This window comes from Chenopodium quinoa, unplaced genomic scaffold (assembly GCF_001683475.1).
Source record: "Chenopodium quinoa cultivar QQ74 unplaced genomic scaffold, ASM168347v1, whole genome shotgun sequence".
Taxonomy (NCBI): domain Eukaryota; kingdom Viridiplantae; phylum Streptophyta; class Magnoliopsida; order Caryophyllales; family Amaranthaceae; genus Chenopodium; species Chenopodium quinoa.
In genome coordinates this window covers 3002681-3126683 of record NW_018744080.1, presented here as the reverse complement: position 1 = coordinate 3126683, position 124003 = coordinate 3002681, and the positions used below count along the sequence as shown (strand labels likewise).

Sequence of the window (124003 nt, the reverse complement as noted above, 5' to 3'; positions counted from 1 at the left end):
TTAGATATGGAATACTTGGACAAATTTGAAGCAAAACAAAAATTCATTAAAAATAAGCCGGTCATGAAAGACCAGCAAAATATTCAAAGCCCCGGCCCCCTGGCCGGGTAAATACAAAGCAAATGGCACGCAGGCCATGGAAAAAATACATCAAGCTTAAGAAGGGGGCAGCTCAGTATTAGCAGCTGCCGCCTGGTCAGCACTCTTCTTGCTGGACTCGGCTTCAGCTGCATCCTCTATTGATGCCTTACCCCCAAGTGGCACAAGCGCCACAACCGGCTCCTCCTCCTCCAACGCTTCTCCCAACGCCTCTTCTTCAGCAGCCGCCAGGATCTCTTGATTATATGTTTCCGAACACTGGCGGTACGTTCTTTCCCAAGAGGCAAAGTCGGCATTGGGGAACAGGTGGCCCCAGGTCATGCGCTGGATTTGAGCGGAGTCTTCCATCATCTCCCGGACGAGCTCTTTCTTCTCTTGCTCGGCCTTTTCCGAGAGCTCTTGGGTAAGACTCTTCTCTTGGCTCACCAGGCGTTCTTTTACGCTGGCCAAGGATTTCTCCATGGCTTCGTAAGAGTACATTTTTTGGCGAAGAGGTTTCAGCTCGGCCTTAAGATTTGTGATGGTCGCCTCCAGCTCGTCATTCTTCTTCTGGGCCGCCTCTAACTGAGCCCGAACAGCGGCGGTAGCCTGCGCCTGATAATAAAGAATATCAATGGTCAGTACTTCATTTTGGGCAATTTGAAACATTGCCTTGTCACAGTCAGAGGCGGCCATAGCTTTTGCAGCCTTTACCTCTTTGTTCTTCCGATCAAGCGGCTTGCGAAGGCCGTTAACTCGGAGCAGGGCCTAAGTACAAAAAAAAAAACAGCAGGCGTCAGTTTCCAAACAAAAAAGATAAGAGGCGTCCTGGAATTTAAATACTCAAAAGAGTATACCTCAGCAAGGACCCCTGCAATCCCATCAAGGTCAAGGGTGCCGACACCCCTGACCGCCTCCCTTTCAGATGGAGGAACTACTTTGATCATGGACTTGGCTACCTCTACCAAGTCAAGCCCCTGAGGGCCGGCTGCATCAAGCGTAAAAAAGCAAGTTAGACCTAGTCAAGAAGGAAGCAAGTGTAAAAGTTTTTACAAGTAATTGTCCATACTTCTAGGCGGCCCCGCCGGGGTTTTAGAAGAAGTGGCCGGCTGCTTCTCAGCCGCCACTGTTTTCCTGGAAGACCTAGGAGAGCTTGCAACAGTCGTCCTTCGGGCCTTGGGGTCCGGCTGTTGCGAGGAAGAAGCTCTTGGAGTGCCCGACTGAAAAAAAAAAAAGTTAGTATATGCATAAGACAACTCCTAAAAGAGGAAGAGTTTCGAAGCCTACCAAGGGTGCCCCCTTGTTGGGGGAGTCGGTACAAGACTGTTGCATGAGAGAGGCCCGCAACATGGCCGCCGCAGTCTTGGATGCTGTTATTTTACTCATGGCGTCAGCTGCAAAAAATAAACAGCAAAGTTAGTAAAGATCCCAAGTAAACAAGGCGTGAAAAAACAGAGTATTTGTCAGGCCGGCTACCTCTAGAGCACCGACTGCTGAGGCCACAGGCGGCCAAAAAGTACTCGTCATAGAGCCACTTGAAGCTCGGGACGCAGTTTAGGGGTACTTGCTCTCGTACCCCTGAAGTAGAGTTCACCCTAGTCTCTACTTTGAAGAGTCCTTTGTCTAGGATCTCTTTTTTAGCCTTTGGGGGAACAGGCGGCATGCTGCGGCCGCCTGCGAGAAGAGGCGGATCCCTATTCCACTTGTTAAAGCGTTTGTTCAGCTCCGTGTCTGAACCCTCGATAATAAGGAAGGTGTTCCGCCAATCCTTCCATTTGTTCGCCTTACCTCTCGTCATGAGGTAGCCCCTATGGCTTGTTAATTGATACCAGCCGGTACCTCCCGACTTAGGGGTCCGGCTGAGATAGTTCATGTGGGCGAAAGCCTCAAAGCTTGGCTCCACCCCGTACATTTCGCACCCGGCCACATAGCCGAGTACGTTTACCCAAGAGTTGGGGGCTAACTGCCATAACCCCAAATCATACCCATCTAAAATCCGCTGAACAGCCGGATGTAATGGGAAGCGCAGTCCAGCTTTGATGGCCGCCACATAGCAGCCAAAGCAGCCGTCATCATAGCTGGTACCAGCCGGCCAGACGACAGTGTCTTCTGGATCCGGCACGAACAATAAAAATTCGGGGCCCATTATGTGGTTAGCTATAAAGCTCTCCACTTTGTCTTGCATGGCTGCGATCCGGCCCCGGGGTACCGTGCAGTAGTAGGGGGTGTTTTCCTCTCTGTAAGAGGCGGACGGCTCCGCCCAATTGTCCCCCTTCTCAACTGCATGAGAAAGCCTCGCCTCTTGTAGGCGGCTGTTTCTTTCTTCTGAGCCTGGAGAAGCGTGGCCAGAAGAGCTGGACTCGGACTCGTCCTCTGACGAGTCCGAAGAGGACGACTCCTCCCCTCTCCCAGAGGGGCCCACCTCCTCTCCCTTAGAAGGAGCAGGAGGAAAATTAGACGTATCAACGGTGAAATGGGAAGGGACCACCTTGACCCCTCCCTCAGAACTGTCGGCTTGGCAGCCGCCTCGTTTCACTTCTACATCTGGCGCCTGGTCAGATGTTTCACTAATGAGCACCCTTTGGGAGGAGCCGTCCGAGTTTGAGATCATAGCAGTCTTTTTTGTTCTGGCCATCACGTTCTGCATAGACACAGATACAGTCGGACTTTGTATAAAGGGCAAAGATGGGTCCAGAAAAGGGCAGGCGGCACTCCTAGTCCTAGATTCAGCCGTCCCCGGTGACCGGCTGATCACTGACTTAGGTCGTGTCGTGTGCTTCTGTGGTGCCATTTTAAAAAATAAAAAGAAAATTAAGAGTAAGAGAACTGAGTTACCTGAACGAGTGACGGTTGATGAAGTTCTGAAAATCCTGTGCAGTCGGCTTGTCAGAACAGGCGGTAGGCAGAAAAAGTCCAAAATGTCAGAAGCAAGTTCAGGGGTCCGAATGTTCTCCCAAAGTTCTCAAATGTGAAAATGACCGAAGTCAGCACTTCCTTATATAGGCAAAGTGAGAAGGCGAAGGGTCGCTTCCAAATTCAAAATTTGGGCGGGAAAATCTCTCGGCCATTTGCAAGGTGACACCTGTAGCAGGCCGTCGCCTGTCACCGTGCGGCACCTGTCACAGGTGACACGTGACCAGTCACGTGCCACCTGTGAGGGGCAAATGATTAGGGGATTTTTATCCACCAATCACCGTCTGACAAGTGGACCAACCAGGTTCCGCCACGTGTCCTTCACGTAGGCCAATAGGAGCCTGCCACGTGTCAATCACAGATACGTCCTCTACGGACCAATTGAGACACGCCACGTGTCCACCCATGCCAAATGGGAAAACCGGCCAACAAGGCCCAATCCTGTTTAGAGGCCCGGTCAGCCCTAGGTTTACCCTAAACCTAGAGAGTGGCACGCTTCTCAAGACTATAAATACTTAATTAATCCTCATTAAGTTGGAAGAAACAGAACAGAAACGTTACAGAACACACTAATAACCGGCTGATCTCGCTAACAAAGCAGATTACCAACATTAAACACTCTCACCTAGAGAGACCTTATTACTTTAATTTCCGCATTAATTACTCCTTAATCAGGTACTAACTTGACCGTTGGAGGCGGAGCTCTCAGGAGTCTCCGTTATTTTGCAGGTACAGGCGTCCGGTTCCAGTCTCGGAATTGTAACTCTCCCGCAGGACATCAGAAAACCCCGAAACAGATAACTTAGCTTAACTTCAATAGTTTGAGGTCACTATCATAGTGGAACACTCAAGCAGTATTCGATACTTGTGAAGATAACGAATTGCTAAGTAAATAACATGAACTCATGAGTTGAAATGAAATCTAATTCCTTTTCTTCGTTCCTTCTTTCCTATATTTCTTATCATACAATATCTCATAATCTTACTTTAAGAATAATTTCATTAAGTACCTTGACTCTTATACTTTGTTAGGCATAATCAAGCACCTAGTGCGCCGTTAAACAAAGTTTCATCTTTTCCATTAATTCTTACTCGAATTATTACATCAATGAGTCCTACTCAATTGTGATGCGAAAAGATACATTGGTTGTCAAACATTGACAATCTTGAGTTTGCAACTCAATACCTCATGTTTTATCAAAACTACCTAGTATTTTGAATACATGATGTCCAACCGTCCTTTCGGACTTAATTATAAAAGTCATTCATGAGAATTGTATTTTAGAAATGCTTTTCCTTTCTTTGAGAACTATTCTCAAGGATTTCCTTTACCAATCATGGAAACAATATTATTTGATTTAGAATACTATAAATTTAAGTGCTAAGTATAACCAATTATCAATAACATAATAAGTTTGAAATTTAATAGCATTCATGCAAACTTCAATCTTATTAAACGTCTTATTTACGCATATAATTGTCCCTATTTGGCGAAAATAAGGCGATTCCAAGATCCGAAGAAACAAAGACTGGTTAAGCATGCTTTGGCTTGTCTTAAACACTCAATCTTCTTGGGTAAGCATTGCCTTGCTAATGGCTCTAAGCCACTCTTGGTTAGATAATCGTCGCATCTAATGCATCTTTGACGATGTATCTCTTTTGCCACGGTATGTGAGGACTCCTCACCCATACCGATGAGTTAAACCAAAACCAACGTGCACACCCGGTGTGCCTTATGCCCCTTGGAGAAGTGATGGCACCTCTCTTTGGCGTAGCCTACCATCACTCTCGTTCGGTTTAATAAGTGTTGTTTGGAAAGGCAAGTTTGACTCAATATTATTAGGGACCTAGGATTTCTATGTTGGTTAATTTAAGTGAACTTAACTAATCATCGCAACATCAAGAAAACCTAAACATGCATCTAATGAATAATTCACACATATATATAAGCATAAAATATAAAGCGAATTATAGATGCATATTGGCAACTAGCATGACCCCTTGAGATCTTCATATCTTCAAAAGGTCTTCATTTGCAATTCGAGGCTTTGTCTTCCAAAATACGCCGTCTTTAAGACTTAACCAAACTATGCAAAAACTAGTGTCTACAACTAGGAAAGATCTAAATATTAAAGTACAAAAATACTTAACGGTGCGTAGACCGAATTTAGATTTACAAAAATACATAACAGCACGTAGTCCGTATTTTCTATCCTAGTCGGGTCCCACTAGTTGCCATTTCATAAAACCTGTGAGAGAGAATATATACATATATTCAATTCATCCATTCACTATTTGTGAATGGCCCATGCAATTTACAAATTAAAATAAAGTAAAATGCATTTAAACAACGCGCGCTCTAGTAACTAATCTAGGTGGTTAATCCGATTAACACGCCTAATTAAAACTAGTCAAAGTTGTTTAACCGATTATATAAATTACGTCATTAATAATTGAAGCTCCCACTAAATTCCGCATTTCCTTAATTAATCTAATTAATTAAGTCGGTAGCACCCAAACTTGTCAAAATGAAATTTTGCCAATGCCGCTCAAAACCGAGGCCTAGCCTCCCAAAATTTTAATTAAAATAAACAAAGTTAATTAAAATAAGTAAAACGGAAAAATAAGCAACATCAAGCCTACTATGGCTAGCCACCTCACCAAACCAAGCATACACACACGCCAAGACCACGAACACACGGCCCACGGCACACGGCCGCGAGCTGCTGCCACGGCACAGCCGCGCGTGGCTGCTGCAGCACGCACCTGCTGCCGCGCGTGTGCTGCTGCCGCGCGTGTGGCCGCAAGTAAGGCGGTGCTGCCACCTTGGCAGCCACATATGGGCTGCTATGCAGCCCGGCTCGCCAAGGTGATACAATGCCTCGTTTTGCGTGCCCCAACCTCGGGATTTGATTCCTTTTCGCGAGACAACAATAATTAATTCTAAATTAATTTTAGAACTAATTTAGAGAGCAAAATAAAATTTTAAACAAGTCTAACTTAATAAAATTTTCAAAGTGCAAATAACCAAAATAATTCCAAGAACCATTCTTAATTAAATTGGTTTAGCTTGGTGCAACATAAAATTGAGGCAATTTCTCACTTTCAATTTAATCAATTTAAATTAAACTTGAGAATTTGACAAAGTAAAGGGAAGTTGGAAAAATATGAATTTAATGTTCAAATGAAAATTCCAACATCTAAATTTTGTGAATCCTTGAAAATTATATCTTCCAACATGAAGATAACCAAATTTCTATCACAAAATTGAAACTTTATGTTTCCAATCAACTCAAAATGATTAAAACATCAAAGTTTAACACAAAATAACATGGAATTTAGTGGTTTTTAAAGTTTCAATCACTTATCACAAATAAAGATTGAATCTTTAACACTTATGGAAGCCTCAAAATTAAAACTTTCACACTAAAAAGCAATTAGTTTGCAATTATGTGAAAATAAATCAACCTTTAAGCATCAAATACTACCAAGTAAGTGTGCTTTAAGGGGACATAAAATTGCAGAAAATAATGCAAATAATCAACCATATAATCAACAATTTATGCCATTAATTTCAAGGTTAGAAAAGACTTAAAATTTTTCGTCAAAAACGAAAACCCCCTCGAAAAAGGCATTTCTAGTCAGAATTTGGGGGTAAAAACCTTTCCAAAATACGTTTTCCAGCCAAAATTCACTAGTCTTGGGCGAAAATCTGGGTTCTGGGCCAAAATCGACATTAAAAACGAGATTAAAATAAATAAAACCGAGCTACTAATCTAATTAGCAACTTAAACCAGAAAATTAAGCCAAAATAAACCTTGAAAAAAATATGATTATAAAAATAAACGAGCGGGGCTCCGATACCGCTGTTGGGGTTTGGTGAGTCCGACCCACCGCGGAAACAAACCCCGACCCAAGGAACCACTCGCAACAATTAAAATCATAAAGCATAAATAAATAATCACTAAGAAAAGATAACGAATCTTACCCTCGAAGCGAGCTTCGCCCAAAAACCGGGGCTCTTACTTGAAAGCTACGAGCACGTCAAACGCCGCACCTCCAACGGTATCCACCCACAAAAAGGCGAACACAACTTTAAGGTCTACTACCTGGGGGTTAGCGAGGTCCGACCAAAACCCGAGTGTTATATGAGTTTAAGAGTTTTCCCAATATTATGGAATGCTCTTTTTAACTCCCACTCAAGCAAAGAATTCTCAAGTCATTACATGACTATTTATAAGGAAGTATGCCTTGTGAATTTCACTCATCTTTCAATGTGGGACTTTTCACAAAAAGATCCCACATGGAAAGATTGGTGAATTCAACCCTTAGTTAAATAAACAAAGGAACAAGTGACAAGTGTCACATGGTTAGGTGTGGACCACTTTATCACTTGGTCCCCAAGGCATTTCACATGCAATGTGAACTAACCATGTGTCACCCAACCTTGAGCCCCAAGTTGGGTTCGGTTGGCCCATTTTATTTTGGCCCGTGTCCATGACCCATCAACCTGGGTCCACGGCCATAGCCACATGCTGCCACTTGGCGGCTGCCACGTGGCTGCCACGTGTGCTGCCACGTGGCGTTTTGCCATGTGTGCTGCCACGTGGCATTTTTTCCTATTGGGCATGTATTCTTAGCCTTTTGCGTGGTTAGGATTTTACTTGTTACTTGATGCATTTTCTCGTCTCGCCAAATCCTAAATTTTGGCTCGACATTTGAGATTCTCCGACGCTCGGTTTCGACGCTCCAAGCTCGAAATTCCGACGTCTAAATAATTAACACTCGGGCGACGAATTAATTTCTTCCGAATTAATTCGTCGAGTTGGTTCGTATATTTTGCTTGGGTGTGACCCGAAGGGTTCAGTCAAGATTAAGCTGTAATATTAATTATATTAATATTACTGATCGGAAGCGGCCTCCACCCAGGCATTCCGATCACTTGACCTTACTGAATGTATTAGCTTTCTAATAATTCTGAACCCGCTATCAGAATAATACACTTGTTCGAAGGACACTATTCCTTTCATTTTCGAGTGATTTAGGAGTATCAAGCGTAGGGAAGGCTGGTGGGCTTTGCTTCTATTGGAGGGAGAACATTGTTTTTCAACTTGTTTCTTTCTCCCAAAATCACATTTGTGGGGGTATTGTGGACTCGAAAGGCTCGTGGCGCTTTATTGGTTTGTATGGTTGGCCAAAAAAGGATGAGAAGCACACGACTTGGGCTCTCATTCACCACTTATGCTCTGAATCAAACCTGCCTAGTCTGTTTGGAGGTGACTTCAATGAAGTCTTGAGCTATGCTGAGATTAAAGGTGGTGTTGACAGGACTCGGAGGGAAATTGCGAATTTTCGTGATACAATTGATGTTTGCGGACTTCGTGATGTGGGGTATGAAGGGCAGCTAGTATACTTGGGAGAAGGGGCGATCAGTTGACACGACCCCTGCTTGGATTGCTGTAGTGGCTCAAAAATTAGGCAAGTAGAGTGGGGCTAAGTTCCATGAAATAGGGAAGCAAATCTCAAAAACCGAGGAGGCTCTTTGTAAGACTCAAAGACGTCCAGTGTCTACAGATAGTGTTGAAGAGTGTTTGAGGTTGGAGAAGCAATTGGACGACTTAAATGAAAAGCTTGAGGCCTATTGGTACATTCGGAGTAGAGTTTCGAAAGTCCGGGATGGAGATAAAAATACACAATATTTCCATCACAAGGCTTCTCAAAGAAGGAAGAAAAAAATCGGATTGATGGAATTTGTGATCGTGATGGTAATTGGCAGGATGATGAGGAAATAATTGAAAAAATTATCACTCAACATTATGAGGGTATTTTTGTGACGTTGAACCCCCTTGATGAGACCATGGATTATGTCCTTAGCTCGATTAGCGCGATGATCACAAATGAAGACAATGTTGAGCTTTTGCGACCCTTCTCCAAAGAGGAAATCCTTCTGGCTCTCAAGCAAATGCACCCATGTAAGGCTCCTGGACCGGATGGTATGCATGCTATTTTTTATCAAAAAATTTGGCATATTATTGGTGATGAAATTACTTCTTTTGTTAGTAGTATTTTGCATGGCTTGACTTCTCCACGAATTGTGAACAATACTAATATTGTCCTTATCCCCAAAATCAATGAACCGACCACTATTGTTGATTACCGCCCCATTGCCTTATGTAATGTACTGTATAAACTGGTTTAAAAGTCTATTTTTCTTAGACTTAAGAATATTTTACCCAAGATTGTTTCCGAGAATCAGAGTGCTTTTGTTCTGGGGCACCTTATTACTGACAATGCGTTGATTTCCTTAGAGTTGTTTCATACCATGAAGCATCGAAGTAAGGGGAAGAAGGGGTCTATGCTTTGAAATTGGACATGAGTAAGGCGTATGATAGGGTCGAGTGGGGTTTTCTTCGGAAATTATTGCTTACTATGGGCTTTGATGGGAGATGGGTTAATTTGGTCATGGATTGTGTATGTTTGGTTTTCTACTCCTTCGTTATCGATGGAGGAGTCTGTGGTGAGGTAATCCCGACTAGGGGTATTCGGCAAGGAGATCCTCTTTCTCCTTATTTGTTTATTTTGGTGGCGGATGTTTTTTCTAGTATGTTGTAAAAGAAAGTTCGTGACAAGTGTTTACATGGGGCTAAGGTGAGCAGAAATGGTCCTGAAGTCTCTCATCTCTTATTTGCAGATGATAGTCTCCTCTTTATAAGGGCTAACCTACAAGAATGCTCACTTGTAGTTGACATTCTCAACTAGTATGAACAAGCATCCGGGCAGAAAATTAATTATGAAAAGTCGGAGATGTCTTTTAGTAAAGGGGTCAGTGTAAAGCAAAGGTCCGAGTTGATGGGTGTTTTGAAGATGCGGCAAGTAGACTAACAGGGTAAAGTCGTATCCCCTAATCAAAAGTAAATACCTAAGTCCTCTAACTAAAGTAGATAGGGAAGTAGGGTCGAACTCCACAGGGAAACAAGTCTTTCTATTCCTAATTAACTAATATAATCTAGATTATGAAGTAACCAATATTTATATTTGAGTAATAAACTAAACTACAAAGATTGAGAATAGGAAGAAAACAATATATAAAAGGATCTAGGGCATAGGTTCACCAATAAATAATACTCCAGGGTAAAACATAATAATCAATCATTAACATTGCATAAATAACATGATTAACAGGCTCTCGCAATTTATTAATCAACATAGATTTAACAGGCTCTCGCAATTTACTAGATCTAAGTTCCTATTGAAAATAGCCTTTAATATTAAATTAACATCTGCTCGATTCATCAATTCAATATTGCTATACTTTTACAAGCCATAATTGTAAAGCGTTAAAACAATTCAATAAGAAGTTATCATGCAATATCAAAAATCAATAATAGTCAATCATCAATGCATCAATTAACCAGATCGTAAAGGGCTTTCGCTACGTATTACAATCACAGAATTAATCTACCGGCATTAAATCTCATCTCTTGAATCTTGACTAAACCATTTATAAATTAACCTGCCTATTGAAACTAGACCTAAACATCAATTCTCATCTGTCGAATCTCGAATCAATATTTTCAAACTCATGCATAAAAGATCAGGCCTAATCTAGTCACAGAGCATTAAATCAATCAATAGGAAATTAATCTAGCATTGATAATTAACAACAATAAATTACCCCTTCATATTATTTATGGATCCCCATAAACCCTAGAAATAAAACTACTCACACATAATAGAAACTAAAATAATCAAAGCAATAAAGCAAGACATGATTAAAGGAATGAAATCAACAACTAAGATTAAGAGTAGAGAAATCGTTACCAAAATAAATCTAGAATTAAGATTAGATTAAGAACAAAGGTTTAAGAGAGAGAATCTAAGAAAACAATTAAGATAGTAAAGAAAGAGTAAAAGGAAAGAGAGAGTGTAGAGAGAGAGAGATAGTAAAATCGTATTACGGAGGAGTATTTATACTCCGTACAAATCCTAAACTAAAACAAACTAAAACGACGCTAATCGTCCCCTAATAAATACACGCGCTCGATCGGACGAGGCACCGCCCGATCGGGCGCGCCTTTTTTTGCTTCCTCAATACTAATCTTGCACCCGGCCGGGCGCGTCACCAGGCGCCAGCCTTAGCTTCTCCCGTCCGGCCGGGCGCGCCTCCGGGCGCCAGCCTCGGACTACGATTGGGCTCCAATTCTTCGGGCCAATCAGGGTTTCCTTTTCCGGTCTTGAATACTCGGTCCAAATGCCCCGGTATCACCTATACCGAGCCCTTAATCACCGGTTCGATGGCTCTAACCGGCCCTGGGCTATAGAATCTGGTCGTGCTTCTCCAATGTTCGTGATTGCTCCAAAATATCTCGGGAAAATACTCCAAAAACATAAATCCATGTAAAAGTCAACCAAATCTACGAAAACACTAGAAAACACCAATTAGTAATAAAAGTGGCTCTAAAGAGCCAAAAACACTACTAATTACGACCAAGGGACGGGAGTAAAATACTATATAAAATAGACACATCATAGACATGCATGAGAAATATCTTGGTATCCCAACCATTGTGGGGAGGTAAAAGAAAACAATTTTTGAAGCATTGCTTGATAGAATTTGGAATAAACTACAGGGTTGGAAGGAGAAATTTCTCTCACGGGTCGGGAAGGAAATTTTGCTCAAGTCACTCATTCAAGCTATCCCACCTACTTGATGGGGGTTTATAAGCTTCCGTGCTCGGTTATTCAACGTATCCATTCAGCGATGGCTAGATTTTGGTGGGGGTCGAAAGACGGAAAGAGGAAAATTCACGGGAAAAGTTGGGATTCTTTATGTACTTTGAAGTGTCTTGGAGGAATGGGGTTTCGAGATTTGGCGGTGTTCAATGATGCTTTACTTGGGAAGCAAGCGTGGTGGTTGATAAAAGCTCCTACTTCTCTCCTTGGTCGTGTGTTCAAAGCAAAGTACTTTCCCAATGGTGACTTTCTTGGCTCCTCTCTTGGCTTTGGGGGGTCCTATTCTTGGAGAAGTATCTGGTCTGCAAAGGTGCTTGTTAAGGAGGGCACTCTTTGGAATGTGGGGAATGGAAACAAAATTAATATATGGTGCGACCCTTGGGTTGCTGATGAGGCCGGGAGGTATGTCACAAGCAGTGAGGTTGCGAATTTAACCTTGGTGAGCGAGTTAATTGATGAGGATACGCGAGAATGGAAGACGGAGCTTATTGAGGAGGTCTTTGATGAGCGAGATGCACATTGTATTTTGGATCTTCCACTTAGAGAGAGTGATATTGATGATGAATTGTGCTGGGCATTTTCGAAAATGGGGATTACAATGTGAAATCGGCTTACCTCCTAGGCAAGGGGTGTGAACTTGATAAATTCCACCAAGCTTGGGTAGAAATCTGGAAGGCCGATGTCTCCCCCAAAGTGAGGCATTTTCTTTGGCGCCTGTGCACCACTACACTCCCTACTTGTGCTCTCCTCCAGCATAGGCACATGATTGATGTTACCCTATGTCTGCGGTGCAATAGTGAGAATGCTCATCACGCTCTTGTTGCTTGCCCAAGAGTTAAAGATTAATGGGTGGATTACTGTTGCGAACAGATGACTGATTGGAGTGTTGTAGATTCGATTTGTGACTTGGTGGTGAGCTGGAAAACGCTTGATGCAAAAACTAAACAGAGAGGCTTCTACCTGGCTTGGTGTATTTGGGGGGAGAGAAACTTGAAAGTATTTAGCAACAAATCTACCCCAAATAATGTACTCGTGAATAGAGTGTGGCGTTATGTTGAGGAGCAGGGAAGTATGCTGCCTGCATTTATAAATCCGCTCTCACTCAGTCCCCTGCTAGTCCGAATCACTGGTCTGCTCCTCCCTCGAACAAAATCAAGTTAAACGTTGATGCATCTTTAGCAGAGGAGGGGTGGGTTGGGCTTGGGGTATCTGCAAGAGATCACGAGGGAAACATTATCTTCGCTGCAACTCGAAGAGCTCGTGCTTTTTGGACTCCTAAAGTGGCAGAAGCCAAAGCAATTCTATTTGCACTCAAGCTGGGCAGAAGATTTCACCTAAGGAGCATCATCCTCGAGTCAGACTGCAAGGTGGTAGTGGATGGCTTGTCTAAAGGAGCTACGTTTGCTGCAGATATTGATAAAGTGCTAGATGACATTCTTCTTAATTGCTCTAATTTTTCTCATGTTAAGTGGTCTCATGTTAAGTGTGATGGCAATTCTGTCGCTCATGCTCTTGCTAGGATTGTTCCGTATGTCTCCAAGAGGTTGCTCCCTACGTGTTGATGGACTCTTTGATTTATAATTAATGAATTCCTAGCTTGGTTTCAAAAAAAAAATGTACTGACACGTGGCCTTTAAAAAAAATACCGTTTCAGCAGGTTACCGGTCAATCATGCACGTTTATTATTTTGTTTTATATTCACTTTTTCCACAACATTTCTCTTTGAAGATTGATCTTCATTCTTGTAACTCTCTTTCTTCCCCCCTATAAATTATGCACATTTAACTAAAAAAAAATGTAAGTTTGACTAAAAAAATATGCACATGAACTTTTTTTACTTTCATTTTCTCATTGTTTTTCCTCTTTGTTGTGATGCACTCTTTCTTTCTCATTTCCATTGAAGCTTATCAAAGTTCTAACCTTTATTTATTAGAAATGATGAGAAAGTAATTATCGTCATGAGTAACTTGTAAACCTAATAAGTAATACTAAGGATTTATCAGTTGGAACATCTTCAGAAATATACACTATTTATTTTAAAAAATTGCACATTCAACGCAATAAATATGCACATATCAGTTAAGAAATGTGCGCAAATTTTACAATAATAATGTAGATGTAATTTTAAAATTAAGCATATATAAATTTCACTTTTACTTGATTCTCCTTAACAGTTACTATTAGAGCGTCTAAACTCAAAGAGCTCAAAAAATGGGGAAGAGAGATGAACATGGAAGAAATAAGAAGAGAAAGGACCGAAGAGGGGAAAATAAAAAGGAAGTAGAAAAAAATAGATATTTACATTTATGCCATTAATGAAGCATGCAATGAGAGCTATTAGATTTTTTTATTTGAACGGATCAGATCACTTCTGATCCTTCTCATTATAACACCCTTATCATTTGACCATAAATCTATACATACTTCCTCCGAATTTTAATAGTTACAACACATTCTTTTTCACGATAATTAAGAAATGTGGAGTTCGCATGATATTGTACACTATAAAATGAGGTGAGTGGTTGTTCATAGTGTAATTTAGTGGGTCATGTGCTTTAAATAAGGGAAATAGTACATCTTTTTTCCAAAAATAGCTTTCCACTTATAGTGTGTTGTAAGTATTGTAATATTTCTATTTTAGAAAAGTGTTGCAAGTATTAAAAAACGGAGGAACAACTAGATTAGGTCACGTGCCATGCTCGGTTATTTCACTAAATTTAATCAATAAAAGAGAAAAAAAATGTATTACTAAATAACATAGACAAAGTACATCTATGACATATTTATTATTTTCTTATATTGCGTATATAATGAAATGGAACATGAAATATAGACAAAGAGTTAGTTAGACAAATGAGTATATTAGAAACTACATCTACATATTATACACTTATACCATATAATTTTTTTAAAAATCAATGATCAATTAGTATAATATCTATACTTTTTTTTTTATCAAATAAGTATTTAAAATTGTTTATTACACTTAATGGACAAGACTGATAAACCCATTTTGATATTTAGTCAACTTTTTCCCTAAATTATGATACTATATGTAGGGGATGTCAATGGGCGGGGCGAGGAGGATGTTGGCTTTCCCATCCCCCACCTAACATTCTCATCCCCACCCCCATCCCCGAGACGAGTCCAAAATTCATTCCTATCCCCGCCTCGACGGGTACAATCCCGAAATCATCCACGCCCCATCCTCCACTTGGATATCCACCTCTACTTGGATATCCACCTTCACCTAATCCCCACCTAATACCCACCTTCCAAATACAACTATATTACATCATAATAATTAAAAAAAAAATCATTGTTAAGTTACACTTTTTTTTTGTTTATAATTTAAGTATATTACAAAGTATTATACTTTTACTATATTATTTTACTTAATTTATATTTAAAATAGTAATAATTTATATGTCATAATATATATGGATATGGGGCGGGTACGAAGTTGGGCGGGTGGGGCGGAGCGGGTATGAAGTGGGGATGGGACGGGTCAACCTAAAATCTATCCCGCCCCATGGCGGGTATGGTTTTTATCCCCATCCCCGCCCCACCACCCGCAAAACCGGGACCAATTTCCACCCTAATGGGGCAGGGAAGGGGCGAGTCTCCTACTCGACCTGCCCCATTGACATCCCTAAGTATATGAAAGTATTGGAGATACAAATACAAAGAATTTAATCAAATTATCTTACATGATTACATGTATAGATAAAGTGTTTATAATATTATGCTATGTTGCTAAACTCCCTTCATATTTTTATTAGGCTATTCGTATTAGAATTAGGCGAGAAACCAATTAATGTACTTAAAAAAAAAAAAAGGGCTGCCCAATTACTCTCCGTGATTTTTTGTTTTCGGATATCTCACTTGCCATATGAGATTTGTTATTATTTTATTATATTTTGTAAATGTTGGGGTTTGAGGTGAACTAACGACGTCAAGTTCCCCCCTCACCAACTTTTGCTCGTCCTCTTTATTCTCTCTCCACTGTCTTCCCAACTGTTTCTCCCCCTCTAATCGCACCTCCTCACTTTTTCCTCACTTTTTTCATGGTTTAGATCGCCATGGATCTCCAGCTGTTGTAAATGGTTGCTTCGAAGGTTAGGTCAAAATATACTAAGCTTTTAATTGTTTCATTTCAGTTACTTGCAATTTGCTTGTTTTGAGCTTGATTTGTGTATAAATTGGTGAAATTGATGTTGTAATTTGGTGAAATTGGTGTTAATGTAGGTTTAATCGGTGTTATGTACCTTATTGACTGCTTGATTTGTGTATGAAGTGTGTAAATTGGTGAAATTGTTTCTATAATCTGGTGAAATTGGTGTTCATGTTGTTATATATCTTTTTAATTACCTTAAAGAATATCATAATCTGGCCACATTGTTGTTATATAGTGTGTTGGAGTTAGGGAGTGTTCTGATAGTCTTTTTTTGTGTTTGAAAATCACATTAAATAAATACAGGTTTTCTAAATTTTCCTTTGAATTTTGATTGCGAACTTGTTTAATTATATAGTGGTTTTGATTGACTAGATGTGTGTATGACCTAATCTTGTTTTTGGATTTCTACTGGTCTGATCTTCCTGTTCTTGTTGGCTGGATTTCTACTGTTTTGGCTGTTGTTGGCTGGATTTCTACTGGTGTCTTTACAGTGACCTGTGGTGTTAGTAGTAATTTAGGAAGAAGGTCAGAGATGGATGAGTTGCTGGCAGCTGAGGATGAATTAGGGGGGTGTGATGAGATAGGGGCATTAATTGAAATAGGCCCTAATACAGACAAGCTGGACAACATTTCCCTTACACCAATGGGGGAGACCTCTTCCCCAATTGGGCCAATTCAGACCATAAAGACCCCTGAAACTGTTTCCACAAACAAGGTGTCTATGATGACCTCTATCGAACCTCCAAAAGTTGGAATGGTGTTCAATGGCTGGCAAGAAATAGAGGAATATTATAAATCATACGCAGAGCAATGTGGCTTTGGAGTTAGCAGGGTTCAAAGTGCATTCACGATTAAGAAAAAGAGAAGGGGAATGACTTAGAAGTGTGAATGTTGGGGTGCCCTAAATATGAGGGCAAATCGTGAGGCAAAGAAAAGGGCAAAGTTAATGGAAATTGGCGGATGTGTTGCTAATGAGAATGGTGACATCTTGGAGGATGAGCTTGCTAGGGGCAGAAGGAAGTCGAAAAAATGTTATTGCAAAGCTAGGATTTATGGCGGTGTTAATCGTGAAGGGCTTTGGGTTTTAATAACGGTCGAGTTGGAGCATACTCATACCTTGGACCCCGTTCTGGCTAAGTTAGTTAAAGAATATCGTATGAAGAAGATGACGCCGTCAGTTCGTAAGAAATTGCTTAATTATTATGAGGTTGGAGTACCGGTTAGTCAAATTCGTGGATGTATGAGCACAGAGAATGGAAATTTGCCTAATGTTAAGGATATGCAACATGAGGTTTATAAGGATAAACGGTCGAAGATGGCGGGTGGAGATGCAAAAGCGATGATGGCGTTTTTTGACTACATGCAGGCTGACAATCTGAAATTTTTCCATGCTCATAGGTTGGATGAAGAAGGTCGTTTGAAGGATGTACTTTTGGTTGATGCTAGGAGTATAATAGCGTATGAAGATTTTGGAGATGTTGTATGTTTTGATGCGACCTGTCTCACCAATGAGTACGATCTCCCATTTATTAACTTTGTTGGAGTGAATCAACATGGTCATTCTCTGTTGTTAGGATGTGCTCTTGTTTCACGCGAAGCCTGTGACACTTTTGCTTGGATTTATCGATAATGGCTGACTTGTATGGGCAACAAATCTCCCGCAGCTATTTTAACTGATCAAGCAGCTGCAATGAGGAAGCCACTAGACGAAGTTATGCCCAACACCCAACATCGATGGTGTATATGGCATATACTGAGGAAATTTCCTAAGAAACTTGGGAAGTGTGCCAAGTAAGTAATTTCTGTGATAGGCTAATGAGTTATATGTCTCTTGTATTCTTAATGGAATTTTGATGATTTGGATTAGGTTGTGTTGCTTTATAAAATTATGTTTAACTGATTTGGATTAGGTTGTGACTTGTTTTTCCTCGGTTAATTACATGTGCATTATAAGCTGTGGATTATAAGCTGTTTGACACATACACATTAGTATAGGTCCTGATGAGTTATAGAAAACATTCTGACCTTAGAAACATGTCTAGGTATAACGATTTCAAGAATCCTAATGTGATATACGACAGCTTCACAATAGATGAATTCCAAAAAAAGGTGGTGTGAAGCAATGAAGTTGTATGATTTGGAAGAAAATGAATGGCTCCAAGAGTTGTTTGTAGAGAGGCACATGTGGGTGCCTGCGTATATGAAAGAGTACTTTTGGGCTGGGATGAAAACGATGCAGAGGGTTGAGATCATTAATAGGTTCTTTGATGGATTTGTTAATAGGCACACTAAACTCTATGAATTTCCTGAAAAATATTCTCAGGCTCTGAAAAAGCGTGTGGATGATGAGATTGATGCTGATGATAGGGATCGCAAATACATCAGGCGTCTTGTTAGTGTATTTAAAGTGGAGAGATTTTTCCAAAAAATTTACACCAATGCAAAATTTCAGGAAGTCCAAAGAGAATGTGCTCGAATGTTGTATGTTGTTCCGAAGGTGGAGGACATTATAAGTGCCACTGCAATTCAGTACTTGATTGAAGATCGAGTTTGGATCAGGAAAAGTGGCACCAATAAAGATGTAGTGACTGAGTGGTACAAGTTTTACTCAGTGACATTCAATCCAGTTACAAAAGAATGTAGTTGTGACTGCCGTAAGTTTGAGAAGGATGGGATTCTATGCAGGCACGTCATAAGAGTGTGGGATCAGAATAAGGTCAAAGATATTCCCCCCAAGTACGTAATTTCCCGATGGCGGAAAGATGTGGTTAGGAGGCACACCCGATTCAAAGTTGCATACCATGATCCAAGTCAAATAGAGGAATGCAAAAGGTACAATACCTTGCTACCTGATCTTGAATCTTTGTGCGAGGAAGCGTTTGCAGTAGATGATGACACAGTAGAGACCGTCCGAGCAGCAGTTAAGAAGCTACGCGAAGAGGTCAGAGCAAGTCGCGCAAAACTGATGGAGAATACTGCATTACCGAAACCAGCCACCACACCAAGTTCAACTCCTACTCACCAATCAACTCCCCAAGCATTCACACCAAGATCAACTCATAGTCACCAATCAACTCCCCAAGCAATCACACCAAGATCTACTCACCAAGCATCACCCCATGCAGTGACACCGAACACCGGTTGTGCCAGACCTAACCCCAATATCAGTAAAGGATCCACAACCAACAATGATCGAGTTAAAGATCCAATAATTAAAAAAAAAACCTCGAGGTCGTCCAAAGGGATCTTGGAACAAATCTCGTGCTGAGTTAGATTACAATACCACCAAGCTTAACACAAGAAAGGTCTTACATGTAACACTAGAAATTTTTATTTTTTCTTTATTTTATGTGTTCTTCTGGATATGTTAACTCTCTTATGTTATACTTGCTTGCAGGACTGTGACAATCAGGTCAGTCAGTTGAACCCCAACCAAGTAGCTCCAACATCAAAACAAAGTTACCGGTAACATTCTGGAAGCTGTTTAAGCCAAAGCTGCTATATGTTGTTAACATTCTATATGTTGTTAACATTCTTTCATTGCAGGTGAAGCATAAAAAGGGTCATAACCCATATGCTGAGTTTTGGAATGTTTCGACTGAAGTTCAAGTATCATGTGAAGAACTTCCTCTGCAGACACTGACAGAGGAATATTCTACGAACTCCCATTTATTCTAATTAATCTGGATTTGTGAGATGTCACATATGTGGGCTTAAAACGTGTGATCCAAACACTAGACTGAGTTTATTATTATGGTGAATGTTGTCCTGAGGGTAATGTTGTACTTTATGTATAAACTTATGTTAATTGTGAACTCGATTTAGAAACTTTGTGTTGTTAATGGTGTTCTCGTTTCAGATTTAGATACTGTGTGATCTAATGTCTTTACTTGATCTATTCTACCTATCATGATTTGTGTCATTGAAATTTTGAGTGTAATAATTGATTATCGGTAAGGAATATGCAAGTAACTTTCTCATATTCTTGACAGTGGAATCTTATCAATTATGACCCGTTGCTATCCCTACTTACTAGGTCAGAAAAAATTAGTGTTGTTGTACTTTACTTATTATGTACAAAATTTATAATACTTGAATTACTCGTTTACACTATTGAACAATTAAGTCAATGTACTTCTTGACTAATATGTAGTTTACGTCACTTCAAATTTTAGTAATTAAATAGCTTATGGCCAGGGTTATTATTAATATAAATGAAAAAATAAAAATTAAATCAATTAGTAATAAAGGACTCATTTTCACTAACAATCTAATTAATAAAATTTTGTAAAATAAAAATTTTGTAATGGCCCATATAAAAAATTACATAATTTATTTAATGTCATTAAATAACTTTTGCATATGTCTTAATATTCTATTAATATTTGTTTTTTTTTCAATTAATTTATATTTATTCAATTTATTTATTCCAATTAAATTATATTTATTCAATTCCAATTAAATTATATTTATTCAAATTCCTAGGATATAAATTATTGTCAAATATAACATACAAAATTATGTTAAGATATCATGAATATCTTATGCATGTATAGAAGTTTATTGTGAATGGACATATGAATGACAAAAAACATATCTACTTTGACCTCTTATTCTTACTATGTTGAATAATTATTACTATGTTGAATTTTTGATGGGAATGTGTAGTTTTTTGGAAAAGAATCTTACTTATTGATTTCTGCCAAAGATATATTAAAGTATTTTAGTACGGTGATAACCTTTTCTGAAGAATTTTTATATAATAGCCAAGGGCTAAGTCTTTGATTTTCCATTTGCATAAAGGCTTCTATGGCTTCACTCACTGCCTCCTTTACTGTTGAGTATGCTACTGAACATCAACGTAGCGTGGTAAGGATTTAAATAGTCAGAATTTTCATTTATTTTAATTAGTGTTGCAACAATTAAGTTGGATTGTGCTATTCTAATTGTGTTAACGTTGAATTTCTTATATTTTATAACTGTTGAGTAGTATGCTTTTGAGCATCAAAGATTTTAAGTTGGGTGAATTTTTATTATAAGTTGTTACAATTGCAACACTTAATTGTCCTTGAATGATTATCTTTTTGGGTGTTGTTCTAATGAACATATATGTATCATGTATCAAGTATCAAGTATCAAGGAAGTGTTTATATTAAGTTTTGAGTATATAATTATCATGAATTAAGTATCAAGGAAGCCTGGTATGAAATAACCTGAGTTTTCATCTTATTTCGTTTTAGTTTGTAGTCTTATTTTTTATTACACTCTAGTTTGGTGCTATTCTAATTATCATCTGTACTGATTTTAATTCGAATGTGTCTGTATACTCAGCCCATTCCTGGTGTGTTCAGAGAGGTTTTAGACAATGGTTCTTTGGGTGTACGCATATTGTTGCATGGTAGTGTTAAAGAGTGGAAAATAACTATGGTGCATGAAGAAGATGACGAGAATGTAAATAATGGCTGGAAAACTATATTAGAAGTTGGTTGGCCTGAGTTTGTGAAGGACAATTGCTTAAATTCTGGGGACAATTTGTATTTCACTTACTCAGGGCACAATGCATTTGTAGTCCAGATTTCAAGGGGAAGTGTAAGCAAAGGAAAAGGAAAAGGTAAAGATGTTGGGAGTTCTAGTAAAAGACGTACTGGGCGTATACCGGCTAATCTGAGGTCTTCTCCGAAAATGATCGAGACTAATGAATGGATTGATGATCTTGCGCAAGGTTTCCCTTCACCAAATTTCCGATTTATTTTTACTGCATCCTATCTTCGTAAAGGAGCTATTGTAAGTATCTTGATTATAAGACCTTGATAAGTTTACTTGTTCACATGGCATGAGCTAATTGAGTGAAATCACGGTTTTCTTATTCTACTTTTTTTATGCAAAATGTCTCAATCGATTTTGCAAGGCATTGGCTAGTTCATTACCATGAGACAAATTATGTTGTTGTGCTCCAAAACTTTGACACTGAGTTCGATGTGGAATTATACATTGAAAGAAAAAAAGGTGTGATCACTGAGTCCCTTATAAGAAAGCTGAGGCAGTGTCTCGATCACTACAATGTTCAAGAGAACGAAGGTGCTTTCATAACGTTTAGGACATGAAATCCTCCGATATTTGTTGTAGACCTAGTGCTAGTTTAGGTGTTTTGTGTACTTGGTTTTCATGTATTTTACCCGGTTTTCGGCTTCCTTTTGTCGAACTGTTGCTTTTTTTTAAAAGTGTAGAACCTATATTTTGTATTAGGACTTGGGCATTCTTGTCTGTCCTAATCCGAAATTGCTTTTATGTTTTCAAATGCAATATGATATGCTTTTCAGTTATCTAATGCAATCTTTTACTTTTCTGTTATCTAATGCATATAAATCGGATATTTGGATACGATCCCAAAATCCCAATCAAAATATGTTGTAATTTTTTGGGCTGATAATATCATTAAAAATGCTATAATAATTCGTTATTTGAAAGAATAGTTTTGATGATAAATATAATACTCAATATTATTTTAAATTTTTTTTAAAATAGCAATATTTATATTCATTATTACTTCCAACAATCAAAATATAAGCAGTAAAATCAACTATAATTTTTCCAACAACTCACCAAATAGTTGTCTAGTAAGTTGTTGAAACAAAACATAAATTCACAAGTTTACCAACTAATAATTAAGCAAAGAAATCCTAGAGAAATTACATAAGTTAAACATCTCCAAAATGGTATTTCACCACTAATAACACAAAATATAGAAAGCATACATTGCTAGCAAAGCATCCAATTCATGACATCCAAAAACAATATTACCATTACCTAATTTGCAATGCACTACGAAAGAAATTAATCCACAACTTCATAGGCTAAATCAAAGTCATATAAACAAAATAGTGACAGTGATAGACCAATTTTAAAAATTGGACTTATAAATGTTAAGGAACAAATTAAGAAGAACCATACACATAGTGAACATATGAACAAATTGTCCAACTAAAATATATCATAAAATCCACGATATTACAAAAAGGGAGCCGAATTCCGATTTACATTAAAATTGAAAACAACTTATAGCCACGATATAACAAATGGACTTTTAAATTATACTTACAATTGTTAAAAAAATTTAAAGGGCACGAGATAAAAGATGAAATTTGGGTTAGGTTATTTATCGTAGGCTAGCTATTTATCTTAGGAATTTTTGAATGATATTTATCTTGCAAGTGTACAACAAATAATAGTTAGTCAACTAATAAGCTATTGCAAAAAAAAAAATAAAAAAAAATAAAAAAAATAAGAGAACGAAATATCAAAAGGACTTTCGAGTTACATAAACCTCTTAAAAGTTACAAATTTAAAATTATTTTTTAAAAAAGTTGGTTATATGTCTTGCAATTGACAAACAAATTGGATAATCCTCAAAAAATTAAATACATGTAAAAAAAAATTAAGGAAATAAAAACCAAAATTTGGGCGGGAAGATGTTTACGTTGGGAAGTAGTGCAACCCACAAATTAGGGAGTAGTTCCTTGTCCAACCTTTTTCCACTACAGATGTGACTATTCACAATTTAAGGAACCTAATCCAACCTCTTTTCCCTAATAACTTGACAAGGCACAAACTTAACCAATTTCGTCCAGCTGAAGCCTAATATCAAATCCTACTCTTACCCTAAGTGCAACCGAAGAAGTAACTAGTAACAAAATAAGGCAATTTTGCTTGTCTAGCTGAAGCTCACAACATCTTGACCGAATAATACCCTATTCTTACCCAATTCAACCCTATTATTACCCTAGTGTCTAATATTAGCTTCAACTTTAAGCAAATTCAAACTTCAAACTAGTCTACTGATGTAAACTAGTATTTTACACTAGTATTTTACAATATTTAAACTTGGTTGTCTAGACAACAAATATCTATACTATATCAAATCGAACAAGCTAATAATTAAATTCACTATTAAAAATTTCAGTTTGAATCAAAATTAACATAATTACAAGTAATCTAGGGTACTGAAAAATTGAGTTGTTATATGAACAACTCAATTTTTTGACACCCTAGATGATAAGTCAGATTAGTAATCTAATTACAAGTAAAACCCTAGTTGATCTGATACGTTTGTGAACTACTCTTGAACAAGGTTGGATAACAATGTTAAACAAAAAGGCTCTAAATGAACAGAACTCGAACTCGAACAACATCATGACCGGTTTTATAACGACAAATTTATAACGACACCAAATCGATCAACATTTTTAAAAACAAGTTAAAGCTCGAGATAGTTCGAAGAAAAATACCGAGGTTGTCCGAAGACAAATAATTCTTATGAAGAATGGATCGAACAAACAAACCCTAAACCCTAAACCCTAAATCCTAAAACTATATAAACCCTAAACCCTAAACTGTAAGACTATATAAACCATAAACCCTAAACCCTAATACATAAACCCTAAATCATGTAAACCCTAAACCCTAAATCCTACAACTATATAAACCCTAATCCCTAAACCGTAAAACTATATAAACCATAAACCCTAATCCCTTAAGCCCTAAACCCTAATCCCTAAAAATATGTAAACCCTAATCCCTAAACTCTAAACCCTAATCCCTAAACACTTAATTGTTAACCCTAAACGCTAAACCCTAAACCCTAACCCTAAACCCTAAAACTCTAAACCCTAACCCTAAACCATAAACACTAAACCCTAAACCCTAAAACTCTAAACCCTTAACCCTCTAAACCGTAAACCCTCTATACCCTAAACCCTATTAAATCTAAATCTGCCTCATGATGTATTTCCCGTACAATATTTTCAGTTTTGTGTTAAAATCTCTCCAAATTTCAAGTTATTTCATCCAAAAAAACAAAAATTACAACACTTTTCACCTTGGTTGATTTCATGCAAAAGACAAAGATGTCTTTCACTAGATGAAATTATTATAAAAGGAAAAAAAGGGAAAAAAATTATTCACAATATAATTCGTCACATCCTTTGATGACCCACATCTTTCCTTTTAATTTTTCAAAACGAAAAATTTGTAGTTTTTATCCATTGTTGATGTGACTATTCATGACCTACTATTGCCTAGGTTTCCAGCTGAAATACATCCTTTGATGACTCAAATCTTTCCTTTTTATTTTTGCCTAATATAATGTTACAACTTTTTCTAAACTAATTTGTACTCTATTCTTTTTTCATATCAAAACCACTACTATTACATAGGATTCCATATATTCAACAACTTCAAATTATTCATACAACTATTCACACTTAAATTTTATAAACCAATAAGAACCTTGTTTGTATTGGATCATTTCCGCTAAGTATTATAACTTTGGTGGAAATTGACTTATTATAATAATATAAGCCCTCTCTACCTCTCTCCAAAAAAAAAATAGTATTTTATTTATTCATTTAATTATCCAAATTAGTTTTCCCTTTACAATTATTCACAATAATTTCCAAAATTATTAGTACGAACTGATAGGCATATACCAGATCAAATTAGAAATTAAAAAGGAACAACATTTGAATTCAAAACAGGCTTAGAATTAGCAATACCATAAGATACAACACAAATGCCTATCAAGAAAAAAATAAACAAGAAAAACGGGACTACACCGTGAATAAGGTGAACTTAAACATCATTGTTTAACAAACACAATTGTCTCATAACCATCATCTGCAGAGTCATCTAATGATTTTGTGTACTTCTATAATTAAGGACTTGACTATTATTTTTTAAATAATTAGCTTTTAAGGGTCCAATTTTCAGTAACAATCAATGCAACTTAATCCCTTTAACACTAAACCCTAATTTATAAATCCTAAATCATGTAAACCCTAAACCTTAAAACCCTAAACCCTAAACCCTAATCCCTAAACCCTAAACCTATATAAACCCTAAACCCTAAGTCATAAATCCTAAATCATGTAAACCCTAAATCCTAAACCCTAAACCTTAAAACCCTAAAACCCTAAACCCTAACCCTCTAAACCGTCAACCCTCTAAACCGTCAACCTTCTAAACCGTAAACCCTCTATACCCTAAACCCTAAAAATCGTAAACCATGACCCCTTAACTCAATTACATATATAGTATTAAATCTAATTTTGCCTCATGATGTATTCCCCGTACATTACTATAATTTATGTGTTAAATTCCCTCCAAATTTCAAGTTGTTTCAACAAATTAAACAAAAATTACAACACTTTTCACCTTGGTTGTTTTCATGCGAAAGACAAAGATGTCTTTCACTGGATGAAATTATAAAAACAGAAAAAAAAATTAATCACAATATTGATGATAATAATAATAATAATAATGATGATGATGATGATGATGATGATGATGATGATGATGATGATGATAATAATAATAATAATAATAATAATAATGATAATAATAATTATAATAATAATGATAATGATAATAATAATAATAATAATAATAATAATAATAATAATAATAATAACAACATTTTTTCGAACATGGTAAGTTTAAGATATCAGGTCTTACTTTTTGAAATAAAGAAATCATAGTTAAGGCATGACAACATGTTTGACTCTTATATAAATAAAAAATAAAAAATAAATTAACCAAAAATATTATCAATGTTGGTTCATTAAAACTCTTCTATTGTCATGTTTCTAAATTCGTATTTAACGTTTTACTCTATACATAACTTTTGCAAAAATATAAATTTCCTTTTCGAAAATGATTACTCCATTTAACCAAAATTTGTTATACTGCTTCATACGCACATATTACATAAAATTAATCAAGTCAAACATCAATAGTACTAAAAACACACATCATATATTACACATAATGGCAATAATTGCCTTAATTAATACAACATACATGCCATGCAGCCACATTGAACCAAGTGACGTGGCTCATAAAACAAATTTCTTAGACACAAATACATAAGTCTTAATTTACTTAATACGTACCATCCTTAGAGTCTCATTACATTCATAAGAAGACATTAGAAGCAAATATAAATAGAACTTTAACTAAGCTTAAGTAAACATACACCAAAGCTTAATAGATATCTTTGGTTGCAACCTCTCACGGCCTTATTAAACATACACCATGCGCACCTCGACCACCATCACCATGAGCATCCAACGGATTGGATGGAGCCGCATTGGATGGACCCGCTTCACCTGGCGTGGTCGGCTGTTCATATTTTCATTAACGGAAAAACAAGTAATAATTAACATAATAATAACGAATACTGAGGATGATGTAAATGTATTTATATGGATGGATACATACCTTGAGCATGCCAAGGACCCTTAATGGTTCACCCACCATGGCCCCAACAACAAAGTCACCCGCAACCACCTTTGTGACATCCCAAATCACAGCCACACCACCACTTATACCAACACTCTCGTCTAGAGACCAATCGACATTGTCGAACACCTTGACAAGTTCCTCAAAAGATTTCCTACCCACCCTAACTTCTGTAATAATAAAAATGATTAGTTTGTGGAGCGCAACAACGTTGTGGACATTAGAATTAAAGGAAGGACGACTAATACCACGAGCATTCCATACCACAATCAAAGACCCTAACTCAAATGCTTGACACCCTTTTTTGTACTTACAATCAAGAGCAACATCCATGTACCTTAGCAACAGATCCACAGTAAATCTACCAGCACAAATAGTGACCATAATTTCGCTCAACTTAGCATGCACATAATACACTTGGAAACCATCACTATAACATGCCATTGACGACTCAACTTTCCTAGCAATGAGTGGGTATATTGGACCATAAATATCTAATTGTGGTGTTGGGTCGATTGGATCTTCAATAAAAAGGGGAATGACCTCACTAATGTTACGGTGATCATAAGGAAGCTCCTCAGAGTTTAATTTCTTAAACAACTTAGCAATGTCAATTATTCCAACTAAGTCAACTATATTTGGCAAAGGGCAGGAACGAATTTACCTGATGGCCTCATCATGAGCATGCCTTGTAATTTGTCTTCCCAAGGGCTCTCCGGACTCGGATGACCTCTCTAACACACTGATTAGTGAGCATTTTGTATTTGCCATCTGGAGTCGGTTTAAAGTAGGCGTACTTATTGAAGTTCATTTTCGGCCTTCCTATTTTGTTTGAATCACGAAAATTAACCTTGATAGGGGCTGATGTAGCGGCGTAGCAACCAGGTGGGTAAATTGGGTTTTTGGGGTCGAAGGGTGCGACTGCCATTTTAATATGAGATGATATTGTAATTGGGGAAAAAACGAAAGAGGGGAAGGTAGTAAAGGGAAGGTTGGATAGACAATGATTATAGTGCATGTCCAGATGTCTTTTTATAGAGCGAAATGACAGAGGCTATGTGTATTATCGTGCCATGTATTACTAAGTTACTAATAAAACAAACCTCTTACTATTTTAATTTACTTTTACAATAATTTTTAATCAATATTTTAGAAACAAACAATCTAACCATATGGCTGTTACTAATACAAATACAAAAAAAAATTTGGGACTAATACAAATACTACATACTATTTTATGACTAGATTAAAAAAAATACATCACTTTATTAACTAACTTTAATTCAAACAAGTAAATAAATTTATACAAAGAACAATAATACAAGGTCATAAACAAATAATAGTCACCACAGTAACTAATGGTAATACATTTGAAAGATTGGGTTGTTCGGTTTATTATTGTATTCGACAATCATCTCCGGTAGAGGACCAAGGGTTTCAGGACGAATCCTGGAATTGAAACCGTTATTTATGTGGCAACTGTTTACGAAATTGCTTGCATCCTTAACAATTTTTAAAGTTCCAATCCATTCATCCTCACCAAACCTCATTCGAACAACAATTTCAGGTCGAAAGTCAGCAAAGTTATCACATGCAAATTCTACAGGCACATCTTGCATAAAAAATAAAAATAATAATAATAAAATCAAATCAATTGGTACGGGCTCCCTTATTTTAACTTTACTTATTTAAATTAAAACTCTATTATTTTTACCATTAATCCAAGTGTTTTGTACGTCATTGTTACATGCACCTTAAACCACGGGGCTTGGTCTGGCTCAACCAATAAGTCACTACTAATTTCTTGTGGGGCATTATTAGTTATTTCAATTCCTGATCTAAAAACTGTAACGCGAATGGTTGAATTGTTACACAAAAATATTTTCAACACGTCTCCATTTATGATTTGATTTTCACTTATAAATTCTTGTCATCCATCCTCGACAGAATACTTCCAATTTGAACCCATTTCCACGTTCCGAACAACAACTGTCCACGAATGATTGTCAAGACCTCGATATAGAGTTACATTGCCATCACTGAGAATATGCCCTAATGTGCCGGGGATACGCTGGAATTTCAAATATACACCCAACATTAAAAAAAATGACTAAATGAAAAAAATTATCGAAATATATTTATCCCTCTTGTACGTTCAATACACAAACAATTACTTACCAAAGCAACACGTCTTTTGTCATTAACGACTACTTCAAAACTTGGATTATTCCGGTGATTCATCTCTCTCCAATTCTCCATGTGGGTCATAAAATAACTAATTAAAAAAAATCAGATGATTAATAAACACACATGATTGAAAATATACTATCATTACTATCAGTACCTTATTGATCCTATTTCACCTTACAAGTGTTACAACAACTACTTCTTAACTTGAGTGCTCAATTTTTTTGGTTCAGTTCTAAGTGTTCTTATAGTTTGTCAAAGGGTAGGGGGTTACAATTATTTGATTCCTATTATCTAAAAAAGTTTGAGGTGACAATACAAAAAGAGAATCTATTCCCTATTGTTTGGAATATTGAGTTAACTTGATTGTTTTGAATATAATACCATCTCTCAAATTCACTTTTGCTATGTGTAAAAAAAAAAAAAAAAAAAATCCCTTTTGCTATGTATTAATTATTTTTTTATAAAATGACCTTCATGGATTTATTAATTTAGAAATGACTTTGATACTATTATTTCCCCGTAGTTCAAGACATAAAATAACTAATTTAAAAAATCAGAGGATTAGTAAACCCGTAGTTCAACACATAAGTATAATGATTATTATATTATTAGACATTTGAGACAAAATAAATTCATTTGCCTTGTCCAACCTTTGATTGCTGGTATCACACTTTTTGGTTAAAGGGTAGTGGATGCAATGTGTAGTCAAATCAAGTCATATAAGGATTGCAAGCCAACTGAATATAGTATTCGACAAGCGCACAATATAACTCTTTGGTTATGGACAAGTTTTCAAGACTCTTCTAGGCGCCTAGTTTAATGTAATTTCTGATGTAAATTCCATCCATTACGCTTACGTACCTAATAATAATATTAAAAAATTGCTTGAAGTATTAAAAAATTTCAAACTAATAATATGTTTGATGCGTGAAGTGTTTTATTAATGAAAACCATCAGAAACCGTAAACTCAAATTTTGATTATCAACTAATAATGTATAAGTGAATAGGATGAAAAAACAAAAAGGGTAAGTTGAATAATCAAAATGAGGTACAAAAATACAAATGAAGTAATTCACTGGACAAGTAACATAAGACAACTAACATAACCACATGTGTAGTCAACTCAAAACTTACAATATTTTAAGCATGTGGACTGAACTTGCTTAAGTGTAGGCGCAACCTACATTGTCCTTTGGCATCATGAAGCTAGATGGTAAGTTTCATTTTCAAGGAATTGGATAAAACCTAATATACTATGGATAGAGTTTGGCTGAGTTAAGTAGACGTTGAACAAAAATTATTAAAAGGAATACATCAACCAAGTTTCAAAAAATCTATTTAGGATAACAACAAATTTCCACCTCATGCACTCTAAAAATTACAGCTTGATGGTGGGATTTTAACTTATAATGTTGTAAATAGTAAGAAAAATACTATTTTTATTTGTATCAAACAAGCTAAATAACAATACGTAATGTCATTAATTTGCTTAAATAAAATTACATTTTCAATTACATGAATCGATTTCAATTACATTATGGGCTCTTATTTTATAATGAAATATATTGAATAGTTTGTTAAGTGTCATAGTAGTGTCTATCTATAATTCAGATGACAAAAAGTAATGTATTATGCGAGTTATTATTAGAATTAAGTGATACAGAATAAAATGTGATGTTAATAAAAATCACTTTGTGATTGATTGTTGTTTTTTTAAAAAAAATTATAGTCTTACTAATAACAAATTAAATAAAATTTATTATATTTTTGATTTAAATTTTAAAAACATGACTAACAATTCATTGTCTTATTAATTGAAAATATTTTTGTTTTAAAATTAAACAACCTGACATAATCTTAGTAATTTCTGTAAATAAAATTGATCAAAATATTACAGAAATATAAATAGGTACAAGCTCTAAAAAATAAAAGCAAAATATATATTATAGCTAAGTGTTGATTAATTTTTAAGAAGCACGCTTACATTTAATTAAAGAAATGAAAAGTTGTGGTTTCTAAAAAATGAAATTTTGCAGTCCCTATCACAACAATACGAGGTACGGCAATTAGATTGAGTAAAAGGATAATGTTGAGTTCCAAGCTAGCAATCCAATGCAAATAAGGTCAGCAAATGTCATCCGTTGATTATCTAAATCCACCACATGTAAGCCACGCTGGCAATCTATGTCTTTGGATAATTTTCTTCAATCTAAAGCAAGAGATTGCCATTGATTGTGGTTTATTTTTGGCACGTTGAGGTCTCTTAGTATTAGATTTAAAATTAATTATAGAATAAAATATTAAACTGCTAAACATAAAAAAAAATTATGATAATATTCATTTTAAGAAATATAACACTGAAGATGAATAGTTAAAGACACATTGATTTTGTGAATCTAGGTGAAGCGGAATATCGGTTTAGGATTTAGATCCGGTTTACGATTTTGGGTCTATATATCAAAGAGAAGATTGCCATTAAAACAAAGTTATGAACTTTTACCCGATAACCAAAATCACTAAAAGTGATACCCATAACCAAAATCGATAGGTTCAGGTACCCGGATTTTCGGATCGGTTATCGAGTACCTAATAAGATATCCAATAATGATAATTAAACCTAATTATGTAGTTATTCTGATATAATTTACAACTAATTAAAAACAATAATATTACTAATCATTGATATTATAAATTGATTATGAAGTAAAGTAAAAGTTTAGATTTATATTAATTAATAGATTTAAGCAGGGGAAAAAAGCAAAAAAAAAAAAATGTTAATCGGATCGGATTGGGTAACTATTAATTTGGTGAATGATACCCATAACCATACCCGGTAACAAATTATCGGAACGGGTACCCGAACCGTTATGGTTATCGGATCGGGTACCCTAATTTTCGGATCAGTTACGGATCGGTTTTTCGGGTTTTCATTTTTTCGGGTAGTTTTGCTCAGCCCTAGTTTAGGGTTTACGGTTTACAAATTAACGGGTTCAGAGTTTATGGTTAAGGGTTTAGAGTTTTAGAGTTTACGGTTTAGAGAAGATTGCCAATAAAACAAAGCTTTGAAGTTTAAAGGTTAGAGAAGATTGCATGTTAGGGTTTATTAAACATGACATTGCACGCTTCAAAATCATGAAGTTAGGGTTTTAGGAATTAAGTGTTAATGATGCTTTAGGGTATAGGGTTCCACTCGTTTATGGTATAGGGTTTATATGGTTTAGGATATATAGGGTATAGGGTTAAGGGTTCATAGGGTTTAGGCTTTACAAATTATCGGGTTTAGGGTTTATGGTTAAGGGTTTAAAGTTTTAGAGTTTAGGGTTTAGGGTTCAGAGGGTTTAGGGTTTAGGGTTTAATAATAAGGTGTATATGATATAGGGTTGTTTATGGTTAAGGGTTTAATAATAAGGTGTATATGATATAGGGTTGTTTATGGTTAAGGGTTTAGAGTTTTAGGTTTCGGAGGGTTTAGGGTTAAATATGGTGTATACGGTTTATGGTTTACAATTTAACAGGTTTGGGGTGTTAGGGTTTTACACTACTAGAATTTCCGGTTTTTAGCGACGCTTTTAAGGCGAAATTTCGACGCTAAAAAGCGTCGAAAATTTTTATCTCGACGCTTAGAAAAAGTGTCGAAAAAAGGTGAGTCAAGAATTTTCGTTGACGCAGAAAAACATCGAGATTGTCGATGCTCTTTTTATTCCATATCTTTATACGAAGCGTCGACACTGTGTAGTTCGCGCACATTCCCAAAAAAATTTGACGCTTTTTGTTGTCCATGAACAATTAATTGCCGACGCTTTTATATGTCGTAAAAGTTATCAGCGCTTTTTAACGTCTTGTTTCTTTAAAAAAATTTGCTTTTACACTGAAGTTTCTACATGAAAAAGCGTCGAGAATCATGTTTCCTACTTTTTTTATTAATTATGTTGAAACAGATACCTTTCATGCCTTTTTTTTAGGCATTTTATTCCTTAACTTGATTTAAAAAAAAAAGTTACACATACAAAATCTTGGACTATTTCATTTATAAATGCTGGTAAATATTATATTCACCCAAAATAAATTAAAATTTACAATGGTACAATTCAAGGTTATGAGTGTATTTACAAATAATACAATAAAACAACATCAAGCACAAATAGCTAATACAACAATGTCAAGCACAAATAGCAGCAGCAACAACAACAACAGTGGACAGAGCAAGCATAGATTGCAGTAGTAGCGTCGTTGAGCAAGCATACATTGCAGCGGTAGCAGCGTCGAGCAAGCATAAATTGCAGCAGCAAGGTCAATCAGCAACGACTAGAACTGGTATTCAATTTATGCCTTGAGAAATCGATGAATGAAACAGTCAGAATTTAGAAGTTTATAATGTATATCTATTGACATACGTATTAAGACATCACCTTTGTTTCCCAAGAAACTCATTATTCTAGATTTCTAAGGTTCAACATAAACTTAATCATCACTAATAATTTGAGAATCCATCGTAAGTGAACCAAATACACCCGACTTCATTATTGAGAGTTTTTCCTATCAACAAGCAAGTTTCCATTTTCTCGTGTATGAATTGTTTTCCAGTCCAATTCCTGTCATCGTTCTCTTGAAATAAACCTGCAAAAACAATTTCAGATAATCATTGTACAAGTTGTCAAGTTCCTTGAACTCTGTTTGGATTGTAAATATAATATGCAATATGCTTTAAAATGTTGCCTACCTAAAACGTAAATATCTCTAGATGTGACAAAACTATGGCTCTGGTATTCCCCGGGTTCTCAATCTGCAAGAAAATCTGCATCATTGATAGCGATTTATGTAGAAGCATGCTAAAAAGTCTTAAAAACATCGGAGCACATCGCATGAAAACTACAATGAACAAATGCAGAAGATACAATTCTTTTCAATGGAGAGAGGGAATCTAGGTGGATAAGAGAGGGAAGCTAGAGGGATAAGAGAAGAGAAAAGGAATGAAAAGGAGATTATAAAAAAAGAAATCAATGAGACTGTATCAAAATATACAGCTAACAAGTGACTGAATAAGGGATTTTATAACTGAAGATCTCTCACCTTTTTTAGAAACCAAAGAATATAGTAAGAGCAAAGGCACTACATTAAATGATCCCTATGGTTTACCTATCTAACAATGCCAGAGATTTTGTACGACTCATATTCATTATTTGGACAAAAACAAACAAAAAGAAAGACGATTATCAAGCTAAGAACAGGTAGAAAAACTACAATCAGATCAAAACATGAAAACCAAGACAAGTAAAAATATAATCTGATCAAAACATTAACACCAAGACAAGTTCCAATAAGTTTAATTCAAGTAAAATAAGAGTACCAAGCAGCAGAACATTACCAAGGAGCCAGCAGCATAAATAAAAGAGATAAAATCCCCATGTTATTGGGAGTGGCTTGTTACCAGATTCCTTTGATTGCTCCTTTATATCAGCAACATTTTCCACATTTTGAGCATGAAATGCCTATAAATGCAAAAGAAAGTATATGATTAAACATGCTTTTAGAACTAACAAAACATAATAGTTGACTAACGTCAAGTTTAATATCCATTGGAATGCTTTTAAGACATTAACTTATTACAATGCAAAAAGTAGTTAGCCACACTTGGTACGTAGGATAAAGGTAATAAGTGCTAATTAAGATAACAAATTTATCCAATTATATTGAGTTAAGTATAGTATAGTTCCACTACTATGAAACAAACAAAATTGATCCAACCAAAGCCCACAGAGTAGTAGTGTGTGACAACAATGTATACAACACCCACCATTCTAAAAAGAATAAAAAAAAAACAGTGTGAGAGTATACACATTCTAAATATGACAAGAGCTGAAATTTTAATAAGAAGATAAAATGTGTTGATCAATATGTAATCAAAAAGTATATATAATAATTCATAGTAGCACCCCACGAAACACCATGTCCTGAAATATGTGCAGTGTTTAGTTTAATTTTAATTAACATTCATAGAGGTGTCTATCTAACTCCTCGTCCAGTTTTAGCTTTGAAATTTTCAAACACCTGTTAACTTGGACACCTAATATTCTCAATATTTCTATCACAAAATCAACCTTATTAGCACAAAAACAAGAAAGAATAGTTATACCTGATTTTATAATGTAATACTAGTAAATTTAATTGGAAACAAAAAGAAAAATTAATCTCACATATTTATAAAAAAAAATAAAAAAAGTACCTGAGTGATTTAAACCATTTGAGAAAATAAACCCCACAATTCTAACAAGAAACAAAAATTAAATTTTGGAGAAAAAATGACTGGAAGAAAACAATTGCTAATAACTTTAACATAATATGATAAATAGATATAGAGGTAGAATTGATTATATACTTCATGTAAAATTAAAAACTCACATCACGAATAATGACAAAATTACAAGTATTAATTGAATTTAATTACAACTAACCAAAGATTAAACAAAAATCAATGAAACAACCAACTAGATACAATAAACATCAGGAATAAGAAACCAAAGGTACAATTACCAATAATGGTGATTGTCTAAGTCTTCTTTTTTTAGTACCTTTTGCTACAATCTTGTTGCTTCTCAACTTCTTTTTGGGGTGCTTAATTCTAAACTTCCAATTCAACCGATTGAATGGGATCCTCTTTTAGATTTGCACATAAAATTTAACTATGTCATACCTTATAACGTCAATCTACCCATAGTAAAAAGTAAACCGTAATCCTTATTAAATCAACCAAAATGAAAATTTTGATTGAAGAGTAAATCACAGCAACTAGTGACAAACCCAACTTACGTTTTTCGATTTTGAGGAGGGAAAATCATGCAAAATATCAAAGAATGAAAAACAGAGGAATATAAAGTGCACCGAAATGGATTTTAAACAACGAAATTGAAGAAATTCAAATCAAGCACTTGAACAACCAGATCTAGAAAAAAAAACCCTAAAAATTCAATAATCAAGAGGGATTTAAAGAAAATCAAATACCTGTTGAATCGCAAAGCAATTATTTTTAATCTATAACTCCAAATGAGAAGGGGAGATCAGTTTTGAATCATAGATGAACCGCTATTCAACTTTTGCATTTTAAAGGTTAGGGTTCAAGATGCAGCACCGATTAAACAAAACGTTTTTTTTTTAATTCTCATAAAATAAAAGGGTGAGAGTTTATGTTCAGTATCACGTGCAAGACATGTGTAATATTCTATTTGTAGACGTTGAAAAGAGACGAGACTTTGATTCGGCAAAGAACAACGTCACAAAAACGCATAGAGTCTTTCCTTAGTCTGACAGGGCTCCCTTGGCGTCGATAGCAAAGCGTCGAAAATATAAGGTTTTTGTAGTAGTGTTAGGGTTTAGGGTTTAGGATTTAGGAGGTTCAGAGGGTTTAATATGGTGTTTATGGTGTTAGGGTTTAGGGGGTTCAGATGGTTTAATACGGTGTTTACGGATTAGGTTTTACAATTTACCAATTCAAGTTGGTTTAGGTTTTAGGGTTATAGGGTTTAGGATTTAGGGTTAATATGGTTTTAGGGTTTAGGGTTTATATGGTTTTAGGTTTTAGGGTTAAGGGTTTAGGGTTTAAGGTTTATATTGTTATAGGGTTTAAGGTTTATATTGTTATAGGGTTTAGGGTTAGGGCAGGTTTAGTGTTTAGGGTTTTACGGTTTTAGGGTTTATTGTGTTTATGTTACGGTTTTAGGTTTTGTGGTTTAGGTTTTATCATGGTTTATGATTTAGGGTATAGGATTTTAGAGTTAGGGTTTAGGGTTTATCGTGGTTTATGATTTAGGGTTTAGGGTTTTAGGGTTAGGGTTTAGGTGTTATGGGTTTAGGGTTTATTGTGGTCTAGGGTTTAAGGTACCACATTATATTAATAATTAATTAATGACCTTGCGTTAGGGTTTAGGATTTAATTAATAATTAAATAATTATCGTACCACATTATATCATTATTTGGTTAATTGCTCTAATTACATTAAGGGCGGTTTTAATCCTATGGGTAAAAGCATTGCCTTGTGATTGTTATTTTGAATTGTAGAATTATTGGGTCAGCAATGGGTCAAGTTCAGCTTGAAGCATTGGTCATTGTGATTTTTGATTTTTGATTTTTGATAAGTCACATCACATCAATATTGTTGGACTTTGCACCTTAAATTAAGGGTTGACATAAGCTACCCTACAAGTAAGTTTGTGGCAGTACTAGTACCTATTTCATTGTTATTTATATCACTAATTTGTGTTCACTAATGTGTCTTATGCTTGCAATTCTATTTATTTACTATTTATGTAGATAATGAAATAGGTACTATTCTATTTATTTACTATTTATGTAGATAATTAATCAAAATCATATAAATAATTAGAAGGCACAACCAATAAGGAATTGATATGTAGATTTAAACATGTTCCAGAAAGAGATTAAATAATTTTTGGTAAATATTCGTTTCAAACTTACTGCTACTTTTTAAAGTTATTACAAATTATGTATTTTAAGTACTTAATTTTTTTTAGAATTAGTTGGAATTTTATTTACAGAAATCTTCCCGTATGAAAATTGGACGAACAACTAATTCCGAGGTGATTATCCAAATACCCTACTAAAATCATGGCAACCTATCAATAAAAAATCGTTAAGCAAAATGCAAACTTGAACAAAATATCATAATCAGACTCCAAAAATATATTCTGCTTATAATTTTTTTTTAAAAAAAAATAGGTATAAACGCTTGATTAAAAAAGTTGAAACATGGTGTTAGTTGAAACATGTTATTTACATGGAAATTGCTTACTTAAAATGTGCTTACTTTTAAGTAGGAGCAATATCCTTTCCTATATAGGGAAAAGGTAACAATTTGAACATTAGGGAAATCTCCTGCCAAAAATTGACTCACGTGTATTATTATCGTTGGTTGAGTCATTGTATATAAGAGGATGGTGGGAAAACCATAACTCCAAAAGTTCAAATGGCAAAGAATAAGAATTGTGGTGCTAGGTTTACTTCATGTCTTGGGGGTAGGTTAATGAAGCTATCCAAAAAATTTCATAACTCGCAATCCAAAATATGTCCACAGTTTCCCTCTCCATCCAAAAAATGTCCTCCACTTCCATCAAAGCCCCCAATGAGTCCTCTCTCTCTGTCGAATGCCATCACAACAACCAAAATCCCCAAAAAGAAGCGTTCTTGTAACAGACTTCCTCGTTAGGAAATAAATCTAAGGGTATGGAATGTAACGCGAAATGCTTCATTCAGGATTATGGAGCAGCTATATGGAATACCCCCAACCATATCTTACAAAGAGAGGAAGGAATTAGCTGCTGGCTTTGCTTTGGCTGAGGCAACGAATAAGGAAAGAGAGTGGCTAAACCCGGCTGATGGGGGTCCTGTTTTGCAAGACACGTTGGACCCTAACATAACAAAAGTAGGTGGTCCCAACAACCACACAATTGTTGTTAGGAGTAGACAACGTGGTGACCATGGTGTGGTTTATGAAGTGAGTGATGATGAAACATTCGAGGAGGTGTATGCGGATTATGCCTCCCGGTTGGATCTGTCAACACAGAACATAATTATCAAGAAAAATGGGATGGCAATTGCTCCCACTGATACTGTTTCTAGGGCTGGAGTTCGAACCGGAGAAATATTATATTCCCATGTCGTGGTAATCTTAGTTTATTTACATTTATCTAATTTTTTTTACTATTTTTAGTAAGCATATAGGGTTGTTTACGCTTTATATTAACATAAGTACATTATTATTGCAGAATCCTTCGCATAATATGAATGTCGGTGCTAAGTTCTTCTAAATCAAGAACACTTGCACTCCACCACATGAGTTGAGGGTGTATGCGAAGCTCTCTTCCAAGCTGTATAAATTGTTCAAGAAATGGGGAGCCGAAATCAACAAGGACCCGAAGAGCTTGACATTGATCCACCAAGACAGGAGGTTGTCAAGACGTCAAACCATTGGTGATGCTGGTATCAAGAACTTCGACTATGTTTACGCATATCCAGACAATTAAATCATTTTGGGGTGGGTTGGGACTCTTGGCAGGAAGAATTCAATGTTGAGTTAGAGTTATAGTTGGCTCTTTTGAGGCCCTTTTGTATGAACTTTGTGTTGGCTCTTATGAGGCCCTTTTGTCTAGGCCCTTTTGTGTATGAACTTTGTGGTGGCCAGTATGTGGGCCTTTTTTAAGTATGTGTAAGCCCAGTATGTGTAGGCCCTTTTGTGTATGCGAATTAGTATGGATCAGGCCCAGTAGTATGGAATCAGGGCCAGTAGTATGGATAAGGCACTTTAGTATGGATCAGGCCAAGTAGTATTATTTATCAAGCCCAGTAGTAGTATAAATCAGACCCACTAGTAGTAGTTTCTCTAGTAGTGAACTTAGTTATATGTATTATGATATGTATTCCAGCTCTTTTAAATGACAAGTACATTGTTACTTTAAGATGCATGTTATTTAAGTGATTTTCATATTTAACACACTGTTACTGTTTTCATATGGATGTTACACTAAAGTGACTTTATTGATTAACACTTTCCCAAGTAAATCCTAAGTACAAAACACTGTCAAAATAAGTCCAAGTCCTAAATAAGTCCATGATGAATAATGAATAGCCAAATCAATAAAACACTGTCAAACAAAGTCCATAATGAACATGGGCTTACTAAATAAGTCTAAGTCCAAGTACAAATAAGTCCATTGAAAACATGGAATAAAACACTATCAAACAAAGTCCATAATGAACATGTGCCTACTAAATAAGTCCAAGTCCAAGTACAAATAAGTCCATTGAAAACATGGAATAAAGGCAAAATTGGTTTAGATGGAATTGCTAAATAATATAGTTAGATAGATCATTCCTACAGTAATTCAGGTAACACATTCAAACTAAGTAGATAGATCAAAACACAGTCCATAATATCATGACACTGATTAATTCATAACACATAATTTTCACATTCAAATTCATGACATAAAATAATACACAAGGCATATTATGACATTCAAATACATGGCATAGAATAATTTTCACATTCAAATGCAGGCTTGTATATATTATTCAAATGGAGTTATGAGCAACATTCCATACAAATTATCGCCTAAATCATACACCTGATGTTTCAATTGACTGAGGAAAATTTATATAACTACTTAGAAATTGCGACAACGTTGCGGGTTACACAGTTGTAAGGTAGGTGTTTGAAACAACCCTCATGTAATGTGGCATATATACAACTACTTCAAATAACCACCGCCCTGAAAAGACACAAAAAAAATATTAACTACATACCTTCCATTCTTTCTTTCTAGCAACACACATTGTAGGTTGTAGATTGATTTAACTCACAACTCTTTTTATTATTCAAATGGAGGGTGAGTGATAGCCGACACGCAACAAACACAACTGTGTTGGCTCTCCACATTTTGCTACAAGCCAAGTACAATTTCTACGAGGCATATCAACGACATCTTGGACATGCATCTGATGAATAGTTCTTTGCATTCAATGATTGATTAAAAAAGAAGCAATGATCTGTGTACGAAGGAACAATCCCAGAATAAAATTGAAAAGCAATAAGTAAGGACTGGAAAAAAAAAACCTATGACACTATTCCCATGAACTAACTATGTGGGGAATCCAGAAAAGTATTTAGGGCACGCAAAAGCAAACTTAAACCCTCCACACCACCAGCAAAGAATATCACCTCCGTCTGCATAACCATACCAAATTTCATTACTTTAGGCACATAGGAATTGCATTCAATTCCACAAAAAGAATATAAAATGCCATGTAAAACATTAACCTAGGCAATTGCATCCATTTCATCGTGATTCTGTCGCGATTCATGTAATTCCATGCCAAATGCACTATGAAACTGCTTGTTTGATAGTCAGTCGAGTAAAAATGAAAATAACAAATTCACAAGTACAAATGTGTTTAAAACTTACCCAAGCAACAACCCGTCTTAACAAAGACACCAACTCCGAAGTTAAATTCCTTAAAGTGACATCACAAACAAGGAAATCAGATAACAAATAACAACGCATCAAATAACATTCCATATACTAATAACCTTACCACGTTGTTGTTCCCCCGGAGAAATAACTGGACAGAGCACTCATTAATTGGCAGAACTGAGGAACTTCTGTGTTTGGAACGTAAGTAGGGTTGGTTGAATTAAATGGAACAACATCTGAACCTGCCTTAAAGCTCCTCATACCAGTCCACTTAGGCCTTTTTACTTAATGTGTAAAAGAGCACTTTGGTGCACCACGCCGCTTATTAGGATTATGCCTATTCTCGGGAGGTTGAACAACAAAATGATGGGCCACACCCTAGTGTACTCACAACACATGTTTACAATAGTTAGAAGCCACAACAACACAGGTTATCAACCAATAAAATTTAATACCTTTGTCATGGAGGAAGGTCCATCACTATCCCTTCCTTTGGATGAATCTCACCATATGCTACATCTAAACTCTACATAAAATTATCACAAATTCAAAACCCCATTGTATTAAGAAAATATAGTAAATTAAATCATTAAACTATATTAAACTAACCCCCAACTTTCCATAATCACCTCCGCATACAATTCGATCTTGTTTAAGGGAAATACTAAGCTTATTCATGTCCCAAACCTTTATTCGAGGAAATTCACCCCCATTGCACAGGAAACCAATTTAACCTATCAAGATAAAAAAAAAAAAAAAAAAAAAAAAAAAAAAAAAAAAAAACTACATTGAACAACCATCATATTTAAAGTTAGAATACACCCATTACCAGAACAAGAAATATAATGACTAGATTTGAATATTAAAATACATACCACTGCGAATATGGTATACCCACCACATCCACCTGCAACCCCAGTAGAATAAAAACGTCGAGCAAAACTCCCAACACTCTCCATCAACTTTTTTAATACTAATTGATCACACCAATTGTACGAGCCAGCATTCATGGCACAAGTCAGGGCAGGTAATAAATCACAAGCCAACCTAGGAGACTGTGTAGGACATAATACCATTTCTAGTGACAACAACAAGAAAAGTGTCTTAAATTCCTCCTCCTCGTGTGCCTCCCATTTCCCCTCCACCCTTTCCATCACTTTAGCATTCACATGTATGCCTATAGAGGTATACACTACACCTGAATCCTTCTTTGACCTTGTCCTAGTTGTTACACCATACTTTTCTTGGATTCTAATGACCTTTTCATGCAACAATGAGGACATTGATTTACCAGTGGGAACAGTTAAGTTCCTATTGGGAATGCCTAATACCCAATGCACTTGATTAGCGGATAACCTGAATTGTTTACCATCCAGAGCGATAAACACTTTATTCAGAGGATCAATACGAGTCATCAACCAATACCCTAACTGACGAGGTAGGTGTATGTCAGTTGGAACAGTCAATAATCCACCTTACCCCATTTCATTAATCCAACGAGTTCTTCTATCATCAAAGGTGAGGCAAATTCTGGAGAAAGTCTCAATACGGCAATTCATATTAGGTGGCTGCACAAATTGGGATACAAAGCAAGATAAAAAAAGACAATTCATTCTTCAATTTTTTAAAACCAACACAACACTACAAATACACATACCCTGCCAAACACTTCAAATTGTTTCTTGATAACCTCCCCCATTCCCTTCACTTGACCACCAACGCTACAAGAGTCATCCTTGACGGCAAAATTTAATTCAATAATTCAGCAAATTATCAAACCTTTTAATAATACACACAGTAACAACTTAACGAAACCATACCAGAAAGTGTTCACTTCGAATACCTTTCCCCAAAGGATTTTGTCGATTTTTAGCCTATTAAACATGATCACACTTGAATTACATCCTACAATATCATTACCAATCCAAACCAAAAATCAATTCTGATTTACCATTGGTGGGAACACATGGATGATCAACTGACCACGGTTTGTACAACAGACTACAGTTCAACTTATCAATCAATGTAGAGACCGTTAGTCAAACTGATTGCCTCCGTTTGGTCGTATATTATTAAACAGAGTTCTAATTACATTTCCCTTACACCAATGGGAGAGACCTCTTCCCCAATTGGGCCAATATTCAGACCCTTGAAAGTGTTTCAACATATAAGGTGTGTAATGCATACAATAAATCAATTCAGAAATTCAGCAATGCAACATTTCAGAAATTCAGCAATACAGCATTTCAGAAATTCAGCAATAGAGCATTTCAAAAATTCAGCAATACAACATTTCAGAAATTCAGCAATAGAGCATTTTAGAAATTGTGCAACTCAACAATAGTGCATTTCATAAATAGAACAATTCAACAATAGAGCATTTCAGAAATTGAGCTATTGAGCATTTCATCAATTGAGCCGTAGAAGAAATTGAGCAAACCAACGGAGCAATTCAGCAATTGAATAGAGTTAAAACAACAGATTGACATAAAGTTCATCCCACACTACATCCCTTAATAGCCATAAGTACATACCTCAAAAGCGACGAACTACTAGCTCAGCTGAAGCACAGTGAACGTCTTTAGCACAAATCAAGCACGGGTTTCGATATCGCGAAATAACAGTCACCTAACAACAAAATGTTCACAACATTGCGAGCTCAGAATCAGTGGAAGGAAGCAGAAATCATCCAACATGAAGAAGATTCAAGTATCGCCCTCGCCTTCTCGCTCCTAGGGTTTTGATTTCTCAGCTAACTGTTTTGGTGAAATTCCACGTTACAGTTGCTCCGTTAGAGTTAGTGTAAGTTAGTGTTGTAATTAGACCTGGTTATTGGGCGGGTCGGGTTAGGGTCGGTGCGGGTCGGTTGCGGGTCGGGTCAAAGAGGGTCACCTTTTATAGGGTCAATATTGGGTCGGGCTAATGCGGGTCGCTGGTCAATAGCGGGTCGATAATGGGCGGGCTTACAAAATATCATTTAAAAAAAATATTGGACAAAGCCATTATTAAGTATATATGAATATAAATTTATCTATGTAATTATTTTTACATAATCTATTTTCTTTATCAATTAAATTGGAAAAACATTTTGGCCCTATATTAACCCTGTCCGATAAGGGCCTTGTCCATTAAAAACCCTTTAAACTTGACTCTGACTCTATTATCATTGGACTACCCTAAACCACCTCTAGCTGTAATGACTACTTCACCCCTAAATTTTATACTGTCTTGACGATTTTAGCTCTGAGATTAACATTTTATGAAAATCTCGGAGAGCAAATAAACACATTTGAAACTCTGTGTTTACCCTTTTATTCTAAAAGTAAACACGCCATTGCCAAACCCACTCTACACTCCTGCCTCGCCCTCTCCTTCTCGCCGGCGATTACGGCGGCGAACCACTCTTCACCACCGCCGTCAACTCCACAATCGAAACAGGTCTTTCTCTCTTTTCTCTTTCTGCTTCATATTTTTATTGTATATATACTATTGTAAAAACCGGGAATCAGCCTTTTTTATTCTATTATTTAGGTTTCAAATTTGTGAAAGACTTGATTAAAAGTGTCTCATTTTTAGCTATATTCTTGTATTAATTATCTGATAACTGTTGAAATTTGGGGTTTGTGAGTAGTTTTGATTGTCTAATTGTGTTAGTTTTTGGATACTTATTGAAATTTTGCATGAAAGATGTAATGTGGCTCATATTGCTGTTTATTATGATATTTTGCTGTATTTGCATGGTGGGTTATCAGTTATGTTGATTTGGGAATGGAAAATTCGAGGCATTGCCTGGGCTACTCACTAGTTAAATACGTTTCTTTATTTGGGTTTTATAAATTAGTAATACCCTTTGACATAATTTCATGGGACTTGGTATTTGGGAATTGTATATCAGCAATTTAGGTTCATAATTGTGTTCTGCTGCAATTATCTTCATTGAGTTTATATATTTCCATTATTGCTCTTTTAGGGTGCGGAGATTCGAGGACGTTTTAAGTAAATATTGAGATGGGGTCATCAAATGCATCCAGTGATTTGTCAGCTGATATGGAGATTGATGCTTTCAGACGCTTATTTCCTGTTCAGTTTTACGAACGACATTTTGTTAAGTCCTTAAGACCTGATGCAAGGACTCTTAATGCAGCTAGAGATACAACTGTGGCACTTGGTTAGTTTCGATCGATTGCTTATATTTCCCAGCACTGATTTTGTTTTGTTTATGTTAAAGTCAAGAACTTTTGATTTCATGTGTTGTAGCTGTGCCTTTGAGAAACTCCTGGTTAATTCTGATAAACACAGGATTAATATGCAGTTTTTACTAGCTTATTTTTGCTGTTTGTTTAATTTTAGATAAAATTAAAATACTTATGCTAACGACTATAGTGCTGATAGTGAGGGTTTTGATATATGTTAGCTCTTTATGATTCGTTAGGCACAACCTTTGGGAGAAAGGTCCTGTAACTTTGCATTTGCACTTTCCAAAATATAAAAAAACTCTTGTACAGTTTATAAAGTCATGAGAGAAAGGTCCCGTACTTCGTATTTGTATTTAGTTTATATTCTTATACCCTCATCTGGCATGCCTCATGCTATAACGTACCTGTGCAGGGGCTGTTTCATCTGCAAATGGTTCTGCACTTGTAAAAATTGGTTGCACTGTAAGTTATTTTCTGACTGTCCCTTTTAATCATGTTTACTCTCTTCAATAGAAAGGCCTCTATGCATTCTAAATATTTTCGTTTGTCCTTCTGCAGACTATGCTTGCTGCAGTCAAGATGGAAATCACGACTCCTTCAACGGAGTCACCAGATGAGGGCAACCTAGGTTAGCATATGTTCATCTTTGTCATGTCTTCAGTGTCAAATGTGTTTTATGCTCAACTTATAACCAATTTCATCTTTGTAACATTGCTATTTATGTAATTGCAGCTATTGAGTTTCACATGCCTCCTATTTGTTCCCCCCTTGTTAGGCCTGGAAGGCCAGCTGACGCAGCACCAGTTATATCAAAGCAATTAGCAGACACCTTTTTAAGGTAATTAAATGGCTGCTAATGGTTTTTGCTTGCTAGTTCTAAACACTTGAATGCTAAGTAAACCTTAGACATAATTTGGTTGCACCTTAGGTATCATTGGCATTTAAGGCATATATACTGATACACATTTTATTAGTTCTACTTCCTGAGAAATTGGCATCACTATTTAAATGTTTTACTACTCATAATTGACATGAACAATTTATTTTGTTCATGACATTGGCTGTCAAAAAATTCGTGTTACGACACTAATGGCAGACGCAAGAAAGAGAGATCAACAAACAAGAACACAAATTTTACGTGGTTCATGAGTTAACTACGTCCAGGGACAAACGAGAGGATAGTTTTGTTGATCTTGAGGTACAAAATCAATCTACAGGTTATTGTATAGCAGCTAGTTTAAACTAGAGAATGTGTACATTACAAATAATTGTCGCTTGAAAGGGGCTAACAAATTCAAGGCATATCCTAACAATTTGAATACGTGTTTTTTCGTACTCTCTTGTGTAAAAAAAGGTGTGGTTTTGAGGTAAATATGTGTCATATGCCAATGAGTATCTTCATTCTGAAAAGTCTGAATAGGATTATCAATTACAACGGCTAGTTTGTGGTGGTGCAATTTGACTAGTAGACTTATGGAAATACTGAAGACCAGTAGACCACTTTTGGTAAGTGGTTTTAGCCATTTGAGGCCTCTTGGTTGATCTATATAAGTCCAAAATTTATTGTGTGGGGTTTGTCATGCTACGAGTTCACTCTACTGGAAGCAATTGGGTTTGTCATGCTACGAGTTCACTCTACTGGAAGAGTGGAAGCAATTGGGTTTGTCAAGCATGCTGTTCTTGCCAGGGTTAAGCATTGGAATGTAATTTAGTAGTAATCTGTTGAAGTAGCTGAATCATGAATGGTGTACGGTTGTGTATGTGGCCTGAGATATGGTCATCATGACCACTGGAGTCATTATTCACATTATTTGTGCCTGCACAAATTTTCTTTGAAAAGCTTCCACTCTGCCTAAGAAGCCTGAATCTATGGATTGGGATAAGAACACTCAACCACTAAGAGTTGTGATTCTTAGTTAGAAGAAATAATTAGCCTGGAACAAAGTACCATTTGCAGGTTCTTTGGTAGCTTGGTGAGTGGTGACTGAGAAATCTCCTATTCAGACTGTTTGATGGCACGGTTTTCTATACAACATACTTTTTTGGCAGGTTAGGTTCTGTTTTAGCTCATGAAATTGGAGACGTTTACTGAATTTTAGAACAAGTTACAAGTAGTTGATTGTTGAGACTCAGAAGCTGGTATTTGCTCAATACAAGTAATAGAAAGGTTATGCAGAATGCTCATCATTTCTTTTGAAGATTGCTATTTTGACATGGAGGTGTGATGTGTGGTGCCCCCAATGTGGGCTTTGTGGTTCTGTTGTAGGTTATTGTTATATTGACTGTGTCTCATGATGCTTAGTTGATGGTTTTTGATTGGTGGAATAACTAATAGGTTCCTTTTAGGCGCATTTTTTTTGTAAGTAATTGAAGTGGTTTTAAAGGAAGCTTACCTGACTTCCAAATGTTAGGTTTGGCAATAGAGTTATTGCTTTGAGTGTGTATGAGCCCATAATTGAGAGATGGGGGGTCTTTATAATCTGGCAAGGAGCACAGATAGTCTTAGTTATATCTCTTCTGATTTAATGTAAGTGTAAGGTGGGAAACTTGTGTTTATTGTTTTGATTAGGGGGTCCTTGGCCTTTCTTTTAGCTTCCTTTCAATGATATACTACCATAATATTTCCGTTCTACTCACTATCCATTTATAATTATTACTTTTATTCTACTCACCTTTATTTCATTTTTAGCATACCCCTTTTACCATCTTACCCCTCTTACCCAACAATCTTTACACCTTTTCAAACCCTATCTTTTGCTTTATTCACCTCTTTTCTTACACCCACCCACCTTTATACATTCTCTCTTTGTATATCATACACCCGTTTTACTTGCTCTCTCTTCACTTTTTTCAAAATTTTTTAAAACTACATATGTCCAGTGAGTTGAACATTAAATAAAAGGAGGCTGTATTTATTTGCTCAACAGTCACACTAATGTGCACACTTTATGGAGTTGTGGAGATCCATAATCTGTTAGACAATAATATGGGTTTTAACTTTTCTTGATGCTAAGAGTGTTGCATCAAAATTTTATTATCAATTTTTATGTTTATAAGATGCTTCTTAATGGTAGCTGAAATTGACCTTTATAACGTCTTTTCTATATGGGGTAATAGGAGTATCATCTAATTAGCTTGTTATTCACTTACATGTTTCATTTGAACTGTCAATATGTAATGTTGCTCTTCCTCAATGTTTGATGCCCCACAGTTTAGCTATTTAGAGTTTTGTCATTTGATTGCTTATTATTGCAACTATTTTACTGTATCTGAAATTATAGCTCTTATTTCAAATATATGATTTTTGAGATACTTTCTATGGGTTCTGCAGCTCTGGGATGATAAATCTGAAGGAGCTGTGCTTAGTCAGTGGAAAAGCTGCTTGGATGGCGTACTTGGTAACTGTTTTTGTTCCTGCCTCATTCTTCATTCTGTGATAAATTTAATTTCGTTTGAGGATATAAATGATATTATCCTTTCAGGCTTTAATTATCAATATTATTTTTAAATTTTTTACTGATCCAGGATATATGCTGTTTGGACGCTGATGGCGCTCTTTTTGATGCTGCTTTACTTTCTGCAGTTGCTGCCTTTTCTAATTGTAAGCTTTTTATCAGTCCATTTCTCTTGTTTATCATTTCCTTCTCACTTTTCTGTCGTAGGGTCTTTATATCTCACTTTTAGCGATATACTCCCTCTGTTTCATATTAATGATCACATTTTTCTATTTTGGAGATTTCACAAAATGATAAAATTTTATGCATATCCATGGCGAGACAGGTGGTTCACAATTTTATTTTATTTAAAAAAAATATAAATTATTTCCTTACGCTTTTTTGTACTCTCCCTGTTTGAGAAATTGCAACTCACATTCCGTCTTGAGGTTTTTCTAAACTCTTAATTTACTCCAATTTTGGCAATTCCTCTCTACTGTCTTTACCCCTTTTGCCCTGCACTATTTACACCTTTCCTGTCGCTATCTATTACTTTATCTAATTTTTTACTTACACCTAACCAACAGTTTAGACCATATGTTTTACTTCATCCTCTTTATTAATACACCAGAATGCCTTTTCCGAACTCCCCTAGAAACAAGATTCCGGAGTAAGCAGAAGGGTCTAATGCCTCAATATGTCTCACAAGGAGAAATACAATAATTTCGATTTTACAAAATTTATCTATTGAATTAATGCTTGTACTTCACTTTACTACCTTGGAAATGTATTTATAGGTTCAGAGTTTATGGCTTAAGTGCAAGTGCTAGGTTTTACTTATTCAATCAAAATGGAATTTTTTGTACCTTGCATCTCTGATTTAAACTTTTTCTTGATTGCAGTGCGTATCCCAGTTGTATCCTTGAATGATGAAGGAAGAGTCTTTATTATGTCAGAGGAGATGGAGGAAGGGAAGTCAAAGAGAGAGCCTGTTAATAAAGAGCTAAGAAAACTCACTTTAAGCAACATTCCATTCTCACTTTCTTGTGTACTTCACAAGAATTATATATTAGCTGATCCCACGGCAGAGGAAGAGTCCATTATAGAAACTTCAGTGACCGTTGTATTGAATTCATCTGGTCAACTTGTTTCTCTATACAAGCCTGGCGGGCCTGTTCTGGCCTACTCAGCAGTCATCCAGGCAAGTTTGTTACCCTGAACAGCTTCTCTCTCTCTCTCTCTCTCTCTCTCTCTCTCTCAAACACACACACACACAATACATCTTGCTACCTATGGTTTGGAACATCCACTTCCATTACCAGACAGTAACATGTGGAGCATTTAGCTGCATGTGAACTTATTTGATGTCCCAGACGCCAATTATGTGAGTACTGAGTAGTGTAACGGATGAACTTTTGGTTATGTATCATAATATATGAGGATGTCTGGTTTGTGTATACCATATTTTAAGCTGATAAAGCAATGTGAAATTTAGCAGTCTTTTTTAGTTTTGATGACTTTGTTACAAAACAGAAGTCAGAACTGTGATGAGTGTGATCAATTGTTGAAGAGTTGTTTATGTCAGTTGGTGGTGGACTAGCTGTACAGGGGAGGCCGATGGGGTTGTTGAATCTGTCATTTAATTGTTGCCGTATTTAAGTATCCATATTACGTAAATACGTAGTATGTATTATAATTTTAGAAATATGCTGGGAAGTTTTATGTGCTGCCCTAAGATGGAGACTTGCAACCATTTTAGGTTACCAGATGTAGTTGTCACTGTTCCCAGCAGTGATGTTTATTGATTGGATTTCATTATATGCCTCTGCTTAAATTATGCAATAAAGGAGGAGAAATAATACACCTATGATTTATGAAGGGTACTATTTTGTAAAATCATGTTACTACTGCCTTTCTTGTTCACTTATAACTTTATAAGAGCAAAAGGGTTTGATAATGCTGATTGAGTGATTGCTAATGATGTTACCTTTACTGCAGGATTGTGTTGCATTAACAAAGCAAAGAGTGCAGGAACTCCAGCAAATTCTAAGTGAAGCCATTTCTGATATGGAAGTAGAGTAGATTCTAATGGGTTTTTTAGTGGGTAGTCGTAGCTGATAATTGTACATTTCGTACTATTTTGAGGACCTTTTATTTTTCAGCGAGGTTTTTTGGCTAGCTTTGTAGGATATTTTCAAGGTTGTCCACAGGGTTATTTAGCTATGAGTACAGGTGATCCCATTTTGATTGTTCATATCCAAGAGATTGACTGGTATTCTGTATTCCATATCAGAGTACCTTGATTTTATCAGTTTTGAATATGATTTCCAATGGCAATTTTGTTGTTTGTGAGTGTAATTCAACTTATTTCATGTTAAACCTGCTGCTTGTATGTTTAGCATTATAATGACAGTAATATTTATTTATTTTATTTTATTTTATTTTATTTTATTTTTTTTTTAAGTTCAAATTTTGTCTGAATATAGATTAATATGTGATCATGACTAAGGTAGTAAGGTTATGCACACTAATCATGCAGTAGGGTTGTTAGTCTTAAGTCTTAACATTGTTCAATTACATACTTTGGTCCTGTGGTTGAATGTAGGACAGTACAATTATAGGAATTTGCAATCCCTTTGTGGGTGGCTTTAATTTTGCACCCTTTTAAACATGATTAAAATGTATCCTTCTATTTTATTGGTATTCCCATGCTCCATCATAGTTGAATCCAAGATTCAATATTTTTATTTTATTTTATTTTATTTTATTTATTTATTTATTTCTTTATTTATTTATTTATTTATTTATTTATTATTATTATTATTATTACTATTTTATTTTATTTTATTTTATTTTTTATTTTATTTTATTTTTTTTTGTGAAACTATTTATCTTTTAAGCTTGGAACATTCCTCGTCAAAGTTCACTTTAATTCGGTGCTCATGATATATTGAAAAGTAATAAAGAATCCAGTCTTAATTTCATCGTATGTGGTGCTCTTAATGCTAACCATCAATCTCTAACCATAAGTAACATTTACAGAGCTAACACAAAGAAACCATTTATGTAACAGCGCAAGATCACTACAGTCCACATATATAAATGTGAGCTATCACACTTTGATTTACAGAAAACATATTAAGTTAATCTTGTTTCACATAATGCACTTTTAATCATAAACCATCTTCAAAAATCAAGGTGATATAAAATATATGGCATAGTTATTTAAGACTCGTATCTTTTCTAGATAATTGTCTTTAACAATACTATTTGTCATGCCTCTTAAGCTTTGTATCTTACCGACTGAAAATTATTTAGATGATGATGTTATAATTCATATATTGGTCATTTAGAGTGAGAGTTAGAATATTATACTATGGAATAACTCTTCTTTGTTATCCATTTTTCAGATGCGTTAGGAGTTCCCCTCGTGAACAGGGTTTTACTTTTATTTATTTTCTTAAAAAAAAATTTATATGTGCAGGATAAGGCTTTGTATTAATTAATTAATTAATTATAGTGAGTTGTTTTAGTTCATTATTAGAGTTTACTCTGTGTAGTGATAAACCTGTCCAGATGTCTATTTACCTAATTTGATAGACATTTTTCTTAATACTTATCTATCTCTATATAACTACAAATCAACCAACACGAGAATAATTTTAATTTCTTGAAGTTAAAATTATTCATGTTAACATAAACCTTTTGTATACATCAACAACTCTTATTGTTACAAACATCTATTTTGGCTATCATTTTGTTTATTAAAGAAATTTTGTATGCAAGCCAACATCTAGCTCTTGTGCTAGACACATGTACACATTTACTCATGATAAATGGACTACGTATTGCATCAACATCAAATGGCCTAGAACAAGTATACTTGGACCCATCTCTATCTCTCATAAAATATCATATTCTCTTTTACACACATTCACACAAAACTTAGCATGCAAAATCAACCACCTTTCTTTCATTACCTCTTTCAAAAAAAATACACAAATAAATCATTTTAAAATCTATTCACAATTTTACATCTCCACTTGGCTCATTTAGGAAATCCACCTCAACCAATAGGAAGCCAAGAAATTTCATCATCAAACCCTTGATTCAGATAAACTAACCCAAAGTACACTATCACTCTCTTACTTTCTCTCTCCTCCTCACCTAAACAAAGCTCAACCTCTAAAACATTTTCATTGCATTTTTTCTAATTTGTTATGACACGTGTCCTCTTCTACACCCACTAACAGAAACAAAACAGAAACTGTTAACATAAAACACTCCACTACTCTGTTTTCAGTACCTTGAGTTTTAGTGTTTTTTTGCACTCTCTCTCTAAAAATTCAGGAGAAAGAGAGAAGAATTTGCAAAAAAATTTCAAACCCATTTCAATTAAACTTCTAAATAACAATACCCAGATTTTAGATTTTGCATTTTCTCACAGAAAATCGAAACTTTTCTCAAATTTTGCTGTCTCTGAAGAACAGAGCTTACAGCAATGTCTTCCATGGTATCTTCAGCATTTACCTTACCATCAACCAAAACTGACCTTATTTCATCAATATCACAGAAAAAGTACATTCTCCACTCTTTTCTCCCCAAAAAATCCACCCAATTTACCTCAAGATCACCCAAAAATGGTACAATCAAGTGTGTTGTAGCTGGAAATGGTCAATTTACCCAAATATCACCAGAAGTTCGACGAATTGTCCCAGTGAAAAACAAGAATTTACCCACTGTAAAAATTGTGTATGTAGTCTTAGAAGCTCAATACCAATCATCCCTTTCAGCTGCAGTTCAGACCCTGAACAAAACCTCGGGTATCGCGAATTTTGAAGTTGTTGGCTATTTAGTAGAGGAGCTTAGGGATAAAGAGACTTACCAAGGCTTCTGTAAAGATCTTGAGGATGCCAACATTTTTATTGGGTCATTGATTTTTGTGGAGGAGCTTGCAATTAAGGTGAGGGATGCTGTTGAGAAGGTTCGAGATCGAATGGATGCTGTTCTTGTGTTCCCTTCAATGCCTGAGGTAATGAGACTTAACAAATTGGGTTCATTTAGCATGTCTCAACTTGGGCAATCAAAAAGCCCATTTTTCCAGCTTTTTAAGAGGAAAAAACAAGGTGCTGGTTTTGCTGATAGTATGCTTAAATTAGTAAGAACGTTGCCTAAAGTGTTGAAGTATTTGCCTAGTGATAAAGCTCAAGATGCTAGGCTTTATATCCTTAGTTTGCAGTTTTGGCTAGGAGGGTCACCAGATAATTTGGTTAATTTTGTCAAGATGATATCTGGGTCTTATGTACCTGCATTGAAAGGGATGAAAATCGAGTATTCGGACCCGGTTTTGTTCTTGGATAGTGGGGTTTGGCATCCTTTAGCTCCTTGTATGTATGATGATGTTAAGGAGTATTTGAATTGGTATGGTACTAGGAAGGATGCAAGTCCTAAGCTTAAGAGTTCAAAAGCACCAGTAATTGGTCTAGTTCTTCAGAGGAGTCACATTGTTACTGGTGATGAGTCTCACTATGTTGCTGTCATTATGGAGTTGGAGGCTAGAGGGGCTAAGGTGATCCCTATCTTCGCCGGTGGGCTCGATTTCTCTGGCCCCGTCGAGAAGTTCTTTATTGATCCTATCACCAAGAAGCCTATGGTGAACTCTGTGGTATCACTTACTGGTTTTGCTCTTGTTGGAGGTCCAGCAAGGCAGGATCACCCGAGGGCTGTTGAGGCTTTGATGAAGCTTAATGTGCCTTACATGGTTGCTGTACCTTTGGTGTTTCAGACTACTGAAGAGTGGTTGAATAGTACCTTGGGTTTGCACCCTATTCAGGTGGCTTTGCAGGTTGCTCTTCCTGAGCTTGATGGTGGAATGGAGCCTATTGTTTTTGCTGGACGCGATCCCAGAACAGGTAACTATTTTTCTGTAGCTATGCTTTTTTTTTTTTTTTTCTAACTTCAATTTATTTCCTTTTTTTTAGGTTGATTAATATTGCTTGAAATATGTATGTGTTGATTTTGGCACTGCATATAAATTTTATGAATTAATTCTGTATTGAATGTGGAATATAGTTAAAAAAAAAAAAAAAGAAATAAAAAAAAAAGAAAAGGATTGTTAATCATTCTATAGGTTAACTTCGTTTGAGGTGGAAAAGAAGATTGAATTTATGTATCACAATTTTTCTTTTATCATGATAATATGACAATTGGCTTAATGATGCATTACTGTAATATGTCATTTGGATTGCGAAGATCCAAACCCAAAGTAGGGTGTGAGATTAATTTCATTCATATTTTGTTATTTCTTTTCGTTTGGATGTCTTGTTTTTTGTTGTTATCTTTTTATCCTTGTTGTTTATTACATTGAAAATTATGTAACAAGCATATTATCTTCTGGAGCTGATTGGCATTGATGTTGGTATGATGCAGGAAAATCACATGCCCTTCACAAGAGAGTGGATCAGCTCTGCACTCGAGCAATTAAGTGGGCTGAGTTGAAGAGAAAACCAAAGGTAATCTTTCGTACCAACTGTTCAATTTCCAAAAGATTTTGACTAATTAGCTAAACACTAGGTTCTCTTGGTTTCTCTAATAAGCTGTATATTCTATGGTGATTCAATACATATACTGATCCTGTTAAGAATAACCTGATTACATAGCTAAAGCACTAAAAGATTTTCTGTTGATTGTATGAATGCTGGAAGAGTTTGTTACTCTTTTGCTATATCTAGATGGGTGTATGACCTTGCTCTTGCTGTCACATGTCGGCAGTAAGGGCTCAATGAATTAGAAGCGCCATCCTTTGGCTCTTTTGTTAATCACCCTTTTTATGTTTTGCTGTCACCTGCATTGTTGAAATTAGTTGTAGACCCCTCTTGAAGTCTTAAAAATACCTGCTTCTTCCAAAGCAAGTTCTGATTTTTTAAATTCATAACTCACTTTTATGTTTTATGTGTAGTTGAATACTCTATGACACTCCCAACTACTATCTTTAGTGTTCTTTCCTGTTATCTTAATCATATTTTTAGGGGTATATATTTAATCGCCACAAAATTTTAAAAATTTTTTGACTGGGAATTTTAACTGATGACATGGATGTTTTCAGGCTGAGAAGAAGCTAGCCATTACCGTCTTCAGCTTCCCTCCAGACAAGGGAAATGTTGGAACTGCTGCATACCTTAACGTGTTTGCCTCTATTTTCTCTGTCCTTAAAGATCTCAAAAAGGATGGTTACAATATTGAAGGCCTCCCAGAGAATGCTGAAGCCTTGATTGAAGATGTAATCCACGACAAAGAGGCTCAATTTAACAGCCCAAATCTCAACGTTGCATACAAAATGAGTGTTAGGGAGTATCAGAACCTAACTCCTTATGCAACACTCTTGGAAGAAAACTGGGGAAAAGCCCCAGGAAATCTGAACTCTGATGGAGAGAATCTCTTGGTATATGGAAAGCAGTACGGGAATGTCTTCATCGGTGTTCAGCCTACCTTTGGTTATGAGGGAGATCCTATGAGGCTACTTTTCTCTAAATCAGCTAGCCCACATCATGGTTTTGCTGCATATTACTCATTTGTCGAGAAAATATTTGGAGCGGATGCAGTTCTTCATTTTGGAACTCATGGTTCCTTAGAATTCATGCCGGGAAAACAAGTGGGAATGAGTGATGCTTGTTTCCCTGATAGTCTCATTGGCAACATTCCCAATGTCTACTACTATGCTGCTAACAACCCATCTGAGGCAACAATAGCTAAACGACGTAGCTATGCGAATACTATCAGCTATCTGACCCCTCCAGCTGAAAATGCAGGACTTTACAAGGGGCTCAAACAACTGAGTGAGCTCATTTCCTCATACCAATCCCTCAAAGATACAGGCCGGGGCCAACAGATTGTGAGTTCCATCATCAGCACTGCAAGACAATGCAATCTTGACAAAGATGTGGATCTTCCTGATGAAGGAGCAGAGATCTCTGCTAAAGAAAGAGATTCTGTGGTAGGAAAAGTCTACTCGAAGATCATGGAGATTGAGTCTCGTCTTTTGCCTTGTGGGCTTCATGTGATTGGTGAGCCTCCATCAGCCTTGGAGGCTGTGGCAACTTTGGTTAACATTGCTGCTTTGGATCGTCCTGAGGAGGGGATATCCGCCCTCCCTTCTATACTAGCTGAGACCGTTGGAAGGAGCATAGAAGATGTCTACAGAGGAAATGATAAGGGAGTATTGAAAGATGTTGAGCTACTAAGGCAAATTACTGAGACATCAAGAGGAGCTGTCATGGCATTTGTAGAAAAAACAACTAATAGTAAGGGTCAAGTTGTGAATGTCAATGACAAATTGACTTCAATTCTCGGGTTTGGAATAAATGAACCATGGATTCAGTACTTGTCAAACACTAAGTTTTACCAAGCTGATAGGGAGAAACTTAGGGTTCTATTTGCATTCTTAGGGGAGTGCTTGAAGCTGGTTGTGGCTGATAATGAGCTGGGAAGTTTGAAGCAAGCTCTTGAAGGGAAATTTGTAGAGCCAGGTCCTGGTGGTGACCCGATCAGGAACCCAAAAGTGCTACCAACTGGGAAAAACATTCATGCTTTGGACCCACAAGCCATTCCTACAACTGCAGCCATGCAGAGTGCAATGGTTGTTGTGGATAGGCTGCTCGAGCGTCAAAAAGCAGATAATGGAGGAAAATTTCCTGAAACAGTTGCACTTGTATTGTGGGGAACTGATAACATCAAGACTTATGGGGAGTCACTTGGTCAGGTTCTGTGGATGATTGGGGTGCGACCAATTGCTGATACCTTTGGGAGAGTCAATCGGGTTGAACCTGTCAGTCTTGAGGAGCTTGGAAGGCCTAGGATTGATGTTGTTGTTAACTGCTCAGGTGTCTTCAGAGACCTGTTCATCAACCAGGTAATGTTCTTTTTGGAATCCACATTAACAATTTTGTAGTGCATTATCTTCTTAAGATTATATTAGGACTCAAATTTCCTGCATCATTATGCTATGTGCCTATGTGAATTAGTTTCTGATGCCAATTTTTCCACAATTGTTACCTTGTATCAGATGAACCTTCTTGATCGGGCAATTAAGATGGTGGCTGAGCTTGATGAGCCAGTGGAGCAGAACTATGTGAGAAAGCATGCACTGGAGCAAGCCGAAACCCTTGGTGTTGATATTAGAGAGGCTGCTACAAGGATCTTTTCTAATGCCTCAGGATCATACTCGTCAAACATCAATCTTGCTGTTGAGAATTCCTCATGGAATGATGAGAAGCAACTGCAAGATATGTACTTGAGCAGAAAGTCATTTGCCTTTGACTCTGATGCACCTGGTGCTGGAATGACTGAGAAGCGGAAGGTGTTCGAGATGGCTCTTTCAACAGCTGATGCTACTTTCCAGAACCTTGACTCATCAGAGATCTCTCTGACTGATGTGAGTCACTACTTTGATTCAGACCCCACAAATCTGGTGCAGGGACTCAGGAAAGATGGGAAGAAGCCAAGTGCTTACATTGCTGATACTACTACAGCCAATGCTCAGGTGAGATTAGTGTCACACTGCCATCTATATTCATGCTAAAATTGAGTACATTTTACCAAGATCTGTTCATAATAGTATTAAGAAAAGTTGAGATTAAATAACATAGAAAGATAGATACTTATGAAGATGATATAATAGTTGTACCATAATCTAGTTGACTGTATACATCAAGTGAAAGGTCAGAATTTGTTAACTTAGATCGCTTAATTTAAAATACCACACGCTTGAAAAATAGGTAGTGTGTTTGAGATTGGTGAAAGGTATCTAAAGATAGCTTAGGTCATTTTGCTGCTATTGAGTTTTGCTTTACAATGAATTGAAGGGGAAAAGGTATTTATGGTATTGTCATGACACAACATCACAACTGATTTATGTTCTATAATATTAACTAATGACGGATCACTAACTGTATACAAAAAAGAAATATTAGTGAATTCAGTGTTTAGATCAGTTTTAAACAGTAAAAATTTGATCAGTATTAAAAATATATATATAATTGTATTAAGTAATATTCTGGTGTCATTAATTATGTTTTGATACAAGGTACCTGAAATAATAAAGCTGACTGAAATGTTTCTAAATTGGATTTCTGCAGGTACGTACTCTCTCTGAGACTGTACGTCTAGATGCACGAACAAAGCTGCTGAACCCCAAGTGGTACGAAGGAATGCTTTCAACTGGATACGAGGGTGTACGTGAGATTGAGAAGAGACTGACTAACACTGTTGGATGGAGTGCAACCTCAGGCCAAGTGGACAACTGGGTTTACGAAGAGGCTAACACAACTTTCATCAAGGATGAAGAGATGCTGAAAAAGCTGATGAACACCAACCCCAACTCTTTCAGGAAGTTGTTACAGACTTTCTTAGAGGCCAATGGAAGGGGTTACTGGGAAACTTCAGAGGAAAACATCGAGAAATTGAGGCAATTGTATTCTGAAGTCGAAGACAAGATTGAAGGAGTTGATAGGTAAATTATGTAAAATAAGCTTGTGAATATGCCAGGCATACATTGTTCTCTATTCATTGTGAGCCATAATTTGTCTCTGAAAATGAAAACTTTACACATGTTTCTGATCTTCTGTTGATATTAAATTTTGATTTAACCATATAATGTTGAGACTTGCCAATCTATTCTACCTGAACTGGACAAGGTAACTAGAACTCAAACAGGCCTATATTTTTGGGTCAAAACCGACCTGACCTGTTTTACCCGACCAACCATGAATCATCTTATACATAGTAAATAAATGAGATTATGATGATTTAACATGGTTTTTTGGTTGGACTTACCCATCATTTATGGCTGGATTGTTTTTTCTGATTTGTTTTATGACAGATATTTTGTATTTGTATGTGGATAAAAATACAAATAATATAGGCATTCAAAATCCTTCAACAAGTTAAATGGTTGGTCGACCATAACCCAAAAGTTTAGTCATGATTCATGAACAAGCATTTTTCAAATCAAACCCAAACCCCAACAGCACCAACCCAAAAATCTCCAACCCTGACCAGACTTGATCGACCCACTTGACATGATTTTAGTCAAGACCGATTTACATGTAATGTGATTTTGCTAATTTTTCAGGTATTTCGGATTGAGTAATTAGTCAATTACTCAATTATGCCAAGTCTACTTGGATCAAAAGCCTATCCATTGATTATGTTATTTAATACTTTCTCCGTTTCAAATTAGTTAACACGTTTTGACTTTTGACTTTTGCCAACATTCACCATCTCTACTTTGACTAGCTTTTGTGATTTATAGATTTTTTAAAAAAAATCATAATCATGTATGATCTTGACTAATATATGCATTGGTGAACGTGATAAAGTAACACGACAAATAATTTGAAAGGGAGAAAGTAATATCCAAATATGCCGCAAGGTAGCCATGACACTGTTTTTATTTCAAAATTCATCAAAAAGGAATGTATTTTGCTAAATAAATTGCAAAGTTTGCCGAATATTTTATCCATAACCTGCTAATGCCTTAGTGCTATGACATTTTTGCAGAATTTGCTTAGAATAAATTCCTGAGTATGACTTTCAATCCGAAAATTCCTCTCTTAGGATAACACTTCATTTCAGATTCATATAACTAGGGCAATACTAGAAACACAATTAATTGGATTAATAGACAGAGTAACAACATTCTGCAAATCTCGACAATCTAAGAGCAATCTGATCAATAGATGAACAAGTCTATCAAAGATATATAATGTAAGAAATTTACATTATAATTTGGTGCATGTTAGAAAGAATGAACAGAATTCCTCTTGTTTCCTTTGGAATATTCACTCACTGAATTTGAATCATATAAGGAATTTTTTTTTACAAAAACTCCTCCCCCTTCGAGGGCAGGAAAAAGAACTAAAAACAGAAGAAGTGTTCATTGACAGTGTTACATATGCTTTTCTACTTACTGTTTTTTACTTGTTTCTGACTTGAATGGCAAAAGAATAAAAATGTTCTTCGCGTCAAACCAATTCCATCAAAAGAGGATCTCCAGCAGCCATTACTCTAATAAGCTTGATAAATTCTTGTTCACTTGATACACTCCAGGGGTGAATGGCCGGTGCTTGAGCAGAATACAAGGTTGTGTTGCCTGATGGTGGTTTCTTTTTATAAACCATGGTGCTGAATATTGGATCAAAATTCTGAGGTGAATCCATTGCCAGAAAGAACATGGGTATTGCAACCTTGTGATGCATTTCCAAGTCGCCTACCAAAGCAACTAAATCAATGAAGTCTTCTACATTACTCCTCGGAACAAAGAATAGCTCTGAACTGCATACCACAAAGCCCTGATTGCTCTTTGCAGCTTCCTTGTAATTTACTTGAAAGTGAGCTGGCATTGTCTCAACAACCTTCTTTACCATTTCTCCTTGTTTGGAGAACCAATCACCATTGTTGTTTGAGACAGGAGTCCATGACTTTGATACCTGAAAACCATTAGGCTTGTTGAATATAAAACAGAAATAGACAGTAAATTGAATAACAGCAGTATATGTGGTTTTTTTTATTTGGATTTTGTTTCTTCTTTCCCACAAAAAAAAAAAAAAAAAAAAAAAAAAACTGAAATTTCTAAGACACTGAAGAAAGGAATGGCTTGGGGGGCAATAAATCTATTTGTAGCATATACTCTTTGCATTTAAATAATAAAGTTGGAAATTTGATCCATATTTTAGAAAAACTGAGAGATGTCAAAATGTATCTTGAAAAACTCATAAAGTCCACTATGGGGCAAAGGAATAGATTTCATCAATCCTAAAATTATAACACATAGGAAATGTACAGACAATGCAATTTTAAAATTTTTGTTGAAAGAATTTCAATTCCCTTAATTCGCCTTCCAAGTCTATAGTCTTGATGAATACACTGCAGAGAAAATAATAGCAAGAGTATTACAGTTCTTATTACCTTGTTAGTGATCCAAAGCTTATTCTTGTCAGCTTGTACTAGATTCCAATAGTTAAGGATGGTATTATCTTGGAGAAAAAGAAATCCTTCAGCACTTGAATATCTATTCATTATCGTAGGAAGCTGCCTGTAAACCAAATCAAAATTGTAATCAACAAAATGTTCATTATAATAATTATCCTATCAGTTATATTTCTTTTACAAGCATTGGAATTCCATGGAAAAAGGGGGACACAAGTTTGCATCATATGCTTGGTACTGAAATCAACAGCTAATGATTTCATCACTATGTTGAAACTTGACTGAAACACCTTCACAGTGACAGAGACCAAAGTGACTATGATGCCATACTCTAGAAACTGATTCCATGTACATAATTCGTGAATTAGGTACATATGCTCCTAATCCTTTACCCGGTGAAGAATACATACAGGGATAAAACCACTTTGTTTATTTTTCATAAGAAAATGAAGTCTTTTAAAGTCAAACCTAAAATTTGGTTTACTGAATTAAGTGCTACACAGCCAATATTGGGCAATTACACATGTGCAAGTTGTGGCTGATATGAGGATGTTTCATTAAAGATACAATTGTACAATAGTAGACATGATAATCAATGAGGAAATTTTCAATGCGCAAAATGCCTTTATAAGAAAAAGAGACTAAGTAACATATGCCTCATTGCGGAGAGTTGAGACCATGGGACGATGGGCAATGAGGTTACAAGAGAGCTAGCTGAACACCTACAAATATTCAGAGGATCAGGAAGGTCATTGGGACTAAGCTAATCCAGGACTTACCGAGTTAACAAGGACAAGAACTTGATAGGACGTTGTGGTAAACTAAGGTTTTTTTCCCCCTAATTCGTGAACTCAAAATAAGGGATCCTCTGCATAGGAGATTCCCTTCACTCTTCAAAATTATTACAGTACCTACTATTTCCAATAAAAAAATTTCTATTGCTTTCTTTCTTTTCTCCCTCATTATTGGTTAAGACCTTTTCATGAAAAGTAGCTTCCCTAGAACGGCTATAAGTCTGAGTCTTTGCTAATCTGCCTGAACGAGATGCATACTGGGTGGTGGTGGTTTTATTGTTGTCTTTCTCCAAAAAAAAAAAAAAAAAAAAAAAAAAAAAAAAAAAAAAAAAAAAAAGCTGTCACATGCTAGTCCTGAATGATTAATTGTAAGGTTGTTTATGTTTTGAATCTTGACTTCCCCATCTGTGACAGAACTTACTTGGGGTATTGTAGGTGAGACATTTGGGTACTGAGCAAAAATTCTTGAAATTTTCAGCAAAAAAAAAAAAAAAAAAAAGGCACTTATGTTAATGCATGAAAGAAGCGTTTTATCTGCCGATATAGATTTCCAGAAGTACACACAACCAAAAAGCAAACTACTAGAAGATAGTAGTTCCCTATATAAGTTCAATAGTATTTCAAAACAGTGACTCAAACAAAAGGCTGAGAAAATATGTAAGCATCATAAAAAGAGTGACAAAAATAACCCTTCAAGTCTACCTAAAGCAGTGAGTTAATCTCTAGAAACCATATTTTGTCACCAACAGAAGAAAGCAATAAATTCTTATTGACTTGGAACCAGCTCATGAGATTTACAAACAAATAGTGAATAGTTTCCAAATTTTCAATAATTACGTTAACAGTGCCATTATTTCACATACAAATAGCATTCAAAGATAATATATAGCATGAACTCTGCAGATATAGCACTAACCAACACATCATGAAATTCAAGTTCCGATCCAGTCTATCAGACTGCCATTACTAAGTTACTAACTGATGAAACAGGAAAATAATGCATGAATGATCAAACTGATGAGATTGACTTACTTGTACACATAATCCAACTGTGCTTGATCAACGATAAGATCTTCATTCTTTTGTGATGATAAAATGATGACAGTTTTGAAGATTCGACCATAAAGTAATCTCCATTCCAAGGCAGTACGTTCAACAGGGCCACTGCAAAACATAACTAGCACGATATTTCCAAAGTTTTTTCTCCATCGAATCAAGTTCCCAATTTCGTAGTTCACACTACCTGTCTCCTCAACCCCGAGGTGCACAGAGGGTAGCTTTCTAGGGACAAATTCCTTTCTATCTCCATGGCCAATAGCTGCCCGTGGCCGATTGATTTCTAAAGACATTAGCCTTGGCTGCTGGTATCCAACAGAAAGCAAGTCCTGAAGCCAATCAGCTGTAAATTTCACATCTTTCTCAGTCCAAAATCTTTCTTCAGCCATAGCAAAACTCAACTCTAATATTTTTTCAAACAGTCTGTTATTGTGTGATTTCCACGAAACCAGAAACTTAGACAGACGACCAACATTCACATGGAGATCTTTTTCCTCTGCGAAAGGGTATGGCCCAATTCTATCATGTCTATGAACTGTTGGAGGGTAAACAACCACATAGCCTCCAATCTCCCACAAAAGCCTCTGAGCCCAATAACCTCTCAACACATCAGAAGCCATAGTACTGACAGAAACAGGAAGCATCAAACCCCAAAATGCCGAAGTATGATACAATGTATTAAAAGAATTTAGAGGCACCATCATACCCTGTGGTAAGGCAACCTTTGGAGCCTTCTCATCAAACCTAATATCATATGCTTCCAACCCTGATTTCCTAGTAAAATAGAAAACCGAATCTACATCAGGAAGACCATTAGAGATCCCCTGCTGAATAAACTGTTTCCCACCAAACACCTCAGTGTAATACTCCTCATGCCCAATTTCACCCACATTTTCAAGAGGCAAACCCCTAGGCCAAACAGAACGTTGCCCGAAATGTACATACGGATTAACAACTGTTCGGTTCGGATCCTCATGAGTATACTGCAATATAATCTCCTGCCTAGCCTGCTCTCCCACCAATTCCACATCAAAATGCTTCCCTAAATCCCCATCAATCACTTCCCCTCTATTATCAGCATCAAAAATCCTAGTAGCACCATGCTGAATAGCAAACAAATACCCAACACATTTCCTAACATATGAATCATAAGGCAAATGTTCCAAAACCCGAAAACCCAATTTCGATTGCATATCTAAAGACAAAAAAATAGCACCCTTAAGACTCCAATCATTAGGGGTTCTAGCATTTCCTACTGCAAGGACCTGCCATCCTTTGATCCTAACAAAACCCTTAATCGAATCGCTCGGATAATCCGAAACAGACACAATGATCCACTTCTCTGCCCGAAAATTCGAATATGGGGTGACCTTATCAGAGTTGGGTTTAATAGAATTCCAATCAACTTTAGGAAAATGTATGGTTTCAACATCATGAGCTTGTTTTTCAAAGCAAACAAGTGCGGCATTATAACCAACATTACGAAGGAAGAAAAGAGCAGCAACAGTAGCAAGTAATACTAAAATTGCAAATATTTTATACAAATTATCAGAAACCCATGTCGAAAAATCTAGGGATTTTGACTCAGAAAATCGACTAGGATGTAAACTTGGAAGATTTCTCACCTGGGATTTCGTCAAATTTTGGGGATTTTGAGCTGAACCCTTAGTGGGTATTCGATCTTGGACTAACATTTGAGCAAATTTCAACACCCTTTAATTTTCACTCAATTTTTGATCAAAATTAATCAATTTTTTTACCAAATTATACACTGAAATTTGACTCTATAAGACTGTATTGACCCCTTTTTTTCTCACTTTTTTTCTGGGTTACAAAAAAAAGCAGGAAATTATCTTGCCGACAATTGGAGTATTCTGCTTTAGTTCAGTAGAATTTTGAGCTTAAAATGCAAGATTTCAAAATGGAGTTAAAGGAGAGAGAAAAGAAATGAATAGTTTGGTTGGTGGGTTAGAGAAGCTGTCGTGATCCGCGGTGGTTTCGCTCTTGCTTTCTCTTTCTTTGATCTGCAAATTTTTTTTCTTTTGATTAATCAAATCATTTTGGGATTTTACATTTTATTTTATTTATTTTTTCTTTTTTCTCGGTTGTAATTGAAGCAACCATGTGTATTTTTTTTAAGGAAACCAATGTGGATCAAGTAATAAATAAATTTTGGGTAAATGAAGTAAATGGTTTAGGACAAAACCATGCATCAAATCAAATACAAGTATCGATATAAAGTTATTTTACTCTGTATTTTTTTTATTGTTTAGAGTGTCCATAAGGACGAGTGATGAAATCAATTTCAAGATCATCTGTTATCAGAAGTGAAGCTCTAATCACTTAAGATATCATTCACTTTCGATTTGAAGTGTTTTTTAAAACTAAGTTTAGATTGAATTAGTGAAAAAGATTATACGGAGTACCTTTCAACTTTAGATTACACATATGATCAATGTCATATTTTAAGGGTTTAGCTCACTATATACATTAATTTATTTGCTATATGACGAATTGACAACATTTAATAACGGTGAAGAAAAATTGAAGAGTGTGTACTATGAAAAACTTTCTTTTTTTACTTAACATGTTTTTATCATATTTATCAATGCATAATGAATTGTCTACTTCTTTAATTTTCAACAAGTAAAATATAAAAAATAAATATTACGATGAATCTAACATGTTACACGTCTATTTTTTTCCCCTATATGTATTAACCATAACAGAATCATAGAGGTGCATGTAATATAATTAGTGCAAAATTAAAGATGGGTCAAGTGAAAATGAAAAGAGAAAGTATTAGACATGGAAAAAATAATTTAAGACATACTCCACGGAAAAAAAAAAAATAATAATAATAATAAATAATAAAAAATAAAAAATAAAAAACAGAACTAGTAATTTGAAACGGAAAATATGGAAGAATTTTTTTTATATTTTATATTTTATATTTTTTAATTTTGTTTTTGTGGTGGAAACTGGAAGAGATTGGTGGTGGTGAGTGATGGTAGGGGCAAAGGCAGTTGTACAGAGCTGAGTGTTTTAATAATGCTTCCTTCCTGCCGCTTTAACTACAATTGCTTGATTCTTAATTCTTTCAGAATTTTTGTTAAAATGTCCTACTGCCTTACTGTCCTTTTTTGTGTTGTGTGAGTGGGAATTAATAAGAATAAAGGTTGTGAATTTGTGATTCCAAATTTTAGATTTTTATGGTGTGTTCCAATTTGGAAAATAAAAAATGGATGATGAAATTAACCTTATAATTTCAGATTGTGTTCTGTAGGTGAAAATAATTAATTAATAATTACTCAGTGATCTAGAAAAATACACAAATTTTAATATGTGGTCATTAATTGAGCATCTAGGATTAAAATAATAGATAATCCAAACTACGGATTATGTTCATTTTATCTTATTTTGAAACTATATTGTTATTTTTTAATATAATTTAATCAGGTTTTTTAGCCTGATTTTAAATAATGTCCAACTCACTTTAATTTGAGATCTTGTTATTTTTATTAAATTTAACTAGATTGAACTAGACCATACCATATCATATAAATTAGACCAATGCAGATCATGTGTGTTATGGAAAAAAAAAAAAAGTTCGGTCAAATTGAAATAGAAAAAAATTAGTTCAACATCAGATTACATACAATAATTACTACCTTGTTCTATGTTTTTTGCAGCTTTGGGAATTATTTTTGAGATATAAAATAATCTTAAGTTGCAAAAAAATATGAATTAGAGGTAGGGCTTGTTCACATTTACTAAATTGAGCTGAACTGAACTGAAATGATTGGTGTTGAACTGAACTAAACTAACTGAGCTGAAATGAATATTTTATGAGAGAGGAAAATTAGGAGCTAAACTGAACTAAATTGAACTTAACTGATTGGAGCTGAATTGAACTGAACTGGACTGAAATTAAGTAAATGTGAACAGGCCTGTAGTAGTTCAATTCACATTACGAATAATCTATATATGATTTCTTTGTGTGTTATAGAAATAGACGAACACTCAGGTGGATAACAAGCTAAGGTATGTGCAGGGTATGAGAAACCGCCAAGCTAATTCAAATCAAGATGCAACTCCATTTTTGACAAGACTTGGCAAACTGGCTCATACTCGTGGATTACTCGAAATTCCCAACCTGAATTTTGAAATCAAATCACTTGAATCGATTATTTGACCCAATCTAAACTAACACACATATTTTTAAAATATATATATATATATATATATATATATATATATATATATATATATATATATTTAATAATTAAAATAAACATATTTATTTTTTATTTTTTTTAGGGAAAAATGAGCATATTGATTGATAATGACTTGATCCTACGCTAACCAATTCCAACCTAAAATCAATTGAACAAATCTAAATTGAAAATGAAAGCATGTAACCTTATCCTTTTTTTCTCTCTTGCCTTAGCTCAACCCACCTACAAGGTGGTCTTATAGTATTATATGATCCGGAATAAGTTGATCTGTTAGGTTTTACACCTCTAGTACGTTTTAAGCATGTTAGTCAAGATTAAACCTCAAAAGTCAAGACGTAGTGCTACAAGTAATTTTTAATGGAAGATAATCATTTGTTTGGTAGTCCATAGCACGTTGAATATATAAGTGATCTTGAAAGAGTTAACTAGTTAAGAGGTTCAAGGACCATTTTAAATATAGAGTTTGCTGCCATTGGTGAAACATGGCTTGCTCCCTAAGTCCTAATTATGGCATGAACTCCTCTTCTTCTTCTTCCTTTTTTTTTAATTATTATATTCGTACATTTTTTTTAAATCACACTTGTTATTCATATTTATTATGTGGCCTTACTTGATTTGATAGGTAGGTTGGTATAAAAATATACCAAGTGGGTGTTATGACTCCCTCTATTCCTTTTTGTTCTTTTGATTTAATCTTTTTGTTTGACAAATAATACTCGTAGTTCTAAATAGAATGTATAAATAAAATAAAACAGAGGGAAAATACCTAATGTGTAAGGCCTTGTTTAGTTCACCTTATCTTTACTTATTTCAGAAAAAATAAGTTCAGATCTGATAAGATCAAAAAATTAAGTTCGGACCAAATTATCGTTTTATGTGCAATTTTTTATCGCTAATTGTCTTTCATTCCGAAATGAAAAAAAATTATGAAAAATTACATATTAATAAAATACACATTATTGCGTGTAATACCCCGTATTTTTATGTACTTTAATAAAGTATTTAAGTATTAATAAAATGTATTGTTAAGGGTTTAAGTATTTTAATTAAATATTTTAAAGGGTTAAAGTATTTTAAATATGAGGTTTTATAAAAGTATAATATATTTTTAATATGATTTAATCATGTTTTTTGGCCTGATTTTAAATAATGTCCAACTCACTTTAATTTGAGATCTTGTTATTTTTATTAAATTTAATTAGATTGAACTAGACCATACCATATCATATCATATAATTAGACCAATGCAAATTAGATCACGTGTGTTATGGATCCAAAAAAAAAAAAAAGTTCGGTCAAATTGAAATAAGTAGGAAAAAAAAAATTTAGTTCAATATCAGATTATATACAATAATTACTACCTTGTTCTATGTTTTTTGCAACTTTGAGCATTAATTGTGAGATGTAAAATATTCCAAAATTGCAAAAAATATAAATCGGAGATATAGTTCAATTTACAGACGAACGCTCGGGTGGATAGCAAGCTAAGGTATGTACACTGTATGAGAAACCGCCAAACTAATTCAAATCAAGATGTAACTCCATTTTTGACAAGACTTGGCAAACTGGCTCATACTCATCAATTACTCGAAATTCCCAACCTGAATTTTGAAATCAGATCACTTGAATCGATTATTTGACCCAATCTAAACTAACACATATATGTTTTTTTTTAAAATATATTTTTTATAATAATTTTTTTTTTTTTGAAACCAAGCAAGCAAAGTGATCATATTAAATCAATTTCCGCCAAAGTACAAAGGCTTTGGGGAAAAGAATCGGTACAAATGAATTCCGAGTTTGTATTCACTGCCCAACGAGCAACTGAATGAGCTAGTGAATTGCCACTCCTCTTCACATGCTTACAACAAAAGAAACTAAACATACTAATAGTTAGAACATCCTCAAGTAAGAGATAAATAGGAGCACACCGCATCCTCCTAGTCTGAATAGCACGAGCAACTTGCATAGCATCACATTCCAATACCACCTCATTGTAGCCTAGTCTGCTGCCCAACTCAACCCCAAATCTTGCTGCACCCGCTTCTGCCATAGCAGGACTAGAACCTCCAAGTGTTTCACTGCTGCTGCTAGCAACTCCCCATCAGGCCCTCTAATCACAGCCCCTAATTTAATTCCCCTCCCCTGCATCACATGAGCGTCAACATTTATTTTCACCTTTCCTCTTGATGGGGGCTGCCAGGAACCCCTCAGAGCAGCAGAGGGCGCACTACTTTACTTACAAACCTTAGCATTGTAGATGCGGTAGTCGTAAAGCAGCTTTACGAAACCAGTACCAATTCGAACAGCATCAACACTTGTTCCACCTCCAAAGATGTGACTGTTCCTGCAATTCCATACCGCCCAAACCAGAGAAGCAAAGACACTCAGCCGTTCTTTGCTAACCTTAGAAGCATTCCAGATAAACATAGTATCAAAGGAACTCGTAGGTGCATTATTCAATAACTCGCCAAAGTCACTCGTTCCCCAAACCTCCATGGCATAAGTGCACTTGAAGAGTGAGTGCATAACAGTCTCATCATCACAGCCACATACAGAACATCTAGGAGAGGCACTAATATGGCGTCTAAACATGACACCCATCACAGGCAACGACCCCTTACACGCCCTCCATAAAAAGTGGTTGAGCTTAGGGGGACCTCCAACACTCCATATCAACTTCCACAAAGAATTAGAGTTATCCCCATGGAAAAGATCCCACGCACGCAACTGCCCCATACGCCCAAGCCAATACCCACTTTTAACAGAATAAATACCATCCTTCGTTGGCCACCAGTAAAGAGTATCTTTTTGGCCAGAACAAGGCAGAGGTATATCAAGGATAGCATCTCTTTAGGAAGCAATAAAATTTGAATCAATCACATCAACCTTCCAGCAATGCAAATTCATATCGATTAAATCACATACCATTAAATCCGGGTTGCTATTATTTGTCGGAGTAGGTACAATATAAGCGCTGTCACCAGGCAACCAGGAATCCTCCCACACTCGGATACTCCTACCGTCACCAACACGCCACTTCCATCCATCCCACAGCAAGTTTTTTGCTCCCCACATGCTACGCCAACTGTAACTTGGGTCATACCCTCTTCGAGCCTCAAGAAAGCAATCGTGTTTAAAATACCGCGCCTTTAACACACAATGTAGCAGAGAAGTAGTATCATGCAGCAGCCTCCAACCTTGCTTTGCCAACAACGCTTGATTAAACACGCGTAGATCACGAAATCCCATCCCTCCTTTAGACTTCGGCAGACACAAATCCTCCCATTTATGCCAATGCATTTTCCTCTCCGACCCAGTAGAGCCCCACCAGAACTTTGCCAACAAGGAGTGAATTTCATCAATTAAACCATCAGGAATTTTGAAAATACACATCATGTAAGTAGGAATCGCTTGGGTCACCGCTTTAATGAGTATCTCCTTCCCCGGTCTTGAAAGAAGTTTTTCCTTCCATCCCTGCAACTTTTTCCAAATACGCTCCTTTAAACACGCAAAAATAGTCTTCTTTGATTTTCCAATAATTGTCGGCAAACCCAAGTACTTCTCATGCTTGTCCACTTCTCGAACCCCAAGAGTCCCCACAATGGCATTTCTCCTCTCCACACTCACACATTTACTAAAAGCGACTTCAGTTTTGCCTAAATTAATTTTCTGACCCGATACCCTCTCATAAATACTGATAATTTCAGCAATTTTAGAGCATTATGGCAATGTAGCTTTCGCAAAGAGAATATTATCGTCCGCAAAAAACAAGTGGGACACTCTAGGAGCCCCCCGACACACTCTTGCCCCATGAATTTTATTTTCTCTAGCCGCTTTCGAAATCAGAGTAGAAAAAGCATCCGCACATATCAAGAACAAGTACGGGGAAATAGGGTCCCCTTGTCGGAGCCCACGAGAAGGAACCAATGAACCAGAAATCGAGCCATTATACTTGAAAGAAAACGACACACTCTTCAAGAATTTCATCACCCGATCAATCCAAGCTATACGAAAACCCATTCGAATCATAACTTTCTCCAGAAACCTCCACTCTACTGTGTCATAAGCCTTACTCATATCCAACTTAAGAGCAATCGAACCATCTTTACCTTCCCCTTTTCTTTTCATAGAATGAAAAATTTCGAAGGCTATCAAAGCATTGTCTGAAATCAACCTATTAGGAACAAAGGCACTCTGGTTTACCGAGATAACCGAACCAAGCAAAGGCTTTAACTTATTCGCAAGTGTTTTGGAAATAATTTTATACAAGACATTACAGAGGCTTATGGGACGAAATTTCGTCATTCTCTTAGGCTCATTACATTTAGGGATAAGGACAATGCATGTACGATTGACCTCATTTAAATCTAGCTCACCACGCCACCAAGCTTTAACGAACTGAATCACTTCACTACCCACGATGTCCCAAAACTTCTGAAAAAATAAAGCATGTAAACCACCTGGCCCCGGTGCTTTATTTGGGTGCATTTAGAAAAGAGCCTCTCTGATTTCCTCCCCCGTCAGTTCCTTGTCAAGAGCCATATTCATATCCTCGGTAACCAAAGTCTCGATTCCCTCCGGAGCTTCATTTAATTAAAATGAACATTTTTTTAAGGGAAAAATGAGCATATTGATTGACAATGACTTGATCCTACGCTAACCAATTCCAATTTAAAATCAATTGAACAAATCTAAATGGAAAATGAAAGCATGTAACCTTATCCTTTTTTTTTTTTCTCTCTTCCCTTAGTTCAACCCACCTACAAGGTGGTCTTATAGTATTAAATGATCCGGATTAAGTTGGGCCAATTAGCCAAATTGGTATAAAAGTTAGCACCCTTATGATATATTGGTATAAAAGTTATCGTCGGTGATATATTGGTATAAAAGTTAGCAAGTTGTGACAGATGAGTATAAAAATTATTCACCGGTGACATATTGGTATAAAAGTAAACATGTGATGACATATTGGTATAAAAGTTTATTAGTGATGACATTTAACCCTCTTTCTTGTTAGAAGAATAAGCGTATATTGTACAAATGATTATTCTTATTCTTGCTTGTAGCTTAAACATATTGTTTTTCTTTACTTTTTTTATTTTTATTTTTTGGCTTCAAATATATAATTTAAATTTTTTTGGACACTATTAAAAGCCCCTAAAAAATTTAAAGAATAAAAAAAAGGGAAAAATAGGAAAATATAGAGAAATATTCTTGATTATGCTGAATAATTAATCAAGAAAAATTACAAGATCAAACTCTTTGATTAAATATTTTCAAGATTATATCAAGCTTTGTTTTTTTTTTTTTTTTTTTTCCAATTTTCAATTTTATATAAATTTATTTGCTCCCAACTTCTTAAATATTACAAAAACATGCCAATTTTAATTTTTGAGACATTAAATTATATAAATTTCTCTTTCCATTCATTTGAGATTTTTTTTGAACTCACAATTTTTTTTTTATTTTTTTGTCATTATTTGCCAATTATCTTAGGTGAATGAGCATGGAGGAGAGAATTATTTAGCATAAAATGAGAATTAACAACAACAACCAAAAAAAAAATGGCAAGAAAAGAAGGGTGAAATGTTACAACTTATTAATTTTTATACCAATTTGTCGCAATTTGTTAACTTTTATACTAATATGTCGCCGGTGACTAACTTTTACCAATTTGGCTAATTGGCCGATTAAGTTGATCTGTTAGTTTTTACACCTCTAGTACGTTTTAAGCATGTTAGTCAAGATGTAGTACTAGGAGTAATTTTTAATGGAAGATAATCATTTGTTTCGTAGTCCAGCACGTTGAATATTGATAAATTTCGAAACAATATGAAATGGGCCTGGGCAACCGAACAAGGAGGAGGAGAGTTTGGTCCACAAGGCTTTGGAGCTTCCATACTAAAACCAATTGGCAATAGTAGGAGTAACTCCTATACCTTATAAAGTGGAACTATCTCTCCTCTTTCTCCAATGTGGGACACTCACAAGTGGGTTACAATGGGTTTCAACAAATATATAAGTGATCTTGAAAGAGTTCAGTGTGCAATTTTTTTATCGCTAATTATCTTTCATTCCGCAATGAAAAAAAATTATGAAAAATTACATATTAATAAAATCCACATTATTACGAATCTAACAAGACTCCACTTGATATAGTATTTCCTTATACATTATTGTACGCTTAAAGTCAAAGTTTGGTCAAATCAGACAATCAGATCAGACCAGACCAGATCAGATCAAATCAGACTAGACCAGATCAGATTAGATAAGTTCAGATAAGCAAAAATAAGGTGAACCAAACAAGACCTTAAGTGTGAGTATAAAAGTAGTCTATGTGTAGGTAAAATGAAGTCATCTAATCTCCTCATTCAGCATCTTAAGCTAATGAGGTTAATACAACATATTCACTTCAGCTTAATTTCTGTTCAGTTTAGATACAGTCAGTTTAGTTTACTTCAGTTCGGCTCCTAATTTCCTTCTCTCATAATATAAAATATTCATTTAAGCTCTATTCAGTTCAGTTGGGTTCAATTCAACTCCAACCAGTTCAGTTTAGTTCAGTAAATGTGAAGATACCTTAATGGCGTTCGAGTCTTTTGCATTGCAAGTCATGCATGTCAAAGCTACGTACTACCGTAGTATAAGGCAGGTAAATTCAAGAAGACTAGACGAAATGGTGTAACAATTACTTGTTAAATTAAAGTCATGTAGCTCGTGCTAAAGATGAAATGGTTTAACTGTACTTGTGTAATTAAATTCATGTAGGTAGCTTAGCTTGTGCTCTATAGGCTTCATAGTTCAATGACTTCGACACTGAAGGAGTCGTAAAAAAATAGTTATATTTAGATCATGATGAAGAGATGGTTAATTAGTATTTCGTATTACCTTGCTACTATACATCTAAGTCAAACAAAGTGAGAAAATAAATTATTCATTGAGGTGTTTTGGAGTTTATCAAGTATGGTGACAAGATAGTACAATTAGCAATTATAAGGGTTTATTGTTTTAGGCCTAATAAATGAATCTGAATGAACTAAAAACATAGAATTGGAAGAGGAGCTTAATGAAGATAGAATTGAAAAAAGGAAAAAAGGGTTTTCAATTTCCTTCGAAAGACATGAGTTTTTGGACCTCCTTTATCTCCTCTAATTTCTTAGTTTTGAATCCATGATATTAGATCTAATGGATTATTGTAAAATTATTTCGTTGGTGAAAAGTTATCAAGTTTTCGAATACAGACGGCTACAAAAGATCGTTAGATTGTCTCTCCAACAAGGTTGTATTTTCTAGCGATATAAGCGGGAGATGTTCCACAGTGCAAGATCTACTCGACGATCGTAGTTTTATGAAGCAAAATTTTATTTGATTCAATATCTTATGTATTTTTTAAAGTCGAATTTATATTGTAGATGTCGTATTACTTTTAATTAATGAAATATTTTTGCTATTAAAAAAAAACTAATTTAACAAAATTAAGGCCAAAAGAATATACATAATATATTAACTTTTAGTCACTTTTTAAAACAAAAAGTAACGTGAGAAGGTTTTGCGTAAAACGGACTCACATGAGACCAAGCTTAACAACAAAAAGGCGGGGGTCTGAGAAAGCCGATCAAAGCCCGCGCACCAACATTTTATAAAATCGATAATATTGTCATATTCCTGATAAAAATTATCTTATCTTTGACTAAAATGGTCTTTTTCCTGATAAAAATTATCTTATTCCCGAGGACTAAAATTATCTTATTTAAACCCTGACTAAAATAATCTTATTCCTAACTAAGATTTTCTAATTCCTAACAAATATTAAACCAATAAATTTTAATCTAATGGCCTGTTCTCATTGATTGACCTGAGCTGAACCGAACTTATTATTAGAGCTAAACTGAATTGAATTGAACTGAACTGAACTTATTAGAGTTGAACTGAACTTATTAGGAACTGAACTGAACTGAAATGAATATTTTATAAAAGAAGAAAATTAGGAGCTAAACTGAACTGAACTTATTAAAGTTGAACTGAACTGAAAATAATCGTATCAGAACACGCCCTAATACCTGACAATAAACATTTAATACCAAACAATAACAATCAAATACCAAACAATAAACATCTAATACTTGACATTATTTTCTCCTTCACCACCACCACCTTCTTCTTCCATGACTATAATATTTTCTCTCTCCTCAACCCTCATATTTCATATCATCTCTAACAAACTCCTACATTTCATCATCAATTAACAATCCCACAATCAAATTTCACAAAGTCAAATTAATTAAATTCACCCAAAACCTCCATGACAAAGCCGCCTCACCAAAATCCTCCTTATCTCGATTCTCGACCATCATCAATAGAATTCGACCTCCCAAAACTCAACAAAGTAGTAGCACGGATCTTGTCATTCTCCAGATCATCTCGAAACTCTGAATTCGAAGCACTGATCGCCAAAGCAAGTTGCATCTATCATTCTTCATCGCCGGCAAGTTGGGAGGTGCGAGAGAGGAGGCGGAGAGTGGTGGAGGATCTGGCCGCCATTGATGGGAGGGAGGAGAGAGAAAGGGGAAAAAGGAGAATGAAGATGGTGGACTTACGTGAGTTCGTCTCACCCAAAACTTTACCAAGTAACATATAATAGCAAATTGTTTGGTTTTAAATCACTAATGACCTAATGCAATACACAAAATACTTATTTCATTAAAGAATTGATTTCAAACTCAGATTCATGCAAAAAATTCAATTATATATATATTTTTTAAATTTTTTTTCTTTTTTGGTTTACTCTAATACTTGTATGAAGCTAATTAAAGACTCTCAAAATAAAGAAGATCTTTGTCGAGATATGGACTTTTTTTTTTTTTTGGAAGGGAATAAAGGATATTATGGAGTAGTTTTTTTTTTTTTTTTTTTTTTTTTTTTTTTTTTTTTTTTTTTTTTGTACGGGAAGTTATTATATCATTAAATAAGGGCCATATGGCATCTACAATAATAAAGATATGTAAACCACAGATTTCGAGAAAATATCATAACTTTTACAATCAAAATCATAACTAATTTGCATATTTGGCATAGCTCATACTCCACCGCTTCAATCTTGACGCGAGCAATGATTTTTGATGTCTTTGCATCTTTCCAAGTTGAGATCTCTGCAATCTGCGCTGATGTTTTGATCGACCAGTTGATGACAAATCCCATACCCTTAGGAATCCAAATCACCTTCCCAATTATTATAAGAACCCTAAAAATAAAATTCTCATCCATAGATGAGAATCGAAATCCCAGAAAATTGGGAAAGACTCTCACAGATGGAGAGAACAAAACAAAACAAAACGTAAAGCAAAATAAAAATAAAAAAACTAATTGAATTAAAGAAAAAGGGTCGAATATAGGGCCTGTTCATATTTACTTATTTTCAGTTCAGTTTAGTTCAGTTCAGCTCCAATCAGTTCAGTTCAGCTCTAATCAGTTCAGTTCAGCTGTTAATTTTTTTTTAGATGTTTTAGCATATTACAACGATGACAATAATAATAATAACAATAATAATAATAACGATCTTGCTAACGAGCGCCCTGGGGCTTTAGATAAGGATAAATTATATTGGTTGAAATGGTATTAAGTTAGGAATTCATGACAAAATCACGCGTCGTTCGGTGTAATTAATGTTAATTTTACTTTAATATTTGCACTTTAATTCTCTTATCTAACGCCCCCGGGGCGCTCATTAGCTTTTTCCTAATAATAATAATAAAATAATAATAATAATAATAATAATAAAAATAATAATAATAATAATAATAATAATAATTATTATTATTATTATTATTATTATTATTATTATTATTATTATTACTTTTATTTTAAATTATATTCGTCGTTCAAAATGGTCACATGTTTTTTTATAGTTGAACTCATTGACAAAATGAGAGTACTACACAATAGTTACTAGCGTTCATAATCGGTTAGTTCTTCGTCTTCTTCTTCTTCATTAAGTTGCTCCATCACTTCGACATTCCTCTTAATTGACTCCCATATCTGATCAGTTATTTGGTTTCGTACAATATCCATAGCTACTTTTAATTATTATTATTATTATTATTATTATTATTATTATTATTATTATTATTATTATTTTAAATTATATTCGTCGTTCAAAATGGTCACATGTTTTTTTATAGTTGAACTCATTGACAAAATGAGAGTACTACACAACAGTTACTAGCGTTCATAATCGGTTAGTTCTTCGTCTTCTTCTTCTTCATTAAGTTGCTCCATCGCCTCGGCATTCCTCTTAATTGACTCCCATATCTGATCAGTTATTTGGTTTCGTACAATATCCATAGCTACTTTTCTGTTATCATCGTACATAGTATGATCTTCTGTTGGTCCCATGACTTCAACTTGGTGCGTGAATGGAATTCCTAGTTCATGTAAACGAACAAAATTGTGTAGAGTACAATAAGCAACGATTGACTACAGTAAAATGTTGAAGAATACTTTTTATTTATATATATATATTTAAAATATAATACACAAAAATTTAATAATTTAAAATATAATAATTTAAAATACAGTTATTTTTAAAACACTTTTATATTTTTCACAATCCACTATATATATTATCATTAATTTTCATAAACATTTTCATATATTTTTATGTATTTTAATTTTTCAGTTCAGTTCAGTTCAGTTCAGTTCAGCTCAATTCAATAAATATGAACAGGCCCATAGTCTAATTTTCGAAGAAATTAGACTATTTTCGGCCTAAACGGTCAAAAAAACTAAAACCCTAGAAGAGAGAGGAGAGAGAAGAGAGAAAAGGAAAAGGAAAAAAGGGGCGGCTTCTCATATATTTGTAGATTTACGAGTTTATGGAGTAGTTAAATGCAAGACTAGTAAACTACAAAATAAAATAAAAATTGTTCATTAAATGTGTAATAAAAGAAACCTCACCAATCAATTTTGTAACATTTTACATTAGTAACTAAAAAAATAAACATAAAATTCCCATATTAATTTTCCATTTCAATCACATGCAAAACATAAAATCTCAGCCGTCTGATCATTTATTTTCATCTACTCTCCCATACCACGTAATAAATATAAACCGTTGAAGAGAGAGAAAGTAGAAAAAAATTCAAATTATTTTCAGAGGCCCGCCATTTTCAGAGGAGAGAGAAAATTACAAAAAAACGAAAATGGAAGATTTTCCAACTGAACTCGAACTAACAGCTGCTTCTGCTCTTCTCCTTCTCTCTACCAATTTCTCTCTCCCAAAAACTTCAATAACAACAACAAAAACAACAACAAATTCATTGTAATGCGAAATTTTCGATCAAAATTGTTTGATTTCTTAAAATTTTTGATCGAAATTTTGTTCGAATTTCTGATCGATTTTGATTTTTGCAGGTTGAATTTGCAGGAGGAATCTGCGAAAAATTATGAGAGCAAATTATGTGAGGTTTCTGTTGAAGTTGAAGAAGAGACGATTAGCTTGGAGAAGAGTAGTGATACGACGCCATGTCGTTCTTCGCTGACGAGCGATTACTCTGTTTCGACTCATCGCTTGCAGCTCATGGCGTCTGCTGTTTCTCGATACCGTTCGATGAAGCTTAAGGTCACTTTTCTCTCTTTAATTTTTGTTTTCTGGATTTTTTCTGTGAATTTGTTCTTCGTTATACTCTGTTTACTAGTTTTTTGTTGGATCGCATTTTGAATTCGAATTCAAATTAGTTTTATGCTTTGATTACTGCTTAATTATTCTTCTGGAGGATTATTAGCTCGAATTTCATTGATTTTTCTGCGATTGAGTTGCTGTTATGTTTAAGTTCAGCTAATTACGTAATTGTTATGATTGTCGAGCAAAATTTACTAGTTAATTAGGTCATTTTCTGCAATCTTCTGCCAATTTATGCTTATTGCTTTTGATATATTCTATTTATCACTATTTACTTATTCATAATTTGAATTTCGGTTTAATCTACATGAGCTAATTGCTTAGTGTTTGATTTGGAATATTTGCAAATTTACTAGTTTTTGTTGGATCAGATTTTGAATTTGAATTTGATGTATCCTCTAATTATTGCTATTGGAGGGAACCGAAGAGATTTATAGCTTAAATTTCATACAATTTTCTGCGATTGAGCTGCTATTGTAATTTTATTTACTTTTATCTTCCATTGAGTAAATTTTATGATTGTCGAGCAAAATTTGAGAATTAATGAGTTCATTTTCAGTAAACTTCTGCTAATTTGCTGAGAATTCCTCTTGATTATAATCTGTTTATTAGTTTTTTTTTATTCATATTTTGAATTTCGGTTCAATTTGCATGCGTTAATTGCTTTGAGTTTGATCTGGAATTTACTAGTACTTGGAATTGATGTATTTTTTTTTTTTTTTTAATTTTTTTTTTTTGAATAGTGGAATTGATGTAGTTAGCTTTGATTTTAGTTGTATGAATTGAATAATATGAGTTTATTGAATTTGAATCATAAATTCGAACAATTTTTCGTAATGTAATTTGAAATAGCAATAATTTTGAAGCTCTGTTTTCCGAATGTTTTCCAATTGATTTCACTTTTATCAAAATTCGATTTCTAGGTTTACAAATTTGAATGTAACATTTGAGACGTATTGATAATGTTCAAAAATCACTGTTCCATTGTAAAAAATTGTTGTGCAATCTAACTTGAAGCTTTGTTCAGAAATTGAAACTTCAAACATTCAAGTAGCATTTTGATTTAGCTTCTTTTTTGCTCTAGATTTGATTTTTGATAAATTTTTTGGAGTCTCTGTTTTCCAAATGACTATCTTACTCCATTTCCTTAAGTTCATGAGTTTCTCATGTAGGAATTTGAATTCAAATCATCAATGAAACTAATTTCTGTTACTTTTTCCAAATTACAAAGCATAAATATGATCACATATATCCTGTAAATGATTTTGTTTATTTGAAATCAAATGTGACTCGTGTTTTCGTGTCTTCAATTTTCATACCATCCAAAAAATTCAGTAAATGGTAATTAATTCAGGAAATTAGCATTCAAAAATATGAGCTTATCATTCCGGTACATAGTATATGAAGTTTTCATGCTCTTTTTCATGATTATAAAACAAATTATTGGATTGAAAAAAATTAATTTTGTTCAACAGGTAGCTCGGAGAGCTAGGACTAAAGTAATTTACAGGGGATACACTGACCAAAAATCCGCACCAAAAAACTGGGCAAAGCCACAAGCAAAAACCCCAAATAAGGCATCAACCTCTCAAGCAATCACAGAAGGCACCACCACCACTACCACAGAGAGCTCATGCTTGTCGAGTGGCGGTACGAGCGAGATATCGAGCGGAAGGAATCGGGGAAAGGCGGTGGCAGCTGCCGTGGTGGTGGAGCAGAAGAGAAGAAGAGATACAGGACCAACATACATAAGCCGCAGAGCAGAAGCAATTCTAAGGTTATTGTCATGTAAGGGGTGTGCTTCTGAAGTCCGCATCAGGCAGCTTCTTGGTGATAGCCCTGACACCAGTAAAGCTCTCAGAATGTTAGTCAATAATTTGGCGCCTTTTTATGCTTTTTGTTGAGTTTGAATGATACGAGTACTTTGTATGTTTTTGCTCATCTTTTTAGTTTTGAAGTGTTAAGTTTGTGGTTTTGTAGTTTGACTTGGGGAATTGGATGTTTTGCAGGTTGTTGAGGATGGAAGAAGTTAAGCGAAGTGGGGCAGGAGGCCGGATTGACCCGTTTATTTACACGGTAATTTTTCTTTAATCCTTCAGCTCTTGTTAATTATTTGGGACAAAATACAATTAAATTATATCAACATTAAACTGTAAAATGAATTGCAAAAAGATTTTGGGTGATATTTAAGACAAGGACATGAATTAAAAGTCAAATAATGGGAAGAGAATTCATAGGTGGCTTTTTAAGTAAATTACTCCGTGCTTTGTATCGTATTATAAAATGGAGTACAAAATATGGAGGGAGTACTTCTATGTAGTTTAATTTATTGTAGAAATTTAGAAAAGAAAATAGAACTTTATTGTGCTATACTACAAAAGTTGACTTCACATTTAAAAAAAAAATGATAATTAGATTGTATGACTAGTTTATGTTGGAGTGGGACGTTACTATTAAGCATCTACAGTAGCATTACCTGGCTAATTTGTCTATTCTAGTTCTAGTATAATAGTCACAAATTACTTAATGTTCCAATATTGGCCAATTAATCTACAGTTAATGAGTATTAGGTTTTTGGGTGCATGGATTTAAATAATCCCCTTTGATAAGTCATGTCAATTGTTTTTCATACAGACAGCAATACTGTTACTAATGTTCAATAATCACGTAAGATTAAATTGTTTTTAAGCGAAAGGGGGACCCCAGAGATTCATCTTCCTAAAGATAACATGTGATTGTGCTTTATCAGAAACTTCTGATCAATAATAACTAATTCTATAACTTATTCTAATTAATAAACATATGCATATTTTTTTGTCTAATGATCAGATTGCAGATGAGAGTAATAGCAGCATAGTTAACTAAAAGCTCCAGATTCAGATTTATTGATTTTGGTTCGCCTTACACAACAAGGTAATTTTGGAAGGTGAACAGAATATAGTTTATGCAGGAAATGGCTAATAACATTATTGCCACGGTTCTTTTGGCGCCTTCGGAAGCGTGTTTAGGAAACAGAAGGTACTATATTAATACAGAAGTATATTAATACAATTATACTCCATAGTTATAGAATGTCACCAACGTATTAGATTGGTAAATGGCCATTCTTAGTACGAAACAAATAGAAAAACAAATACGTTTGTAATCTCCAACACAATCCCTATTATAGTACTTACATATGTTAAAGACAGTTATGTTTTCGTACAAATTAACCACTTTTACAGTACAATTGATTTTTTAGATGGAATGTTATTAATACAAACAATAGCTCGTAAAAACATAACAGTATATGAAAATATAACACTTTTTTAAAAAAAATAAAATATTATCTATGGGTAATGTCTTCTAGTCAAAAAAAGAAGTATAGGTAGTACTGTTGTATTATTTCTGTACTAATGTATTACATCAACCAACACACAACTAAAATTCATGCAAGAGACCAAGATATGATAAGTCTTCTTTGCCTTTGAATGCAGTCCCTTTCTCGGTTTCTCCTCAGTTTGTAATCCTTACAGTTTAGTAGGAGTCCGACCACCTCTGAATGAGCCATATAGTGGTTGTGTTCTTCTAAAAGTGAAGATATCATCAATGTGAACATACTTTGCTTGCTCTGTGCTGGTTTTATCGGCTTCATAGTCTGATAAATGTGAGGATCCATACACCATTACGCTCACTGATTTCTTTCGGGGAGCATCAACTTTGATGAATTCATCAAAGAATTCTACTAGCTCTTTCTGGGTAAGCTGCTTTAATGCCGAGACCTGTCATGACATAACAATATGAGCTGTACAACCTGAAAGGAAATCCAGTTTTTAAGATTTTTGTGTTAATATGGCACACATACCTCAGATTCTCTCCTGTCAAATTTGAAAGTCCCATCAGTAATCTCTTTCCAGAAGAATCTAGATTCTTCTCTCAGATTCTTGTGCTTCTCCAGTTTGCTGTCAACTAGTGAATTGAGATTTTTCTGTTTCTAATAAAATTACAATTAGTCGAAGTGATTTACACATCAAGAAATCAGAATAGCAGATCATCCCTTGCAGCCTCATTAAATGATTCGTTTATAATTCAGGAAAAAAAACAATGGGATATTATCATCTATGAAGTTCCCTTATTTATCTATTAAAATGCCAGATTGAGATATCTAGTGTGTTCAACAAGAACTCATCATCTCATGTCAATAGCTGAATAGCAGTAATGATAAATATATTAGATTACTTTTACTAACGCTACTGCCATTATTATCGCTATAATTACTATTATTCAAAATCTTATAATATCATGCACCATTTTACCTCAAGTGAAATTTTGTAGAACTTTTCTTCATCAATACTAAAAAATTGATTCATGAAACAAGTTCACATATTTTCATCATTAACAAATGCTTTTGATGTACTATATAACTAATTCAAGCTAGTGCCAACAGATAAGTGTTTAAACATGTCTCACTTGCCTTGAATTCATCTTCACTAAGCTGGCGAAGTTCACCCTCAAATTTACCAAGGAATGCCTCAACTCTTTGATCAATATGACTTGGACCCTGTATAGTAGGAAAGCAAAGTGATTAACATGGCGTCATCGACAAGCTTTCCAGCAAACATATGCATGTATTGATTGCACTCAGTGTACCTTCGCTGTAGATTGGATGATAAATTGCAATCCATGGATGCCAAAAATATTTCTACAAGAGAGCAATGTCAGTAAATACATCACAACAGTTTAAATTACAAAAAATCAGGACCACAAACTTCACCTCTTCATAAGAACAGTTATGTATCCAAGTTGCTCAACAGATCGAAGCTGGTGGAAAGTTGGTTGTTTGGCAACAAGAGCAATAAGCTCAAGCTTTACATTTGCCAGGTATTCATCTTGATGTGCCTATGACAATTTAAGTAGTAGTTCACATTAAAACCCAAAAATACACTCCTTTCATCCCACATCAAGTAACAAATTACTCTACATTTTGAGACAATATTTTGCAAAATGGGAAGTTCAAAATTCATAGTAGAATGTACTGTACTTGATGAAATACTGAAATAGTCATATTTTAAATATATTGACTTAGCTTCATGAAATAGTGGTGTTTTAAGTCTAATAGACTTGGCTTAACAAAATATTCCTATTTAAATTACATAGGAGCAATAATGGCTATTAAACCTAACGAAAGCCTTGGCACATTCAGTCATATTGATATAGATAAATCTGCAAATTTGCAGAGCAACATCGACAGAGATTATAAAGCACTAAAGAAATCATTTAGACTAAAAAAAAAGCAAAAAGATTAAAAACAATAAAACATAATCTGAACATGGAAATTACCTGAATACAGTGAATAAGGCATGAATTCTCATCAGTTGGATTTAAGCCTTTGGCACTATAGCAGTAACGTTTGCCTTTTCCAAGCTTCACAACTCTATTAGTCTGATATTGTGAAGGAAAAAGTGGCTGGCAAAGAGGGTTTGAACCCTTAAAAAAAGCACTTTCGATTTTCTCAATAGTTGACTCAGCTTCACCCTGCTCAATGTTCCCTGAAAACTTACCAGTATTAGCAGTAAATAGAAGATTGATATAAGATGCATACATTCAAGTAATTTTAGGGATACTAACCTGCAAAATAACACTCCAGAAATGCTTTTGAGAGCATCAAGGGAACAAACTTGGATAGCGCATCAGCTTCAAGATTGGGTAGAATTTCAAGTTGTTCCATCCAAGGCCAAGAATTGTCTTGTAAAATCAATGAGCAGTAATACATTGCTTGCTGATACGGTTGCTGAAACTTGAAATTTTGATACTGCTTTAATACAGTCTCCTGTGGGGTAGAAGAATTAGTTTAGACAACTGCTATCATCGTAAGTTAATTATATATACATAGAAGATTATGTGCATACAAATTAGTAAGTAAATAGTGATTTAACAAACACTATCATAATATATCATATGAAACCAATTTATGGTCAAAATCCTTTTCAGATAAGTCTGCATATAACATAATAGATCATATGAAACCAATTTATGATATTTGTCGCAAAAAGAACTAATTAAAACAAAACCTGGTCTGAGTATGAGCCATAAAATTTGTCTCAACTCTCAAAGATAAATCCTAGCTCAAACAATACCTTGGCCAATTTGTTAGGGATTGAAGCATTGAACCGGCCTAAATCCAGAAAACTTGGTCATATTTATGTTGAGCCAATGACTTATCCAGGCTAGGTATTAGCATGGTTTAAACATAGGAATAAGGCCAAAAGATCAGCCTGGCCGATTCTCAGGATCAATATTTTGGGTGTAAGCCAGGCTTTGTAGAGTGAGAATATTTTGGGTGCTCACCAAAAAAAATCAATGCTTCTCTTCTATGTTGTACACAATGGAGAACTATACTTCAGATGTACATTGCCATTTTACTAGAATGCAGATCCCACAACGTGAGGCCAATCAACAATTTAACCCTGATCAAATAATACATGATATTCTGCCACGCCTACTACTCTTGGTTGAGTTACATCTTGAGGGAGCTTAATGAAATTACTTCATACCAAAGGACTTTAAAGCAAAAAATTGATATCGAACTCTAAGAAAGCTATGGATTACCTTTATAACAGCAAATCTGTCTGATCTTACTTCGAACTTAACAATCATATCAACTATTGTATCCAACAAGATCCCCAATTTGTGATTATACCCAGTCACTGTCACCTGCAAAGCCAAAGAAATTAATCACCAGTAAATTTATGAAGGTAATTGATTAACATGTTTTTAAGATTTATAATAAAAATAAAAAGACACTAAGATGAAAAAAATACAGCAATTAGTGTAAAGAAAAACAGAGGACATGGCATAATTTGAAAGTGGACCAAACACAATGGACATATGAAAGAATTACAATAAGACAGCGTTATTTGTCTTCGGCCACAAGTTACAAAGGTCACACGGGAACAACTTCACCTCATCATCCTTGTCACAATTCATTCAATAATAGCACTCTAAGCCAAAGTCTACAAAGCACTGGCATATACTTTAATACAAAAAATCAAAGTCTACAAAGCACCGGCATATACTTTAATACAAAAAACCAAAGTCTACAAAGAATTGAGAATGTTTGCTCTCTCTTGCTCAAGAATAATCCTAAACTTCGCATTTTGCCCAATTGCCCACCTAAAGAAAGATCAAATGAAGGAAAAGAAGAAGATACCTAGGAGACAAACTTCCATAGCTAAGATAGGAAACCCTGTGCCAATTAGCGCATTTCAATGGTGGTTTGCTTTAAGATTGAAGTTTACCATTAATAACCCTATGCCAAAAAAAAAAAAAAAAAAAAAAAAAAAAAAAAACAGATTTCAAAGGGAATCTACACAACCACTTTCCAACCAGGTAGATATTCTTGGGCACCACAATACTGAAGTGTTAACCCACCCTGCTCATACGATAAGTCACCAAATTCCAAGCAAAAGGATGATCCTTATTTATAGCCCTGACAAGCACAAAAAGAAGGGAAAGGTAATAAAGAGGAGTTTTAAAAAACGAGCTCCTAAAAAGAGTCTCCTATCTGTTTAAGAGGTAAATGCATTCATCCACCGATCCAACTCATAGAGAATCTTCTCACTCAAAGTTTCTAAAAAAAAAGCCTCTCAGTAACCCCCCAACCACCAAGGATATGAGACCCTAATGAAGATAAGATACACTTATCTTGCTTGTGTCACTAAGCACATTAAAAAGTTCAAACACCAGAAGAATAGTTAATACTTTTCTGAACTAAAAGTGATAACAAGGAAATGGAATTTCCAATTAATTTTATGTTTACTAATTTGAAACTAACATAACAAAGTAACATTAGAAAGAAATAAGACAACAGAAAAACCACAATGATTGGCCCTTACCAAAAAGCACACACAAGCTATATACGTTGTTTAGTTGTCGTGGTTCCTAATTTGCGTGTCAAATTTCATTAAAATACCCTAGAAAACTACATTCTATGCAAAGTTTACAAATTACAATTATAAATATTTTCTGCCCCGCCAATCTTAGCCTAAAGCTCCACGAAGATTGTGATACAACAATGATGCTTCTCGCCTTGTCGAATATTTCTGCTATCACTCATCATAGGAAACGAGCTTCTTTTAAAACTTATTACAATTCATAATTTTAGAGCTCATTTATAAACCAAAACCAAGAAGCAACATCTAAGTGAATAATTTTTGACAATTCAAAGCACGGAACCACCAAACATTAGACAAGATTGAATGACTAACATCCCTCACAAACCAGGCATTAAACCCTACAAATTAACCAATAACTGATGTTTTGAAGATGAGACTAGAATCACAGGATATTCTTTTATGCTTTCACTTCCACATGCACATTTCACGGGAAAAAATTTATATGTACACACACCTTTAGCTATGAATATTTATCTAATTACAAAAATGAATGTAATACCTCAAAACCACAATCAGTATGGTTAATCCCATAATGAAGACCAGCAACCTGAGCGTCATAAGCTGAAAAAGAGACAGCAGACATCACGTTTACAACATATTGTAAATAAGGGTTCCAACATCAAATCAAAAGCTTTATGAAAGTAGTAAGCCAACTGAATAAAATATTGAATAACGTGCATGCAGTAGCACTCTCACATTCTGCAATTTAAAAAATACAGATACAAAAAAAAGAAAAATAAAAGGAGGAAAGACAGATGTCAACAGGGAAAATTACCAAAAAAAAATGTCTTAACAGCATACCATATTCATTTAAGTAATCTGTTAGCAATCTTGTGAAGATGTCAGTAAGGACTTCTGATTCGGGGGAGTTTCCAGCATGCGGGCAGTGAAAATCTATTTTCACATAAGCCTTAGGGATGAAAAACATCGTATCAGGCTTGTACCATAATCTGGAATAAGATGATGTCCTTAACAAAGTGGGGTATGTGACCTGCTTCAATATTAAGATTAATCATCATGGTAAAAAAAAAAAAAAAAAAAAAAAGAGTATCAATGCATAGCTTAATACTTTAATAGGAATAGTGTGAACTCCTATACCTTATCCTTGAAATCTTTAATTGATAGGTCAGTAGGAATGAATACATTGGCTGCTGGTAGATGCAAATTCTCATTAGGAGAACAAGACATCCATTGCTGCAAATGAACCAAGTTAAAATAAATGCCGACAAACAAACATAATCACATTACTGATACGAATAGAAATTACACCTCATAATACAAATGGTTCCATAATAATCTTTCTTCTATCTATTTACTCAACATTATTGATTTAGAGCCTCAAAGCGAAACAATAATATTACACAGATGTAAGGAATGAACTCAAGCCACCTGAATTGTCGACGAGGAAATCTTCTCATGGGAATAACATGTTCCATACCACGGCTCAGCCAAGTCTGTATGCCCTTCAAAAGTCTTTGATTCCCAAAATATCCTGCCATGAACGTGACACGTAACCAGCCATTCTGTATTAGTAAACTTGGTATACAGCAAAGACATGTCATAAACTCAAATATTTTAACTCCAAATGCCCTACTAATATACCTATTAATTAATATTCTATGGATCAGAGACTTTGATCTCACACCACAACATTTTGAATATACAGATAAAACTTATGAACAAAAGAAGGAAACTGCTTAACATCAACAATTCAACATGCAGCAAAAACATTTAAATACAGAGAAGAAACTTCATTTACACACATTGTCACCGGAAATATTCTAGAAATACATTTAGGAACATTGAAGAAGTTTCATTGAACCACATCAACAATAAATATTCATCGTATTCAAAAATGTTCTAAATATTTACACATAAGAGTTTTTTTCCCTCTGTATTCAAATATGTTCTCTCTTATCTTATGTTAATAAATTTTAACAAGTTCCAAAGTAGTGGTCTAGGAGCACAATGAGCATCATGTTCCAAGGTCCACAGAATAGTGATTGCGATAAACCAATATGACTGTTTCTAATAGAACAACCAAAGCTGAGAAGAAAATGGAGAGCGAAATATGATTGTGTATGACAAAATAAAATACACTGGAGACAGAATGTACATTAAGTTAAACAGAAATAATGCAACAAATGCTAAGAATCAGGTATCAGATCCTAGTTCTCAAATCAAAAAATTAATTGACACAAAAATAAGGGACTTTCATTACGAAAATCAAGATCATAAGCACATTTGATCTTTCCATAAGTACATATATTTCAGAAATTCTCCAACAAGGTTTCTCCAGTCTTAGATACCCTAAAATAGCTATCGCTCTAACAATTCAAACAAAGTGAATTGGAAAGGAAACTGTGACAGTAGCTACGGAACCAAGTCAATGGACCTCCCCTCCCCTCCTCCCCAAATATAAAAAAAAATGACGATCCATTAATATTATGTGATTTGTGGTAGTGCAATGCACCAACCACCACCTCCACACATTCTGACCTACTGCAGAAGAAGAAGACAGAAACAGCAAGCAACACAAGGCAACACACACCCACTACCATGAGCAGCAACAGTTCTGAAATTGCAGGCAGCCTTTTATCTTTCACTGTGGTAATTTAGCTAGATGACAAATAGTAGTAAATGCTTAACAATCAAGGCAGTAGTACAAAGCTTGTAGCAATCAAGTAGTATAAATAAAATAGCCTAAGTTAGAAGACGTCAGGCAGAAAATTATTGTAGTGAGTCTTGGAGAGTGATGGCCTAAAGCCATTTACGTTGTACACAAGCCTTGTGCTTTATAATCTGAACCACCACGTCCGTTGCAGGTAGCATCCATTCATCCCTTTGCAAAGTACGAGTCATCTTTGACAAAATAAGACGATCTAAGCTCCAACTACGCCACGACCCTAATGCTTTTGATCTCTCCATCACAGCATAGGCTGCGACGAAGCCTATCACACATAAAGAAGAGGAAGTAAGGTAAGGCCAAAAGTTTTCCCAGTTTACAGGCCATACATGGAGACAACTCCGACACAGGGACACTACCTAGGGCACCGCCACGAACTAAAGTACTCAAACAATCAAGAGACAGATGACCAAGCCAAGCCGGCGATGTCATAGATTAACCAAAGAAGAAGCTGTAAAAAGCCTAATTTACTTATTGAGCAATTTGAGCAGCATGTGTCCCACCACGTCACTAGGCTTTTTCCGTGCATCACACTAGTGTACAGGGATTATTTAAATACTTAAAAATGGAAGAAGGATCTAACTTTCAAACATCTAAGAGAAATATAATGAAGCACCAAATCATTACAGTAGCCACATTCTTCTCAGAATATTCAGATTTACCTCACATTCTCTGGATTAAGTTCATCTAGTATCATTTGGATAGTGCTTGGGTTGAAAGTAGATGGCAATGATGATCTCGCCAGCCAATCTCTAGGTGGATACAACTGTAATGATACACAGAGAATGGAAACTTAAGCATGTAGATGCTGCAAAATAAAATTAACCTAATCAACCCCCCTCTCCCCAAAACACACACACACACACACACACACACAAATTTCATAAATTCGGAAATCTTTTTTTAAAGGTGTTGTTGAGCCTATTCTTTTTGAATTTAAACACAAATTCTCTAGCTGGGGAAGAAAAGAAGGAATATATTCAGAGTTGATTAATATATAAATATATATATATATATATATATATATATATATATAAAAGAACTTATAAATCTTTAGCAGCTCAACTCTGATTGTCCTGTCTATGGAAATATTTTTTTTTAAAAAAAAATATTGAAGTATCAAGCATCACTTTGGCCTATGGTTCTCATATTTGACTGCTTTGTTAAACATGGGTACATAGTTAGGTATCACACTCAGATAATTCACGAAAATGTTTACATATTTTTGGAGTATCAAGCATTTGACTTAAGTAATTAAGCTAAAAAATCATTATAAGCATGAATTCTTTCAGAACACCATATATTAGGGCTTCCACAGGCGTTTACAGTGATATGAGTTATTTTAGTAATGAACACCATGGGAATAAAGTTGGCAAAAAAGTTCCAGGCAAGCTAGAAAAATTTGCTTAAGTGACTCACAAGGTTAAAAAATGTAAGCATACCAGCTTCCAAAATAAAAACCAGTTCTTACCTGCATATTGCTTGAAATATCAACCACATAATCTGAGGGACGATTTTTGTCCTGAAAATGGAATGAGGTCTCACAAATCGCTGAAAGCTACACAAAAATGAAAGGACTTTAGAATCCCAGAGTATAAATAAAGATATCAAGTAAAGAACACAGTACAAAGATTCCAAGCTGATTGATACATAAAATAATATTATTACTTAAACCAAATGAATGTCTGAAACATAAACAAAAGAGTAAGGCAGATCAGATAATTCACAACAAACCTCATTGAAAATCCATTCACAAACGCCTGACTTCTGTACAAGCTGGATATATTTGAAAAGCAAGCCCACAACATTTTGCATGTTCTCTGAAATAGATTAGATAGAGGCCAAAAATGATCCACACCATAGAGAAAAGCTAAAAGATGAAGGTATCCAACTATCAACCGATTTAGAATTCAAAATTATTTAAAACTTTCTATTTCATTCATCCCCCATCCAATCGAGATCTTCCTCTATGCATTGGTAGGCTCGCGGAGAAAGATCTACTAGGGGTCAACCTGCTTAGTTTTGCATATATGGTGGGGATTGTCACGATTCCTGACTAGTGATCAACTCCGTAAACATTGTAAGTCAACAAATTCACATTATATAAAGAACATTTTAGTCATCCAAACCTAAACAAGGAATCATACACATAAATGCAATTTGGAAACTAACAAAAACATGTTACAATGAATGACATCGTTAAAATCAGGTGCAACTCTGCAGAACCTTTTATATACACCCGGGTGCACATAGAGGTAGGTACTCTCAAGGATGTTTGGTTTACTCATTTTAATATTTTAAAAGGAGAATAAAAAACCTATCAAATGAGCAGAAATTACCCTTGGGTGCATGGTGCACCTGGCATATAAAGTTTTTCAGCAACTCCGACTCTCCGAGATCCAAGGAGTAAATCACTAATTTTAAAATCTAATTAGAAGCCCTTAATTGATCATCTGGCAAGTTGCAGAATTCTTAATGTATATATTCCAACTGTCATTGCATTGATTTAGAACATTATTTGCATTTTGGGGAACGACTAATGCAAAAGAAAAACAGCAAGCTATTAAAATATAACATAGCTCTATAACCTTTTTTTGGAAAATTTGGAGGACATTTGAAATTATGTGTTTTAAAATGAACCCAACTGTCAATCATTTTGAGAGTGGTGGTGGTAACTTTGGTTGGAAAGAAGCGGGGGAAGTGCCACAATCGTGCAAAAAAGTTTGTCCGTCAAGTTAAAGGTGTTAACTATAACAACAATAAGTTAATGCCATTTATTCAAACTCCCCTGATATAACTTTAATACTTTATCACCAGTCTATAAAGAACATACACATATACTTCCCCCCATTCAAAATCAACATCATAAAGCCAACTTAATTAAGCACTTACTATGCCCCGCATCTGTAAGCTCAATGCCAACTTTAAAAAAAGAGTAATCATTAGAGAAGTCTGTTTCCCCAGCAGATAATCCGAAGGCCCAACCTGCAAGCATGCACTCTAATGTAAGTTATTGAGCTAAATACAGTGAATGGAAATATCAAAGAAGCAACCATGTTGAAACCAATCAGGTTGAGAGACTACATAAGGTACAACTGTGTATGAACCTAAAGTTGAAATTTTAAAGACAATGAGAATATGAGATAATTTGGATCAAGATTATATCAAAGCCCCTTAATGCAAAAAGACGCGAGTGTTTCCCTTCACAAAATTCCTTTAGACTACAGAACTGCTAATTTAAGATTCACCCAGGAAACAACAATTGGTATCTCTTTCAAGAGCCGATTGCACACACACACACACCATATCATTCAGAAACCTAAGTTAATTTGGAAATTCAATGAGATCACCAAGACACTAGCTACAAAATTTATGAGATCAAGATCCATTTAGTGTTAAATCCTTCAAATATTCTTATAGCTATTGAAATTTTAAAAAAATTCAATCTTGATACAAATTTAAGATGTTTTAGTTACCCTAGACATTCATATGCAGCTTATTCCTATGGAATCAAAAACATCACGATTTCTATCAATTCTTGTTGACCAGACATCAATCTGAAGATATACTTTTAAGATAAGTCAATACGTGCTTTAAATTACATTAAAATAATTGTTGATGTATTGTACGCTTGTATATTATTGTGGACTAATGGAATAATAAATTACTACACATCTGTTGAACACAAATCATATATTTTCAAATCAAAGGTATTTACGAAATCAATTCAAACAAAGTACGCCTAGAAAGCTTGTTTTCAGGAGCATGTAACGGATGTATCAAACCCACCTAATTTCTTCAAGATGTAAAACAATGATCCTTCTGCTTCATGGCCGATAACGTGTCCAAGATACCTGCAAGGTCCTTCCTTGTAGTAACGAATGCTAGGAGTGATAGGCCACATAAACCTCAAATTATGGCCGTCTTTAATTGGGACAGTTTTAACAAGGATCTACAAACAAGTTAAACAGAACACATATTAATGCATAACCTTTTTGGCATAAACATACAGCTAATAGAGCATAGTGTAAACTAACCTGAAGGTGGTCTGATGTGCAAGGCTGACCAGGGAAGCTGAGAGTGTTTCTATTAGTATTTGGTATATCTTTAAATTTGCTTTCCACCACACGTTCAATTTTATCGAGACTATCTAAAATTTACACATTAAACTGACTCTTTAGCATGTAAGCTGACTATGGCATTAATCAATTTAACATAGACAAAGGCAAAGCAATCAGAACCTTTGGAATAGACAACAAGACGCATCAGGTTTGCTGAATAATATTCCTTGTAGAATTTAATCAATTCATCTCTTGTATCTATACCCTTTGCCTTTGGCCGCTCTGCTAAGGTCTCCCAGCTTCCTGCAAATAGGACCGACTCAAAAATTAACTATACATTGGCATTTGGAAAAAGGAGCTGCCCAACTGAATAGTTTAATAATAATTAGAAGGTTGCTTACATCCCACCAGCCACCACTCTTGAATTCTTTTAAGATATTCAATGGGCAGGCATTATCTAAAAAATTTTGAAGTGTAAGATTGGATAAATAGATGTTATGTTGTCAACAATAGTCAATGCATGTAAAATGTCAATATCGCAAATGCAGAAGCCTGGAAAAACCAATTGCTGGTTAGCCTTGTATATTCTGATGCCTTCACTTACACATATGAAAACCAACCCGATACAAAGTACTATGACCTTCACCTGAACTGTATGAAAAACTAGGTAAATTCAAATTGAATTAAAAGGATACTGACCTGATCTAAACTACACCCTAAAAATTCAATGATATTATGATAAACTAAATGATGATAAACTTCTACTCAAAAAAAAAAAAAAAAAAAAAGAGAGAGAGAGAGAAAAGAAAAATGATGATAAACTTGAATATAATCCAAACTGAATCAAATCACTGTATATGTAAATAATACTGAAGAGTAAAGGACCAATCCATTGCCGTTCAAAAAAAAAAAAGGACCAATCCAATGATCCAATGTAACCTAACCAGAGTACCAAACCAAATAACCTCTTTCAGGGAAAATTAAAGCTGCGTAACAATGCAAAACTAACGATTCCTCAAATCCTCACAGCCAAATTACACACGTGAGGGGATAAATCATTGCGTGATCTAGATTATTATGACATATTAGATTTCCACAAATTAGCAATACAACATATACACTTGTTTCAGAAGCGTAACAAAATTGAGTAATTCGCATTTCATGGTCAATGGTTGTAAATGTAAAGGGAAGGCCAAGCAATTGACCTCGAAGAATTAGCCAACCACTTTATCATGGAATTTAGATAAAGAAGCATACTCGATCCTCATTAAATGAAAGTTCCAAGAAACCTATCAACAACCATCACAAGGGAGGGGGTGGGGTATATAATGAGAAATTGACTAACTTTAAAGAGAAGAGGAAGCAATACATAGGCTTCTCCCATGAGATCCTCCCAATCAAAAAACACATTCTCCATTATCCAAAGGAAAAAACCATGATTGTGAAACAAATTTCCAAGTGTTTTTATAAGGAACCTAAGACCTTGCCAACACATCACAGCCATTCAGTTGACAACCATAAAGACTCCAAATCACTTTGTCAAAAGAGAGCCATGCTCGTCCAGAAAACGCTACAACCACATCTGTACAATAGACCATATTACCAAAATAGATAGGTGACACATTTCTTTAGCTCTATTGATACAACCTTAATTAATAAGATGATCCCTCTTATCCTCACCTACCAAAAACCACAAAATTCCTTCATAGACCTCTCTTGCCTCTTAGCTACACTAGTATAAAGGTTAAAGGGGAAAATAATACAAACATGAATTCAAGTGACACATAAAGAAGGTCATATGGCCTTAATTAATATAATCCATATTCCATCCATTTACTTCATAGAAACTTTCTTAAAAACCTATTTTTAAAACCACTCACAAACCCTAATTATAGTGTTTGATTCTACAACATTCAGGGGCCGTTTGGTTGGGGGTAATCAGGAAAGGGAATGGGAATCAACTGGCCCGATTCCCTTTGTTGATGTTTGTTTAGCACTTTTATTCATTCCCTTTACCCTCCCCATTACCCCAAATCCTTACAACTTCATTCCCCACCCCCCTAGGTATTTCCATTCCCATTCCCTACCCACCTTCACACCACCACATCACCACCGCCGCCCCTCCCCGACCACCGCCCTACCCTCCCCCGAGCCTTGCCGACCTCCCCTCCCCCGAAAAAACCTCCCCTAGCCCCGCAAAACCCTAGCCCCGATCTCCCTTGACCCCGAAAACCGCCGCCCAGCCCTCCCACCACCCTCGAAACCCTAGCCGATCGGGGCTAGGGTTTTGCGGGGCTAGGGGAGGTTTTTTCGGGGGAGGGGAGGTCGTGGCTCACGCGGCTAGCGGCGACGAGGGGAGGGGAAGGGCGGCGAGGGGAGGGGGAGAGCCGGCGAGGGGCAGGGGATGGCCGACGAGGAGTTTGGTGGCTGAGAAAGATGAAATGTGTGGTGGTGTGGTGGTTGTGGTGTGGTGGTGGTGTAGGGGGATTGATTCCCTTTGTTTTAAAAACAAACAACAAAGCAAAAAAAGGGTATTTTCATTCCATTCTTCTACTTTGCTTCTATCTCTTCTCTTCTCCTGGTGTTATACTTCTCCTTCAGTGGCGAAGAATCTGCTAACCTATTGATTAGTGCAGGGTACTCAGACCATAGAAGGTAGTTCTAACTTAATGAAGTGAATTTTTCAATGAGTTTGATTACTTCCAACATTCCAAGTGCCGACAACAAATTACTCTAAAAAAAAAGCAGCTCAATGCCTCAAACTATGGATTCAAACTTGAGAGATCTAACAAGCAAGCAAGGACGCAAGGCTTCGTGTACTGAAACAGGAGCCATGGATGAACTCCATCAAAACTCATAAGAAAAACCAAAATACAATATTAACTTCAATATTGTACAAGCTGAGGATGTTTACATGTTTAAAGCACCATATCTATACAAATTACCTGTACTAAATTTGTGGTAGGGATGGGTTGGTGAGCTAAGATGTTTCTTGAGCTGCAAACAAGGACGAAATCATGCATTAGATATGAATTATTATTAAAATGAGAAAATATCTTACACTTAATCAAACAAGAAAAATGAACAAAGAATTATGTAGCTAAAACACAAAACTTGTGGAAGTTGATCGTTAATACAAAATCTATGTTGACCCAAAACTGATTGATTTAACAAAAAGAAATTCATATATTCCTAGATTCATCAAGTGAGAGAAAAAAAGCACCTAAGTAGCACAAACATCACAAATGAATTTGAGATATCTCAACTGGACAAGGTATTATACAAAGAGACAAAAATATACCGTAATACCTGGTTTATGCGCCAACCATCAGAAAGCAAGTTCTTTTGATGTTCTAAGGATAACACAGAAAGAGTGTTGTCAATAGGACGACAAAAACAAGAATACCTGAACATATAATCTTGTTGAGGACCTTACAAAATTAAAAGAAATCCAAGCCTTAACCAGCAAGGTGGCAGCTATCCAACGTACCTGAATCTACAGCTTTGATTTCCCTCATGGTAGCATCTGGAGACATGAGTGGCTTAATAAAAAACTGTGCAAACCTGAATAAAAAAGAATCTGGATTGAGACTTGCAAAAAACAAGAACAAATATAAAAAAGAAACAGAAAGGTAGTTGCATATGCAATTGAACTCATTAATGGGATAAGAAAAAGAAACCGCCATTAACCTATCTAGAGCTTCCTCAAAAGAGTCTGCATTGACGTCAAAGAAATAATTGGTATACTCCGATGCAGTGAAAGCATTTGTGGAGCCACCATGCTGTGCATCAAACAAAAATTAATATATTTATATTAGCAATAGAACACACTTTCATCTTATCTACTAACAATAATTATAAGCTAGCTTGTACTGTAACAACTAACAAGCAATCAAGCATAATATGACCTGTCATCAGAAGTCAGGTCTGTTCAAAAAGGATAAGTTCTAAGCCTTATACTAATTGCAAGATTAACTTTCAATTTTATAACAATGATGCACCAACACATATTAGGTACAACCATACAACCAGCAGTTAGGATATAATCACCAGCATTTCCACGTAGTTGTTTTACCATTTTAGTGCGTGCAATTTAGGCCAATTAAAAAAAAAGGTCATCCCTATAGGCCTATAGCACAATGTCTGGCAGAACCAAGGGAAGAAGATCCCTTACACCAGAGGGGCAGATGGACCATGGTCAAACAAGTGTCATTGAAAAGATAAAAGCTTCATTGACTAAATTTGTCTTCAGACCAGCTCGTAGACCTACTTTGAGGAAAAAGACATGGTGGTTATTCCTAGGACAGCCATGCCAGTATGTCACTATAGACATTGATCAAAAGAAGGAAAAGGTCAAAGGTGACAGATGCTTCATTCCTTCGCCTTCACAAACAAAAAAAAAACAACTTGAATCACTTGCTCTACATGATGGTTTGGTTACTTACAAGGCAACACTATAATCAATGTCAACACAGGACAAGGTTTAAAACTAAAACAATGGCAGAGGGAGGGGCCCTTACAATGCTCCCCATATATGATAATATTATGAAATCATAAAAGTAGTAGTAGTATATTATAAGCATCATAGTAAGGTAATGCCCTATATATGGCTCAAAATTAAGAAACATTTAAACTAGTTTCTTAACTTGATAACTTCCGATTTCAGATTCTAGATCTTTCCGAATAACATTTAAAAGGCCAAGGTAATTTTCTTAATTAAAAGCTGAGTACCTCTGTTATGTACTTGGAATAACTATCTTCGATAGGGTACTTTTCACTGGCATAAAACAACATGTGCTCTGCAAAAAACAGCATTGAAATGGAAAAGGTTATTTTACAACCAAAAATATCGGTTTGCTCCTAACAGACTAACCATGCAAAATCAAAACAAACAACCAAACTCAATAAAACCAAAATATTCCATGACGTTCGTTGTCATGGAATAACATAAGCATACGTAAAATAAGAATAAGAACGATTTCTCTTCCATTATCAAGCATCATAGTTGACCAATCCAACTATAAGCAGTGGTCTCAGCTTGCCAATTGTCAATCGTCACAATTCACAAACAACTAAACACCCTACTGATTTTGCAACCCTTTTTTTTAATCGATTAACATCCATCCTTATTCAAGAAACTCGATTAACATCCATCCTTATCCATCCTTTTTTTTTAATCGTTTAACAGACGATCTTAATAACATTCAGAAAATCATATTCACTTCACTCCAATGTCATACTGACTATTGACTAAAGTCTACTAACTTACTATCCCCTACTTCAAAGACCTAGAATACTAAACAGACGATCTTGATAACATACAGCAATCATACTCGCTTCGCCCCGTTTTTGTCCGCTACAAAAACGGAGCAAAAGCGATTCCAACTCCGATTTTTTTATAATCGCAACACATCTCCTCGACACACAATTTGATCAAGAAATCAAAGAAATTGGACAACAAATTCAACTTCAATCATTAAACACAACATCAATCATCCAATTCCGCAAGGAACACAGCAAAATGAAAGCAAAGAGGAGAGAGAAAATACCGAGAAAATGAGCAAGTCCTTCAAGACCTTCAGGATCACAGAATGAGCCAACATTAACATTCATCGAAGCAGCACACTGTCAAAAAACACAATCAAAACATCAAATCATCAACAAAACAAATCAAAATCAAATTCAAAATCAAAATCAATCAATTGAAATTCAATTCAAGAAATTGAAAAAGACCTTATCAGTATCAGGATCGCTAATGAGAAGAATTTCAAGAGAATTAGGGAGAACAATTCTTTTGTAATCTCTTTTATCAGTTCGAGGCTTCAGTATCTCCGCCATTTCTTCATGAACCGCCATTTATGATTTCTTCGGAGAGGATAGAGAAATGAAGAAGAAGGAGACTTAGTTTTTTTTTTTTTTTTTTGTGATTTTTTTGCTTCGTATTTTATAAATGGTTTGAGTTTTTGCCGTGAAGTTGGGGGGTGTGACTTTTGTCTCGGCGCCTAGGCGTGGCTCATGGGGTTTGAAAAAGTCGAATATCCAAATTTTAAGTCTAGTAAACGCTTTAGTGAAGTGTGACACGATAATGAAAATTTTGAAGTGGAGCATATACAAAGAAGATCTCATACATACAAAGTCATTTTTTACTATTATGAGCTGATTGTGTATGGTCGAGGTGTGTCATTAGGTAATCTAAAGTATATTAGGTGTTTGAAAATTTTGGATTTAAGTCGGATATATAAATTAGGTTTTAGTTGGGAGAAAATTCTTAGATTTCAAAGAGACAAAAGTCGATGTTGTAATAGAATTTAAAATCATATTTATTGATTGTGATTCAAAGTTTCAAATAGATTGGTGTAAAGAGACTGAAAGAGATTAGAGATTAATTTTTCATTAGCAATGTATCGGTTATATACAAAATACAAGAGTTTTATAATTAAGGGAATAAACTAGGAAAGGATATTATTATACACCAAATATTCACCTAACTAACTTGGGGCATGTTCACATTTACTTAATTTTAGTTCAGTTCAGTTCACCTCAACTCCAATCAGTCCAGTTCATTTCAAATCAGCTCCTAATTTCCCTCTCTTATAAAATATTCGTTTCTGCTCAGTTCAGTTCAGTTCAGTTCAGCTCCAATCAGTTCAGTTCAGTTTAACTCCAATCAGTTCAGTTCAGCTCATTTTCAGTAAATGTGAATGAGCTCTTAGTGATATATACAAAATAAGAATATTATATGATAAATATATTATAACAGAGACTAATTAAAAGACATTTTGCTCGTTGAGTTGTTATTACTTAAGAGCTTGATCATTTTACTCCACGGGTAGATTGTGGCCTATCACATATGAATGGTTGTATATTATGGTCCCTATAAGTCTATAAGGTTATAACCCCACTCTGGTCAACCCGGCCTAGCTTGTTAACGTACAAGCTAGACAATTTTTGAGTGGGGTGAAGAGTAAGGTAAAATAAAAAATAAAAAAATCTACTCCCCCAAAGTGCCCTACGTTTAAACCACCAACCTTAATTCACACAAATTTATACAACGTGATAGAGTATAAAACATATTCCTAGGCCTCAACCATCAGCTAGGAATATGTTTTATACTCTATCACAACGTTATTCTTTGTAAGACAGTTTTATCAATTAAAATATATATTTTTTTCCGACCACAATTAAATTTATTGGTATACTTCATACAAGTCATTATCAATAATAAACCTCATCAAATAAAATTCAACAACATGATACTAATTTAATCAACTTACACTAGTACATATCGTGTACAACCTTAACATCATCTAATACAGGACCACACATATAGCCATAATCAAGTCTAGTGTGATAATATGCACTCCAAAATGTAATTCTTGTTCTATCAGAAATTGCTTGAAACTTGAGACTAGCAGTTGTAAATCCACCTTTAGCTTCAGAATTGAAATGTACTTTAACATTTTCTTTACCAGCAAATGCTTCAACTTCCATTGAACCAGGACAATTATTTTTGGCGTCACCAACCTTGAAAGTAAGGAGGTATGATACATTAGGTTTGGTATATATAATTTGAGCAATGGCACTTTCTCGTCCTCCTACGAGCTCAATAGCAGATGATCCTGAGGGTACGTAGAAATGTTTCGAGTCGATGAACTTTACAGGCCTCGCTGATTCAATGATCCAACCAGGGAGTGAGGAGACGGAGTCATGGGGGTGTGAAGGGATGAGGACTCCTGTTGAGAATTTCTCAAATACATATGGACCAGTTTCGAACCCTCCGTTTTTAACTAGGTTACCTGCAAAAGATCAAGGTGAACATTGTAATGAGTCAATAATCCTCAAATTAATGTAACAACACAAGGGTTTTTAACCCATTTAACATGTGACAATCCACTGCTTAGTTGACCTGTAGAGTAATGATGTAAACGAGATTTGATTTCAAATTTTGGATATCCTATTCTCATGATTTTAACCAATTAAGTTAGTTGTCATGACCAGTATGGCAGTATCATGATAATATAAATAATTAGTTAAACCGTCAAATAACATGCAGCATAGGGAAAAACGTATGTGTAGATGACCCATAATGTAGATGTCATAAACTTATAAGAAATAAACATTTAGAATTTTACCTCCTATGTAGTGTGGTAACAATATCTCTTTAATTGCAATAGCATCCAAGAGTGGGCCACAAGCTGGATCCTCTTCAATTCCAGGGTTTTTCAAAGTGATCTTAACATTCTCAGAAGTAGCCTTAAAAGCCCAAGCATAAGTATCTCCTCCATCACCACTAAACAATGTTTGAATAGGGAGATCTACTGTGGTTCCTGAGGCTGCAACCCTAATAGACTCTTCTTGTGCACATGTTCTTGTTGTGCTAAAAGTGATTGAGTAGTATGAATTTTTCTGTAGTACTACATCTTGGGAGATAGAGGCCTCATTCCCTAACCTAATCGCGTGTACACCACGTGGCACGTTGAAGTAGAAGCCACCCGGTTGAGGTCCACCTGATATGTACTCTACTAGGCCATTGATTTCCCATTTAGGAAGAGAATGTTTACCAATTATTACTGTATTCTTCATGTTTGATGGCTTTGGTGCCTCTTCAAAGTTCCCATTTGGGAGAAATCCTACAAATAGAGATTGATTTCACCATATAAGTAAAACTCATTGTGTACAAAACTTATAAGCCTAGCAACTTACTCCTTTATTGATAATGGAGATGCCAAATCAATGAATGCAATATGAGACTTTAAATGTTATTGGTACGTGTCACATTTCACACGTCGCTTATCATTACAAAGGAGGTGGAATGTGATTATGTGAGAACTTTTTTTGGTCCGGCCCTAAGTTTTAGGAATAAGATGTAGATTTATGTTTAAACTTTTCTTAGGGTTCAACCCAATAAAACTTAGACCCTCATAATAAGAGACGAGAGTCCATCAAATAGGCACAATCCTTAGATGTGAGGTGGGCTAGTCTTCATGCATGACCCACCTTTTTTCCCGTTAACTACCTCCCAACCATGTCAATTGAAGTCATTTTCGATATAAACACAAGAATATGATGATTTTTTTTTTTTTTTTTTGTACTCATATTTAATCTAGAAGAGGTATGAATAAATATAAAATAAGATGGTAAATAAACGTAAAGTTAGAGCATAGATAAGTAAAACTCACCATCAGGAGTAGTTGCATAGACGATTGAAGAAGCAATATAATCACTGCTGCTTATCATTAGCACAAGAAAGACAAAGCAAAGGGGAGACAAACCCATTTTGATCTTAGGAATACTCGATTGTAGAGAAAAGAAGAGAAAATGGCGCTTCCGAGAACGTGAAAGTGCAATGAAAACTGAGAAGTTAGACTCATTATATATACATATACATTATACATTGACTCTGAAATTAATTATAATTTATGTTAATTAACATATAAATTAAACTATTCTCGGTCCTTTCTTAGCACTCTCTCTTTTCCATTTTAATTATTATGAGCCACAGAAATTAGTGATGTAGACAGGATTTAATTTTGAGTTTTGTTTACTACTGGCTGTTCACTTCAGCTTAATTTTAATTTAGTTCAATTTATTTCAGTTCAGCTCCAATCAGTTTAGTTTAGTTCAGCTCTTAATTTCCTTTTATCATAAAATATTAATTTCAGCTCAGTTCAATTCAGCTCCATCTTTTCTAGCTAAATTTTGACTAATTAAAATTAAGTTTAGTGGCATGTTAAATCCACGCATATCATTTTGTTGTTGATTGAAAACTCGACACTAGTTTTAACATCTCAGATTGGAAAATTTAAAATGGAACAAAAGGAGTATTATTTTATAAAACTTCGGATAGATACAAGATTACTAGAGGTCTAGACTCTAGAGTAACATATAGCCAGTTTGTGGCTAAAAACTAAAAGGTTCATATCACATAGAATATGGAGTGAGTTTTTGAGAGAAAGAGCATAAGTAAAGGGTAAACATCGGCAAGACATTTTTTTTTTTTTTTCGAATAAGTCACAAGAGCGAACAAATTACAAATGAGGGTGGAGGATTTGAACTTAATTATGAGCTATCAACCTATAATATACCGTAGATTCTCAATGTTAACTAGTAGGTCAAAACTTTTATTGAAAAAATACGAATATTTGTGAATAAAGGGAATTATGTGATAACGTACAAAAATTAGGATGGAGAGATACGAAATTCCGAGTACATAATCACAAAATCATAATCAACACAATGAGATCGAGGCTGGCACAGCAATGAACGTGAAGAGAAATAATGAGAAGACAGAAGACTAGTGGAAGGATCGGAATGGAATCATGTAGTGCGTGAGTCCACCAAATAAGCCGTGAGATATGTTACATTGTCTCTTCTTAATCACTAATTACTGCTCACAATGTCCTATATACTAAGAATTGCTTCTTATTTAAGGTATCCTTCCTTCTTGCTCGGTTTTTGTCGTACTACACGTCTACACTACAAAAAATACTCTACTTCTGTTGGGAGTTTATATTATATATTAGTATTAATATATACTTTGATCACATGAACTTAAGACCTCAACTTTAATTGCTATAGATATTATTTTGTTGTAAAACTATGTATTATATGGCTAGTTAATACGTTATTATTATGGAGTGTAGTATAGACTAGCTGGTTCACCTTAGAATGTTGCTAAATATTTGGTCATATTTTTCCTAGAAAGTGGGGCTTTAAGAGAATTCCGTTGAGATTCCAAAGCTATTTAACAAGTTATCTTTTCCTTTTGGTCAAATACTATACATATCTAGCATAAACTAACAACCATAGAATGTGAGGACTAAGGATCACGCATCTCCCCCAGGACTCTAGGAGTGACCTGGATTCGATCCTCACCCCACCCCTCTTGTGATAGGAGGAGCACCCCTGTATCTTACCGTGTTTTAAAAAATAAAAACTATTTTCATGAGATGTTAAAAAAATGTCAAAACGTATACTAGCTACGCATGGTGTTCTAAAATGCCCTTTAAACATCCAAAAAAAACTCGTCATCATCTCTCAAGGGAGATGAAATGGTCTGATTTAAATTAGCTAATTTAAGGAAAAGCTGGAAATGATTACACGGCTACACCCTTGTTTAATTAATTAATAAATGGATCATTTTCTGAGCTACAAATCAGAGTATTAAATTCAGGTTAACTAAATTTGTTAGGCAAATTGGATAATAGAAGCTAATAAAGTATAAGGTAAGTCTATGACTTACACTTTGTAAAACATGTCCTACACATAAGCTAGCTGTATTTTGAAATAAATAAGAAGGAATAAATTTCAGTCAAAATATTCCAAGATCCTTGTGCAAAAGATCATTTCACAATACTATATCTTAGATAAATTCATTTCATAATACATGCTTTGTTAAAACCATAATGTCTTAAATTTCCTTGTATAAAAATCGCGGAATACAAAATAATCTAGCTTTAATCCCTATAACATATTATTATTCCATTCGTAATAATCACTTACAAAATAATCTTTAATCATACGTAATATTCCTTTCGTCCCTTGCAATTAGTGAAGGGGCACAACCCTAACATCGTCCAAGACAGGACCACACACGTGACTAAAATCAACTGTGTTGTGATAATAAGAACTCCAAAAGGTTAACCTAGTTCTATCTGAGATAGCCTTAAATTTGAGACTAGCAGAAGTGAAACCACCCTTTCCCTTGGATTCATAGGTGACTTTAACAGTATCTTTGGCCGCGAATGCTTCCACTAACATAGGTCCATTGCATCCATTTTTGGCATCTCCAACCTTGAAGGTGAGGAGGTAGAATTGATCTTGTACCGTTCTAATGATTTGAGCTATCGCGCTCTCTCTTCCTCCTACTAATTCGACAGCAAAGGATTTTGAGGGCACAGAGAAGTGTGTTGAATCAATGTACTTGACTGGTTTTAGTGATTCAATAATCCAACCAGGAAGTGGAGTTATATAATCATGGGCATGTGGAAGGAGGAGGACTCCTGTTGAGAAGTTTTTGAATACATGTGGACCTATTTCAAAGTCTCCATTTTTCACCATGTTTCCTGAAAGAAATAAAAAAAATACAAAAGAAATTGTTAAAAATATCTCTAAAGGTTATGTACTTATGAAAATATAACAAACCAAATTTAGAAATAGCACAAATAACTAATGCAGAGTAATTGTTTAATTTTGTCATACAAGTTCCCACTTTGTAACACCAACCACATTGAAAGTTGACGAGAACGAAGTTTAATCTTTGCATTAGATGCTTTTTTGGGGATGCCCCAGTTTCTCATAGTGAGAAACAAAACTCATATGACATTTTCGTAAATAAACCAACAACTTTCCTACTTTATTCAATTGTGGAGCCCCATAATAATGAAAAAGTTGTTGATTTATTCACAAAAATGCCCGTAAGGAAATTTCCTCTTTTTGGGTAGGGTTTTTGTCCTACACTTAGCATGCGTACACAATATCAGAAGTTTGTACCCCTCTCCTTAGTTATTATTTTCAACTTCATGTAAGAATTGTAACTGACTCAAAGTCTCAAACCAAACCAATTGCATAAATCTCAATTATATAAAAATGTTCAAAATGATCTTACCTGTGGGTTTAGGAAGTGGTGCCATCTCTTTGATTGCAATGGCATCCATAAGCGGTCCACATTCAGGGTCTTCTTCCTTACCCGGGTTATGAAACGCAACCTAACAATTTGAGAAGTGGCCTCGAAAGCCCAAGCATAACTATCTCCTCCATTGCTACTATACAACGTTTGGATGGGTAAATCCGCGGAGTCATTAGAAGCCGAAACCCCTAAGACCTCATCTAGGGCACAAGTTCTTGTTGCACTAAAAGTAAGGGAGTAGTATGAACCTTTCTTAACTCTTACATATTGATGTATAGAGGCTTCATTCCCTAGCCTTATAGCGTGGACACCTCGTGGAACCGCGAAAAAGAAGCCACCCGGTTGAGGTCCACCTGATATGTACTCTACCAAGCCCTTCTTCACCCATTTTGGGAGGGAGTATTTTCCTTTGATTACTGTGCCCTTTAAGTCTGATGGCTTTGGTCCTTGTTCAAAGTTTCCATTTGGAAGAAGTCCTGTTTGTAACATAAAATAAAAACATGTTAATTAAACATTTGCTTGTTGATCTCACTAGTAAATATCAGAGACTCATAACTCATTTCAAAATTAAAAGCGAGCCAATGTAGGGTTAATTAACCGGCCCAATCGGACTCGAGTTCTTCTTGTAGTTTTCGTATACTCCGTATGATGAACATAAAATTGTCTCAAAGTTAACTAAGCCAAAAAACAAGATCATGCTTGTATTGTAACTCTTACTACTTCATATTTGTAGATTGACGTTTTAAATATATACTCCGTATATGACAAATTGAAAATATCACGTGTAAATTGATGTAACTAATGCTTAAATCAACGTAATATATCTACATTTATCTCTACATATTTAGCCTTATACTTCATTTTTCATCTTTAACAGTTTGAAAAACTTTAGAAATTGATGTGTACATTAAAATTTACAGTAAATAATTAGACCTTTTATAATACAATTGCGCAAATATATCAATAAATACATCTTCGGAGTATGAACTCTTGCATATTTTTCTATATCTATAATACGTTAGTCCTCAAAGTTTTGCTAGTAACACATTATTCTAAATGAGAGCATAAAAAACATTGATTAATAACATACTAAACAATGATCAAGTGGTTATTAAAATATTATCCATAAATACACTAATAAAAGAAACACACAAAACCATTTATATACAATCTACAATAAATTATGATAAAGTCTTAGGCATAGATGCATGGTACCGAATACATCAAATTAAAACTCGTCTACATCATTATACATTCACTATTGTTATACGCAACATTGTCAATTATTACTCACCATCAAGCACAGTAGCATTGACTGAAGAAGCAAAATAATCACTGCAACTTATCAAGACGAATATGAAAACAAGACAAAGCGAAGATGAAGCCATTTTGAGAGAGAAAAAGAGAGGAAAAGAGAACGACCGAGGTCTCGAAAATGTGCACTTAATCTAAACAATGAGATTAACAATATATACTACTCGAGAGATGCTGTAGCATTATTGAATGTTATCATGAAAAGAATAAGGATTTGAGTGAAAATGAATTGGAAATTGAAATAATCTCGTGGTTTAGTCCACTATATAAGCCGTGAGTTATGTTGGATTGCCTCTAATATCCTTCCTCTTTCTTTCTAAATTGGTGTTTGTGTTAATAAGCTTCGTTTTACATACTTATCTGGGGGAGCTCGTAACTCTCTTGTCAACTATCACCTTCAACTTCAAGCTAAACGTATCGTTCTGTTTAGAATTTTTTTTTTCTTTTTTATTTGATTTGTGTTGTATAAAGAGCAACGGTGGCCTAGACTAGGGGTGGTTCTAAGCATGTGTTAGGTGGTCGGTCGCACAGGGCCTCTAAGTGAAACTAATATAAAAGGGCCCCGATTTTTTATTTAGTAACATAATTATCCTACAAAAATGATTTTAGGGTCCAATTTAATAAAGTTACACCGGGCCACTTTCAGTGTATGTTAGCATTATAGCCCCGCCTCTGGCCTAGACAATACAACAAATCGATTCTTGAGTGCAAATGTAAGTATTATTTGTTCCATATATTGAAAAAGAAAGTAAGCTTTGAGATTATAATCCAAGCGTGTTACACCTGTTACTCCTTTGAATATCAATTGGTTTTAGGATGAATTCTCACTTTGGGCTCTAATATTTGTCATGAATAATGACTTCGAATATACTAATACATAAGTAGTATATGTTCAGAGTATAACCATTCAAATATGCTAAGAATTTTTTTCCTTCATTCTTTATTTATTGTATACCAGTTAAGTAATATAAATAAATAATCCAACAGGTAATTAACAAATACTTCAAATAAAGAACGAACTCGAGATTGATTATTAGAGAGCCACCTTGGCTCAAAATTCCAAATAGCAGTTACCCAAGATTCCAATCTTCATATTAAAATTAAAGCTCCATAGAGCACTTTAGTGCCATAAAAATCCAAACTAATTTAGTTAATTAACATATATTAAAGGAACGTAACGAGAAGCTCGAAAACTAATAATAAGTTATTGTACCGTAGTTGCATTGGTATATAATTTAGGGTAATGATATATGTAGGCATGTAGCCATTAGAACTTCAAATAATAAGCATATAATACTTTTCCTGAATATAGTAATTTTGACCAGGTATAATACAAATTTCTTAAAAGTGTGTAAACACCATCAAGTATAATGTTGTTGAGCTATTTTCATTTTACTCCGTATATTTTAACTATATTACTATTTTACATTTAGAATTCATAGATATTTAAAGATATATACTAGGATGGTTTATGCGCACACTATAGTTAGTCTATCAGCGAGCTCTTTCAATTTGACCTTATGTTACAAATTAGTTGTAAGCTTGTAACCAGCACTAATAAGGGAAAATATGTTTTATTTAAAAAAATAAAATTATTATAGGGGTATAAATGTCAAACATTATTCTTAAGAGTTTTAAACAAGAGGCAGATAACATTAATAAGGGCAACTAAGTAAATATTAAGAGTATAATTATACAATCCTCAAAAAAAAGAGTATAATTATACAAACACTATAATTAAAAGGCTAAAAGCTATCTCAAACTTTTGAAAAGGTAGAGATTCATGGGGAAAGTTGTACATTGAGAGATAATAGAAGGCCAAACTCGGAGTAGCTTATATCATGGAGACATCTTGGCTTAAATATCTTTGCAACACTTCCACTAACTATCCATATTTAAACACCCAAAAAAACTAACTATCCATATATACAAGCCATTATTTTCAATTATAAGTACGTGGTTATGTAGAAAAATATTATGCCCCCGGCCTTTTCTCCTATTGAGTCAGGGAAATTTCTCTTTCATAAGTGAACTTGTTCTTTGTGTTTAATTTGATAATTTTGTCCCCCTTCATTGTTCCCAGATCATATAGTAGATCATATGGATTCCTATAGAAAGAGATATGACACTTCCTCGAAGGCTCCCTAGCTAGCAATGCCTCAAGATAATTCGATTAACTTCGATATTCCATGATTGAAAAATAATTGTGAGTTACCTCTTAAAATAGGGCTTGTTTAGTGTACCTTATTTTTGTTTATTTGATCTGATCTAATCCTTCTTTTTTTTTTTTTTTCTTTTTCCTAACTTGATATGAAATGAAATAAGTAAAAATAAGGTGAACTAAATATGGCCTTAGTATTCCAGACAACTAGTCCAATTAGAGCCTACCATCCTGAAAGGCATTACAAGCAAATTAAGTCAGTTAAAAGGAAATAATCAAAGAAGGAAGTCAAGGACGCAAACACATTTTATTAACTAATGTGCAATTGAGGATCGATAAAGTTACTATAAAGAAATCAATAACCTCAATATATAATGTACGATTGTACACATATAAAGGTAAGTAATAATTCTAAATTATTACACATATATTTCATGATATTGTGAATAAATTTGATGAAAATCATTTTAATTACTTGGTAATTTACTATGGCAATAATCAATAAAGAGGTACCACCTTAACATCATCCAAGACAGGACCACACATTGATCCAAAATCATTAGCTTTAGTGTGATACATTGAGCTCCAAAATGTTAACCTAGTTCTAAATGACATAGCCTGAAACTTGAGACTTGCATGTGTAAAACTACCCTTTCCATGGGACTCATGGTGAGCTACAACATTCTCCATTGCCGCGAATGCTTCCACCATCATTGGTCCGGTGCAACCATTCTCCGCGTCTCCAATGGTGAAGGTTAGGAGGTAATGCTTGTTAGGAGTTGTTCTTATGATTTGAGCTATCGCGCTTTCTCTTCCTCCTATCAACTCAATGGCTGCAGACCCTGAAGGTACAAAGAAGTGTGCTGAATCGACGTATTTGACAGGTTTAAGGGATTCGACAATCCAGCCAGGGAGTGGTGAAACTACGTCCATTGAATGTGGAGATATAAGTACACCGGTTGAGAAATTGTTGAATACATGAGGTCCAATTTCAAAGTCTCCGTTTTTAACAATGTTTCCTGCATGCAAAGAGTAATTTCCATAAGTTTCATTTTGGAAAAAAATCTACTCCTTTCATTCTTAAAAGTTTGACTCACTACTAATTTACATAAGTTCAATCCCCTCATCAACGCATATATTTCAAATATATATAATAATTAATGTTCACTTATGAAAAGGATTATATTGATCTTTGCTAATCTAAATTGATCTCACCTAATTGGATCGATCACTAGTTCTATATATTTCATAGAAGTAAGTTACTTCCTTTGTATTGATTATATTTTTGTTGAACCAAATACATTTATGGAGTATAAATTTAAATAGTTAAAGAGGACATCAAAGTGTACAATCTCTAAAAAAACTTTTTTAATATTTGTAAATAATTACGGAGTAAAATAGGAGCTAAGAAAATTGTAGATAATATATTTAATTAATATTTATTGTCTCTAAAGTTCTTCCTATTTAGACATTGATTGTGTCACAAAAAAGTTAAAACAGAATAATAATTTAGGAATGGAAAAAGTATAAAGTAAATGAATAAAAATTGTAGTACCTATTGGTTTGGGGAGAGGCAACATCTCCTTGATAGCAATAGCATCCAAGAGTGGTCCACAAGTAGGATCATCTTGAACATGAGGATTGTAGAAAGTGACCTTAACAATATTAGAAGTTGCTTGAAATGCCCAAGCATAAGTATCACCTCCATCACTACTATACATTGTTTGAATGGGTAGATATGTGGTTTCTTTTGAAGCCGATACCCTTAAAACCTCCTCTTCTATACAAGTCTTTGTCGCGCTAAATGTAAGAGAGTAGAATGATCCTTTTTTAACTTTTAAAAATTGGGATATAGAGGCTTGATTCCCTAACCTTATTGCATGGACGCCACGTGGAACAACAAAGTAGAAGCCACCTGGTTGAGGTCCACCTGATATATATTGCACTAAGCCCTTTTTCACCCATTTGGGAAGGGAGTATTTGCCAACAATTACCTTCTTGTTGAGGTTTGATGGTTTTGGTCCTTCTTCAAAATTTCCATTGGGAAGAAGACCTATTTATTTGAGAAATAAAAAAACTCAAAGATTAGTATCCTAGTGTTTAGATGTTTGATTAGATCAACAAAAATTGATTAACACAAAACTTGAACTTCTATTATTTGGAATAAATATGATTTAATTACATACGATAATGTTGGGAAGAATTTCCTTTTTTTTCTTAAATAATAAGTAATGACCTAGGCTTTTTTCTCTTCATCTCGCTCATTTTTTATGAACTTTAGGCTAAGTTTTTGCTTAATATGACTCATTAATTTCACTTTACTATTTATTCTAGTAATAAAGTTTACTATTTTCATACGAATCATATCTATCTTATTATTAGTGAACTCAATGCAACTATATACAAGATTGTAGATCGTAAATTACTTTACATGAGCTAATGGAGAACTTGAACTTGTAAGGAGGGACATCATCGCATTGTCGAAAAATTATGCTACTCTAAGAAAAAAAATATACACAAATGCGTACATATATACTTTACATATATACTTTAACCAATTAAGCTAATTTATTATAGTACATTAATTATCTGTTTACAATGTTTGAATTTGTGATCGATGTTGACACGACTTCACCATTATAAAAGATCAAGTTTGCATCGAAACAATGACTACATTTGCTATTTATAACTTTATAAGCACTTGTTTAAAATTTACAAAAATATAAATAATAAAATTTGCCAAACTCACCATCGCGAGGGGCGGTGTTAACTGGAGAAGCAAAATAACTGCTGCTGCTTATCAACACAATGAGCATAACAAGGCAAAGATTTTGATAAGAAGCCATCATAATTTTCTTGTTTAAGAGAGAAAGAGGGAGAAGAGATCCCTGAAATGTGCAATTGCAATGAACGATGAAAAATAAACCATATAAATAAGCTGTACTTAATTCATCATCATGATACTAGCATTGATTGTGAAATAATGTCTTGAGAAATATATGCCATGAGAGGTGTTAACTTGTCTCCTTTTTTTTTTTTTTACATCCTAGTAGGTTTTATTATCTTAACTTTTTACTCAACTATATATTCGATTTGTTTTATTTAAAATATGCATTGCATGAAAGCGGATAGGACACAAACACGGAGAGGATAACATTAAAAATGATTGAGATCGAGATCCATTAGATATAATTTTGTTATGTTTACATGTATGTATGTAATTTAGTGCATTTTTGGAAAATGTTACAGTATTTATAAATAGTCAAATGAATGTGCCTTATATATATATTTATAGACGACTAAATAAATGAATAAGTAACTCCTGTAGTATGTTAATAGATCGATATGTGCTGATATTCATAGACAACAGATACAACATACAAGTAATATTGACAAGTAATCAATTAGTATTCAACTAATGTAATGAACCTTTTAAAATTGATTATAAAAGTAGTTTTCAAGTATTATTCAAAGAGTGAAATCAAATTAAACTGGTGTTGGAAAGTGTCTGGTTTGTGTCTACAAATTAAAAGATAAATTAAATCTACAATGTTGGGATATGGCTAACAATGCAACGATGCATGTGAACCATGCATCCATGCATCTTCCAAATTAAAAGTCAACGCCTCAATTTATTTTTTTTAAAAAAGTCAAAACAATCAAATTATGCATTCGTTGAACTTAAACCGACTTAATTTGTATTTTGTAAGGTGTTATTTGCTCACTCGCCTCACTGTATGATCTCATAAACTTGAACTTCAACATTATTTTATACATGATTCCCTGGTACGGTACACTTAGGTTGTAAGTCAAAGGGTGCAACTTTATAACTGGAATAAATCAGATCACTAGAAAATAATTTTTTTTTTTTTCTTTGAGGAAATCACTAGTAAATAAGTTTTTTTTTGACAAACTAGTAAATAAGTTAATTATGAGATAAGTACACTTAAAGTAATTTGTAAGTCAAATGAGTTATTGTCTTAGATTTATAGGCACGTGACCTCATGCAATTGATAGGCTGGACTATGTAAGATGATCATAATCTCTCCTCTCGTTCAACTGCAAGCTGATATAAGGATTAATTAGCAAATCTTTTACAAATTTTATGATGCCTCCATATCTGTATAATTTTCACCTAAACAGAATTTATCTGATCTCCATTTATTGATTATTTAGTAAAATAAAAAAAAAATTACTTTGATCTCTCAGTAAATTTAATGAATTCACGTTTCAAAATCTCCCATTAGGCAAACCGATTCATAGCTAGACACTTGTACTTTAAAAGTGAGAGGAAAGGGTAAATGGATCCCTACCCTCATGCAAAGTGCCCTTATGAGGTTGAAAGGTCATTTCCAAATTGCTACACCAACGCATTTAAAAAAAATCATTAGGAGGACCTTAATCGGCTTAATGTCTAACTTTTGCAGGCCAAATGCTTGGAAGTAGCTTAGGAGGTAAGATAATCCGTCCCCACCTATAATTTATGTACTTTCACTTAGTGAAATTCGAGTTTTAGACCTGTAAGACCTAAGAGAAGTCTCTTCCAAAATGAGTCAAGTCTTACTTGATATGCATGCATATGTCAATGCTGATATTCTTACATATATTACTAAGCTATGGTGGACTTAAAAAATGTTGATAGTAAGTACGTACAAATGTACATTAGTACTCTGTATTGCTTAGTGATAAAAATTGGTTTTTGACTTTTATAAACTAGTACCTCTGTTGAAATTCATTGTAACCCACTTGTGAGTGTCCCATATTAGAGAAAGAGGAGAGGTGGTTCATTCCACTTTATAAGGTAGAGGAGTTACTTCTACTATTGCCAATTGGTTTTAGTGTGGAAGCTCCAAAATCTAGTTTGTGGACCAAATTCTCCTCCTCCTTGTTCGGGTTGCCCAATCCCATTTCATATTGTTTTGAAATTTAACAACCTCTAAAAATTAAAACCAGCAATCAGCACCTGGAAATGGTAGTACAATAATTAATATCAAAGATTTTCATGCATGTTCCTTAATTGAATGTAAACCTTACTTGGTGCCGCAACTTAAGCCACTGGAAAGCCAATTGCGTACACTGACCTGCCAATAATATCATGCGGCATGAAAGCACTTGTTATTGCAATATCTAATTCTTCCTCTTATACTCCGTATCTAGTTTAGTCGTGTTGGGGGCCTTGGGGCACTTGTTTTTCTTTATTTTCTTATTATTGTTATTAGTTCAAGAAAAATACTATATACTCGTATAACCTTAAGGGTTATGTATAATAAGTAGCTAAAAGAATAAAGTATTAATTATATATTCATTAATTACACTATTTATTTGCACTTGATTTTGTCATGCATTTCTAAACTTATACCAAAAAAGGAAAGATATTAAATCTTTATTTATTCGTAACCCTAAGGGCTATGTATATCATTACCCTTAATTCAATTCAAGTATTTTCTTATCCTTTACTTTCTTATTATTGTTATTATATCTTATCTTATTAGTTATTGTTAAATCTATTTATTTAAATAACATGTGTGAGTAGTTTTATAATCTAGGGTTAGGTTTAGGTTGAACCCTAATATAGATTGATGTGTTAATTGATTCCCAATTTAATTAATTTTATAATTCTACTTTGTTAGGATTGGTTTTATTATCAATAAATAACTAGGAATAGTGTTGTTGAATGTGATTAGGTATGCAATGAGAGTTTATTCTTAATTGATTTGGAACCCTATTTAAAAGTATGTAAGAGCCTTTATGCATGAAAATAACTAATTGTTCTTGTTAGGAATTATAGATGTCATTCTCAATGTCTTTAATATATATAATTTCATGAGAATAGGTATGGTTGCTTATTAGGGAAGCCAGTTGTTAAAAAATTAAAAAAAAAAAAAAAAAAAACAAAAAAAAAACTTGGTAGTATTATAGGAATTGAAGCACCCTTCCAGCTTGTAGAATGTTTATTGATTTTATTGAGGGAGGGAGAAGGTAAGATTACATTTTCACTCTAAATTTTTCCAACATATATAGAAAAGATTTAATTTATTAAAGAATGAGGGAAAATGAATCCTTATAATACAGCAAAGTAGCCCAAAAATAGGATATATGGGATGATAATTTTGGATAGTTAGGGAGTAAATTAATTTGTTTTGGGCTGCAGTTGGATAATTAAAACGTGAATTTTATTTAGATTCGGGTCCACATGATATGTGTTAGTATAATTCATGGTAATATAGAAGAATGGTCTCAAGTATATCAGTATATGTTGTGTTGTTCTAGATCATTATCATATAATTCATGGTAATATGATCGTTGCCTTCTCATTGATTATCTTTGGGTATAAATATACAAATTACAAGAGATAATCATGCCTACTAATTAGCTACAAATAGGGGTGAGCACAACCGGGTACCCGGTGAAAAACGAAGGAACTGGTCTTGGAACTGGTTTGTACCGGGTCCTAGATTTTGGAACCAGACCCGGAACCGGTATAACCGGGTCCAGAATATTTAGAACTGGAACTGGTGGTAATCGGTTCTAGAATCGGGTACCCGGTTACATATCCAAAGGAAAAATCAGATTTGATCGATAAACAGAAATTATATTTATTTAAAAAAAAAAATCAAACCTAAAAGTATTATATGAAAATTGCAGAAAATAAAGATGAAAAAAAAGTAGATATGAGCATTTAGAGAATGTACAGTAGCAAACTCGAGTTGTATTACATAATCATGGCTTTTTCATAAATTTATTAGCCTGAAATCACACAAATCATCCCTAAAACTCAGAACAATAGAGTATGTAAGCTTGATTCATCTTTAATCTTCATCTGTTTTCGGCCTCTTCTTCACCACCTTCATCTTTTACCTCTTTCTATTGTACAAAAAAAATTAAGGATGGAAAAAAGTGGATTTAGATACAAGAATTTGGGAAAAAGATAAGAATGGAGTGATTAATTTAAGTTGGGTGAAATAATCATCAAATTGGAGTTTGATGTTTGACGGATGAAAGTAGAAATTATGAGTGGTTTTTGGTGGGTGATGAAATGAAAAAAACATGAGTTAAAAAAAAAAGTACTCCTTAAATATATGGTGACTAATTAGGTTAGAAATAAAGTGTGGGCTAAGAAATTATAAGGCCCAATAGATAATTATGCCCCATATATTCAGAGTAGGCCACGAATAACATATTTTTAAAGCAATGCAACCAGTTCCGGGTATCCGGTGGGTACCGGGTCCGTAAAATCAAGAACTGGAACTGGAACCAGTTATAACCGGTTCCTGATTTTTGGACCCGGACCCAGAACCGGTTGCACCAGTTCCAGTTCTGGACCCGGCGGGTCCTAACCAATTCCGGGTCCAAAACCGAGTACCCAATAATTTTGCTCACCCCTAGCTACAAATTAGGCTATAAACAAGGCTAGGAAATATACACTAACCAAATTAGTTATATACAAAGTCAAACCAGAATATATATCCATATATTCTAACACAAACTATAGTATGTTGTGTTGTTCAAGATCATTATCATATACAAAGTATGAATCCTGTTCTGATGTCAAAAACAATGTTACTCTATACATATAGAATACATCGTTTAACTAGGACGATATCTTTATACAACGAAAAAAATGCATTGGCGTTGAAGATCATTCATGGTATAATAAATACAAACTAGTGCATGATTTTGAAATCGTCTAATAACAACAATTCAAAAACTTCATGTAAACTTTAATTGATTGAATTTGACATACAAAATCATAATAATCACCTTTTTTTTTTTTTTTTTTTTTATATACATATAATGGTTTATTGAAACTGAATTATTTTACATTATAAAGAATGACAGTTTTGCAGTGGCTACAATAAAATGAAATCTACACCCTTGATTATCATTATGTAAATTAGGACCGTTGATTTAAGTTGACCATAAAAATACCTAAATAATTTCTATGATTAAGTATGAATAACAAAATAATCCACTTAATTAACATGAAATCCATCAATTAGCTAGTGCAAGGATGAAAGAAAGAGTTATGGAGAGCAATAATTAAATAATTATGAACTGTATATATCCATGTAGTTCATATAAAACTATCCAATGTACAAAATTGTATTCCTTTTTTCAAGATTAGTTACCAATTTTCAATTAATTGTAATTGGTTATACTTTTAATATAGTCCAATCCATGATAATTGCTCCTTCATAATATACCTATTACGGAGTAAAATGAGATTTAGGCTGAAGGTTGAAAGCTTGGAACTGCATCAATAACAGCGACAAGTAGTTATTTTTTCAGCTCTTTTTTTTTTAATAAATAAATTTGAAATTATTTATAATTTAAAAGTCAAATGTATAAATGGACAAGACTAATTATTAATATTTTAACGGTTGAGATTTAAAATAGTTACAATGACTACAAATTTTATGTAGCCATTAATAGACTTCCAAGAAAGAAATTAACAAATTTTACAAACTGGGGACAGATATCAGGGGCGGAGCCAGGGGGGCTGGTGGAGGCCCGACCCCGTGGCCCAAACAATATTAGTATTGAAATTAAATGTGAACAAAGTATGGTTGTTGTTAGTCCTAGTTCAGTGGTTGTGGAATTTGTGAGATTTTCATTTTACTGCAGTGGCCCTAAATTCGATTCCTCCTACTTACTTCTTTTTGCACATTTTTTTATACATTTCTTTGATTCATTAGTTTCCCCTATATTTCTTTTGATCCTACTTATTTCTTTTTGCACCATTTTTTTATATGTACATTTCTTTGATTCATTAGTTTTCCCTATATTTCTTTTGATCCTAACATCTTTCATATAATTAGTTTTTCCAACTCAAAATATATATAAAGGGATTAGTAAAAATACGATCAAAAGTAAGTTATAAAGTTATAATAGTCACAACCATAAATAATGCAATGAAATAATAATTAATAATACAATACTTTAAAATAATACAAAGTATAAATTTCGGCCCCCTTAAGTTTAAAAACCTGGCTTCGCCCCTAACAGATATCATACTTGTATAGGTGACTATTAATTTTATTTTACAATCCCTTGCAGTTATGGAGCTGGTACAACCTTAACATCATCCAAGACAGGACCACAGAAACGGTTAGTATCACCAACAATATTATGATAAAACACACTCCAAAATGCTATCTTAGTTCTAAATGAAACAGCTTTGAACCTAAAATTTGCATAAGTAACACCACCTTTGCCTTGAGACTCATACAATACTTTGAAGGTTTCTTTATCGGCTGCTGCTTCGACCGCCATAGAACCAATGCAACCATTTTTGGCATCTCCAATAGTGAAGGTAAGGTTATAGAAGTTGTTTGGTGTTGTATCTATGTCTTGAGATATGGCATTTTCTTTTCCTCCGACTAAGAGTTCGACAGCAGAAGCTCCTGATAGTATAAAAAAGTCTTTTGAGCCGATATATCTAATGGTATACCGGGATTCGATCCTCCAACCTGGGAGTGGAGAAATTGGGTTCAAAGAGTATGGATGAATATAGACCCCTGTTGTGAAATTCTGTAAAATATGAGGACCAATTTCGAAGTTTCCATTTTGTATGAGGTTGCCTGCAATAGGAGTATAACCTTTGTAAGTTCAAATGCACAACATTTAAGTTGATACAGTATAAAATCACGCCCATTGAGCTTGAAGTGTGGATGTCTCCATAGCTTGCGGCTTAATATTCCACTTTGAAAGGAGTGGATGAATTTGAACTCGTGACCTTTATGTTAAAGGACCAACTCAACAAAAAAACTTAACCTGATGGTTAAAGCCTCGGAATATGTTTAATACTATAACAGTCACAATAGAAATTAGAAACTAGGTAAAAATGAGTGAAATTCAAAAATTTGATGAAAAAGTTTGCTTGAATCAAAGTAAGAAGTGTAAGACAGTAAAAATTACCTGATGTTTGAGTTGATGGCAGTAATTCCTTAACCGCAACAGCTTGTATAAGTGGTCCACAAGCGTAGTACTTTGGGTCACCAGTTGGGTTAGAAAACATAATAAAAGCAGTATTACTAGAAAAGGCCTGAAATCCCCAAGCATAAGTGTCTGCTTCTTTCCTTGAATACAATGCTTTATTAGGAAATGCATAATCTGCTGTATCACTATAAGAAGTTGTTACCCTTAAATACTTGTCTAGTGGACAAGTCCTTGTTGCACTAAAACTAACTGAGTAGTATGCCCATGGCTTTACTCTAAGGTATTGTAGTATGTACGCCTCGTTCCCTATGCTCACCGCGTGCACGCCCTGTGGTACGTCGAATGTAAACCCGACTCGTTTAGGTCCGCCTGATACGTATCGTATTTCGCCCTTCTTGACCCATTTGGGGAGGGAGTATTTTCCTACTATTGTTGTTTTTTTGAGATTTGATGGGTTTGGTGCTTCCTCAAAATTTCCATTTGGTAGAAGACCTGTTAAGAAGGAACACTTATTAATGTCCAATGTTATGTACTACCTTCGTTACAGGTTATGTGCAACGATTAGATATTTTTCCTCTCTGCTTTATGTCAAATCGTTACACATAACATGTAACGTAGATAGTATAACCAAGCAAGGTTTGGTCTAGTGAAAAGATTTGTCTATAATAGCAACGTAATAAATGAATTCACTAGAGAACATGTTTCATCAAATAAAAAAAATTACTAGAAAATACGTTCTTGGTACCCGTAAAATGGTGCATAGATTTGAATTTAGTTAACTATGTCTTTTTGCACTTTGGTTTGTGAAAACACGTATTAAGAACAACACGTACTCTTCTAAGAATTTCTTAAAAGTAATAGATTTTCATACAGTAAGATAGGCAAACTCACCGTCACTAGGAGCGACGCTCACCGGAGCAAGCTGAGCAGAAATACAAGTAAAACGACTGTTTATCATCAATAAGAGTAACACAAAGCAAAGCGAATGAAATGAAGCCATTTTTTTAAGAGGAAGAGAGGAGACCAAATGTGCAATTAAATTGGATAATCAGACTAACACTATATAATGCAATAATTACAATAAGTTTGTGATATATATATATATATATATATATATATATATATATATATATATATATATATATATATATATATATATATATATATATATATATATATATATATATATATATATTTCTTAAAGTTTAGCTGGAGAATCACAAGGGCAGATGATGAGAATTGATCTCAGGATCTCTTAGAACCAGAAGAATGTTCTAACCACTTGAACTCTCCTTCACTCTCACTCGTATGAGTCGTATCTTTAGATGTACCATGTGTTTTGTGTAAGGAATTCAAATTCAATGTAGACTGATTTGCACGTGATCCGATTGATCAAGTCTCCTCTTAAGAGATGACTTTGATCATTTGCAAATTGCAATACCAAATAAATAGTCAAATACATATCCAATAACTCAAATGAAGTAGCAGACAATTTATCTAGGAGTAGTGTGCACCATGGGTCACATACACATATGATATATTTATATACAGATGGAGTAGTAATCAATTTACATCAAAAATAAAATTATTTTATTTTCTTAAGAAAAAACTGTCTTGTTGAAGACGTAATGTATTATTGACATACTAACTGAATGAGTTTATACTCAACTTTTACAAATGATATGAAATCAAAGTCCATGCATAATTGGATACAGACACATACCATTAATTAGCTAGGCATCATCCTCTACGAATATAATTTCCAATTTACTACTTGTTATTACTCTATTAGTACATGCATGTGCACTAATATATATAGCACTTTCACTCTATGACTTAGTCGACTTCCTCCCTTATTAGATGCCATAACTTATGCCGGAAAATCCAATAATATACATGTTCCTATCGTCCACCATAGATTTTCCCCCTAACGTCTATATGTATTTTCAAAATGTCATTTAGTATTGGTGATTTTAGTAAGGGAGGTTCACAGATCTAAATTCTAGAGGTGAACAATGGGTGAGCCGGGCTGGGCCGGGTTCGGGCTAAGGTTCGGGTCGGGCCGGAAAACGTGTGCCCAAACTAGTCGAACCATACAGGCTTTTCGGGTCGGGCCAAAAAATCAACTAAAAATGAAAAAAATCCATTTTCCAAACCCGTCCAAAATTTTTTTAAAATCGGACCGGGTCGGAAAATTCTACCCAAAACCCGCCCAAAATCGGGCCGAGCTCAGTGTGATCAACTCTACTAAATTCCAAAATTATAATTATTGAGCCTAACTAGGCTGAAAAGGCCTTGATCTTTGAGCCTGCTTTCAATTTCAATTTGGCCCAATTGTTTCTTGGCCCAAATATTTGAGTGACCCATTAATTTTTAAATTTTCACTGCATCAAGGCCCAACATTACCAGAACAAGCCCATAAAACTAAAAGTTCTAAACTCATATCAAAACACAATTCAAATTCATTTTTCATTAAGAACCCCCCATCAGCTAACCAAAGTACCATTACTCCCTCTGTTCCATAATAATTTTTTTTTTTTTTTGGTGCCAAAATATTGTGCTTGTTTAGAATCTTGCCTTTAAAATCATTTGTTTTCACCACTATCAAATTTGTTCTAATTTTCTTTTGAAAGTATGTGCATTAATTAGTTACTCATTGATAAACAACTTTTTTATGTCCCTTGATCTCAACATTCATGCATGATTAATTTCAGAGTAATCTCAACTTGCTCTAATTATATTCCTTAGATCATATAAGAGTTGAATTAGTAAAGTTGTTACGCCATTATATTCTACTTTTCTTAATATACTTGAAAAATGAGAAACAAACACTATATTAAACAACAGAGGGAGTAATTTTGATAATTTAAAAAAAAAAATTAATTTACATGAACTTATTTGGATTCATTAAACTTTATTAGAATCTATTTTAGTCATTACTTGAATTTAGATATTCATATCTCTTATTGATAATTACTAGACCTAATTTAAAGTTATTTTTCTTTAATTTATCTTTTCACCCCTTATTATAACTAATCTGAACTAATTTTTCTTGAGATCAATGGAGATAAGATGAAAAAATACGTGTTATAGTTAGAACTAATACAAACAAATGGATATTTCATACCGTTTTTCATTTTAAACATTTTTTTCAAATTTTTGAGTATCAATTTGATTTGCTTGTTCAAATATTATTGTTGATGTAAATCAATAATTGCATATTCTAAATGGCTTAATTCAAGCATTATTTATGATTATAAGTTCGAACTGACTAAGCACATAAAGTATACACTATATACTCATAATAATGTTATTAATCTATTGTACCCACTCTCTAGGTTATTTATTTTTTGAGGGTATTAATTTTACAAGTATAGTAAAATCAGTCCATTAATATAAGTTACCCTCAGTAAAAGTTTCCTTATGCACATTAGATGTTTTTTTTTTTTTTTTTTTTTTTTTTTGTGACAAGACATTACATGCAAATTTAATCATACAAATTGCGCCATTATATAATTTTGATCAGTTA

General features: G+C 34.7%; 9 protein-coding genes, 1 long non-coding RNA gene and 1 pseudogene across 14 annotated transcripts; 4 read left to right on the top strand and 7 right to left on the bottom strand.

Moving 5' to 3' along the window:
* The first annotated feature begins 15575 nt into the window (after positions 1–15575).
* LOC110691503 (protein FAR-RED ELONGATED HYPOCOTYL 3-like) lies at positions 15576–19823 on the top strand. Of its 3 annotated transcripts, XM_021868439.1 has the most exons (5): positions 15579–15842; positions 16393–17692; positions 17944–19206; positions 19299–19366; positions 19448–19823. In XM_021868439.1, the coding sequence occupies exon 3, from the start codon at positions 17994–17996 to the stop codon at positions 19167–19169; it is 1176 nt and encodes a 391-aa protein (XP_021724131.1). In that variant the 5' UTR covers positions 15579–15842; positions 16393–17692; positions 17944–17993; the 3' UTR covers positions 19170–19206; positions 19299–19366; positions 19448–19823. The 3 variants fall into 3 exon arrangements, with proteins under 3 accessions (XP_021724132.1, XP_021724131.1, XP_021724130.1); XM_021868440.1 differs by lacking the exon at positions 16393–17692 and having other exon boundaries at positions 15576–15842; XM_021868438.1 differs by having other exon boundaries at positions 15579–17692.
* LOC110691370 (protein FAR1-RELATED SEQUENCE 8-like) lies at positions 16809–17531 on the top strand. Its single transcript, XM_021868288.1, has one exon. It carries the CDS (start codon positions 16809–16811, stop codon positions 17529–17531), a length of 723 nt encoding a protein of 240 aa, XP_021723980.1.
* A 13585-nt stretch (positions 19824–33408) lies between the features above and the next one.
* LOC110691501 lies at positions 33409–35860 on the bottom strand. Of its 3 annotated transcripts, XR_002505306.1 has the most exons (4): positions 34753–35860; positions 34108–34170; positions 33797–34004; positions 33409–33716 (listed from the first exon to the last, which is right to left on the bottom strand). It is a non-coding gene; the product is annotated as an uncharacterized LOC110691501 (long non-coding RNA). The 3 variants fall into 3 exon arrangements; XR_002505307.1 differs by having other exon boundaries at positions 33409–34004; positions 34108–34182; XR_002505305.1 differs by having other exon boundaries at positions 33409–34004; positions 34753–35858.
* Positions 35861–53257: 17397 nt separating this feature from the next.
* On the top strand, positions 53258–59650 carry LOC110691500 (magnesium-chelatase subunit ChlH, chloroplastic-like). Its single transcript, XM_021868437.1, has 5 exons — positions 53258–54911; positions 55429–55511; positions 56105–57907; positions 58061–58537; positions 59133–59650. Exons 1-5 carry the CDS (start codon positions 53501–53503, stop codon positions 59508–59510), a joined length of 4152 nt encoding a protein of 1383 aa, XP_021724129.1. The 5' UTR covers positions 53258–53500; the 3' UTR covers positions 59511–59650.
* Positions 59651–60796: 1146 nt separating this feature from the next.
* Positions 60797–66077, bottom strand: LOC110691499 (probable glycosyltransferase STELLO1). Its single transcript, XM_021868436.1, has 3 exons — positions 63810–66077; positions 61963–62089; positions 60797–61484 (listed from the first exon to the last, which is right to left on the bottom strand). Exons 1-3 carry the CDS (start codon positions 65525–65527, stop codon positions 61020–61022), a joined length of 2310 nt encoding a protein of 769 aa, XP_021724128.1. The 5' UTR covers positions 65528–66077; the 3' UTR covers positions 60797–61019.
* Positions 66078–79159: 13082 nt separating this feature from the next.
* Positions 79160–81882, top strand: LOC110691369. The gene is made up of 4 exons (XM_021868287.1): positions 79160–79391; positions 79484–79691; positions 81227–81615; positions 81761–81882. The coding sequence occupies exons 1-4, from the start codon at positions 79273–79275 to the stop codon at positions 81840–81842; spliced, it is 798 nt and encodes a 265-aa protein (XP_021723979.1). The 5' UTR covers positions 79160–79272; the 3' UTR covers positions 81843–81882.
* A 1007-nt stretch (positions 81883–82889) lies between these two features.
* Positions 82890–100569, bottom strand: LOC110691497 (insulin-degrading enzyme-like 1, peroxisomal). The gene is made up of 26 exons (XM_021868434.1): positions 100166–100569; positions 99982–100057; positions 99164–99231; positions 98123–98214; positions 97923–97996; positions 97742–97785; positions 97378–97429; positions 94613–94735; positions 94409–94521; positions 94161–94323; positions 93264–93356; positions 92106–92191; positions 91843–91929; positions 91034–91137; positions 89075–89177; positions 88784–88879; positions 88487–88676; positions 88185–88246; positions 86340–86444; positions 85359–85560; positions 85071–85279; positions 84505–84629; positions 84381–84432; positions 84205–84291; positions 83596–83718; positions 82890–83512 (listed from the first exon to the last, which is right to left on the bottom strand). Exons 1-26 carry the CDS (start codon positions 100286–100288, stop codon positions 83261–83263), a joined length of 2904 nt encoding a protein of 967 aa, XP_021724126.1. The 5' UTR covers positions 100289–100569; the 3' UTR covers positions 82890–83260.
* A 1006-nt stretch (positions 100570–101575) lies between these two features.
* LOC110691498 lies at positions 101576–103762 on the bottom strand. The gene is made up of 3 exons (XM_021868435.1): positions 103612–103762; positions 102565–103062; positions 101576–102228 (listed from the first exon to the last, which is right to left on the bottom strand). Exons 1-3 carry the CDS (start codon positions 103706–103708, stop codon positions 101708–101710), a joined length of 1116 nt encoding a protein of 371 aa, XP_021724127.1. The 5' UTR covers positions 103709–103762; the 3' UTR covers positions 101576–101707.
* A 2121-nt stretch (positions 103763–105883) lies between these two features.
* LOC110691655 lies at positions 105884–108593 on the bottom strand (annotated as a pseudogene).
* Positions 108594–110723: 2130 nt separating this feature from the next.
* On the bottom strand, positions 110724–113896 carry LOC110691653. The gene is made up of 3 exons (XM_021868605.1): positions 113285–113896; positions 112091–112588; positions 110724–111554 (listed from the first exon to the last, which is right to left on the bottom strand). The coding sequence occupies exons 1-3, from the start codon at positions 113382–113384 to the stop codon at positions 111034–111036; spliced, it is 1119 nt and encodes a 372-aa protein (XP_021724297.1). The 5' UTR covers positions 113385–113896; the 3' UTR covers positions 110724–111033.
* Positions 113897–119453: 5557 nt separating this feature from the next.
* Positions 119454–121527, bottom strand: LOC110691652. The gene is made up of 3 exons (XM_021868604.1): positions 121366–121527; positions 120454–120966; positions 119454–120116 (listed from the first exon to the last, which is right to left on the bottom strand). Exons 1-3 carry the CDS (start codon positions 121472–121474, stop codon positions 119593–119595), a joined length of 1146 nt encoding a protein of 381 aa, XP_021724296.1. The 5' UTR covers positions 121475–121527; the 3' UTR covers positions 119454–119592.
* Between the last annotated feature and the right edge of the window lie 2476 nt (positions 121528–124003).

Excerpts from the sequence above, each read along its gene's own strand:
- LOC110691370 (XM_021868288.1), top strand. The coding sequence starts at position 16,809 with ATGAGGGCAAATCGTGAGGCAAAGAAAAGGGCAAAGTTAATGGAAATT.
- LOC110691503 (XM_021868440.1), top strand. The coding sequence starts at position 17,994 with ATGAATTCCAAAAAAAGGTGGTGTGAAGCAATGAAGTTGTATGATTTG.
- LOC110691500 (XM_021868437.1), top strand. The coding sequence starts at position 53,501 with ATGTCTTCCATGGTATCTTCAGCATTTACCTTACCATCAACCAAAACT. Across the intron at positions 55,512-56,104 it reads AGTTGAAGAGAAAACCAAAG|GCTGAGAAGAAGCTAGCCAT; the intron begins GTAATCTTTCGT and ends GGATGTTTTCAG. Across the intron at positions 57,908-58,060 it reads GAGACCTGTTCATCAACCAG|ATGAACCTTCTTGATCGGGC; the intron begins GTAATGTTCTTT and ends ACCTTGTATCAG.
- LOC110691499 (XM_021868436.1), bottom strand. The coding sequence starts at position 65,527 with ATGTTAGTCCAAGATCGAATACCCACTAAGGGTTCAGCTCAAAATCCC. Across the intron at positions 62,090-63,809 it reads CAGTTGGATTATGTGTACAA|GCAGCTTCCTACGATAATGA; the intron begins GTAAGTCAATCT and ends TTTGGTTTACAG. Across the intron at positions 61,485-61,962 it reads AGCTTTGGATCACTAACAAG|GTATCAAAGTCATGGACTCC; the intron begins GTAATAAGAACT and ends AATGGTTTTCAG.
- LOC110691369 (XM_021868287.1), top strand. The coding sequence starts at position 79,273 with ATGGAAGATTTTCCAACTGAACTCGAACTAACAGCTGCTTCTGCTCTT. Across the intron at positions 79,692-81,226 it reads ACCGTTCGATGAAGCTTAAG|GTAGCTCGGAGAGCTAGGAC; the intron begins GTCACTTTTCTC and ends TTTGTTCAACAG. Across the intron at positions 81,616-81,760 it reads ACCAGTAAAGCTCTCAGAAT|GTTGTTGAGGATGGAAGAAG; the intron begins GTTAGTCAATAA and ends GATGTTTTGCAG.
- LOC110691497 (XM_021868434.1), bottom strand. The coding sequence starts at position 100,288 with ATGGCGGTTCATGAAGAAATGGCGGAGATACTGAAGCCTCGAACTGAT. Across the intron at positions 99,232-99,981 it reads AGGACTTGCTCATTTTCTCG|AGCACATGTTGTTTTATGCC; the intron begins GTATTTTCTCTC and ends TGTTTTTTGCAG. Across the intron at positions 94,324-94,408 it reads GCACATCAGACCACCTTCAG|ATCCTTGTTAAAACTGTCCC; the intron begins GTTAGTTTACAC and ends ACTTGTTTGTAG.
- LOC110691498 (XM_021868435.1), bottom strand. The coding sequence starts at position 103,708 with ATGGGTTTGTCTCCCCTTTGCTTTGTCTTTCTTGTGCTAATGATAAGC. Across the intron at positions 103,063-103,611 it reads CTATGCAACTACTCCTGATG|GATTTCTCCCAAATGGGAAC; the intron begins GTGAGTTTTACT and ends CTCTATTTGTAG. Across the intron at positions 102,229-102,564 it reads GTTACCACACTACATAGGAG|GTAACCTAGTTAAAAACGGA; the intron begins GTAAAATTCTAA and ends GATCTTTTGCAG.
- LOC110691653 (XM_021868605.1), bottom strand. The coding sequence starts at position 113,384 with ATGATGGCTTCTTATCAAAATCTTTGCCTTGTTATGCTCATTGTGTTG. Across the intron at positions 112,589-113,284 it reads TAACACCGCCCCTCGCGATG|GTCTTCTTCCCAATGGAAAT; the intron begins GTGAGTTTGGCA and ends TCAAATAAATAG. Across the intron at positions 111,555-112,090 it reads GCCTCTCCCCAAACCAATAG|GAAACATTGTTAAAAACGGA; the intron begins GTACTACAATTT and ends CTTTGCATGCAG.
- LOC110691652 (XM_021868604.1), bottom strand. The coding sequence starts at position 121,474 with ATGGCTTCATTTCATTCGCTTTGCTTTGTGTTACTCTTATTGATGATA. Across the intron at positions 120,967-121,365 it reads GAGCGTCGCTCCTAGTGACG|GTCTTCTACCAAATGGAAAT; the intron begins GTGAGTTTGCCT and ends CCTTCTTAACAG. Across the intron at positions 120,117-120,453 it reads GCCATCAACTCAAACATCAG|GCAACCTCATACAAAATGGA; the intron begins GTAATTTTTACT and ends CTCCTATTGCAG.